Source organism: Leopardus geoffroyi, chromosome C3 (genome assembly GCF_018350155.1).
Source record: "Leopardus geoffroyi isolate Oge1 chromosome C3, O.geoffroyi_Oge1_pat1.0, whole genome shotgun sequence".
In the NCBI taxonomy this organism is placed as follows: domain Eukaryota; kingdom Metazoa; phylum Chordata; class Mammalia; order Carnivora; family Felidae; genus Leopardus; species Leopardus geoffroyi.
Genome location: NC_059338.1, coordinates 94448020 through 94592198, shown reverse-complemented (window position 1 = coordinate 94592198; position 144179 = coordinate 94448020). Strand labels below are relative to the sequence as shown.

The 144179-nt window shown below is 36.2% G+C and overlaps 1 long non-coding RNA gene and 1 pseudogene across 1 annotated transcript; both read right to left on the bottom strand.

Moving 5' to 3' along the window:
* Window positions 1-38918: 38918 nt before the first annotated feature.
* LOC123585568 lies at window positions 38919-140023 on the bottom strand. The gene is made up of 3 exons (XR_006706288.1): window positions 139905-140023; window positions 137959-138111; window positions 38919-39181 (listed from the first exon to the last, which is right to left on the bottom strand). It is a non-coding gene; the product is annotated as an uncharacterized LOC123585568 (long non-coding RNA).
* On the bottom strand, window positions 48948-49432 carry LOC123585567 (annotated as a pseudogene).
* Window positions 140024-144179: the final 4156 nt, after the last annotated feature.

The following is a 144179-nucleotide window of genomic DNA, read 5'->3' as shown; positions in this document are numbered from 1 at the left end:
CTGCAGTATATGGAAGGCAAGGAGAGACTGATGAAAAGAAGCAGACCACTCCAGATAGGTAGGTGGCCAAGTTCAGTAAGCAAAGGAACTTAAATACTAGGCTTGACTTGGGCGGTCCCAGAAGGGGTAGATCTCCACACCTGCCTGCCAGAATCTTAAAAGTTTATATAAAGGCCTTGACTGGGTCCAGTCACATATACCGACCAGGTTATTTCAACAACACAAAGCTGTGACCTTGAAAACAGCTCCCACTGTGGGAAAGGTGAATGGAACGCACATTCCAAGGACAAAGGTGAGGGTGAAGAGCCATGGATTGCCCGGATCCAGCTCTCAGATCAACCAGTGTCACATCCGCTCATGACTGCCTCCAACAACAAAGAGATGTGGGTTTTTTTATATACTGAAGGTTGACATTAAACTGAAATAATTAATAGAAACTGAATATATAATAACCTACTTGAAAAATAATTCAATAGAGGTTTTCTTCCCAAATAATTTTAGAACTAAAATAGTGATTACAATTAACTATTTGTTACCATTTAAACTGCTGAAAAATGTGATTTACATCCAAATTAGTTATTGTACATTTTAAAGGCATATTACAAAAAATTAAACATTAAAAATAAAACTCAATGTTACATATGTTTATTTATGAATAATTAGTATCTCTAAATGACCAAGTTACGGCCTCTCTAAAAATGTTTCCGTAATTATGCGATGTGAGAGCAAAACAGAAACTTAAAATAGAAACTTCACTAACTTGAAACAATTAATTATTTATGGATCTTAGTATCTTTGAACTTTCCTTCGTCCACAACATCTTTTTTTCCCATGATACCTTTATAAAATATTGGTCTCAGCACTTTTCTAGCATCTATTGGTTAAATGTTCAATTACTGTCATGTGATAATACCTTGACTTCTCTCCTGTCTGTTTCATTAGGTTGATTGGTTCTATGAGGGATGGGGCCCACTACTCATGTTGGCTTCCAAAGACTGATTATAGTTAGTGATTAATACACGTTGGCTGACTACACATCTTATTCTGATAGATACTTCATTTTGCTATTCTGAACCTACTCATCTCCTGTTTGTATCCTGCTATTTATGAACTGTATCTACAGGCACCTTTGTTTTCTGACTTATGTTTGGGTTTGGACAATAGGAGACAACAGCAGGTGATTGAAGGGCAAGAAGAAAGTGAGGTCAGGGTATTTCTTCCTCTGGCTCCCTACCTGCCAAAGAAACCTTCTCCTGTGTAGTTGCTCCCCTCATATGGCTATTGTTTCTGGGATATATAAACCATTTCATTTCCACTAGCTTTTGTATTACCCATGATGGGTTGGTGCATTTGCCTTATATTTTTCTAAGGAAGCATAATCTGGAGAGCTGTGAATAATTCCCATTCTTAACCAATGTAGAATTACAGTAAAAGTCATCTGGTAAGCATATAATTATATGCTTTCTCAATGACTACTGAGGTATAAGTTTTAGCAACATACATTCAACTAATATTGAAAGTCAGTTTTAGTTAAAGACTAATATTAAATTAAATTTTGTCATCCCTGCACTTCTACATGAAAAAGAGAAATTTCAGGTTTTGACTGTGGTGTGCTCTGATAGCTCTCGAGTTCCTCCTTTATTTTCTGGTAAGAAAAAGGCAAATTATAATGAGACCAGTTTACACTAAGTTTAAGAAATTAAATCATAACTGCCCATACATGTCCTCATGCAGATGATACTTTGTCCTAATTAACTGAAAACTAGATTTGTTTTCTTTCACATAAGTCGTTTTTTTTTCTTTTCTTTTTTCTTTTCTTTTCTTTCCTTCCTTCCTTCCTTCCTTCCTTCCTTCCTTCCTTCCTTCCTTCCTTCCTTTCTTTCTTTTTCTTTCACTAGGCTTCACCCCCAGTGTGGAGCGCAACATGAGGCTTGAACTCAAGACCCTAAGATCAAGAACTGAGCTGAGATCAAGAGTCAGACACTCAATTGACTGAGTCACCCAGGTGCCCCTAACTTTCCACATAAGTCTAATAATTTCCCATCATATAAAGGATCAAGAATTTTAGATAATAATGATAATACATCAAATACATACACATTTCATATCATAAGTGAATTGAGCACAATTTTTAAGCTCTGATTTTAACAGAATAATGAGTTTTTGAATAACATTTTTTTTAGTACTCATCAATCTGAGAAGCGGTCAGCACTAGGCAAGTCTGATTAATACTTTTCTATTCTTTATTATGCTGTCGTAAAATCAGATTTAGAATTGACTGGACTAGAATGCTAAACTCTTTGCTCTCTAGATGGCAGTCAGGTAACATTAGGTCAATTAATGCACCTCTTCCCACCCACAATTTCTCATCAATAAAATGAAAATAAACATGATTATCTCACAAATATGTTATAAGGAATATTTGAAACAATGTATATAAAATGCTCAGAGCTGTTACTGGCACAAATAAGTAGTCCAAACAATGATAATGATCATTATTATTATTTTTGGTTTCTATAGGGGTTTCTACACCATGCCAGAGATCAGCTGATAATTTTTTTTCTCCAGATATGGCACTTTGTTCACAGCTACAGAGATAACTCTCCTTAGGCTTTCACTTTCCCTGGATCTTGCCAATTTAGAACAAAACTAAAACCAAAGGTGTATAAGAAGGCATCCTGCAGAAACCTCTTTCTAAATTTTTTTAGGGTCACAGGTTCTATGAACTTTAAATTTTTTTCAATATTCTTTTTTCATTTAAATTCAAGTTAGTTAACATATAGTGTAGTATCAGTTTCACAAGTAGAACTCAGTGATTTATCACTTACATACAACACCCAGTGCTCATCACAACAAATGCTTCCTTAAAACTCACCACCCATTTAGCCCATCCCCCAATCCACCTCCATTCCAACAATCCTCAGTGGGTTCTCTGTATTTAAGGGTCACTTATGCTTTGCCTCCCTCTTGGCTTTTATCTTGTTTTTCCTTCTTTTCCCCTATGTTCCTCTGTTTTGTTTCTTAAATTCCACATATGAGTGAAATCATATGATATTTGTCTTTCTCTGACTTATTTTGTTTAGCATAATACACTCTAATTCCATCCATGTTGTTGCAAATGGAAAGATTTCATTCTTTTTGATCACTAATATTCCATTGTATATATATACCACATCTTCTTTATCAATTCATCAATCAAAGGACATTTGGGCTCCTTCCATAATTTGGCTTGTTGAAAGTGCTGCTATAAACATTGGGGTTCATGAGCCCTTTTGAACTAGCATTTTTATACCCTTTGGATAAATACCTAGTAGTGCAACTGCTGGGTCATAGGGTAATTCTATTTTTAATTTTTTGAGGAACCTCCCCACTGTTTTCCAGAGTGGTTGCACCAGTTTTCATTCCCACCAGCAGTACAAAAGTGTCCCCCTTTCTTCACTTCCTCGCCAATATCTGTTGTTTCCTGAGTTGTTAATTTTAGGCATTCTGACTGGTGTGAGGTGGTATCTCATTGTGGGTTTGATTTGTATTTTTCTGATGGTGAATGCGGTTGAGCATCTTTTCATGTGTTTGTTAGCCATCTGTATTTCTTTGGAAAAGTGTCTATTCATATGTCTCCTTCCCATTCTCCTTTGAATATCTACTTTATGTTTTCTGTTTGAAAATGTGCATTAAGCCCCCCTATTCTAAAAGTTCTAACTAAAGTGGGAACAAGCTAATTTTTTAAAGCATTAACTAATAAAGGCAAAAGGATAGAGAAAAAAAGAAACCAACAAAAAATTTTTCAAAGGCAGTAAGTAGATGGAGGGGTACTAACTCACTAATTTTATCAGAGGAAGCAGATCCCATATTTAGCAGTAGTGAAAGCCAAGAAATTACCAAGGTTATGTTGAAGAGTCCCCAAAGGCTAAAAAGTTAATGGCACCAAGTCCCTCTAGAATTGATCATGAAGAAGGGACCAAAAAACAGGTAGATTGGTTAAATGTCTATTTATAAAGTAATCAGACACCAACTCCACATGGCTATTGACTACCAGTCTTCCACTATGATGTAAGACTAAAGGCTCAGTCTCTGGAGATGATAAAATAAATATTCTCTAGATTTCAGAAGTTGGGGTATTAAACTGAAAATAATAGAATTGAGTAAATTTGACTAGTGAATACTGAGGCTTCTAAATTCTTTCCCCCATATATCTCTTGAAACACTGGAAATTCAACTACTAAGAGGAAAACTGATAAAGTGTTCTGTGGGCAATCTGTCCAGTTAAAGGAAAAAAAAAATATTGGAAAAAAGTGCCCCCAACATGGTCCATATTATCCTTCAGGTAAGCCCAAAGTCCTTCAAGTCACAGAATTTCTGACCAGTGCTCCTGTGCCTAATATTTAAATAGATAAAATTGAATTACCAAATATTGGAGGAAAGCATTCAGTATGAAGGATATAAACCAAAACAAGCAAATAAATAAAAACAACTTGGAGGAAACCTATATTATGCAAAGGTAAGACAACTTTACAAACATTTGTAAATTTTTAGAACAAAGAAATTGTTATAACAGAAATTAAAAACTCAATAGATTTGGTTAGTAAAGTTGGGAATTATCCAGAATCAAGAACAAAATAGAGAAGAAACATGGAAAACAGAAAAGACAGAGAAAATGTAGAGGACCAGTTTAGAGCAATGAAATAGATAAGTAATTGGAGTAAATGAAAAAAAGAGAAGGCAGAAAATAGGACATGATCAAGTAATTACTCCCAGCACTGAATCACATGAATTTCTAGATTGAAATGGCCCAGAAGGAGCCCAGAAAAGAATGAATGAATAGGGACTACACTGAAACACAACGTTGTGAAATTTTAGGACATTAGGAGCAAAAGAAAAAGTTGTTGACCTTCAGAGAGAGAGCAAGAGCAAATGAAATAGAAGACACAGAGACAGACCTCATACAAAGGAACAAGAATAACAATGAAATATAGAAAAAAAATGGAGCCAAGTTTCCAAAATTCTGAGAGAAAATTATATCCAAATTAAATTCTGTTTCCACAAAAACTAATAATTAAATGTGAAGCTAGAATAAAAAATAGATATTTCCTAAGCCTTCTTTCTCCAGAAGATACTAAAGGTCTTCCATCAAATCCAGGCAGTAAACCAAGAAAGAAGATTCAGGATACATAGTAAGGGAATCCCCATCACATTGCTAGAAGATCCCTGAACATCAGCTTCTTTGTTTTATTTCTTCCCATAAGGCATCTGCCCAGACTCTACACTTGAGTTTGCAGTTTGTGTATGTCTCCTATTTCTGCTTTTGAATGAATGTAAAAAGGAGACGGGGAAAAAATACAACCGTGCAGGCATATTTATACCATTAATTTCATTAATGGCTTTCTTTTTATGATAAATGCACTATCTTAGCATTACTGCAATTAATCCAACTTGGCATGGCTTCTATTAGCATTTATAATTTGATTATCTCATTTCATCAATGTTAGCAAATAAGATTAGCTCATAATTTTCTTTCTTGAATTATTTTTTGTCAGGTATTGTCACAAATATGTAATATAATGCTGACCTCATAAATTGGCTTAAATATCATTGTCTTTTTCTATCTTTTGCAAAATCTACTACACCCTCTGACAAAATTTCTGGATCTGAGGGATGTGTGTGTGTGTGTGTGTATTAATTTTGATGGTAGAAAGTATTTTTTAGTTGCTAATACATTTTTTAATGATATAAAGGTACACAGGATTTGTTTTATCTAGAATCAATTTTGATAAAATATGTTCTAGGAATTTGTGCATTTTGTCTAAAATTTCAAACTTATTAATGCAGTATGCTCTGTTATATAAGATTTTATACAATTTTCCATTCTTAATGATGTTTGCTTACTTGCTAGAGACATGCTTATCATTAGTAGTATTATATTATAGATTTATAAGTAATCCATCTGTATTAGTATTGTCCAATACCGTCCTTTGAATATATCAATCCTTAATATTACATATATGTATGTATGTATATAATCTATATAGATGGAGTTTTGTTTTTTCTTATAGAAGTTTGTGTGTTTTCTATTATAAATATTTGTGGATATAAATATTCTTTTTTTTTTTTTAATTTTTTTTTTCAACGTTTATTTATTTTTGGGACAGAGAGAGACAGAGCATGAACGGGGGAGGGGCAGAGAGAGAGGGAGACACAGAATCGGAAACAGGCTCCAGGCTCTGAGCCATCAGCCCAGAGCCCGATGCGGGGCTCGAACTCACGGACCGCGAGATCGCGACCTGGCTGAAGTCGGACGCTTAACCGACTGCGCCACCCAGGCGCCCCTAAATATTCTTCTTAAATATTGCATAAAATTCAATCTTCTAGGTTTTAAGGTTTTGTGTTTTTTTGGTAACTTAATTGGAAAATATAAGGATATCATGAAGAACATTCAAATTCTCTTGACCCAGAATTATCAATTGTTAATATTTTATCTATATTTGTTTTATTATTTGTACTTATTTTCCCTTTGAACTATTTGAAAGTAAGTCACATACAATATGCCCTCCTCCTCCTAAATATTCAGTATTGTATAGGTTGAGAATAAGGATATTCACATATATAAACACATTATTATTCAAATAAGAAAATCTAACATTGTAGTCTTTATTCAAATTTGGCCAATTATCAGTAATGCCCTATATAACATTTTTCCCAATCCCAGGTCAAATCAAAAATCAGGTACGGATTTTAGTTATCATATCACTTTAGTCACTAATAAATTTGGCTAATAATTTTCTAAAGGAAAACTTTTTTCACATATCCAGAGTATATTTTATACTACAGAAATGAACACCTTGCATGTGACAAGATAAAGAGAATTGGAAGAATCACTTTTTTTAAAATAATTAAATTAGTTCAAGAAATATATATAATTAGCCAAACTCAATGCATTCAAGTCACAATACAGAGAATTTTCTCTTTAAAGGAATGCCCATCTCCAGATACTTAATGACTTCTATGTATACATTCAGAACTTTGAAGGATGAAAATAAATGATCTTTCCTCTTTTGCTAAGTAACTTTCAAAACGAAAATATCTTTTTTTCTTTTATCAAGGTATTAACCAAATTAATATATTAAATTATATATTTGATGATGCTTTCATTTGCATTAAACTATTAAATATTAAAACAGTAAATATTTTCACAGAAGAGAATTTTTTAAATATTAGAATCATGAAAACTAGACAATGAAAAACAAGGTTGTAAGTTATGCATTTTTAAAAGGAAAATAAGCTCTAATTTATGGTGACATACTGCCTGGCTGGTAGACAACAATAATATGAAACCTTAAATACCAGACTCTGTCGCTCATAAGTGGACCTTGACCACCCAAGTGGAGGTTAGAGTTGAAAAACTATGTAATCAGGATAGTAAAAAAGAGCAATAAATGAAGCTGTCATTTATTGAGCACTATGAACTAGGCACTGTGTCAAGTCCTATTTATGTATTTTATTACTAAAATCTCCCCAGTGGCCATAGGAAATAGTTCCATTTTACTGAAGAATATATTGAGATCCATAAAAGTTGAACAACTTGAAAAGGTGATCTAATGGTCTATCATGCTTCATAGGGATCATGTCAGAGATCTGGTCAATATCCATATCTCCCAAGGGATGGCATTCCTCAGAGTTCAAAATGGCCCTAAGCTCTAGGCATTAGATTAGAGAAAGGGAGAAGGATAACGAGCAAAAGAAGGTTTCTAGCTAATACATGGAGCTTCTATTAATGTCATCTTTGGCTTGAATTAGTCATACGACCACATCTAGATGCAAGAAAGGCTGTGAAGTAAAGTCTTCATTCTATCATGTAGCTATATTTCCAGCTAAAATTTTGATAATGAAAAGAAAGGGAAACAGATATTGGGGATACACATTAGCCTATACCAGATGATCTATGGGTTATTGGAAAATAAAAGACTAAACACTAAAAATGAAACCTGATCCTGATATATTAGTAGTCAATACTGGTATCATTCTCTTGAAAGTCTCTTTTTTAAGTCTGTTTGAAACAATGAAACTAAAATTGCTGAAGAAATCTGAGACTATACCTAAAAGAGACAACTCAATGAACATAAACCATAGGTTTCTCCATGAAGAAAAAACACATAATTTAAGTAACGATAATCATACTGTTTAGTTCTGTCTGTCCTTTAATATAATCTGAAGTCTAAGTACTAAAATGGTAAACTGCCTGAATTTTTGTATGAATGCATGCTCTTGTTATAATAAGAAATGATTATTGGAAGTTTAATGCTAGGAAACCATACTGAGGGTTTTAAATACATCAGAAATCTCTCGCCAAAATAAAGTACGTGAAATTCACCCTGATTTGGCACACTCCTAAAAATAACATGAGGCGGTTTCTATGCACGTGATTAGCACAGCCTTTGGCACTATTATGATTAAGTGTTTCACAATTCATGATGTCACACTACTCTCCAGGAAAGAAGAAGAAAAAAACAAAAAAGATAGATTCTGTGTGCCTTTTGGGACACAATTAACAAAGAATTGAAGGATATTCCAGTCCAAGTCTCTGCTGGAAAATGGAAAAGACAAATGACAAGGAAAAAAAAGAAAAAAGTAAGGAAATATAAGAACGTTTTCCAAAGCTTATTACATGGATGAGGAGTACACCATGGGAAAAAAAAATAATTGTAAAATCCTGGGAAAAACAAGTAACACAAGTCACCTCAGTATAAAAAACTTCTATGAGAACTTTGAATATGCTGACAGGTGTTATCTTTCACCGGGAGTGTGTACTGATGAAGTGCGGACCAAATTATCTGAATTCAGAACATGCTCCCTCAGAATAATTAGTGCAATTAGTATTTAGTGGGTCACCTGTTCAGAAAACATTGCTCTAGGGACTTCATATACCACTGCTGACCACCCATCTTCCTTCCGTTAACCTGAGTACCGAATCTCTCTTCTTCTGAAGTGAGAACTCCACCTTGTACTCCTCAAAATGCCCTCCTCCACCAATGTTCCTCCTAAGATCCTCCCTTACATGTTGTCAGGAACCACCTTTGCTCCACCCCATTCTTCCTAATCCCTTAAATATTTCTCTGTATTTTCCTGAATAACTTGTGTTAGGACTATATGCAATCACGAAACAGATTTCTTTCTTAAATGAAGGTGTATGCCATAAACATCCAAACCTGAATATAGGAGAATATAAGTGAAAGTCATCAAATTATATCAGGAAATTGAAGATGGAGCCAGACTTGAAGCTAAGTGGCAAGCCAGATGTCACCAGCAGGGAATACGCAAAATATGAAGAATAGGACAGTTTCTAATTCTTCTTGGGACATCAGTTGGAATAAGGGTATGTGAAAAGTGAATTATGTAGAGAGTGTGTGTGTGTGTGTGTGTGCACTCATTGGCATCATTCCTTATCTAGCTTCTCTATTATGAAGATTATGTTTTCTGATTTTTAATCATCCCTTGAATTTATGCCATGAAAAAAATCAGTAACAAATTTGTACTGAAAAATTGGTGAATTAATTCTATTGATAATATGTGGGCTCTGTTTAACATGAATTGAAGAATAATAAAAAAGGTATTTATGAAGTTATTCATCAAATGCCTTAAATTATTTATTTTTAAATACTCTGGTTTATCAAGCAGTATTTGAAAAATTAACATGGACTCAACACTATGTTGGATGTTATGGAAAGAAGATGAGTAAGCCATAACCGCTGCCCACAAAAACTCCTTAATCTAGTATGTGAGGGGGAGGGGAGATAGTAAGTATAAAGCTAAACGTAATAAAATGTGAAAAGGTTGACGTGCTGACATAAAGGTGGCCTGAACAAAGTGTTACTGGACTACTGTGCCAGTAGGAAGGAGAAGTGATTTTGCTGAGCCAGGGTAGAAGATCTGGAAGATATCCACAAAGATGGCAACATGTAAGCTATGACTTGAAGGGAAAAGTAAAGATTTACTCTCTGAGGAAGAGATGACAGGAGGCTATAAGAATAATGATGAGGGCAGGGGCGCCTGCGTGGCGCAGTCGGTTAAGCGTCCGACTTCAGCCAGGTCACAATCTCGCGGTCCATGAGTTCAAGCCCCGCGTCGGGCTCTGGGCTGATGGCTCAGAGCCTGGAGCCTGTTTCCGATTCTGTGTCTCCCTCTCTCTCTGCCCCTCCCCCGTTCATGCTCTGTCTCTCTCTGTCCCAAAAATAAATAAACGTTGAAGAATAATGATGAGGGCAGTAAAAGTGAATGAAACAGTTGAGCAGGGCAAGTAGAATAGTCACCTTGCAAAATGTCCAAATACAATAGCTCCCCTGCATTTTCCTTCTTTACAAATGTATTTGCAAGTAAACCGAATAAATGAGCTACAAATGGGAGGTGACAAAGAGACAGAGGGCTGGTACAGGAGTGTGTCTGACAGGTAACTTTCAGAATGTGAAGGATTCCACTTGCATAATTATAATTATGCATAACTCTAAAGTCAATGACTCTTCTATATGAAAAAAAAAAAGATCAATGAGAGAAAACGTTGATTAGTTGGACTTCATTAACCTTAAAATTAAAAACATATCTGTGAAAAATGCTGATAAGAGAACGAGAAAACAAGCCTCAGCCTGGGAGGGAAAAAAAAAAAACTATAAAAAAAAGTAAGTGATAAAAACATGGATCTAAAATACACACACCAATAAATATGTGAGGTGATAGATATTTTAATTAGCTTCACTGTGGTAAACATTTCTCAATGTAGACTTACATCAAAACATCACATTATATGCAATTTTGATTTGCCAATTAAATATATGCAATTTTGATTTGTCAATTACACCTTATTAAGATGAGAAAAAAATTAAATGAAAAATACCCAAAAAACACTTAAAACTCAAAATCAACTCATTTTAAAAGAGTTTAAAAGATCCGAGCACACACCTCACTAGAGAAGGTATACATACAGATGGAAAATAAACTTAAAAAAATACTTGACATAATTTCTCACGAGAGAAATACAAATTAAAATAACAAAGCAATACCTCTATACATTTGTAGGTGGCTAATTAAAAAACAACAACAACAACAACAACAACACTGAAAATACCAATGGCTGGTGAGAAGGCAAAGCAACAGAACTCAGTCTGAGTCATTGCTGGTGAGAATGCAAGAATTTGGTCACCTAAGAAGACAGCTTGGCAGTTTCTTATAAAGCTAAACAGATCTGGAGAACACCAAGATTTTGGGAAATAGATGAAGTGAAATTAGCAACAAACACTGAAAATAAACCAGTATGTTCACAGTCCACCTTGCTGCTCCTCTCCAACTTTGAGATCAGGCCTTGGCCTCCACCTAACTAATAAGCAAGTAGGGGTTTCTTATACAACATTAGGTGGATTACAGAATCTTGGAAAGGCTAGGGAACTACTATACACTGAGCTTCCAGAAACAACTTTGATGGAGGTGCAGGCGAGACTCCAGACCCACTTGCAGTCAGAAAATGATCACCAAAACAGCTAAACCCAAAACCGCCTTTGCACTTCCCAGTGCCAGTAAAATAAAGGCCTCATTCCTGGCCTCTGCTGTAGTATAATTATATTGTGAAGCAGTGTCTCTGCTTGTATCTGAGTGGGAGGACCTAAACTGCATGATCATGCATATGTTCCCTAATAGAAAAGGGAAGCTAGGAAGGAAATAAAGGGCTTAGTTTGCCTATTTGTTTTTTCCTTTGTTTGTCTGAAGATCCAAAGTGCATTCTGAAAAACTTTCAAAATGTAAACAGTCTCCGAAAAATGTTCAGTGACCAAAACAACCGATGTCCTTGCCCAGGTGCAATGTGTGAGAATGAGAGAAGCAGCAAATCTATACTTTGGTGTTCTCTTATTATAAACAAAAGCACGGAAGTCATATTGGCTGAATAGTCTAACATTCTTTCAGCACACTGATATAGCATAAATCAATTTTGCAGCTGAAAACTAATCTGGTATACTCTGATATACACATTAGATAAGGTAATGCTGTTCTTTTTTGTTTGTTTGTTTATTTGTTTTTGAGAGACAGAGAGAGACAGGGGATGAGTGGGGGAAGGGAAGAGAGTGAGAAGCAGGCTCCAGGCTCTGAGCCAACAGCTCAGAGCCTGACAAGGGGCTCAAATGCAGAAACTGTGAGATCATGACTGAGCTGAAGTCAGAGGCTTAACTGACTGAGTCACCCAGCCGCCTCAAGGTAATGCTGTTCTAAGTTTTAAACAGGTCAATGTGTAACTCCATCACTAATATAGTCGTAGCTTTATATAGCTATATTTGATCTTCAAATCTTTGGAATTAAGATGGTTGAGCAATTTTTTTTAAATCACCAATATTAAGAGAAAGTTCCCCTGACATAATTGCTGGAGGAATGTATTTAGAAAAACAATTGGGTTCATTTCTGGTAACTGTTTCTCTATTGGTTCATTTCACTTAATATGAGATCTAGCACTATTGAAATCAGTGTTTCTATTTACATCTCTAAGAAGATGTGGGATATTTAAAAACTTTAATAGACTTTTCTTTTGGGATCAGATATATCCCCTCAAACCACATAGCCAGAATTTTTAGGCTTGTAAAATATACACAATGAAGAACGTGTAATGCAGAAAATAGATAAAACTTATGCAATATCAAGATACCCAACTGGAGTTACCTCATAAAATTTTCCATAAAATGTCAACTCTCACAAATTCCATTTTTACTGTTACAAATAAAACTATACTTTGGGGGCCTAAACCCACAGGTAATGTGTTTTGGGGGCCCCCAAACCCATAAACCTGAGATTAGTTAGAATCAGATCATTCGCTTTCTATGGCCATTTGGAAATTCTTATTCTTGGTGCCGTGAGATCAGGTCAGACAGTCCTATTTCTTCTTAATTAGACAATTGCCATATGAATAATGATTTAGGAGACTCTATAGAAACTTTCAACAACTTGATTTTCATACACAAGTATTTAATGGTCAGTGACCTTAGATTCTGAGTACCTAATGGGTGAATCAAACACAGCTCTTTTAATACAAACAAAACAATGACAGCAACAACAAAAACAGAATCAGTAGTTACATTTCAATAGCCAGCTTGCCATAGCTGCTGCTCAGATGGTGTAAGTAGGATGTTATCCATTTTTGCTCAGAAGGTTCAGAAATGTTGGAGAGAGCAGTCACACCTCTAAGATAGGAAATAATAATCGTTTGCTTTTGACCAAGAACAGTCTCACTTTGTCAAGTGTCCTGTTCTTCAGAAGAGAAATTTGCTCAAGGCAGTCTGTTAGTCTACTCTAACAATTAAGCTAATAAAATAAGAAGTAACTAAAGTACTTTTTGTTCTTCTGATTCACTGAAATAACAAAATGAAGAGGCCTTCCAGGAACGCTGCGAGTTTTTCCAGTAAAACTCTAATTTGAAGCTCTTATCCATAAGGTTAAGGCCAAAGCTGCATATAAGTGTTCTTTAAGCTTTTCTAAAGTACTTTAAAAAATACTTTTATTTATTAAAAAAAAAAAGTAGCCACATATGATGCCAGATTTAAACAAATATATATATTTTTCAGTACTTAACCCTGGTATACAATAGATAAAAATACTGTTAAAACAAAATTCACAGAAAAATAAAGGAAATAAGAAAAATTTGAGATTCAGAGTAAGCAAAAACAACTCCTGGAACTTAATAAACGTTATTTTTTTTAAGATGTCAGTAACTCATAATTTATTTTAAATGTCAGAATCTCACTCTTGCCCATTATTTTATGATATTTTTATAAAAAAAAATTCCTTTCAGTGTATGGTCATAAAATTAGAGATAGGAAATTTTTACAATACTGAAATCACATGTTACACCAATCTGAACCAATTGCTTTTTCCATTTCCAATTTTTATCCAAGTCATAAATGCACATGGCAGAAATAAAATTTTAGACGGCTTTATAATATGTCCTACACCTCGCAAACGCAAGGCTTGTTTCCCTGTGGTAACTATTTTTAATTGTCTCTGCTTTGAGTTTCTTTTGGTAGTTAGCTCCTTAACTTTAATAACCAACATAAATTTTTATTTGCTACTGTGTCATTTTAAGTCTTTTTAAAGAAAAGGATTTAACTCACACAATCCCCTCTCCCTTCCCAAAGCTGGTATTTTAAATGCCAGTTCTCTCTCAACTCTACCTAATCTTTTGTTTGGTTGACCTCTATATGTTCATTATGAAAACAATGTGCCTCATTCCTTTGACATAGTTTACTCATCCTATCCTATCTACCATATTTTTAGCTCCACCTTTATTTTTAAATTGCCATAATTGAAAGATAATATTTACATTCTCTTCTCTCATCACATTGTTAAGTACTCTATATTTTGGCTGAGGTCACCTCAAAAGTTGAAAGCAAATAGGGGGCATCTGGGTGGCTCAGTGGGTTAAGCATCTGACTCTTGGTTTCAGCCCAGGTCATGATTTCATGGCTTTGTGGGTTTGGGCCCTGCTTCAGGCTCTGTGCCCACAGTGCGGAGCCTGCTTGGGATTCTCTCTCTCTCCCTCCCTCTCTCTTTGCCCCTCCCCGTTGTGCTGTCTTTATCTTTCTCAAAATAAATAAACTTTAAAAAAATTTTTAAAAAGTTGAAAGCAAATAAACAGCACTATTGGGGGAATATTTACTCTCCGGTGCTTGCATTTGGAAAGACCTTCCCTAAGACATTGATCTCTCTCCTTCCCCTAACTTCTCACCATATGAAGAATGACTTACCGCACAGGCAAGTCTGGAAGGGAAACAATATGCTAAGGACAGTTCCTCCTATCTTAGTCTGTTAGAGCTGCTAGAACAAAAATACCACAGACTAGATGACTTAAACAGCAAACATTTATTTCTCACAGTTCTGGAGGCCAAGAAATCCAAGATGGAGGCACTGGCATTTGGTATCTGGTGAGAGACCCCTTCCTGATTCATTGCTGGCAGTCCTCCCACTGTTTCTCACATGGCAGAAGGACACAATGCTCTCTACAGTCGCTTTTATAAAGACACAAATCCCATTCATGAGGATCCCACCCTCAGGACCTAATCAATTCCCAAAGGCCTCACCTCAAAATGCCATCTCAATGAGGATTTAGACACACACACACACACACACACAAATACACACAAACACACACACAGAGTCTTAAGATAGCTCTGTAAATGTAAAAACTGTGGGGTGATACTTCAGAAATTGAAACTGTCATATTCATTAAGCATAGTAAGACAGTCAGGGCCTTGAACATTTAAAAGATGTTGAGATCAGTGCTTGTCAGGAATCAAGAAAGAGGGGAGAGGTTAATGACAAAGGAGACATTTAGAGAAACTTCCCGGGTGAAGGACCAGTCTATACCATACTGTGGTAGTAGACGCCTGATTCAATCCATTGCCAAACCCATAAAGAGATGGAATAGGAGAAAATATCTGCAAGCCATTTATCTGATAAGGGGATAATCTCCAAAATATTTAAGGAACTTCTATAATTTGATAGCAAAACAAAAAAGAAAAAAAGTAACTGAATTAAAAAAAAAATGGGGTAAGGATTTGAATAGACATTTCTCCAAAGAAGATACACAGATGACCTACAGGTACATGAAAAGATGCTCAATATCATTAATCAACAGGGAAATGCAAATCAAAACCACGAGATGATTATCACTTCACACCTGGTAGAATGGCCATTATCAAACAACAATCAAAAAAAAAACCTTACAAAGGATAGTAAGTGTTGGCAAGGTTGTGGAGAAACTGAAACCTTTGTACGCTGTTGGTGGGAATGTAAAATCATGCAGCCATGACACAAAACAGTGCAGAGGTGAGGCACCTGGGTGGCTCAGTCAGTTAAGCGTCTGACTTCGGCTCAGGTCATGATCTCACGGTTTGTGAGTTAGAGCCCCGCATCAGGCTCTGTGGTGATGGCTCAGAGCCTGAAGCCTGCTTTGGATTCTCCCTCTCTCTCTTCCCCTCCCTTGCTCATGCTCTGTCTCTCAAAAATAAATAAAAATGCTAAAAAAAAAAAAAAAGCAGTGCAGAGGTTCCTCAAAAGATTTTAAAAATAATTACCATATGATATACTATATATATATATATATATATATACTACTTTTGTATATATGCTATTTTATATATACTATTTTTATTTCCACATACTATTTTTTTATATCTGTGTATATAAATATGTATCGATGTATAAAAATATGGAGGTTCCTCCAAAAATATTTTTAAATTACTATATGTTATATACATGCTATCTTATATATAAATTATTCATATATACTTTTACTTATAGTATTTTTATACCTTTATACTATTTTTATCTATACTGTTTACATATACTATTTTTATATATTACTTTAATAGACACACTATTATATTACTATCTTAATATATACACTATTTTATATATAAATATTGGAGGACAGTCATATTTAAAGTTTTATTTAGTTGATAGCCTCCATTATACTCTAAGTTAATATTATAGAAAATAAAAAGAAGACATTTGGAAATTCTACTGAAAGTTCAGAATTCATTAATTGGAACAGAAATATAAACAAGTCTCAGAAAACAATCATAACAATACTTAATATTGGAGATGTACTCTTCCTTGGGATAATTAATTTGCAGTTATGATTCATGAACTGTTCCATATTTTTCTGCCACACTTTTGTATCATATGTGCAACAAACAAAAAAATTCCTAGCTATGCCTATGAGCCCACAGGAATTTTCCATAAATTTTCAGCAATTCCACTTGTGGTTATATGTTGAAAAGACTTGAATCTCAAAGAGATATCTTTACTCCTATGTTCACTGGAGCACCATTCACAATAGCTAAAATATGGGGGGGGGAACTATCCATCAATGGATTAATGGACCAAAAAATGTGGTACATGCAAGCGTTTGGAATATTATTCAGTCTTAATAAAGAAGAAAATCCTGTAATACATAACAACACTGATGAACCTGGAGGACAATATGCTAAGTGAAATAAGCCAATCACAGATATTGCATGATTCCACTCACATAGGGTCTATAAATTAGTAAAACTCAGGAAAGCAACAAATAGAAATGTGTTGCCAGGGAGTGGGGGAGGGGAAATGGGCAGTTGCTGATCAATGGATATAAAATTTAAATTACACAAGATGAGTGAGTTTTAGACATACACTGCACAACAGTGTGCCTATAGACAACAACACTGTATTGTACACTTAAAAATCTTTCAAGAGTGGGCTCGCCTGCATGACTTGGTCAGTTAAGTGTCGGACTTCAGCTCAGGTCATGATCTCGTGTGCGATTCATGAGTTCAAGTCCCATGTTGGGCTCTGTGCTGACAGCTCAGAGCCTGGATTCTGCTTCAGATTCTGTGTCTCCCTCTCTCTCTCTCTACCCCTCTTCCGCTCACACTTGGTCTCTCTCTCTTTCTCTCTCTCTCTCTCTCTCAAAAATAAACATTAAAATTTTTTTTAATTATTAAAAAAAATCTGTTAAGAGGGTAAATCTCACTGTCCTTATCACAATAAATCTTTTTAAGTGTCCATTTAAATAACAAACAAACAAAACTGTACATCACAGGGGCACCTGGGTGGCGCAGTCGGTTAAGCGTCCGACTTCAGCCAGGTCACGATCTCGCGGTCCGTGAGTTCGAGCCCCGCGTCGGGCTCTGGGCTGATGGCTCAGAGCCTGGAGCCTGTTTCCGATTCTGTGTCTCCCTCTCTCTCTGCCCCTCCCCCGTTCATGCTCTGTCTCTCTCTGTCCCAAAAATAAATAAACGTTGAAAAAAAAAATTAAAAAAAAAAAAAAAAAAAAAAAAAAAAAACTGTACATCACAAAGAGTGTGTTTTAATGTATGCAAAATTTTAACAAAATCAGCAAGTATGTTGGGGATCCCAGGATGGGATGAAGACTGTGGTAAATTAATTATATTATGAACATAAGATACAACTGTGCTGAAGGAAGTGAGGGTAAAAAAGGAGCTGACCTAATTGTAATGCTAGGTATTTACCCAAAGGATACAAAAATACGGATTCAAAGGGATACATGCACCCTGATGTTTACAGCAGCATTATGAACAATAGCCAAATTATGGAAACAGGCCAAATGTCCTACAACTGATGAATGGATAAAGAAATTGTGGCTCAGCTGGTTAAGTGTCAGACTCTTGGTTTTGGCTCAGGTCATGATCTCACGGTTCATGAGTTCAAGCCTGGGATTCTCTCTCTCTCCCTCTCTTTCTCTCTTTCTCTCTCTCCCCCTGCCCTTCCCCCACTCATTTTTTCTCTGTCTCTCTCAATTAAAAAAAATAGAAAGAAATAGTATATATATACTATTACCCAGCCATAAAGAAGAATGAAATCATGCCATTTGTAACAATGTGGAAAGAGCTAGAGAGTATTATGCTAAGTCAGTCAGAGAAGGATAAATACCTTATCATTTCACTCATATGTAGAATTTAAGAAACAAATCAGATGAACATGGTGGGGGAAAAAGAGGCAAACCAGGAGAAGAAACTGAGGGTTGCTGGAGGAAGGTGGATGAGGGGTATGGGTTATATAGGTGATGGGGATTGAGGAGTGCACCTGTTCTGATGAGCACTGGATGTTGTATGTAAGGGACAAATCACTAATTCTACACACCTGAAACTAATATTATACTGTATGTTAAGTAACTGGAATTTAAATAAAAACTTGCAAAAAAAAAAAAAAAAAGGAGCTGACCTAAGTAATTTTGGTAAATGATGTTATCACTGGAAACTGTAAGACTAGAGACAAAAGAAGTATACAACACTATACTCCACAAATTTCTTTCTCTCCGGGTGAAGATTAACAATTCTGAGACTTAACTTACGTGCATACTGGGGTTGGCCAAATAAGTAAATGGATATTGGAGACAGGGAACTGGGTTTCTCACTATCAGAGAGGGAAGACAAAGATAAGTACTAAAGATCAAAATGACCCTTTGGTATTGCATTGGAGTCAGAGACATTAGCATGAATAGATGTTTAGCATGATAAATATACAGATTTATTTTAATAAGTCTGTACATTTATTTTATTAATTTATTTGAATAAATTTATTTTAATAAATAATTAATCCCTGGGTTAGTGCACAGGCATATGTTACCCAGCTCTGTGTGCTGACAAGACAAGGAGCAAGGATGTCCTAGTAACAACAAGCACACCCATTGCTCAGACCCTGCTGTCTAAGTACCACGTTCCAATAAAGGGAAGGAAAGCTACCTGGGAAAAATGAAGCAGAAATAACATGAGATGAACCCACGGCATTTGGCGGTATCAGGAAGTTAGAATGGCTCAAAAAACACAAAAGATGGCGACATTTCAAAAAGATATAGTAGCCAACCTGAAAGAAACTCCCATTAGCAAAAGCTAAAATAATTTACAAACTAAATGTTAACATAAAATACAATGTAAATATATGTGCATTCATCATGATAGGAGTAAATGATCGAATAAGTAAATAAACTGGCAGAGGAAGGAGAAAACTCTTCCTTAAGAATTCCACACAATATATATGTAGATAGTCTCCCCCCATCCCCTGCTCTTTTCAGGAATTAGAACAAAACTCCCACCTCTGAAGTGTGGGCTGTGCATAGAGATTTTGTTTCAAGAAGGACAGAAGAAAGAGTAACTTTATAGTGGAGGAGTCTGTCAGGCACCACTTTAACCAAATATGGAAAAACAACAACACAACCCAAATTGTAGAAACCCCAGAATATTCTTCCAAATACCTGACCAGATTCCTCAAAACTGTCAAGGTCAAGGAAAAATTGAGGAACTGTCACAGAGGAGAATGGGGAAACATGACAATTAATATCAGTGTGTACCCTGGATGGATTCCTGGAAGACGAAAAGGACACCAATGCAAAAGTGGTGACACTCAAATAAAGTCTGGAGTTTAATAATAATAACAATGTATCAACATGAGTTTCTTATTTTTGACAAATGTACCAAAATAATATAAAATAACAGTGAAGTAAACTGGGTGAGGGGTATACAGAAACTCTCTGCACTATTTTTGCAACTTCTCTGTAAATCTAAAATTATTCCAAATACAATGTTTATAAAAAAAAATAGATGATGAGATACAGGAATTTTGGCAGAAACTTTCATCTTTACTAGGTGTCCAGAAACAATAAATATAGCTTCAGGTGAAGATTCTGCTAAAAGTGATTCTCCTGATGGGTGTAAAAGTAAAAAAATGTGAAGGGAATCCTTCCCTAGGAGACACATTTCATTAACTTAAAAATTCCATACCAAGAGGCAGTGGAAACAGCATTTTGTACTAAAAACACTTGCTCACAAGAAATTGTCATCAGTCAGCTCCCAAAGCAAACACAACACAACAGTTTAAGGAAAATTGAGATTTATAGAGAAAATGGTTAGAGGTTTTTGGTTTTGTTTTTTGTTTTTCTAAATGTTTATTTATTTTTGAGAGAGAGAGAGAGAGACAGAGCATGAACAGGGGAGGGGCAGAGAGAGAGAGGGAGACACAGAATCTGAAGCAAGCTCTAGGCTCTGAGCTGTCAGCACAGAGCCTGACACAGGGCTTGAACTTGTTTACCGCAATATCATGACCTAAGCTGAATTTGGATGCTTAACTGACTGGGCCAACCAGGCACCTCAATTAGAGGTTCTGATGAAACTTTTCTAGAGGAAAAAGAAAGAAAAAGAAAATTCTCAAGGTTTCCACTGTTGCAAATGTATAAACTTTTCAAGAAAGGCTCATAGTCTCCATTGCCCCTAATAAAAAGGATCTCACAGATGGCTAAGTTTCATCTCCGGATATAGGGAATACACAAGGTCAACAAGATCTATCACAATGTAAGACCACAAGTCATTGAATCTGAAGCATTGGTCCATACTACATGTCATCTTGGTGAAGATGAAGTTTTCCTCGAAACACCGCCTCTCTCTACCTATGCACTGGAGTTTTTGCTATAGTCTTCAACAGCACCAAGTACTAGAAACTGAGCATATGGATTTTACCTGGTATAATTAAATCTAGTAACTAAGCATTAGCTTATCTAAGTTTTGTGTTCATACTGTGATAGCCTAATGTGTCCTAGTAACTCTGATTCTTTTTCTTTTTTATTTTCCTAAATGAGGCACGTGTATTACTTGAAGTTTATTTTCTGCTAGTCTTTCCTAAGAATAGAAGACTGACCAAGGTCTCTGTAGAGATAACTGGATTATCAGCATGCCCGCTAAAATATTTCATTTTTAGGTTAAAACATAAGGGACTTCTGGACTTTAAGATTCTGGATCCTAAAATCCCAGGACACAGAGAGCTACACAGAGAGCATTATTCAACTTCCAAGAGTGTTACAAGTTTTCCCCAGAGAGATGGTTCAATTTATCTAACAAAAAAATCATGTGATTTTCTGACTAGGAATAAGGGTGAGGCTGCCAGCAACGCCCTCTTTCCTCTTCCCTGTCACAGGTTGGGGTCTCTGGAAATTAGACTCCAAGAAGGAGACTGGAGGCAGTTAATGCAGGGTGTTTACTAAAAAGCATCCTTGGGAACAACACCTGTGGGAAGAAGGAGAAGGAGAACTGGATGGGGAGAAGTCAAACTTCAAGGGCAACTCTACAGGGAGCTCAGGATTAAAAATGGCTCCTCAGGTTTGTACTGCATGGAGTCAAAGCCTGCCTTTTAATCTCCACCTCAGTCACTGGATGTGGGCCTCCCTGAGGAAAAGCATGAAGGAGCAAGGCAGTTTTCTGCAGCAGAGGCAACCCTTAAGGGCTGGCTGTGATCTGACTGCACTCCGTTAAGCCAAGGCAAAGGAGTGCTTTCTCAAAGAGGGTCTCAATGGTGCATCCCTGTATCTACCACACCAACCCTCCCCCGCCCAGCACTCCAAGCCTACTTCCTGGAAAAATCCTTTGTAAACAGATTTCCATGCTCAATTACCGATATTTTATCTGCATCTAATAATGTTCATGAGCATTCAAGTGTTTCAGACAACTTTATCAGACACTTGGGTTATTATCATTGTTGGTTTGTCAGTATAAATATGACAAGATGAATATCAATGTACCAGGATCTTATCTTATATCTTCCACAGTGCCAAACACATTACTATGCTCTATACCGACACTCAGTGAATATTTGAAGATGGTCCAACATAAAAGAATTAACATGGTTATGAATTTAGAGAAACATGTTCCAAATCCCACTTTGATCAATTATTACCTCTGTAGTTTAAATCTTTCTCTTCATCTGAAAAAAAAGGAGTGCTGAATGATAATAAGTAACAAATCAATAATACCAAGAGTGCCTGTTCTATTTACTATGCAGAGTATTTTGAGTAACTAATAATATCATATATAAATGCTAACCTTTTATAAATGTCCCTTCCCTGTGTACCAGGCACTGTTAAGGAGCTGTGAATGCATTCACTCACTTAATCCTTAAAACAAGGAGTGTTTTTTAACATCACTGGTTATTCAGGTTAAGAAACTGAGTGACAGGAAATAATTTTCTCAGGGTTAGAGAACTAATGAGTACCAGAGCAAGGATGTGAACTCAGATCTGCTCTCACAAAGTACTACGTCATACTGCCTCCCCTTAAGTATTGTTCTTTACAGCCTGAATGCACCAATGCTAGTTTTTATTAAATCAATGAATATATAGTTGATCTTCCATAATCATTATACATACTAAGAAGCAAAATCATATATGTGCTTTAAACTACTTATTCCCCAAATCCATTGAGCTCCTAATATATACCAGGCACTTCTCAAAATGAAGATGGTAGAGTAGCGACTAAAACGGAAATCCCCTTACGCATGCACGTTATATCCTTGTGGGGAAAACAATAAAATTACAAAAAAGTAAAGTACACACTACATTATATACCTTAGATAGAGAAGAGGGCTAAAAAGAAAACAAACGGGAAAGTTGCTACACAGTGTCAGTGCCTAAATATTTTGAGTTGAACTTTGAGTAGAATTTAAATTCTCAATTAGAGCTTAGCATAGATCTTAGCAAAAAGTAGATTCTCAATTATGTTCACCATTTTAATGTAAAAAAGTAAAGAAAGAAGATATTTCAACAATAATCATAGATATAACGATGATATAGCAGTGTTAATTTTAATTGCAATTTATGGTAATTATTTTGTATGGAAGAAACTATTTCCAACAGGTGCAGGTTTTATCATTTAAGCAAATTTGAGCAATAGGAAGAAATACCACTTCATCAAAGATTTCACAAACATAAAATACAGTTTTAAATTACACATTTTATCATAATGTGCCTAAAAATTATATTAGGTTCTTATATAATCTTCTTCCATTTTTTGTTTTAAGTTCAGCAATTTCCTCTTCTAATGTTTGAGAATGTAGGGAATTGCTGACTCTGTGCTATCACACTCACAATCTAGAGTTTCGATGATTGTTTTCTATTTGAGTGTATTCTCTAGTTTCAGGATTGTAATATGCACTATATAAACTGTACACTAATAACTGCTATCACTTATATAGTGCTTACTATTTGCTTAGCACTGTTCTATATCCTTTCACATGTATTTTCTAATGTATTTTTATAACAGTGCCTAGTTGTATTACAAGTATCCAATTTTACACATATAGAAACTAAGAGAGAGAGTGGTTGTGTACAAAAGGAATATCAATTAGTCTCATCAAAGACACCATGATCTTAGTTATTATATCAGTCTGCCCCTCTTCAAAAAGAAATCCTACACAACTTCCAATTTACGGTTTATTGAAGTATAATATTTTCTCACAAGGTGCTATTTTCTTTATCCTTAAAAAAATATGGCATTTTTATAAGTCTTACATGTGATAAAGACACTTGGAAGGGAAGCAAAAATAACATAAAAACAGGAAGGGAGACAAACCCTAAGAGGCTCTTAAACACAGAGAACAAACTGAGGGTTGCTGGTGTGGTGTTGGGTGGGGGGATGGGCTAAAGGGATGATGGCCATTAAGGAGGGAACTTGTTGGGATGAGCACTGGGTGGTATATGTAAGTGATGAATCACTGAATTCTATTTCTGAAATCATTATTACACTATACGTTAACTAACTTGGATTAAAATAAAATAAAATAAAATAAAATAAAATAAAATAAAATAAAACTAAATAAAATATAAAGTTAAATTTTATAAATTTATAATTAAATAAATTATATTAAAAATTAAAAGTAATAGAAACTCAAACACATCACTAATTATTTTCCTATTATCTTGAGGTTATTTGTATCTATTGTATCTGCATGACAGAAATACAATTTCTGGTGTGCGACTTACTGCACATGCCTTTCCAATTTTACATCCAGTGATGTAATGTTGGCAGCCTGAAATTGGCGATGCTGAGAGTATTTATGCCATGAAAATCAAAATTTATTTATTATTTTGTTGACTGCCTACACTTTAAAAAGTGATGAAAAATGTTAATAAAGCATACGAAACTGAAAAAATATGGTATTTTTATAAGTCTTATATGTCATAAAGACAGTTTGTTAAAACAACAAAAGAAGTCCTTTGAAGAGTTCTGGTTCTGAGAAAACGGAATACACATACCACACCCTGTTTTTTCCCATCGAATACAACTATAAATCCCAGATAGAATGCATGGAACAGCTACTTGAGAACCCTGAAAAGTAAATGGTAGCAGCTGGAAGGGAAATAGAGATCCGAATTTTTCAAGTTCCCTTGAAATGGAAGGAAGTTTATTTATTTATTTTTCTCTGCCAAAGGTAGCTTAAAACCCAGACATGTGCACTAAATGCAGATAAAAAAAGTTTTAAGAAAAGCTCTGTTTCTGGTCCAAGCAACAGGAAAGGGATTCTCAATGAGTCAGGGAGAATGAAGGAAATCTTCTGTTGATTTTTCTTCCCCTTCCTTACCACCCTAACACCTTGGCAGCATCATGGCAGCAGTGACAGCAAAGTCATGGCCTTGATAGTGAGTAGTTACGGAAAACTCTAAGAGGGAGAGAATCCTCTCTGACCAGAAAAACTATGGTTCAAAGAATCTGAGGCAAATTCCTGTTGCTTTTCTTGTTTCTCTGTTCCCACACTACAGTACATGCATAGCAGAGCAAGGAAACTCAAAATATAAAATATAAATATAAAATGAAAATATAAATGAAAATACTAAGAAAATTAAAATAATACAAAAGAAGTTGGCAAGGAGAAATAGAACATAAAGAGAGGCATAGCAAACCAAAATAATTAATAAATAATAATAATAATGGTAGTAAACAAAACAGCAAACATTAGAGTAAGTGTAAATGACCTAAGTACTCCAATTAAAAGATAGTATGATTGGATTAAAAACTCAATTATTATTTGGCACATTTCTGAGGAACCAATGAAATCAAATGATAAATGGAGTATCTTACAAAGCAGTAAGTTTACAGAATTGTCAAAGACACATCATACGAGATTCAAAGGGGACTTTAAAACTCATAATGCTGTCACAGCAATTTTTATAAAAAGTACAAATTTTTAAAAACATTTATGGTAGAATAAAGGTTTCATTTCTTACAGAATAGTGCCAATATCACAAAGCGTGATTGGCCATGCAATCTTACAAAATAATTAATCTTTAGCAGCTGCCCATTGGTGGAAAGAAATCCAAATGAAATCATCTCTTCTATTTCATTCAGCAAAGATACTCTTTTGAGAGAAATTGATGAGATGGCAAAAGATTTTTGAAAATTAGCTGTGTAACAACGACTGCAGTCAAGCAAATTTTAAGTTCAATGGGAGGAACATCCTGGATGATAATACGCATTTCTGCTTGCATAAAATTACTGAAACTGAATACAAAAGGTTTATCTGTGTTTAACAACCTAAAAAATAATTGCATTAAAAGACATCCTTTTCCAGTGTCATTACTGTACAACAAATGAAACATGAACAAGAGGAATGGCTATTCAGCCAAATGAGTTTATAAGCAACTTTTCAAAAGGACTACCAGAAGTTATCAATTCACAGCATTCTTCCTCAAAAACAGTCACCAAGTATCTTAGTGACAGATCCCATAAATGAGTTATTTGGTATTCAGCATTATTAGTACATTTGAGTAACACCTTTTTTTTCTTTAGAGTCCAGATAGGGTGCTGTACTCCCACTTTTGTCTGGAACTTATTCATTTAGTTCTTTATTCTACTTATGAATTTCATTTCAAAATTGTCAAAGGGCCATTATAATTTATTATAAGATGGATGATTTAGGCTGACAAGATTGAGAGCCACAATCCCATAATCCTCCAAAGAGCATATTTATATCATTTTAAAATATTTTCCAAATTTTATCATCTTTTAATGTTTTAATTTTTTTTTTGTAGTTTCAAGGTTTTGCTTAAATTCAGTTAGTTAAGGGGCGCCTGGGTGGCTCAGTCAGTTAAGCTCAGGCCATGATCTCATGGTTCGTGAGTTCGAGCCCCCTGTTGGGCTCTGTGCTGACAGCTCAGAGCCTGTAGCCTGCTTCAGATTCTGTGTCTCCCTCTCTCTCTGTTTGCACTCTGTCTCTCTCTAAAAAATAAATAAACATTTAAAATTTTTTTTAAAAAATCCAGTTAGTTAACGTACAGTGTAATATTAGTCTCAGATGTAGAATTTAGTGACTCATCATTTACACACAATATCCAATGCTTATCACAAATGCCCTCCTTAATACTCATCACCCATTGAACCCATCCCCCCTTCTTCACCTCCCTTCCAGCAACCCTAGGTTTGTTCTCTATAGTTAAGAGTCTGTTTTATGGTTTGCCTCTCTCTTCCCCGCCCCCCATATCTATTTGTTTTGTTTCTTAAATTCCACATGAGTGAAAGAAATCATATGGTATTTCTATTTCTTTGACTGACTTATTTCACTTAGCATAATACTCTCTAGCTCCATCCAGGTCATTGTAAATGGCATGGCTGAGTAACATTCCATTGTATATATTGCAAATTGTATCATCTTTTTAAAAAATCTCATTATCAGATAAATTTTTAATTCTTTAATTACTAATATGGTTTTTTTGTACATTTATCAGTCATTTGTATTTCTCCTCTGAATTATCTTTCAGGATTATCAGTTTGATCAGTGAATTTGAGTTTTATTTATATCTGATTTATAAGTACTGTATATATTACATATATTAAGTTTTAATCATAATTATAGCAATATTTTTCTTTAAAAAATTAAAAAAAAAATTTTAATGTTTTTTATTTTTGAGAGAGAGAGAGAGAGACAGAGTGTGAATAGTCGTGAGGGGCAGAAATAAAGGGAGACACAGAATCTGAAGTGGGCTCCAGGCTCTTGAGCTATCAGCACAGAGCCAGCGCAGGGCTCTCACAAACTGGGAGATCATGATCTGAGCTGAAGTCAGACACTCTACAACAGAGCAACCCAGGTGCCTCGCAAATATTTCTCTTTATGCATCTCTAATATTTTAATACCAGTGGTGATTTTGTTGTTTGGAGGGATGCCAAATATACCATACATTATTTATTAATACCTTCACTGTATTTATCCTTAGGAATTCCTCACTTAGGTTTACAAATACATCAATTTTTCTGTTTCTGTTTTTCATTTATGGTTTTATCTAATGACTTCAACTTGACTTGTCTTTTAGCATTTATTGTACTGAAAAATGTAAGATGTGATTCCAACTCGATTTCTTTTCTCACATAATTTCTCTATTTACTCCTTTAACTAAAACCCTTAGATATAGGGTTTGTTTCTATATTTCTTTTCCTCAGTGATCCACTGATCTTTGTACTGTTAACACAGTGTATTACCTACTGTGCTTTAAGATAACTATTTAGTATCTGAAAGCTCATGGCTCCTTTATCATTATTCTTTCTTCACAACCACAACCATTACTTTCTCAATCATTACATTTTGATGTATTTTGGGATAGTCATCCCAAGTTTATAAAAACAGAAAAGGCCATCAAAACAAAAGACTTAAATGATCAACCTAAGAATCAGAAGGTAGTACTGAGACCCATCTGTGTGGATAGCATACATAGATACATGGATCTTCTTTTCAAACAAAGAAACCAAGACTTTTGCCATTCCAAATGCATTCTTCCAGCTGCTGATATAATTTTTGACTAATATAGACTCTGAAACAGTCCATTCCATACCACCTGCATCTCAACTTTGACAAGTTTTATGGTAACAGGGTGACTGATGAACAGGTAACATGGGACCAGTGGTTTCAACATAATTGTAACACATCATTCATTAGATTGTCAAAGTCTCCTTCCAGATATCAATCTGCTGGTTTAATAAAAGAAGTGAAAAATCAAGACCCATTATTACCCCTACATGAGAGCCCTCTGGGAGGAGAGGAAATTCCTCACCTAGTGCACAAGGATATTCTGTAATGAGCAGCAGCCATGCCCATGAAGTGAAGGTCGGACCTATGGCATCAAATCCTCTGTCACTTTTCTTCACAGACACCCACTAAAAGCCTCAAGACAGCATTTTAAAGCAGGAAAGTACTCCAGCAATGGTTAATGAAACTATGATTTTCCCCCCATGGGGAATACCCTTCTGAACTAGAAAACAGGCAAAACTAGTCCATTAACTCTCCTTTGAGAGGGGTGTGCTTTTGCGGCTTCATAAAAATAGCAGTGTGGAGTTGGAAAAGAATAAAAAGTCTCAGACTTGAAATACTAAAATGCACACACTTAGTAATCAGTTTAACGGATGCTTTGTAAGTAAAGGTATGGCACATAAACATATATTTCTGAGAAATTAGTGTAAAACCCACATACATGAATAAGGAAGAACATGCCCAGAAGCAAGGATATGACAGTTATTTACCTTTTCCTATGGCACCTCTGCATTTAGTAAAGGCACAAATACAGAGCAACCAAACTCACTTGCCCTGTGGGCAGGTTTGGGAGCATATTTGAACTCTGCTTTCTGGTTTCACGTTAGTTCCGTTCAAATCTTGAGCATTCTTTTCTTGTGATGAGAAACTATATATTGTTTGAATACAGAACCGACTGCAGACTTTATATACAAAGAACTGACACAATTCACATCAATATGAATGATGCTTTGCTCAGGAAAAGGGCCCCTGAGGTGTGAAAGGTGAAAATTTCCTCACTCTACACATCCTGAATATGCTATTTTCTGAAAGGAAAGGAGAAAAGAGAAAACTAATGTTTTTCTGCATATTAAAAAAAGAGGAACTGGGAGTTTCTGAACACATTCAAAAAAAGAGGGAGTATGTGTACTAAAAAAAAAAAATATGTGAAAATTGTAGAAAGAGAAAATATCTGAGCAAAAAACTGGAGGCTAAAACATTGATTACAAAATGGCTTTACTGTTCTATGCAGCTTAACTAAACTTTAGACAGGCTTCCTCCCGGAATGTAGGCCCCTGACCTCACTTTTCTTACAGTATTTCCTTTAGAAAACTTCCAATTATACATTTTTTCCCCTGCTCCTTTGAAATGTAAATCTCCTCCCAGGCTATACCAGTTTAACCAACCAGATACATCTTTCTTAAGAAGCTGGAAGGCAAGCCTCTGAAATATAATCCTTTTAGAAAGACAGAGTTCCAATTTCCCAGCCTTTATGGGAGAGTAGGAGCCTAACTGATAAGCAGAAATTAGCCAATTAGTAAAATAAACACAGGTGGCCTAAGCACACCGGCCAACCAACCTCCTGAAGACCCCTGGTGCCTTCCCACTAGCACCCCCTAGTGCTTGAAACTTTCCCACCTTCTGTTTCAAAAGTTGAGCCCTCCCACCTTTAGTATAGGCAGAGTTCAATCTCCTAGTTTGATCATCTTGAAAAAAAATATTTCTTGACTGTTTAACGCTCTGGCATAATTTTTCTTTGACACTGGGGAGAAAGTAAACTGGTGATAAATTTGCAGTAGTGAAGAAACCTAAACAAGAAATGTGTAATATTTGATTGTAAAGGATTTCTGTGCCATCCTAAAATGGGCTACCTCCCAAGAAAATCTACAGTAGTGACTGCTACCCACATCCGCCCTTTTTAGTGGTTCTCTGGAAGGCAGATAGCGTTTCTTTCACAGGAATGAACTTTATGGAAGAATGGGAAGAAGAATGAGGTATATCCTGACTCTAGAGAACATAAGCACTACCTTAATTATTCAAGAATTCTTGGTAACGACTACCCAAAAGTATGGAATTGGAGATTAAGAGTGACTCCAGAAAGGTCTCCTGACTCTGGAGAACATAAGCACTACCCTGATTATTCAAGAATTCTTGGTAATGACTACCCAAAAGTATGGAATTGGAGATAAAGGTGAATGATCTGGAGAATTTCTGTCAGGGCACATTAAGTATGCACTTTATATGCACAAATCTTCTGCCTCCGATTACGTATTGGAGCATCCAGTCTCAGTTGTGAAACTGCTGAGGATCCCTTGCCTGAATAAGCTCTGCAAAATGCTGATCATGAGCTATTTGTTACCAGGAAGGCTTCTTTTTATACTTGAACTGTCAGTGCAACTACCTCTTTCTATCACTGCCTCCTGCACCTGTGTTCAAAGCTCTGGGTCAGTAGATGGGACATTTTTATATTACTCACTTTGGGATAGGGAAAATAATTTCCAGGTTACAATCTGAACTATAGTGGGTAACCCTATTTGGCAGAAACCATGACACCAGAGCCCTTCCTGTGTGACATCATTATATACACAATATCCACTGTGGCCCAAGAAGCTCATAAGTTTTTATTGTCTATTTCCCAACTGTTGTAGAATTATTAGTAATAACTCTGAGGGAGGGGAATAAAATATGAAGAAGCCAGGCAGCCATCAAAACTTCATTATAAAAGAGAGACTATTTCACTATAAGGAAGGCATATCTTTGAAAAAATTCATTTGGTGTTTTTCTAATATTCAAAAGAATATATGGTTTGTAGTTCCAAGTTTGGTGATATGCTGTCTAGAAAATGAAATAATTAACCTGGTTGATATCTAAGCTCCCTTCCAAGTCTAAACGTCTTTTCTAACAACTTGTGTGTCTCGATTCTTTCGTTCCCTCCTTTCTTTCTTCCCTCACTTCCACCCTCCATCCCTCCTTCTTTCCTTCCCTTCCTTCTTCCATTCCTTCCACCTTCCTTCACAATGGCAAGTGCAGTATTTTCTATACCTCAAAACGATTTATTGGTGGTAAGCCACAATGTGTTTAGAAAATACAAAGAAAATATTATAACCTTCAGTGTCAACGGTGCAAACACAGTTAAAATATTCTAGAAGGGGAACATCAGCTTGGTTTCTCTATAGTGGTTGTATGTTATTCCCTAGTGAGACACAGATTTCCAGCTGGCAGAGGCAAACAGATTATTTTGAATGTACAGTATTAATTTAGTGCAATTACTATGATTAATGTTTTTAGAACAAAATTGTAATGTTTTTCTAATGAATAAAGCTGAAACATTTATCTTATAATAATGTTGTAGTATTGTATTAATATAAAGTGGAACAGAAAATAAACTAGAGAAGCACAGAACAGCCAAACCATAAATCTAAACACCAAGAAATTTGCTTTTAAACATCATTACCTCACCACTATAAAATTTCCTAAACTGAAATGTAGAAAGTTTATTTGATATTTCCAATAGATATACTATTTCCTGAGGCTTAAATTTGATTTCCAGAAATTAGAACTATATGAATGAAAAAAAATCCCAGTAAAAAGGTATAGTTACAGATCAAAGCAATTAAAATAGCATCATTCTATAATGAGAGATATAGATGAGACAGTGTGATACTTACAAATACTAAAAAGTAATAGGCATTTGTTTCTATGTAGAATTTATCTTTAATGAAAAAAGAATGGATTGCAGTGCAGTGGTTAAGAACTTGGTTTCTGCAGTCAGGGAGTTTAAGCTACATGTTAATCTGTGTGGGCTTTTGCAAATTATTGAAATTCTCTAAATCAATGATCTTAAAACTTGGGACTCTTGAGTGTACACAAAGACTTTCCAAGGGAATTAATGGCAAGGGTGACATAAGAAAGTCACTTTCCAGAACCTCAACTATGTGCTGCCCAGCAATGTAGTCCTAGTCAAGGTACCAGGCAAGGTCTCCTTCCCCACCTCCTCGACTGCAATTCTCCTTCTTTTAGTTGACAAGGGAAAGTTCTCATCCAACCCAATCCTTCTTTGGAAAATTGTCCTGAGCTTTAAAAACTACAGGAGTACCAAACAAATGGACAATTAAATTGCTTGTGTTAGTGAAGCCTCTTTAAATAAGGTTTAACCCTCTTAAACCCACTGTGGATTTAGAGCATTGTATTATATTTTACAAAGTAAAAGTGTGACACTGGAAATGAAATATTTTGGTCTTTGTTGGAAATTCTGAAAGCACCTCAGTTCACCCAGGTGACACTAGCAGGTCTCCAGCCTTTCTCCTTTCTCTATATCAATCCTTCTCTCTCTCTCCCTCTCTTAACTGTTCACAACTATTTACAAATAGAAGTCCTAGTGGTCCTTTTAAAGTAAATAAATGAGATTTAAAGAAAACTTTTTTAAACATTTATTTATTTTTGAGAGGTGGGGGGACAGGCAGAGCATGAGCAGGGGAGGGCTAAGAGAGAAGGAGACACAGAATCCGAAGCAGGCTCCAGGCTTTGAGCTGTCAGCACAGAGCCTGACGTGGGGCTCGAACTCATGAGCTATGAGATCATGACCTGAGCCAAAGTCAGATGCTTAACCGACTGAGCCACCCAGGTGCCCCAATACATGAGATTAATTTGCAATTAGTAGCTTACATTCATTCATAAGCTAAGATTAACTTCCTTTTAAAAAATAATTTTTTTTCTGGAATAGGTTGAAATGGGTCTTTGGAATATCATTGGCTTTATTACTTGTATAATCAAAGCTAATCTTTATAGACAGTAAACAGAAAATACTTCTGTTCAGTCCATCCTAGATGATATACTAACAAATTAAATAATCATATTTTTTAGCATGCAAATTAATAAGATTTCACTAAAGTTCCCCAATGTGAGAAGCTGTTATATTTGTTCCTCATTGGACAAAATAAAGTAAGGACACACGAAACCCCTGGGAATATATTACATTTCATGTTATTGAATAGAAGTACAAGAAAAGGTTCTTGAACCTTCTATGATTTCTTGGTAAATTTATCATGTTGTGAAATGACATAATTTCCAGCAAATAAAAGTTATAAAATAATGTTCACCTCTATTTGTTTTTGTTCTTGTTGTTGCTCTGCTTTTGTTCTTTTGGCTGTGTGTATATCTTGTTTGGGAACATTGCTCTTTAAGTTTATCTTGGTGAAAACACAAGCACACCATTCGAACTGTGCTCAAAACAATTCAGTCCTTTTACTGTTTTTGTGGCTTAAAACGTATGCTTAATATCCACATTTTCCATACATTATTGCTACAGAAAACATGGAATAATTAAAAAATTGCTGTTTTAAAAAAAAGGAAACCCCTTAGAGCTTTTGAAAGAATCATCAGAGTGTGATTTTTGAAATTTAAAATGTTCTCACTAAATATTTTACGCTATCCTGTTGCATAATATAGTGACAGAAAGCAATGCCTTGACTATATATATCCAAAGTCATCTGAGTTGCTTGCATGATGTTTCTCTCTACTTAATAAGCTTCATGTATGAGACAAAAGTCCACAGGGAATCGGTAATACCTCTCGCTTCCATTTTGTTTAGTCCAAGTACAGAAGAAAGAAGAAATACAGTATGTGGCCCTCTGACTTTTGTGTACAAAATAGAGTTCTTTATTAAACCAGCAGCATGTGTTCTCTAGCTGCTTACAAAGTGGTAGGTATAAGCATAGAGAAAACTGTAGAGTAAGAGTACGCATCTATAAAAACAGAATTTTAATATCTGCTTGATTATTTTTGTAAATTAAATGAGTCTAGTGGCTGGTACTGTCCAGGGGAAGTCCAATAAATAATGGTTATTGTGGATAATCACCTCTTAACTTGATATAACTACATCTCATGTTATGGAAAATCTTTTAATGTGTCATAGAGCAACCTAATTTTGCATCGGAATCACCCTTGGAGTTCTTTAAAAGCAAACTGCAGAATTTTGAGATGCAGAACCAGGAACTCTGAGGTTGGCTCTCTAAACCTTGATCCCCTGGTCATTTTTGGACCAATGTGTAGGAAGCTATGGTTCTAGACATTTAAGTAGTCATAGATGCCTTTACAAGTAAGCCTCCTTCCATAAAGCTTAGCATTGATTAGATTTTAGACTTCTTAATGCATACCCAGAATTAAAATTTTTTTTAAGTTTATTTATTTGAGAGAGACAGAGAGAGAGTGTGTGTGTACAGGGGAGGGGCAGAGAGAGAGAGGGAGAGAGAGAATCTCAAGCAGGCCCCATGCTGTCATCACAGAGCCCAACGCGGGGCTGGAACTCACAAACAGTGAGATCATGCCTGAGCTGAAATCAAGAGTCAGACAGACGCTTAACCAACTGAGCTACCCAGGTGCCCCAAAACTTTTTAAAGTATAGAAGTACCGGAAGATCTTACAAGTTTATATAACCTAAAGTTTTTAAAGGTAAATAATTTTAATATTTTGTTGTACATACTTTTTGTCTTTTCCTGTGTTCTATGAATATGTATGAGAATTAGCATGAAGAGGCAATATCTCATGGAATATCATCAAATCTAAGATGCCAATGATTTTACTGGTCAGCATTATTTTATGAAATATTAAAAGAAAAAAAAGCTGAGTATTAAAACTTGACAAACTGCTTTCTTAATACACAGTTTTTATTAGGCTTACTGCAAGTATTATTTTAGACTTATTAAGGCACAAATGATATATGACCCAATCACCTTGGGCACTGTCAGCATTAATTTTGTGTTATGTCAGAGAATGGGAAAGTTTTGTTAGCATTTCCTGTCTGCTTAAACGTTCCTACCTGTTTCATTTTTTTTCATCAACTGAGCAACATGTTGCTGAAGGCTATGCAGCCTGTGCTGAAAGTCAGCAGGAATTTTCTGTGAAATTTAAAAGTGATGCTCTAATGATAGTTTTATGTTATGCATGATTCTTTGACACTAGCCGTTCACTGCTTACAACTGTCTTCCATCTATTAAATGAGATTAGGAAATCTCTTCTTTCAGTTCCCATTCTTGTCTGGTAATGATACCTCCTTTTCCAGATGTTCCAGTAACAAACGTATCACAGATTCATCTACTTATTGGGAACTTCTTTTCTTAAGGCATGTAAAGCTCCTTATTGTTGATTTGCAAGGATCATAGAGCAAGTATCTGTTGAATTTCAGTAGATGATATCTTGTGGTTTTCAAAAGCAGCTGCAATTTATAGACATATCAACAATGTATTGACTTACAGTCCTCCATATATTTGTCAACACATGGCAGTGTTAGTAATTTTATTTTTATTTACTTAAAAAATTGTTTTGTTTATTTAAGTGTATTTATTTTGAGAGAGACAGAGACGGTGCGAATGGGGGATGGGCAGACAGAGAGAGGGAGAGAGAGAATCCCAAACAGGCTCTTCACTGGCAGTGTGGAGTCCCATTCAGGATTCAAACTCAGGAGCCATGAGATCATGACCTGAGCCAAAACCCAGAGTCAGATGCTTAACCGACTGAGCCACCCAGGTGCCTCAGTAATTTTATTTTATTTTATTTTTTTTAAAGTTGTTTTTTTTTTTAATGTTTATTTATTTTTGAGACAGAGAGAGACAGAGCATGAACGGGGGAGGGTCAGAGAGAGGGAGACACAGAATCCATCCGAAACAGGCTCCAGGCTCTAAGCTGTCAGCACAGAGCCCGACGCAGGGCTCAAACTCACGAACTGTGAGATCACGACCCGAGCCGAGGTCGGCCGCTTTACCGACTGAGCCACCTAGGCGCCCTGGTAATTTTATTTTTACCTGTTCTGGTGGTTGTGCAATCATATTTGATTCTTCATCAACTTACACTTTTCTAATTATTATTATCTGGGTATTAATGAGATTAACCAGCATTTTAAATGTTTCTTAAACACTTTCATAAAGTCTCTTTTGAAGTACCAGTTCATTTCTTATGGCCATTTTTCTCTTGGACTTTTTCTTACTGACTTATGGGAACTATTCACAGTTTCAGAAACTATGAAGTTTCAGAAAACAAGCACTTTTTATTATATGCATTGCAAATATCTTCTCCCAATCAGTCTTGTCTTTTCACTATCTTATTCCTGTCTTTCAATAAACAGAATTTAATTTTATTGTACTGTAGCTTATGAATATTTTCCTTTATCGTTAGCTGTGTTTTTGTATGCGTGTTTTGTTAAAGAAACATTTTCTTAACTCCCCCTTCCCTCCCACCAAGAAAGGTAATTTTCTACCTTATTTTACAGTGGAATTACTTGTTTCCCTTTTACATTTAGTTTCATTCCACTTGGGGTAAAGTGTGAAGTAGGGGTCAAATTTATTTTACTTTTTTTTCATTCGCATATCCAATAATCCAACATTATGTATTCATAGTCTTTTTCTCACTGCTCTGAATATTCGCCTTTGTTTTATATTGTGTTTCTGTTTTCTGTTATTGGGTTCTCATTTTGCTTCATTTCCCTATTTTTCTATCCTTATGCCAACAACTGTCTAACTTACACTAGTTTTGTAACGTCTTAGTATCTATCAGAGCAAGTTTTCTCACTTTTTTATTCTACTTGAGAATTTCCTGGCTAGTCTTGAATGTTTGTGATTCTATACAGATTTTAGAATGAGGTTTCTAAACTCTGGAAAAAAATGTTGGCGTTTGAAGGTAATCTGAAGAGAACTGATGTTTTGAAATACTGTCTTCCAATCCATGAAAAGTTTTGTCTATTACATTTATATCTCTATTATTACATTTACATCTATTTTTTAATTTTCCCGTATTCATGGTTTACATGTTTCCTTGTAGAGATTTTACACACCTTAGTGAAATTTATTCCCATGTTTTGCTTTTTAAATATTTTTGAAGTTACTGTAAGTGATACATTTTTAATGTCCGTAGGATTGTTAGTGAAGTTTCCTTTTTTGTTTCTCCCACTAGTTTTGTTTCCCTTGTTTTTTTTTAATGTTCTTCAGTTTATCCAGGTGCTTAAGAATGTTTCAGTGTTTTCAAAGAATCAGCTTTTAGTTTTGCTAGGTCTCTATAATGTATGTTTGTTTTCTATGTTAATAATTTTGGTTCTTAACATTTATAATTTCTTTTCTTCTATTTTCTTTAGGTGTCATTTGTTGCCATTTTCCCAAGCTATTTAGAGCAGTGCTTAGTTCATTAATTTTCCCATTCACCTTTTCTGGTATGAAGCCGTACATTATTTTTTTTCTTCTAGTAGCTTTAAGTGCACTCCAAATTTTTGGCATATAGCGTTTTGTTGTCACTCAGCTCAAAATATTTTCTAATTTTCATTTTAATTCATTCTTTGACACGTAAATCATTGTAGAAGTCAATTTTTAAATTTCCAAATATTTAGGGATTTCCTAGTAATCTTTTTTTATGATTCAGAGCTTGTTTATATTGACTTCAATTTTTACTGAACTAGAAGCAGAATGTACAGTTAACGAGAAAGTATAGAGACATACCAAAGGGTTGGCTTGTTGGGTGTCAGTAAGCTGGTGATGAAATCTGGATTCCATTGAAAAGCCAAAATATGTATTACAGGGTTTTTATTATGTTTTGTTTTGTTTTTTAACTCACATCAGTTTATAATGAAATATTATTTTTAATTATTCCATGAGATTACTTGTAAAATCATATTGAAATAAGATGATAAGGAAAAATATCTTACGGTATCTTATGGTATGTTTTTTTCTTTTTAAAGGCTCAAAATCATTAGGGTAGTAGACTTTGGAGAATAAATCCTTCCGAATTCTTTATGTTGTGGTATAGATATACTGACCCATTTACTCATTTATTTGGCCAGTATTTGTTGAGCCTCTACTATGTGTCATGCATTCTTTAAATAACCGTGATAAAGAGAGCTAGTGTCTCCTTCCTTGTGGAGCTTAAGGTCTGGCAGGTATTGGGAACAGAGTAAAAAATATGCCAGGGTATTATTTGGTTTGGGTCTGTTCTAAAAAGCATAGCCATGCTAAGACTTCCTTAGGAAAAAATTATATGGTACATACAATTTAACAAACTCAAATTTTACAATCAAAATGTCTTTCTAGCATGCAAAGAGGACTTAACCATGTGTGGAAATAATTATTTCTTTATGCAGCATAGAATTTGGAATTTGAAAATACATTACTTAAAACAGTCAGAAATTATTACTATTGGAGTTAATTTTGCACAGATTTGCATCATTTAGGCAGAAGCTGAAAATGTTGTAAGGGAGTTTAAGAGTATATTGTATTCCATTTCTTAATGCCTCATGAGAGTTGCACCTTAAGACAAATTGTACATGATCACCTGCTAAATCTACCAGTCAACTTTTCACTCCATTCTTAAACAACAGGGAATGTAAGCCCTTATAATCAATATCAATAAATAGCAATATTATCAAAACAAAAATTGCAGTTGGAGGGTGTGTAGACTACCAAGTGGAAAAAAACATAAGTCAAGTAATAAAATCTATTTCCTTTCCATCTTGCTATAAGGTAAATTTGAATAAAACTAAGTAAAAAATATGCATTAAAGGAAGAAAATAGGACAAAGTACAGTCATTCTTCATTATTACAGATTCCATAATTACAAATTCACCTATTCACAGGGCACCTGGGTGGCTCAGTTGGTTAAGTGTCTGACTCTTGATTTGGGCTCAGGTCATGATCTCACCATTCGTGGGATCAAGCCCCATGTCAGGCTCTGTGCTGACAGCGAGGAGCCTGCTTGGGATTCTCACTCTCTCTCTCCCTGTCCCTCCCCACCTCTCTCTCAAAATAAATAATATTACAAAAAAATTCACCTCACTAAAATGCATTTGCACCTCTACAATCAATAATCAAAGCTGTTTCAAGGTCATTCATAGACATGTAAGGATATCAAAAAATTTGAGTTACCTTTAGAGCAAGTTCCCAATGGAAGTCAAACAAGATGATGTTCTGTTTTCTTGTTTCAGCTCTCCTTCTGATTATCTTCTTTGCCGTTTATTTGGGCCACATTATTTGCAATTTTATGCTTCTTGGTGATTTTACTGTTTAAAATGGTCTCCAAAGCATAGTGCTGAAGTTTTCCTAAGCACAAGAATGATACATGTGTTAGGTAAGTTTCATTCAAGCATGAATTATAGTGTTGTGGCTGAGTCCAAGGCTAATGAATCAATAACATCTATTAAATAAAATGTTTTTAGATAGAAACACACAAAAACCTCTATATACTGATTAGTTGACAACAATACAACCAGAGACTCTAAGGAAACTAATCTTACATTTCTCCTAGGAGTAACGGCTCGTTGTTCATTAATTCATCATTCCTAATAAGTTTATAGAATATGACTACTGTGAATATGAAAATCAGCTGCATTTTGGTAGGAAATGTGAAGACAAAGTTTGGTGAGCATCTGACAAATCTATACATGATGCTACTTAAGAGCACCCAATTTTAGCCAAAAGTTTTTTATTGTCACAGTCAAGGAAAAAGCAAACAAACAAACAAAAACTCAAACATGGCTTAGAGATGGAGAATAAAAAGAAGCGAGAATTTGTCTCTAGGGGATCCAGAAGAAGAGAAAATAGAAGCTGAGGCATCTAATCCTTTAAATAACTTTGAAAGCTAGTCCAAAGATTTCCACTTCAACAAAGTTCACTAGACTTCTTGAAAAGGGCATTCAGTTCCCATTGGATTCATCATTATCCCACCCTGGGTGGTTTAAGATATTGAAAATTTCCTTATGCATAAAAAGACATTTATTTTTTTTAATTGGCGTACATTTTTTTTTTACTGATTTCACAAATAGTAACTCAACCTTGCCTACATATATAGTCAAAACTCATCCAATGCCAAACATCAAGTACAACATGTTTTGCACACTAGGTCTCTACAAATATTTGTTGAATTTATGAATTAGTGAAAAATGATGTATACACATTTGGGATTCAGGGGTGGAGACAGATATTTATGGCCATCAAGAGGCTATTTTTTTAAGCAGGATTCATGCTCAGCAGGAAGCTCAACGTGGGGCTTGAATTCACAACCCCCCACAGGTGAAGACCTGAGCTGTGATCAAGAATCAGACGCTTAACTGACTGAGTTACCCAGGCGCCCCTCAAGAGGCTATTTTTACAGTCATGATACCGAAGCAGTTCATCAGGAAAGTCATTTCAAAGAAGTGATCTGCTATGCAGAAAGAACTCCAGCCAAAAATAAGCTAATTAAAATGTCTTCCTGTCTGTAAATAAATAATAAATATTTGATGAGAAATCTCAACTGCTCAAAGCAAAATCACCTAGATGCTATACATGGATCCTCCCTAAATCAATTTTTAAAAAAGAATCAAATTGACTAAGAAATGTATAATCCCTGGGGCGCCTGGGTGGCTCAGTCAGTTAAGCATCCAACTCTTGGTTTCGGCTCAGGTCATGATCTCTGCTTCATGAGTTCAAGACCCATGTCAAGCTCTGTGTGGGCAGTGCAGAGCCTGCTTGAGATTCTCTCACCTTCTCTCTCTGCCCCTCCCTGCTCACTTTCTCTCTTGTGCGTGCATGCACTCTCTCACTCTCTTGTTCTCTCTCTCCAACATAAATAAAGTTAAAAAAATTAAAAACAAAAAAAGACATGTATAATCCCCTCTAGAAAGAGTCATCTTGCTATTGAACAGTGGACTACTGTCTTAACATTTTCATCAGTTTAAAACCACAAATAGCTGGGCAAATGATTAGATATGATTAGGAGTCCATTCTCTTTAGAGCTATGAAGAAATTAATAGGCTTCTCAATATATCAATTGTGAGCTTCAAAGAAAGGGCAAGGTTGTTGGGAAATTAACACTGGCATGAACCAGAACTGGAAATGATTTGTAAACTGAGAAGTTAAAATCAGAAACAGACGACAGTCTTTGTGTTTGAGAGAGATAGTAACATAATGTGCATTTGTTTTAGAACATGGATGGACAAATTCTGATCCTTGGATCAAATCTAGCCAATAGCCTGTAGTTATAGTTTTACTGAAACACAGCCATAATTACTCATTTATGCATTATCTTTGACTACTTTCTCACTACAACAGCAGATTGACTAGTTAGATAAGTACCTTATGGCCCTCAGAGCTTAAAATATTGACCATATGGATCTTTTAAGAAAAAGTTTGTCAACCAACTCCTGTCCTACACTAATATCTATCTCTTATATAGAATTAAGAATAAGGCTCCAAATATTCTGTGCCGTTTACTTTTTCTTTGCAGATGTTTTCAATAATTTCTTAATACTAAGTATAATGCATAATGTAAAATATCAAATTTGATTTCCATTGAATAAGGCTTCCTTCCTTTTTACTAAATAGATATTAGATCCTTGTGCATTCTGCTTTTACTTTTAGCATCTATCCCATAACAAACTGTATTGTTTTATTAAACCGAGTATTTCTGATACTAACCACAGAAAATTAGATTGAGAAAACAGAATACCGTATAATATGAATAATATATAATACAATTATGTGATTTGAGTCTCTTTCTTGTTCTATTTTCATTTTTCACCTCATGGATCTAGCAGCTGATGCCAAAAAAATTAAAAATAATAGTATAATTGCTTGTCTCTGACCCAAGTTTGTTGTCCACTTTATTATCAGTTTTGCTGGAGCTTCAGTTTCTTATTTCTAATACAGTATATTATTTTTTAAAATAATGCTTCATTTTGTTCAAATTGATTTGAAAAGATGTGTTGCTTTCACTTTTGAGTGTAATTTTTCCCTTGAACTCTGAAATCATAATTATATTTAATATCATTTCAGTGTGTTAAGTTATACTGCCCTTACAGAAGAAACATAATCTCTTTCTTAGAAAGAAATCAAACTCTTAGAGAAATATAGGTTAAATTATTTAGAGTAAGTGAAGAAACAAAACTCCAACCCAATATTTAGTATTACATTTTGCCAAATATTGTATTATAATGACACAAGAAAGAATGATATGAAGCACATAATGAAAGCACAGAGCACATAGTATGTGGGTTACCATAGAGTTTGGTAAGCTATACACAAACCGATAGCCTGAACTTATTGAAGATGTAAATTGAAGGACACAGAATTATGCTGGCCAAAAGAAATACTATTCAGATTTGATTGTCAAGTGTTATTTTTTTGAAGTGAAATTAAGAATATGCAAATAAGTTTTGCATTTTCTCAATGTTTTTGATGATCTGAAAAAATGTAATTGAATGGAACTTGAATGGAATTATGATAAAGTGAACTTCTCCTGTTGTCTGAGAATTCCTGTTGAAGATTAAAAAAAAAAACCCCAATAGCTAATAAGCTTCTCTACATTCTGAAGAGGAGCTTTTAGGCATTAGTCACAAGATTTACTAAGATTTGACCAGATCTGCTTCCTTCACTCTCCCTACCCCTGGTAGCCAAATAAAAGAAAGACTCAAGTCCATCAGAGGGAAGAATTTATCTGAGTGTTCAGTTATATGGTTATTAAAAATATGGTAATAGTCTCTGTGCCAAACAAAGCTAGTTGGGTTGTGAGAGAATCATATACAGAAATTTAGGGAGTATACCGAAGGTAAGGCTTACATGACATTCCCCACATGGATGGTTGTTGAGTTGGAGAAACTTGTGCCATGGTGCTGGAATGACTTGGTTGGGAGAACTTGGGGACAAGACTGGCACATTTCTCTTTGTTTGCAGGCATAATGTGAATGTAGAAGCCAAAAGGTTACCTTCCTCCATATGTTTCTGAAAATTTGATTCCAGATAGAGCAGTCACAGAAAAATGGAACAAGAGAGGGAAACACTGGGAGTGCCATACATGCCCACTTTTTAGTGTGATAAGAATCAGGGTTGACATAAAATAGAGGATGCCCAGTTAAGTGTGAATTTCTGGTAGACAACAAATAATCTTTAATGTAAACATATCCTCAATATTTTCATGGAACATACTTATTTTAAAATATTTTTCCTTGGGGCGCCTGAGTGGCTCAGTCGGTTGAGCATCCGACTTCGGCTCAGGTCATGATCTCAGAGTTCCAGAGTTCGAGCCCCGCATTGGGCTCTGTGCTGACAGCTCAGAGCCTGAAGCCTGCTTCAGATTCTGTGTCTCCCTCCGTCTGCCCCTTCCCCACTCATGCTCTGTCTCTCCCTGTCTCTCAAAAATGAATAAACGTTCAACAAAAATTTTTAATTAAAAAAAAATATATTTTTTTCCTTGTTTACCTGAAATTGATTTGGGCTAATCAATGCATGAAAGTGGCCAGAAAACCTGTCACTTCTATTCAGATGTACTCAAGGTTCAGAGAAGAAAGTTCTAAAATGGAATTAAAGACAATGGTTAAGGAAATACTAATATCCTATTTACCGCCCACATCTATCATTCAGATTCATCAATAACTTGGTTATATATGAAAATAAGTTATCAAGTGGGCTTTTCTAAATTCTGGATGTTTCCAGCCTCAAATAATACCTATTAGTAATCAACGAGTGTTTCCTTGGAAGCAAACCTTTTAGTTTTTGGCTTATTTGTTTTATGTTTAGTCCTACTTATATATAATTGAATTCCAGTCAGTAACAGCTGAAGTATAGAACTAGACGGAAGTTTTGTTTCATGTTGTCTGGTGCAGATTGATCCCAGGGGCCAAAAGCGCTAATACAAGACTTGATTACAGGGAAAAACAAAACAAAACAAAAAGAAAAAAAAAGAAAAGAAAAGAAAAGAAAAGAAAAGAAAAGAAAAGAAAAGAAAAGAAAAGAAAAGAAAAGAAAGAGGAAGGGAGTTGTAAAAATTGGCAATAAAGACTTGCTACAAATCATAACTGCTAATAAAAGGCCACAGTTGTTGTTCTGATATCATTGGCTTATATCATATAAAATTCCCCTGGGTTGTGCTTAAAATGTTTAAAATTTCAAACTAGGGTTATTAAAACTTAACAGAGAGTACTTATATTTTTTAAAGTATGATAAATATTTTACTGCAAACTGTTTTCATATATATGAAAATAACATGATCCAAAGATAATATTTTTGTTGTATTTCATTGTTGTAACTCACCTCTTAAACAATTCCCAAGTTCTCTAAATAACTAGCTAGGATACAATACTGAAACAAATAAAAGCAATAATTAGACAAGAATTCCACCAGGATATGTCTGTAATTTATCCCTTACGTGGAAAGATACTGGCTTTTAGTTTTGCACAAAACAGGTGTTCAAGAAATGTCTTAAATATTGATGCCTCGTCATTTCTATAAAAATTAATGTGTTTGAAGCTACAATTAGCAGAAAATAAATAAGTATTGGAAAGAATGCAGATCAGCTTTATGTTACAGTATTCTTAATGTTATCAGAGTCCATTTATTAAAAAGTAAAAGAAGTCACATTTTTCAACTTTTTTTTGTAATCTTCTCCATGTCTCCTTAAAAATCATCTATTTTGTAAATTTAAATTTGTAAAGCCTCTGTGGAAAACAGTGTGGAGTTTATTCAGAAAATTAAAAATAGAACTACGACATATGATCCAGCAATCTCACTTCTAGATACAGAGTTGATCATTGAATGACATAGGTTTGAACCGCACATGTTTACTTATATACAGATTTTTTTCAATAACTATAGTACTATAAATGCATTTTTCTCTTCCTTATGATTTTCTCAATAACATTTTCCTTTCTCTAGCTTACTTTATTGTAATACTACAGTAAATAGTACATATAACACAGAAAATATGTGTTAATCAACTGTTTTCTGCTTCCAGTCAACAGTAGGCTACTTGTAGTTAAGTTTTTGGGGAGTCAAAAGTTATATGTGGATTTTTGACTCCCTGGGGACCGGCCCCTCACCCTTGTGTTGTTCAAGTGTCATTTTCCAAACAAAATGAAATAATTATCTCAAAGATAGATCTCTACTCCTGTTTGTCAGAGCATTATTCACAATAGCCAAAATTTGGCAAAAAACTAAGTGTCCATCAACAAGAGAACAGACCAAGAAAATGCTGTACATATATACAATAGAATATTATTCACCCTTTAAAAAAAAGGACATCCTATCATTTGCAACAACATAGATGAACTGGAGGATGTTAAGGTAAGCAAGATTATCCAGACAGAGAAACATAAACACTGCCTGGTATCACTTACATGTATATTCTAAAAAAATGTCAAACTTACTGAAGCAGAGAGTAAACCAATAGTTTCGAGGGGCTGTGGGGTGGAAGAAATAGGTAGAGGTTGGAGTTGATAAAAGCTATAGTTCACCTACAAGATGAGTAAAGTCTGAGGACCTAATGTATAACATGGTGACTATATAGTGGGTAACACTCTGTTGTTTAACTGTAATTGGTGAGAGAGTAAAACTTAAATGTGTTCACCAAAAAAAGAGGAAAAAGCAAATATGTGGGGTGATGGATGTATTAATTGACTTGACAAAGGAATCCTTTCACAATGTATACGTGTATCAAACCATCACCTTGTGGTCTTTAAATGGCTTATAATTTCATGTGTCAATTATATCTCAATAAAGCTGAAAAATATCATCTGTTTTAATAAGTTGATTATCAATTGCTAAAAAAACGTGCAGAGCAGGTATTCAATAACTCCATCAGATTAAAGGGTCATCATATCCTACTACTTTCTAAGAAATCACTTGGGAAGGCAGTATGAACACCAAAAGGATATAAAATTTGTCAATTAAGAATTAGATTTGTGAGGGGCGCCTGGGTGGCGCAGTCGGTTAAGCGTCCGACTTCAGCCAGGTCACGATCTTGCGGTCCGTGAGTTCGAGCCCCGCGTCAGGCTCTGGGCTGATGGCTCGGAGCCTGGAGCCTGTTTCCGATTCTGTGTCTCCCTCTCTCTCTGCCCCTCCCCCGTTCATACTCTGTCTCTCTCTGTCCCAAAAATAAATAAACGTTGAAAAAAAAAAAAGAATTAGATTTGTGAGAGAGAGAGATTTATTTGTAAAGTTTATGGTCTTATGAGACCAGAGTGACCAAAAAATAGACTGATTTCTCCTAGCCTCTTGCTTCTCACAGTCTTAGGTTCATTCTCCTCATTCAGCACCTAACCAAATAATGGGCAGAAATAGTGATGCATGGTTAAAATGCAAGCATGATGTTACCAAAGCATGGTTTTTAGAGACAAACTGCCTGGGTTCAAATCTTGGCTTTTCTATCCACTAGTTACTTGACACTCACAAATTACTTAAACTTTCTGAGCCTCGTTTTCTCATAGTTACAAGGAAAATAATGTTGTGAGGATTGAGTGAGTTAACATATATAAAACCACCTAAAAGAGCCCAGAATATAGTAAACACTATGTAATTGTTAGCACTTCTCACCTTTGCAACTTAAACCTACCTTTGCTTATTTCTCTGTATCTACTTCAATTGATTTTTTTTCAATAGTAACCATTGTTAAGTATACAGTACAGTGGCATTAATTGCCCTCAATGTTGTGCAACCATCACTATTAACTAATTCAAAACCTTTTTCATCATTCCAAACAGAAACTCTAAAAACATTAAACAATAAGTCCTCATTCGTCCCTTCCTTTATCCCCTAGTAAACTTTATTTGTAACTGTGGGTTTATTTAAAAATTATAAAAACTTCATTCAATGCAATCCCAATCAAAATTGCACCAGCATTCTTCTCAAAGCTAGAACAAGCAATCCTAAAATTCATATGGAACCACAAAAGGCCCGAATAGCCAAAGTAATTTTGAAGAAGAAGACCAAAGCAGGAGGCATCACAATCCCAGATTTTAGCCTCTACTACAAAGCTGTCATCATCAAGACAGCATGGTATTAGCACAAAAACAGACACATAGACCAATGGAATAGAATAGAAACCCCAGAACTAGACCCACAAAAGCATGGCCAACTCATCTTTGACAAAGCAGGAAAGGATATCCAATGGAAAAAAGACAGTCTCTTTAACAAATGGTGCTGGGAGAACTGGACAGCAACATGCAGAAGGTTGAAACTAGACCACTTTCTCACACCATTCACAAAAATAAACTCAAAATGGATGAAGGACCTGAATGTGAGACAGGAAACCATCCAAACCCTAGAGGAGAAAGCAGGAAAAGACCTCTCTGACCTCAGCCGTAGCAATTTCTTACTTGACACATCCCCAAAGGCAAGGGAATTAAAAGCAAAAATGAACTATTGGGACCTCATGAAGATAAAAAGCTTCTGCACTGCAAAGGAAACAATCAACAAAACTAAAAGGCAACCAACGTAATGGGAAAAGATATTTGCAAATGGCATATCGGACAAAGGGCTAGTATCCAAAATCTATAAAGAGGTCACCAAACTCCACACCCGAAAAACAAATAACCCAGTGAAGAAATGGGCAGAAAACATGAATAGACACTTCTCTAAAGAAGACATCCAGATGGCCAACAGGCACATGAAAAGATGCTCAATGTCGCTCCTCATCAGGGAAATACAAATCAAAACCACACTCAGATATCACCTCACACCAGTCAGAGTGGCCAAAATGAACAAATCAGGAGACTATAGATGCTGGAGAGGATGTGGAGAAAGAGGAACCCTCTTACACTGTTGGTGGGAATGCAAACTGGTGCAGCCGCTCTGGAAAACAGTGTGGAGGTACCTCAAAAAATTAAAAATAGACCTACCCTATGACCCAGCAATAGCACTGCTAGGAATTTACCCAAGGGATACAGGAGTACTGATGCATAGGGGCACTTGTACCCCAATGTTTATAGCAGCACTCTCAACAATAGCCAAATTCTGGAAAGAGCCTAAATGTCCATCAACTGATGAATGGATAAAGAAATTGTGGTTTATATACACAATGGAGTACTACGTGGCAATGAGAAAGAATGAAATATGGCCTTTTGTAGCAACGTGGATGGAACTGGAGAGTGTGATGCTAAGTGAAATAAGCCATACAGAGAAAGACAGATACCATATGTTTTCACTCTTATGTGGATCCTGAGAAACTTAACAGAAACCCATAGGGGAGGGGAAGGAAAAAAAAAAAGAGGTTAGAGTGGGAGAGAGCCAAAGCATAAGAGACTCTTAAAAACTGAGAACAAACTGAGGGTTGATGGGGGGTGGGAGGGAGGGGAGGGTGGGTGATGGGTATTGAAGAGGGCATCTTTTGGGGTGAGCGCTGGGTGTTGTATGGAAACCAATTTGACAATAAATTTCATATATTAAAAAATTTTTTTTAATTATAAAAAAATATTTTTATTACGTACAATAAGCTATATTTTTAAAAATTTTTGATGTTTATTTATTTTGGGGGAGAGAGAGAGAGAGAGAGAGGAGCAGAGAGGGAGAAAGAATCCCAAGCAGGCTTCCGCTCAGCCTGACGTGGTGATAGATCTCACAGCTGTGAGATCATGACCTGAGCTGAAATCAAGAGTTGGACACTTAACCAACTGAGCCACCCAGGTGCCCCCATACAATAAGCAATCTTTAGCATAAAGTTTAAGCTTTCACATAAAGCGTTTTTTTAATTGTTTTTAAAATATTCACATTTTAAAAGATCAAAAAAAAAAAAGCTGAATATGTCTTTCAGTACAGGTCCATGCTTAATTATTCACATCTTAAAGCTGTTTTGAAAAGACTAAAAAAATGGCTGAAAACAATTTACAATTGGCAATGATTAAAATCTCCTTGTCTTTGGAAGGGCATAGTAATGACTCATATGAATTTAAAGTTATAAGCATTTAACAGTTTAATCAAGCATGTAGTTTTTACCAGAATACAAAAGGTCTTAAATTGTCACTACAGTTGTTTTTGGAATGATTATTTTATCAGGAAAAGCATTCTTCACCAAAACCACAGCATTAATTTTCAAATGCTCTTTTTGGAGAGTTTTGGACTTTCAACTTTGAACAGAACTGCATTTAATTTCTGTATCTCTTGCATATGGAGTACATCATAGACTCCATCAGGCCATTCACAAGACCAGCAACATGCAGAACAATGAGGCCAGTCTCTTCCTATGTCGCTAACGAGAAGCACACAAGGTGAATATGAAAAATAATGATAATATCTGTTGCAAGCAGTCTTGTTTCAAACATTTTCTTCAGTTGCTTCACAGAGCCCAGTGAAAAGTTCACACTGGTCAATGCAGCAATTCTTCCTAGGGTATAAAACAATACAAAAAGTTTTATGCCACCAGAAAGGAATAGCAATCTAGTTCCAAGGATAAAACAACAATAACAAAAAAGAAATGCTGCATACAAAGCATCTGCCAAACCATTTCAATCTGATATTGAAACTACGGGACAGGGCATCCAGGACCTTTTCAGTCCGGCCCTGCTCTTTGTCATCCTGGTAACTAAAGACCCTCTCCAGTGTCTCCATGGCCATTTTCCCAAGCTGTTTCGACAGCCATTCCTTTGCCTGCCCTTCCTGCCTAGCAGAAAAACTGCTAGTAATCTTTAATTTACTTTCCGTCTCCATGAATTTGCCTATTCCAGATACTTCACTGAATAGAATCATACAATAATCGTCCTTTTATGTATGATTTATTTCAGTTAAAGCAGTGTTTCCAAGGTTTGTCTGTGTATTAGAATCCATTCCTCTTTAAGGCTTAATAATATTCCATTATATGTATATACAACATTTGGCTTATGCATTCCTCTACTGATGGATACATGGGGTGTTTCCATTTTTTGACTACAGTTACTAATGCTGCAATAAACATTGGCATAAAAATAGATCCCTATTTTCAATTTGGGGGGTTATAATTTAGAGTGGAATGGCTGGGTCAAATAGCAACTGATTATTTAGCTTTTTTGAAAAACAGCCAAACTATTCCCATACTAACTTTCCCATTATTTTTCATTCCCACCAGCAGTGTACCAGAGTTCCAGTTTCTCCACATCGTTACCAACTCTTGTTATTTTCTAGTTTTTTTTTTCTTTCATTATATCCATCCCAGCACATGTCAAGTGAAATCTTATTGTTTCGATTTGTATTTCCCTAGTGACTAAAGATGTTGAATACGTCTTCATGTTCTTATAAGCTATTTGTATGTTTTTGGAGAAATATCTGTTCGAGTCCTTTCTCCATTGTTTTGTCTTTCTGCTGTTCAGCTTTAAGAGTTCTTTATATATATATTGGGGCACCTGGATGGCTCAGTCGGTTAAGCGTCTGACTTCAGCCCAGGTCATGATCTTGCAGTTTGTGAGTTTGAGCCCCATGCTGGGCTCTATGCTGACGGCTCAGAGCCTAGAGCCTGGTTAGGATTCTGTGTTTCCCTCTCTCTATACCCCTCCCTTATTCACACTGTCTCTCTCTCCTTCAAAAATAAATAAACATTAAAAAATTTTGTTTTAATAAAAAAAGTTCTTTATATATATTTAATATTAAATACTTAGCAGATATATAATTTGCAAACATTTTCTCCCACTTTCTAGGTTATCTTTTCAGTTCCTTGAAAATATCCTTTAATACACAAAATGTTTAAATTTTGATGAAATTCAATGGATCTTTTTTCTGTTGTAGCTATGCTTTTGGTGTCATATTTAAGAACTGGTCACTGGGGCGCCTGGGTGGCTCAGTCGGTTAAGTGTCAGACGTCAGCTCAGGTCATGATCTCATGGTTTGTGGGTCTAAGCCCCACAACCAGCTTTCTGCTGTCAGTGCCCAAGCCTGCTTCAGACCCTCCGTCCTCCTCTCTCTCTGCCCCTCCACAACTTGTGCACACTCTCTCTCTCTCAAAAATAGACATTAAGAAAAAAAAAAAAAAAGAATTAGTTGCCAATTCTAAAGTCATGAAGATTTATCCTTATATTTTTTCTAAGAGTTTTATGGTTTTAGCACTTATATTTACAGTGTTTATCCATTTTTAGTTAATTTTTGTATACGATATAAGGTAGGTGTCCAAAAAATTCCTTTGCATGTAGAAATCCAATTGTTACAGCACCATTATTGAAGAGACGACAGATTCTCCTTAATTTACAGTGGGGTTCTGACCTGATAAACCCATTATAAGTTGAAAAAATCATATGCTAAAAATGCATTTGAGACACCTAATCTACTGAGCATCATACCTTAATCTAGCCTAACTTAAATGTGCTCATAACACGTTATCCTACAGTTAGGAAAAATCATCTAACACGAAGCCTATTTTATAATAAATGTTGAATACCTTATATCATTTGTTAAATACTGTGCTGAAAGTGAAAAATAGAATGGTCATATGGGTACAGAATGGTTGTAAGTGTATCAGGAGTTTACCCTCATTGTTATCTGGCTGAGTGGGAGATATATAGCTCACTACCACTGCCCAGCATTACAAGATAGTTTTATACCGCATATCACTAGCCCAGGAGAAGATCAAACTTTCAGATTCCAAGTACAGGTTCTACTGATTGTGTACCATTTTTGCACCATCATAAAGCCAAAAAATCATGAGGTTGAACCATTATAAGTCAGGAACCATCTCTAATCTTTTCCCATTGAGTGGACAAAGGCACCCTGGTCAAAAATCAGTTGGACATAGCTGTATGTTTTTATTTCTGTACTCTCAATTCTAGTCCATTGATCTATTATTAATCCATATTCTTGCTATAAGTTTTGAAAGTAGAAAGTGTGAACTATCCATCTCTGTTCTTGTTTTTCAAAATGTTTTGGCTATTTGGAACTTCTTGCAATTTCATAAGAATTTAAGTGTTGATTTTCCATTTCTTCAAAAAAAGTTGTTCAAATTTTTATAAAAATTGCATTGAGTCTATAGATTGCTTTGAGCAACAATGACATCCTAACAATATTACCTATTCCTACCCAAGAACATGAAATGTTTTTCCATTTGTTAGGTCTTCTGATTTTTGTTTGTTCATCTTGTACCCTACAACTTTGCTGAATTTGTTTATTTGCTCCAATAGATTTCTTGTTGATTTTTTTAAAAAAGACTGCTCTCATTTTATCTCTACAATCCTTTATTTCCCACTTACAATTTTAAAAATAAATATTCTTAATTTGGATCCCCCTATGAAATTCAAGAGAGTCCAGGAACCATCTAAAATATCAGGACAAATTTAGTATGTATGTTCAATTTTCTGAAGAATGGGTTAACTGCTTGCATAGTAACATAGATGGTTGTGATAATCTGTCCCTCCTCTCAAAAAAAGTTAAGATCTGTTGTTATAAAGGGAAATCAACATGGTCAGAAATTTTAAAAATTTCCTTTGTTAAATTACTGGAAAATAATGGGTGGATTATGATTATGACAGAAAATTCAGACTATTAATCTTCTTTGTTAAATAAAATATATATGCATCCATGTTTCCATTTCTCTTGATTTAGAAGGGAACAGAATAAATTATATTCTGTATGAAGATTTTTAGATTCTTTACAACAAAAACATTATCAACTGGATAAGCATGTATTAAATATACATATTTCCTTTCAGCACCTCGGTTTTTGTGTAAATATAGAGCAGTAATTTAAGAATTGCTTGAGGGGGCGCCTGGGTGGCGCAGTCGGTTGAGCGTCCGACTTCAGCCAGGTCACGATCTCGCGGTCCGTGAGTTCGAGCCCCGCATCGGGCTCTGGGCTGATGGCTCAGAGCCTGGAGCCTGTTTCCGATTCTGTGTCTCCCTCTCTCTCTGCCCCTCCCCCGTTCATGCTGTCTCTCTCTGTCCCAAAAATAAATAAACGTTAAAAAAAAAAAAAATTAAAAAAAAAAAAAAAAAAAAAAAAAAGAATTGCTTGAGCACCGGAAGCAGCGACAAGTGCACACTAACTAGAAACGCCATTTTGGCAGCTCCAGCCTGGACCTACTGATCTGAAACTCGGGGACGAGGCCAAGCAATCTGTGTCTTAATAAGAAGATTCCGAAGCAGAGTAAAGTCTGAGACCCACTAGTAAATAAAGACAATAAAACGTCCACGACCTCAACTGAATGGCTTCTCTACTTACCCACTTTAATTTCCCAAAGCCAACATCAGATCAGAGGAATTGATTATACCCAATATTCAACAAATGTTTTATTCTGCATAGGCAACTCTTACCAAATTAAACCCTAAGCTATATTCTGGGAACAAAGAAAAAAAAAGGTAAAGCATCTGCACTCAGGGAGCAATAAACCTACATAAAAAGCCCTTTGAATCACTGATAAGCTAAGGGCTATAGCAGAGTTATGCCCAGGAAGTGCCACTAGAACCTAGGAGAGTTCTAGCTTAGAACTTAGTTCTGGCTGTCGGGGTGGAATAGGCAGGGATGGTCAAAAGTTACTCAGAGGAAGGGAACTAAGCTGGGTTTTAAAGAATGAAACGAAATTTTCCAGAATGACAGCGGGTGAAGGGCATTTCTTATAGGGGTAATTATGCATGCAAATATGATACAGCAAGATTATGTGAAGGTTTGGGAAATACCATGTCTATGTATAGTGCACATAGAAGCTGACTGTGCATGGCCAAAAAAAGAAATTGAAGAGATAATAAAGCCTGGATCATAAAGAACCTTGACTACCTTGCTTAGGTAGGTGCACTGATCAAATAGGCATTGTGTGTCAAGGAAGCATACTAGGCCAGAAAGGAAAACAAAGATCCTTGGATTTTAGAATAATGATTTTGCCAGCTGATTACATGATGACTAGGAAAGTTATCATGTTAGATCGTTGTTAGATATTTACTGCAATAATTTGCTAAGACATCTAAAGTGAAACAGTAGTTTAGACACCTATCGGTACGAATTTGTTCCCAGCACTAGAATTTGTAGTTTGGCTTGAATTTCCTATTACTTACAACATGTCAGCAATGTCTGTATTGTCATAAGAGGTGGAAATTCTCAAACAGTTGTCTTAAAGATCTCAGTAAAGAATGCAGTGAGTCTATTACAAAGTGTTTGTTTTAAGTCAAATGAAGAAAAATGTCTGCACAGCTGACTTTTTCATTTTTCTCCAAATTAGCCATTTCAAGGCACCTTTGAAATATATACTTAGAAGCACTTACTGAATAATTGGTTTATAAATATGACCCATGTGGTCCTCAGTTTAGGACAGAAGAGAATAAATCACTTGTGTTCAAAATAGTAATTGTAGCTTTAATAGCATGGAATTTTCAAGATGAACACACCATTTTCTTTGTTCTCACCAAACCTATATTTACAGTCAATTGATTATTTTCAAATTTGGTTCTCTGTCTTATTTCCTCATAAAAATAACCATTTGTACAAGTGAAAATAACATTTCTCTCCTTTTCTCTTGTTATTCTTCCTTCCTAATATTTCTATCACACTGACTCAGAGCCTTTAAATAAAACAATGATCTTCTTTCCTCTTTTGTTCTCTCTTCCTTTCTAATTGCTTGGGCCTGTAGACTCAAGGGATTTCTGTACCTAGGAGTATAGGAGTCGCCTCCCAAATGCCCAGGGAAACTCCTATGATAGGCAGCAAGAGCCCATGAAGAGCTATCATATGTAGCTAGAGCAGAGAAGACCAAAAGATATCACCATGAACTTGCAAAATCTACACTGATTTCTGATTAATCTGATGGAATATAGTCTTTTGGGAAATCTAAACTCTTGAAGAAATATTAGCATTTTAATAATGAAAGGAGGTAAATTATTTAATAAGTTGTTAAGAAAAATTATACAAACTTATAAATAAACCAAAAAGAGGTATGCATGTCTTTTCAAAGTTATACTGGAAGATTGTCTAATAGGCCCAGGTAAAGATTATGTAGTTATCTAGGCCTGTGTGCCTTTATTTGACTCGCTGTGTACTATTAGTCAGGTTTCAGAGTCTAAGGAGTTACATGTTAACTTGTGGATTTATGTCCGGTACAGGTGCGAATTATTTGTCTGATAGAAAAGACAGTCCCGAAGAGTGCAGTTTTGTTGCCTTATTGAACAGTAATCTGTTTTATATCTTGCTGTGTTCTCAGTTGGCAGAAGGGGCTGGGAATATCTCTGGAGGCTCTTTCATGAGGCACTATTTCCATTCATGAGGTTCTGCCCTCACGACCTAATCACCACCGCCCACCCTTGAAAGTCGCACATCCTAATAACATCATCTTTGGGAATTAGGATTCAATTTATGAATTTTGGGAGAACACACTCAAACTATAACAGAGTCGGTAAATATTCATATATGGCTTTTGTTGTGTCAACTTGGCTGGGATAAAATACTTTCTCCAGAACTGCCTTTCTAGTCTGATTCTACATAAGGTAGACGACAAGAAATACTGTTCATGAGAGCTGCAGGACAGAAGGAAGCCTTAGCCATTCTGCAGCATGGACCCGTGTTCTCCCAGTTGTCCAGTCAAACACCAACCTAGGCACTGCCAGGAAAAGCTTCTGCAGATATAAATTAAGTACTTAATCAGTTCACTTAAATTAGAGAGATTTGTGGGCCTGACTTGTTCTTAGGGAGGCTTTCCCAGAGGACACACCTAGGCCCTGCTGAGTTCCGGCCTGCTCCCAATCATTCTTCTCTGACTGCCTTGCACGAATAGCTTTGGCCCAGGCCTGTGGGAGCCAGCCTGCTTGTGATCTTCCCTTCCTGGCTTTCTTGACATGTTTCAGATTTGCTTCACCAGTCCCCAAAATTTATAAGCCATTCTTGAAATAAAAAAAAAAATATATGTGTTTGGGAAAGGGAAGGGCATATCCATATATCTTACTTACTTCGCTTACCTGGTTGAACCCTGATTAATAAACCCCATTAGTGAGTTAAATAAACCTTTGCCACGCTTACTCCATATTTGTATGAGAGGCATTTTTTTCAACCTTCAAAGACTTTCACTTTGACAAGGTAAAATGTGAACAGCAGCAATAGTTCTTTTGGGCTCTACTAACCTTAAGATAAGAAATCAGAGGGGCGCCTGGGTGGCGCAGTCGGTTAAGCGTCCGACTTCAGCCAGGTCACCATCTCGCGGTCCGTGAGTTCGAGCCCCGCGTCAGGCTCTGGGCTGATGGCTCAGAGTCTGGAGCCTGTTTCCGATTCTGTGTCTCCCTCTCTCTCTGCCCCTGCCCCGTTCGTGCTCTGTCTCTCTCTGTCCCAAAAATAAATAAACGTTGAAAAAAAAATTAAAAAAAAAAAAAAAAAAAAAAAAAAAGAAATCAGATACTGTGTCTATTTGTAACAAAGATGTTAATGTCTAATGGTTCCAAAGCAACTAGTAGTGGGTTGTAAGAGTGACACCATCAAAGAATGATCTTATATAATTATTAGTAGTAGTATCATTATTTTTGTTAAAATTATTTAGAAATAATATTGTTTAGAAAGTAGTTTACTTACTTTCTTATTTAGCTTATGGAATCCAGTTCAATTTTGGGGAGTAACTTTGCAAGGATTTTTTCTAACAAGATATTCTAGAGCTAGAATGTTCACTGACAATGGCTTATTTTGCTTATCACCCACTTGATCTGATTGCTTTAGGCACGTGTAACAGACACACAGAAGAAAAAAAAAAAAAAAAAAGGAACAAAATGACCAGGAAAACTGCTGTGGTCAAATGCTGAATCCTATCAGTCAGTTGAAATCAGCAAGACAGAATGGCAACCAAGAAGGAACTCTGGGAAAGGCCAACTATTTATATTAAGTGTTTCTGTCAATTGAGTCAAAAACATGACTCATGATGACTTTTGGCAGCTAAAGGGACAGAAAAGATTATTATTTTTTCCAAACGTGTCCTTGGAGAGTTGCATCTGGTGAATAAGCATCCTTTTAAAATAGCCCTTGAGATTAGAAGAGGATGGGCTAAGAGAGGGATGATAATTAAAAATTGGAAGACATGCAAGTGAGTAAGCAAATGGGGAAAAAAATGACACAGATGAAAAGAGAAAAAAATAACAGGGAAAAGATTCTCTCTCGAATCACAGCCCTACACCACAGAGAGGAAAGCAACCAGTCTGTGGGATTTTCTGCTGGTGACTCAACAGAGGCGTGATTAGTTGTAGCTCAGATACGGACAAGGCCTGTGAGCCAAGTAGGGCCCTTACTAGACAGGGAGGGGAGACGGCAGGCCTCCACTCCTTGTGACTGAAAGAGGAAGGGTGTAGTCTGTTTGCACTTATCCTGCATTTCATCACTTCGACTTGTGATGTTTTCATTCACTTTAAAAAAATGATGAAGTGATCCCCAATGGGTGTGTTTCACTTTCGAAACAATAAAGACGTCTGTTTTTTTGGTGATGCTGGAAGAACAAATTTTCACCAACTGCTTTTTCCACATTACACAGGGAGGGTATTCAATATCCAAGTGGGTGGCTCCCTCAAAGGGACCAATTTTGGAAACCCCCACCTAGAAAAACAGTTTGGATTTTTATGGTTCTTTTCATCCAAACGTCTCAAGGGATTACCAAGCAAAATATGAGATCCCTGACCATATTTTGAGGTGGTAGCTGACAGGGATTGTGGACACCCCCTTGGCAGACTAAAAAATGGCCAGAATGAGGGTACCTAGGCAGAAAATAACAGGAGAACCAAGAATAAAAACCAACAGAACCAATAGATCCTATGCCTCAAATTTGTTCTGCCCTTAAAACTTTTGTACATCTCTGTCATAACAATCATCTCATTGTGATTACACACAAAATAATACCCCTTTAGTAAAATACTGCCACTACCTATGTGTCCGTATGTATCATTACTTCCTGAAAGAGCCTCACATTTTCAAGGTCCAAGGCAATTTCCAAGATATATATTACAGAATCCCGAATATATCATAATATTTTTTTTACCTTTAATAATAGTAAGATTCTTGTGGGTGATATTAATTTACTTGTGTGATTAACAGTCAATTTGGAGAACTAACTATGCATATAAGAATTATAGGGTTTTATTTCACTATAAATTGAACTTTCAGTAGAATATGCCATTTGGCTTTATTTTGCAAGTGGATTATTTAAAGTTGACAAATGGGAGGAAAAAAGATTAGCAAATACATCTTTTATATTCTTGAAATAGCTGTACTTTATTTTAAAAATGATTTTTTTCTACATTTCCAAATAACCCTTTTTGCATTTCACTATACCGTTGACTATAATTCAAGCTGACTATAAGCTTGAGAGTTTTCCCAAGAATAGGGTAAATCAATTAGCATGGGTCTTATTCAGCCACTAGAAATGCAAAGCAAATATCAAGAATATTAAGTGCACTTCCTCCAAGTTCCAGAGCTCAGATTCAAAATATACCGCTCATGACCTAAAGGACATATCATCAAATGGGCTGCAGAGAAAGCTCTTCTTTGTAATGTTAGTAAAAATCTCTGACAAATCAGTCTCCGTTCCAAGTTTCAGGAAATTCTTCATATACATATTTCAATATATTTGAAACACTAAATCTAGAATTGAATGCCATTAAATAGTTCATATTTGTTTTCTTGAATTTCAATATGTAGCCAGTGCCAAAAAGCCTCTGGGTGTGTGTACAAAATTTGTAAAAATACATAAAAACTTACTGAACCAAAACCACAGTGGAACTCACAATAACTTTCCAGACAGCATAATTCACCACTTAGTCACTGGGGAATGCCAATCTCAAAAGATAGATTTTATATCAGGCCAAGAAGATCAACAAAAATAAGCCCTTCTTAGATCAGGAACAAAAGGGAAAGTCCAATTCTAATGGCCTTAAAACAATACTAGTATTAATGATAATAATAACAAGTTAACTGTCCAGTCTAGTGTGCCAACATTTAACTAAAAGACTCTTTTAGAAGTGCCTGGCTCAGTCAGTAAAGCGTCAGATTTCGGCTCAGGTTACGATGTCATGGTTGGTGGGTTTGAGCCCCACATCAGGTTCTGTGCTGACAGCTCAGAGCCTAGAGCCTGCTTGGGATTCTGTGTCTCTCTCTCTCTCTCTCTCTCTCTCTCTCTCTGCCCCTCGTCTGCTTGCGCTCTGCCTCTCAAAAATAAATTAACGTTTAAAAAGAAATTCGTTTAAAGACTTTTTTAAGTATTGTATCTTTTGAAATAATACTGAATAACTAAGAATATTAGAGTATATGGTATTAACCGCTTTCTATTTATTACACATTGAGCTCTATAGTTCTTCCTGATTTCATATTAGATTAGCAGAGAACCAAAATTAAATGCATTTAGCCACATGAGAGCATTATAGTGAGTTATTGACTCTTTCTTATCCCTCTGTCCTGAGCCCAGGTAAAGAACACAAGAAGCACCATCCACTCTTGTCTGCAACACATATCCTTGGTTTCGTCTCTGTCTCCTTCCCATCGCCCTCATTCAGACAGGAGGTATCTCACGTGGGCAGCCACACCAGTTCTTCTCTTTGGCTTCCTCTCTTCTGTTTCTGCTCTACTTCGCTGTCCCTCTGCCACTACAGTTTCTCAGTTTGGTCTCTCCTCAGCAGTTAAGCTTTTCTTTAAAAAAATGATAATCAGATTACTTCATTCTCTAGCTTATAAAGTCTTGTAGCTTCTTACTGCACATAGAATAAAATCCAATTCCCCCAAGAACCTACACAATACGTATGTGGTTCCTGCCAACTTCTCCCTGGTGCATACATATACAACCCGCAGGGACTCCAGTGTGACAGTGAAATGCTGAAGTTAATATGATTTGTTAGTTGTTTAGGCTCCTGTTCCTTTAAATACATACACATATATAAATCTGAGAAAGTATATTGTGAATGTGGATTTCAGGCGGCTTAGGAGAACTATCTCATAATAAAAAAAGATAAAACATGGAAAGTTATATTAGGTATGTTAGGCATAAATATGAAACCCTGGATATCCATTTCACCCACTATGTCATTTTGTGCCTTACCTCTGCAACAACAAATACAGAACTTTCATGCAAATAACTCATAAAAGTCTATTCTTAGGAGCTTAGGGCAGCTAAAATGAAAATGAAATAGATTATAAAGAATAGCAGAAGAATACTGTGCCATATTACAAGAAATCAAAGGGCCTAGGTTCTAGTCTGCTTTTGCCAGTTTTGTGATCTTAGGGGAAAATAATGTCTTAGACTCCACTCCTTTGTATATAACATGATTACCATAACTAGACCACTTCCGTATCCGTCACAAATGTATTACTGTGTGACTCTACAAATAAACGAGATGCGTGAATGCGTACAGAATGACAGTTTGACATTAAACTCCCTGTTTTTTCCCCTCCATTCCTATTACCCTTACCCTTTCTGCAGTATTAAAGTGGTAGGAATATCAGCCCAGTAGGGCATTCAAGTACAGCTTAGAACAAAGAACTCAATTGAGAAGCTAAATAGATTTTGAAACTCAAAACAAACACAATTGTTTAAAAGCCAAAGAGTTATTCATATGTAAGACCCTCAGCATTTATTATGGGGGCAGTTTTCAGTTTGTGGTTTCGAATTACAAAAAAAAAAAAAAAAAGTCTTGTCTTGGAATAACAGGAAGCAGAGCCTAGAGGAACAAGTAAAGTCTATGAAACAAGCATAGAGTAAAAGCAGATTAAGAATGATGACCAAATGCTATACAGGAAAGAGCTAGTAAACACACATGTGCTCACACACACTTCTGGATAAGGAAGAGTTTGGAGAATATTAGAAGGCAACACTTTAAGGTTTAGATGCTTTCTGGGTCCCTGAGAAGAGAGCCAGAATCCCACACTTCTGAGTTCCAGACCTGTTGACTTGGGGGAGTAAAGAAAATGGTATCTAAATGCCCAGAAGGGATTGACAAAATCCAGTGGAGAGAATTCATATCTTTCTTCACAGGAAAACATCCAAAGAAAATTTCTAGCTCCTCAAACTTCAGAGAGCTACCCATATGTCAAGGCACAACTGGAGATTAGAAATGACTGGTGTTTCCACGGATGAGTCTAAGGTCATGCCTTACAAAGTTCATCAGGACTAAAGTTGGCAGAGAGAGCAGATGAGAAGACATAACCCCAAGGGGTGGGGGGAAGGTACAAGTACACTCAGAGCGTCTTTAGACTGAATGGACTTTGGCCAAGAGTTGGGACAGGGGGACAGACCACATGACCAGAGACCACAAAGGACCAAGGAAGGGAGCTGTGGGTTTCAATCTACAGAGCCCCCAGATTAAACGGGAAGGAATACCACAGTTGAGGAATGACCAAACAGTGGCACTTATGTCAGACTCCCTCGGGAGGAAAATTATGTTTGTAATTCAGAAATGACTTAGTTATCTAAAGTACTACATTAAGCACCTTATGCCATCTGTGAAAATAGGAGTTTGGCAACCAAGTTAAATTCACCCATTAAAAAATGAAGACAAAATTAATTCACATAAATTACACAACTGAATGGTGACGCAAAACATCTGAACTCTTATAAATGTGCATCAGAGTATCTGAAAGATGGCACTTTAATCTGTTGTTGTTGTTATTGTTATTACTATTATTATTAAAATGTAGTTGGATTGAAAATACATTTTATGAGTGTATTTAAAATAAGAGGTCACAAGAAATTAAATCAGAAACATTAACTATAACATAATTATATAGCATAATCCACTAACTCAAGATTGTCTATAATAAGGTATTAAAGACACTTAAGAGATTTACTCTTATACACTGGTGCTAATTAAAAGTTCATATACATTATCATTGTATTTCTCAATCAATCTTGATTCTATTTACTTCACAAATTCTTGGAGTCATTAAGACTTACTGTAAGGACCCAGAAGAATTATTCAGTCTTCCTTCTAACAATGTGAAGAACAGTTAAGAATAGAAATGAAAATTGTCTTTTGATTGTGTGCCGAGCATAGAATTGTCAAGATTCTATGGGAAAATGGGGGGGGGGAAGGTAGAGGATGAAAAAGGGGTATCTATTGCTGTGTTCCAATTGTTTGAGAGATTGTTGTTTCATCAGAAATATACTCTGACAAGATATGTAAACTAAGTAAAACAACTATTCAGGAATAATATCAATAGCTAAAGCATTGTATGTGAAGAATTTTCAGTTCTTCAGAAATAGTCTGCCAACATGTTTCAGTTGCCAAATCTTATAAAACATAGTCTTTCCTGAATATTTTGAAAAATACTTGCAATAGCTATATTCCATGAAATCTCATTTAACTGATAACAGCTCATTCAAAAGGGTGTAATTTGAAATAAAGTTTCAAGGTTACAGAAATACATGTAAGGAAACCAAATGGCTACTCACCAGTTGTGAAACTATGCTATGTTTCTCTATATGTGAACAACAAAAAGACCACATTCAATGTTCTAAGATCACTTCATGATATAATTGCTTTATACATTTAAATGCCTTCACACTAAAACCCAATCACCAGGATGAAAATAATTACCAGGTGGTCTCATTTGGTTATCAAGGTCACTGTAATAAATGGGCTAACCCTGAAATTTTTATTCATGAGAAACAACAGTGAGAATTACAACTATATAATGGAAAAAAAAAACTTTAGAAATATTGCTCTATTTTGTTGATACTAACGTTTTACTTTAGTATCTTCTCAAAAAACATAAATAGGGGCGCCTGGGTGGCGCAGTCAGTTAAGCGACCGACTTCAGCCAGGTCACGATCTCGCGGTCCGTGAGTTCGAGCCCCGCATCGGGCTCTGGGCTGATGGCTCAGAGCCTGGAGCCTGTTTCCGATTCTGTGTCTCCCTCTCTCTTTGCCCCTCCCCCGTTCATGCTCTGTCTCTCTCTGTCTCAAAAATAATAAAAAAAAAAAAAAAACAAAAAAAAAAACAAAAAAACATAAATAGGTAATTTTAAAAGATTATTCTAAGTTAACAAGAAAAATGAATATCTGCCAGAAGTTCTATTTTTATTTTTTAGAATTATTTTATTTTTCTGAATTTATAATGAATGCACAGGGAAGAGAGTTCAAATGATATTAAAGTGTATACAATAAAAAATTATTTTCTTTGCCACTCCTACCCAGCTTTTCTTCTTAAAGTCAACCACTGTAACTAGTTCCTTGGCTATCCTTCCATAGATGTCAGGTACACATATAATTACATACATGTAGAATTCTTTTTTAACATATAAATATTAGCATGATAAGGAGCCTTTTCTATGTGTTGAATTTTTTTCACGTAATATAAATAGAAGATTTCACTGCATATAAAGCTTTCTTATTCTTTTTAATGTCTGAATGGCATTATAATGGACAGATTTACAATAATTTACTTGAGCAGTCCCCAGTAATGCGCACATTTTGGTACTGCAATGGCTGCTCTTACACACATTATTCTGTGCATGTGAAAGTATATCTTAATACAAATCCCTAAAAATTGAACTGCTGGAACAGAGGACATGTATTTCCATTTGTGATTAGATGAATAAACCTTTACTTAATTCCAGTTATATCAATGTATGCTCCCATTTAAAATATAAAAGAATCTATTTCCCCATATTATAGGGTTTAGAACTTATTTACTGCAATTTTGTAAAGTACCAAATTGACTTCATTTGCCTACCCCTGCAAAATGTTTTTAAAAAAGAAGAAAAAATACAAACATGAATTATTAGTTTTGAAAAGATAGCATGTTTTCTTTTAATAAAACCAAATATAATCTCCAAACTTGAACTTTCTTTGAATGGATAAACTTATGTCATTTATCACAAAGCCAAGTTATTTAAGACTAATAATTCTCCAAATTTCAGCATCATTGCAAATAAATCAAAATAAAATAACTTCAATATGAATGGAAATAGTACAATCAGAAGAAAGCTATGCAGTTCCTCATGTATATTTTAGAAACTAGACAACGCTAGCAATCAATTTATGATTATTCAACGAACATCAAATATTTAATTCCATTTGTCCAATTTAGTTATTTTCTCAACATTTTACGTCTTTTTTCTAAGAAAAGAAACCTAGGATTTTAGTTCCTTCACATAAAGTACACTCTTAGAGATTAAAAGAAAAATCTTCAGCAAACTTTTTCTTCATTCAATACTTCTTTCTTTTCAGTAACTTTTTTGAACAAATTTGTGGACTTCTACATAAAAATAGTACTCAACTTTAGTACCTGAGAAATTCCAAGACTTAAAATGCTTGATTAAGATTTACTTGTTCAACAATATTTTCCTTTAAACAAAATCACATTTTACATTTAATCAATGAAAAGGATCAAGTTGACAAATATATTTTTGCCATATTATGACTCAGTATGAAGTTTTTAGATTCAAAAGAGCCATATAGCTTTAAAATAACCTGGATGTCTTTTGACCTGTTAATATTTTTCTCTTTGTTCATAAGATGGGATTAAATATTAAAACAAGGAGAAAAGAACTTTTTCATTCAAATATGATTGCAAATAAATTTCACTGCTCGCAATTATACTTAGTCGCTACTTATTTTTCTCTAGGTTGGTTACCCTCTAGGTTGGTTACCCTCTCTTACATTTCTTTTTGAGTTGCTATGGCTCTGATATAGCCCCAGCAGGTTTAACCTCATGCTTTGAAACATAAGGCATCAGAGTTCGGTGAAACTCCTTGGCTATCAAAAGTGTTCCTAAAAAGAACTGCTTGACTGAAATTTGTCCCTCTTAGAGACTCAAGAAAAGGCATGCACAAAGCTGACTTTCCCAGCCTGTTCAGACTTCAGTGACACGGCATATGAAGATCTGGCAGAGGTACCAGCTTGACCTATCTTCGACCAGTGCTGGGGCAAAGGAATATTCAGGCATGACAAGAGAATAGTAGCTGGAGGTCTGCTGCACCAAGGAATATGAATGAGGCTCTCTCTCAGTAGAAGAAAGGAGAGATGCCTGGGGGGATGACATGGAAAGAACAGCCTGAGGTTGTATTTCTAAATTGCTCCAGAAGCCCAAACCCAAGGATCCTTGTCTGAGCAAAAGCTGAAACATTTTCATGATCAGCCCCAGCATCTCACACAATATTTAATCCTTCTCCTTAGTGGCTGTGTATTAGCCCTATTCTTGCAGTCAGGTTTCATTATATGGAAATAATTTTTTGAAAATTTCTTACAGTTAGAATTTTTAGGTATCAATATTTTGCAATTCATAAAAGTATGTTAGTGCCATTGGCTTTTACCATAGTACATGGCGCTTAGAGCATTTAAAAACATCGGCTAAGACCTTTATCATTTCTAAACCTACTGTGCACTGTCTATATCTTCTCACTAAAACCTATAAGCAACAATGTTGTCTTCCTAAAATGACGTCTTATTAGCTCTCTTCCAACCTCACTGCCATCATTTGGTCCTTACCACCAAGAAATAAAGTCCAAACTCCAGACTATTTAATATAATATTCAGGATCTAGCTCCAATTAACTTCTAAGTTGTACCTCTCTCTATCCACCTATCATAAATTTTGCACTGTAGACATTAAACACTTCTTGAATTTCCTCAAACATAACATTTTTAAATATAACTTTGTGTAAGTATTCTTACCAGTCTACCTACTATACTCTTATTATGTCTTTAAAGTAAATCATACGTCCCTGCGCCCCTCTTCTGTGAGGTCTCAAATAATTACTATGGGAAAATTAATAACTTCTCCTACTAAAACCTCACAAGGCTACTAGAGATTGTGTTAACTTGTATTGTAATTATTTCTTTCTATGTGTTTACCCTTCATTAAAATGTTGGTTAATTTTCAGGAATTTATTTTCTATTTGCATGCATAATGCCTACATAACACCTGACCCCTGGTAGGTAATCAATAAATGTGTGTTGCATTGGATGAATAAACAATATATTAAATACACAAATAAAGTAAAACTGCACAGAAGATCTACACAGTTAAATATTTTTTCTGGTAGAAGGCTGCCTTATTTTTAATGCCCCAACTTTATAGAAAATATGTCTCTTAACACAGTATTTTCAGCCAATATTTATATAGAAAAAATTACATTTATGTCTCTAAAGCCCAATATGACATTTTTTAACAAATTGCAAGGGGAAAAGTAATTTTCCAAATAGAATTGATAGAATGTTGGAATAGCATGGACATTTTGAGGAGCTAGCCAAATCTCAACAAAGGGGTATTCATCTTAGATGTTGCTGGCACTAAGAAATGCCATGTTACTGCAAACAAACTGTTTTTAATAGGCATATCAGTTACATTTGGTGATCTGGAAGAAATGTTTTATTTTTTTTTTTAATTTTTTTTTTCAACGTTTATTTATTTTTGGGACAGAGAGAGACAGAGCATGAACGGGGGAGGGGCAGAGAGAGAGGGAGACACAGAATCGGAAACAGGCTCCAGGCTCTGAGCCATCAGCCCAGAGCCTGACGCGGGGCTCGAACTCACGGACCGCGAGATGGTGACCTGGCTGAAGTCGGACGCTTAACCGACTGCGCCACCCAGGCGCCCCTGGAAGAAATGTTTTAAATATTTAACAGGTACTTATTATAAAAAATATACCGTTTTTTGTTAAAGAAATTGGGGGTTTGTGGCTGACCTGTAATTCATTATATTATTTCCCATTTAAAATAATGGGAAATTATGGGTTAGCATTTTCATTCAGATGTTCTGATTTTGAGGAACAGATTATTGTTAATACATGGGAGACAGCTATATGAAATGAGACATTTAATACATTCAACTCAGTGTACTGTTTACTGTGAGAAATATAAAAATAAAGGTGACTTGTGCCCTGTCTTCAAGTTGCTTACAGTTTAGTTCATGAGAAAGATGAGAGGATCAGAGTTAATTTTCATTTCCAATGCTAACTCAAGAAATTGTAGCGGCTCTATACTGTGCTGTGATAGTAAGGATTCCTCGGCCATAGCCCAGCTTGAGAGAATGCCATGATGATTAGTGATGTTCATAACAGAAATACACTTGCCATCACTACTCTAGGGATTCACAGAAAAAAGAAAGCACTTCTAGTTGAAGTGATAAATTAAAATCTCCTGAAAGAGAGACATCCTGAAAGAGATGACACTTAGGCTGGGCAGGATAATTTTAGGTATGAGAGTGGAAAGAAGTCATCAAAGTGAAGCAGTGCCAGAAGAAAGCTTGGAAGAGAAAGGACTGGGAAAATTCAGTGAAAGCAAGTAGTCAGGTTGGTTGGAGCCAAATGCATTCTTCTTGTCCTCAAAATGAGGCCAGAGGGTAGCTCCTCAGGAAGTCTCTTTCTTCTTGACACAAATGACCAATGATAAAGTCTCTTCTATGGAATAGCAGTCTCATAGCTTGAAAAATTAAAACTGAGAGCTAAAAATTCCCAGTATATGGGAGGAACTAATGCTAATTTTAAGACAAAATGTACTAAGTGAAGAAAAAAAAGAAAAAAATCTTGGCATACCTCTGATGCAATTAATGAAATATGGACTGGATAAAATAAAATATAAAGCACTGTAGGCAATAATCTAATCAATAGGGAGTAGCAATTTTAAAAAAAAGAGAAATTTTACATGAGAGGAAATTACAGAGTTGCTACCCTTCAAAAGGTTAGCTCAGCAAGAGAAAGAAATTATTTCTAATATCTGATAGAATAGAGTTCCAAAACCTCAGAGAAGTTTCAACAATAGCTTTCCAGAAAACATTATGCATCCCACATAATTTTTACAAACTTCCTAGGAATTACACATACTGGGGTATTAATCCTGATGGAAACACAAATACTTCAGGATCATTCCTAAGTTGGCCTCAGAATTGCCTTCATGAAAAGGAACAAGAGAAAGTAAATTCAGGGGGAATGGAGGAGAGGCTTACCAGGAGAACTAAATTTGTTTTAGGTATCAATCAATTTACTACTTTTATTTGATCACTTCTTGGTCTTTCCTGTATTAAAAAAAAAATCTTGGCCTCATTCTTAGCCTCTTACCAGTCTCCTCTCAAGCTAACAGTAATTTTTACAGGCCATAAATTGCTTCTGTGCATATCAACTGTCTTGTACATGACCTAATAAATGAAATCTGATTCTTTTCTATCTTAACCATTCTTCTCTCCACTGTTCATTCAATGCTCCAATACCTATTGTAATGGTCTGAGTTCAACCAGAGTAACAGAAGTAGGAGGAGATATATACTAAGACATATATTGCAAATAAATGGTTTCTACAATCATGCAAACTGGCTAGGCAAGTCTAAAATCTACACAGTGGGCCTTCAGAAATGGTAGGCTGAAACTTTCCACCATGGCCTGAAGCTACTGTCCATAGGCAGAATTTCATCTTCTCTCAGGAAATTTCAGCTTTTAAAGTCCTTTCCAATCATTGAATTGGCCAACTAACATCATCTAGGATAATCTCCGTTACTAAGAGTCAACTGATTATAGAGTTTAAGTACATCTAAAAATGCCTTCATGCCAACATATTAATTAATGTTTGACTGAAAACTTAGACTAGTTGATAGTCAAATAAAACCATCATGGCCACATCCTTGTTAACTTAACACCCACATATCTCATTAAACCATACTTACTATTAAAATTAAACACTAAGTCTTATTTCCATTTAACATGATCCAGAAAAGAAGTCAAAGCCCTCCCCTAATGTTCAATCTTCTTCTTTGATATCCTATAATATAAATGCTGTGATATAAAATTAACTAGCCACGCAGAGTTGTTATTTATAACCACCTTCTTCCACTGCCAATTCTTTATTCATCTGTACTCAGGAACCATGTCAGCTGGTTATGGTTCTTTGCATGGTAGGGTGACACAAAACCTCAGTCATGAAGGTTCTGACCCATTAGCATTCCTGCCTGAATTGGGTTTAGTTTTCTATTGATTTTAATCACAGGACCTGGTAAAATATATCCTAATGGATTTCCTGTGTGCCAGACATAATCTTCCATACTTCCATTTTGTAGTAGCAATTTTCCCTTGGCAATTAATACGAATCATCCCAGTCAGTATAGTAGCTCCCTTCTTTAAGTGTTGATTCAATGGGGTAAGGACCATGAAGTGGGTGGGTGACAGCCTCAACTCCCCATCCAACAGTTTAATTATTGTCTCTTCTGGTAGAAGCATTCCTCGGGGCGCCTGGGTGGCGCAGTCGGTTAAGCGTCCGACTTCAGCCAGGTCATGATCTCACGGTCCGTGAGTTCGAGCCCCGCGTCAGGCTCTGGGAGCCCCGCTCAGAGTTCCAGCCCCGCTCAGAGCCTGGAGCCTGTTTCTGATTCTGTGTGTCCCTCTCTCTCTGCCCCTCCCCCATTCATGCTCTGTCTCTCTCTGTCTGAAAAATAAATAAACGTTGAAAAAAAAAAAAAAAAGAAGCATTCCTCTCAATGGAATTAAGTCCTCTAGATCTGCAGAGCATAAGGTTGTGGGGACTGCAAGCAAAGATTTTGCTAGTGGAAATTTTCCTGGGGGAACAGTAGGGGTAACAGAGAATGGTGCCACTCTCATTTCTATGCTTTTATTCCTGGACCAGTGGATCCTGACTAAAGAAGAAATAGTACTATAAACTGGATGCTTATTTAGAGCATACACAGCCTCCTGCAAGGCATTGCCCTAACCCTATAAATATGGCCACCTAGTTGGCATGGCACTCGATCGAGTCTTTAAAATGTCATTTCACCATTATATTAAGCCAGCTGCTTACCATAGGGAACATAGTAAGATAAGTGAATTCCATGAGCATGGGCTCACTGCTGTACTTCTTTAGCTGTGAAGTGAGTTCTTTGATCAGAAACAATGTTGTGTGGAATTTGATGATGTGCAATAAAGCATTCTATTAGTCTGCAGATGGTAATTTTGACAGAAGCATTAGGTGCAAAGAAAGCAAATCCATATCTAGATAAGTGTCTATTGTAGTAAGAATGATGTTATCAATCTGCATCAGTTAGCTGGCTGATCATCCTGAGAAATGGTACCATACTGAAAATTCAGTGTTGGTCTCTGTTGCTGACAGATTAGAATTTAGCAGTGACTATAGTAAGGTCAGCTTCAGTGAATGGAAGCCCATGTTGTTGAGGCTATGCATAACCTGCATCCATTATGGCCCCATTGTTCAGGATCCCAGTGGACAATGACAAGAATAGGAAAAGAAACTTACTAATATCCACAAAACTGGTCTTCCTATCCACTGCATTATTAAAATCCTCCTCTGTCGAGGTCATTCTTCGATGAGCATTAACAAAGGATACAAATGTCTTCGAAAATCTTTGCCCATTCAGAAGGGTCTATCTATAAATCCCTTTTCCAGTCTTCCTTGTCATGAATTTTCTAACCATATTTCTTCCAAGTCCCTGACCAACCAAAGCATTTGTCAGAATCCATGAATAGGCATAGACTTCTAAGTCTGGCCATTTCTTTTTCCAGGCAAAATAAATAACCAGGTGCACTGCTCAAAGTGCTATGTCCACTAGTAGGAACTCCTTTTACCATTCTCCTTCAGGAATATCCCAGAGAGGGGCTATAGCAATGGAGCTGACAACTTTCAAATGGTGCGTACATATGGTGCAGAAACATCTGTAAACCAGGCCTAAATTTTCTCTCCCTCAGGCACCTGGTCACAGGAAATTTCCCATAAGGTCAAAAGTGCAAGCCGAGAGTTAGAAAGCAATGAGCAGGAATAGGGGTCTTGTGCATTTTGCCTACTTCCTCATGAACCTTATTCCTACCGGGCCTACTCAAGCATTATCTCATCCATACCACCTTTCATTTCATAATGGAATGCTACTGTGCCAACCTAATGGCTTTGTGTGTCAAACAACACCCAGTTCACAATGGAAAGTTCAGTTCACATGATAACTTGGTGGCCCATGGTTAAGCATTAAATATCTAGTATGGCCCAGGATAGATATACATACATACATACATACATACATACATACATACATACACACATCTATATTTTGTTTCCCTGAAGAATCCTGACTAATACAGACCCTTTCAATAAATTTGGCCTAATTCAACTTTATATTCCTTTCCCCATTATTCCATACCCATAATATCCATTCTCACACATACTCTCTAGATTTCTATCTATATAAATTGGCTGGGGGTGGGGTTGGGGGGGGCACCAAGCAGTTAATGCTGCTCTTTTGTGTAGTGCAGTACACCTTCTGACAGGTCACGCTTTTTCCTCATCCTTTGCAGGCTGCTGGGACTTGAGTCTGGCTACAGGTCTAAAAACAAAGATGGTGGTGTAGGCAGAACATAAGGAGAATGAGTAGTGCTTTGTAAGGCAACTACTGCAGAGGAGACCATCGAGTTTAGCTTCAGGCTAAAGACTAATAACCTCCTCATAAGTGAATATTCTACAAATATTCTAAAAAAATTTGTTAGTCTTATCAAATACACTCACAAATACACACACATACACACATATATAATTCATCCTATAATTTAACATCTTCCACATATTTCTGGTAACACACTCCTCTACTCTGAGATGTATTGGAGACTTAAAAAAATCACTAAATGATTATGAAACTGTTTCTAGACATTTTTCATTAACTAAGTTTTCATGTTCTACTACAAATCATCAAAAAGGAAGAACAAAGGCTCAGATGGGAATATGTGGAAGTTATTACTTTATAAGAGTCTAAATCCAGCTATAAAATGCATATTTTTTGAGGTAATTCATCTTTATTTTATACAAATTTATATTCTACTTTCTCTTTACCCATGTCAGTGGTTCATTTCTTACTTCTCTCATCAATCAGCGTTATCACAACACATTGTCTCCTTTATACATCAGAAGCTCTCAAAAGACTTTAAAATGTTATTTTCTGTCTTGTTTTCACAAGATTCATCTTTACTATCCCTTTGCATTGAGATGTATATATTTTTATATAATATATATTTTGAGTAATTCATATAAACGAAAACAAGATTTTAAAAAAAACCTCTATTTATACATAAGTCAATATGTACAAGGCACTATACTAATCATATGAAAATGAGGGAGAGTGAGCAACAAAGAGACTTCCTTCCTTCTAAAATCATATTGTAGAGTTTGTGTGAAAGATCACATTACTACAATATCGTCTCTGTCTTTAGTGGAAAAGACAGATATGTAAGCATATGTAGTCATGTGAGGGAAAATAAAGCATTAGAATAGAGATGTGTATAGACTGCCATGACCATGTGTGGTAGGCAGAATTCTAAGATGGCTCCCTAAGCTCCCATCTGCTGGTACACGAGCCCTGTATAATCCCTTCCTCTTTAGTGGTAGCCAGATATGAATGTATGAGTGGATATCACTCCCATGATTATGTTTTATTTTAAAGCTGAAGGGATTTTGCAGATTTGATTAAATCCCGAATCAACGGGCTTTAGTTAACCAAATGAGAGATTATCCTAGTGGGCCCGAGTTCATCGATTTAGCTCTTACAGAACTCAACTGCTCAAAACAGCAGTAGACACTCTCTTCTGTTGTCCTTGAAGAAGCAAACCATCATGTTGTGGAAAGGACGATGGACCAGGAAGTTGAAGGTCCCTCTGGGAGTTGAGAGCCTCAGTCCTACAACCACAAGGCACTGAACTCTCTAGCACCTACATGAGCTTAGAAGATGGCTCTGAGCTCCAAATGAGAATCCAACTTGGCTGACACTTTGACTTTGACCTTGTGAGAGCAACTCTGAATGAGAATTCAGCTACAGTATGCCTAAACTTGCAACCTACAAAAAGTGTACTTTAACAAATGGATATTGTTTAAGAACTTTGAAAGCTAAGTTTGTAATAATTTATTATTCAGCAGTAGAAAATAAACACATCTTGCAAAGGGGAAAGTAAATAATTCAAAATGAAGTTACCAATGTTTCTTTTTAAGATAATTTTCCAAACTGATCAGAAGCCTTTTCTGGGTGCTTTTTCTTTTGATCCCAGCCATTAGTGCTGATTGGAAGTATTTCCTGTCTTCTCAAAAGAGATGTGCCATTAGACATACCTACAGTGAAACAGGCAGCCAGGAAAATCAGAAAGAGTCTCAGCTCCGCTGAAATCTACTGAGGGAAGAGAAGAGCAAGCCAGCCTTGAGTGTTGCCACAGGCTTGCTTGTCTGAGATTTCAGAGTCTATATTCTAATCAGGCTTTGTCTCTTTCATCATTCAGACACAAATTCCATGAATTCAATAAGCCAAAGGTTTGAGAATGATTTGGGAAGATTTGCATATTATTGGAAAAGGTTTATCTTTTAAAGGAATTCCTTAAGTTGGTGGAGGTCATTTATCTCTAATAACATGTTTTCTCCACTCCAAATATGGATGCCTAACTTCCTTATGTATGGATTAGAGGCTACATGCATTTGATTATTTACTCTGTACCTTCTCAGGCTGAGTTGTCTAGAAAGGCATTCTTATCTTAGTTCATGGACAGTTGCAATTGCTCTTCTTATACAAATGAACATAACTCCAAGTTAATATGTAGTATTTAAAGATCTTTGATTTTAAATGGACCATATAATCCAATGGAATTGTTACAAACTATGCTTATTTTTGGATTAATTTTAAACCCAATCATTTAATTCCACTAAAGATAATCTTTCAATAGTTCCCATCATTCAAACAGTGCTATCCAATATAGTAGCTACTAGTTTCATGCAACTATTTAAATCTAATTTAAATTAAGCAAAAATAATAATGGCCTCAGTCTCACCAGCACCTTTTAAACTGTTCAGGAACCACAGGTGGCTAGTGTCTGCTTTAGACAATGCAAGTTATAGAACATTTCCAACATTGCAGAAAGGTTTATTAAACAATGCTGAATTAAGCCCAGATTCCCAGGCAATATGTTTAAGCTTTTCATAGTTTTATCTCATCTGTTTTCTTAATCTAATTTCCCTCTTTCTGCCACAGTTAGCCAGGGCTCTAACCATTCTAAATTACTTACCTTTGACAAATAGGATATTATTTAACTTTTGTATATGCCTTTTTCAGGGTCATTAATACCATTCATTCTCTTGTCTGCCTGATGAATTTCTGCTATTCTTTAACACTCAGCCCAGATATCACCTCCAATAAAATACCTTTCTTGATATTATCGATCACAGAAAGTATTTTCTCCTCTGTACTACCATGATGCCTTATTCAGACCTTGATTATAGTAATGTTTACATGGGTGCCATTCCTTCATATGGGCTTGTCCTATTATTATTGATCATGAGCCTCTAGAGGAAAGGGGCCTTGTTCTTCTCATTTTTTATACCCTCTATGCCACGTATTGGCAGAACTTATTAATTTAAACATTCATACACTTATTTTCTTCATAGTATTTTCTTTTTTTTTTAATTAAATTTTTTTTTTGAGAGAGAGAGAGAGAGCATGAGCAGGGAAGGGGCAGAGAGAGAAGGGGACAGAGGATCCGAAGCAGGCTCTGCATCAACATACTGACAGCAGAGAGCCTGATGCGAGTCTCAAACTCACGAACCGTGAGATCATGACCTGAGCTGATGTCAGATGCGCAACTGACTGAGCCATCCAGGTGCCCTTTCATACTATTTTCTGATTGAGTGAGTGTGGGGCAATAATTTCATACAATGATTTTGGAAAGAACCCAAAATAATTTTTATGCTACTCATAAAAAATGACCTAACATGAAGGAAGCTACAATAAGACAAAGGACAGAGCAAGAAACTTCTTTAAACAAGAAATATGGCTTGGCAGATAGTAAACTGTGTAAATAATTTGTAGATGTATGCTTCTTGAAAATTAAAATTCTATAAAATTAAATAACATCTTAAGTAGAAAGCTGACTATATATAATATATATGTCATATATATAATATATATATTATATATATATTATATATAATACACACACACACACACACACACACACACACACACACACAGATCTATTACAGTCCCACGGTTCTTGTCTCCCAGAGAAAGTGGTAGGTACTCAGAAATTTGAGGCTATTGAGTTTCCCTCCATAATTTGGTGGGCTGGGGGAAGGGACAGCTTTCCAGTGCATTTTAATTCCATCACTGTATATGTGATCAACCTCAACTGATAATATACTCACTTGGACATTTTTTTAAACGCACAATTTTAAATATACAATTCTTTCCATCATGCTGTTCTGTGTCATTCCAAAAAGGGACTAACTGAAAAAAGAGAAATAAACTCTATGCTGTGCTATTGGTAAATGTTGCACTTATAGTTATGAATAAAAATATTGTTTCACTGTCTCAATTTTAGTCATACTTTTTGTTTGTTTGTTTTGGTAGCCTTTAAAAAAATCAAAATGCTCTAGTAACTTCCTCTGGCAAAAGCAGAAGAGCTCCACAGATTTTAGTCTAGCTGCCTGCCATCAGTCACAGAGTTGGAAAGGCCCTCTAGCACACAACGCCATCTGAGTGACGCAGAAGAGCCCTTTTCAAGGGTCTTGGAACATGCAATCACTTGGCTGCCATCAAATATTTCTAGAGGAAAGGAATCCTCAAGTCCAATAGACCAGAGGGTCTTCTGGCTCTGCCAAGAAGAGTGACAGAGGCTATAAAACTGTCTGCTCTCCTCCTCTGCTAAATGTCTTGCCAGAAATCACACAGACTCAGAGCTGTTGAAAATACGGCTGCTTTATTTCAAAATGCACCCTGCAAGGGATGCCGCTTCCTACTCTCTCGCTCCATCTACTGGAGCTTACTCAAAACACTGATGTGGTTAACATTCAGCTAAGAAAATTATGTTCCAGCATACCTTTCATTCCCCTGTTGTTTCCCCCTTGAGAATAAAATCCTCAAGAAGCAAAGAGTCTGACAGGCAGAAGTTTGAATTTGTTCGCAGAATATTCTTTTAAGAAGAAAAGAACAAATGGACAGGTTGAATAAGGTGAAATTCATTGTGGGCACCATATTCACATTCTTAGCTTCTCCTCCCGAATTTTTGCCTTTTTTTTCCCCAGAACTTTTCTCCTTTTTAAAATTTACTGTGTAATTTGTGGTAATCATACTAGTAATTTACAGTGGGGGGAATTGGTCATGGATTTGAAGTCAAATGACAAAAATTCAGTTCTGGGGCACCTATGTGGCTCAGCTGGTTGAGCAACGGATTCCTGATTTCGACTCAGGTCACAAAATCATGGCTCATTGAGTTCAAGCCCTGTATGGAGCTCTGTGCTGACAGTGTGAAGCCTGCTTGGATTCTCTCTCTCTCCCTCTCTCTCTCCCTCTTTCCTGCTCACATTCTCTCTCAAAATAAATAAACTTTAAAAAAAATTGAGTTCTGACCTGCATGCCTTAATTAATATGAGAGATTCACCAATGTTCTCAAAGTAAGAGAGATGTCCTTACTTATGGGGATTGCATTAAAAACTCTGATGTGACACAAGGTAAGGGAAGCAACAATAATTCAAAAACAGGAAGACGGATAAAATATAAGAGACTCTTAAATATGGAGAACAAAGAGCGGGGTTATTGGAGGGGGGATGGGCTAAATGGGTAAGGGACATTAAGGAATCTACTCCTAAAATCATTGTTGCACTATATGCTAACTAACTTAGATGTAAATTAAAAAAAAAAAACCCTCTGGGGTGACAAAAGAGGTAGTCTATAACATCTAAAGTATCCCTGGGGCACCTGGGTGGCTCAGTGGGTTGAGCGTCCAACTTCAGCTCAGGTCATGATCTCGCAGCTGTGATTTTGAGCCCCACGTCGGGTTCTGTGCTAACAAACATCTCAGAGCCTGGAGGCTGCTTCGGATTCTGTATCTCCCTCTCTCTCTCCCCCTCACCTGCTCATGTTCTGCCTCTCTCTGTCTCTCAAAAATAAATACATGTTAAAAAAATTTTTTAAGTAGCCCTAATTATGGAACCCCCACCCTCAATTCTGACCCCTACTACTCTCCTATTTCCTTCTTCAACTTGCCTATGACCTTCATTTTTTAATTATTATTAATAGACTTTTTTTAGAGATTAGGCTTAAAAACTGAACAAAGGACAGAGATTTCCCATACATCTCCTCCAGCCCCCTTAGTTTCCCTTATGATTAACATCTTTCATTAGTGTAATACATTTGTTATAATTGATGAACTACTATCAATGCCACATTATTAACTGGAGTCCACGGTTTCCATTAGGGTCCACTCATTGTGTTGTACAGTTCTGCAGAGTTTGACAAACTCATAATATCAGGTATCCACCAATACAGTATCATGAGGAATAGTTTCACTGCCCCCAAGTTCCCTTTGCTCCATTTATTTATCCCCCATAATCACTGATGACCACTGATCTTTTTTACTGTCTCTATAGTTTTGTGTTTTCCAGCATGTCACATAATTGGAATCATACAGTATATAGCCTTTTCTAATTGCCATTTCTCACTTAAAATTTGCATTTAAGGTTCTTCTATGTCTTTGTGTGATTTGATAACTCCTTTCTTTTCCTTGTTGAATATATATTCCATTGTATGGATGTACCACAGTTTGTTTATCCATTCACCTATTGAAGATCATTGGGTTGCATTCAAGTCTTGGCAATTATGAATAAAGCTGCTATAAACATTTATGCGCAAGTTTTGTGTGGTAGGACTATGTTTAGCTTTATCAAAGACTCCCAAACTTTCTTCCAAAGTGGCTGTACCATCAGCAATGAATGAGAGTTCCTGTTGCTCTATATCTTCACCAGCATTTGGTATTACCAGTGTTTGTATTTTACCCATTCTATACATGCGTAGGAACTTCTTATTTTCACTCCCTCTTCTAAGGGTTCTCAGAGTTTCACCATGACCTCTGCAGTGCTGTCTGCCCTTGAGGCCCCCTATAACACTCAGAGCATCTTAATGAATAAATCCAACTTTGTTCACCTCTGTATCTCCAGTGATTAGAAGGTTTGGCATGTAGAAGGTCCCATTCAGTGAATGCAATCTCCTGACATCAATTTTTCTGTCCTCAATGTCCTTGGAACCAGTCTCTGTCTAGCCACATCATTCTGAGCACCTCATTTTGTGGCTGTATGACCTTGGGCAAGTCACATAATCTATCTGAATGTACTATTTTTTTATCTGAAAATAGAACTTTCAATATGCTCCTTGACAATCTTAAAGATTTAGTAAAGATTAAATGAGTCAATATGAAGCTGCTTTGTATGATGCACATACAGAAATCAATTTTTTTATTGCTATGCACACATATTGGGAAACCACCTAATTCAGGAAGCACATAAAATCTGCCTATTTCAAAATGTCTCACTTCCCTCTGTTCTGGAATACATTATATTACACAAGCACGCGTGTGTGCACGCGCACGTGTGCACACAGACACACACACAAATAGTGTCTTAATTGAATACATAGGCCGAATCATGGTAATATTTGAGAAAATGTCTACACAAATGATAATGCACACCAAATACTTGCTCCTAACTATAATATTAGGATAATTATTTTAAATTCAAAAAAGTTAAGTGTATTATTTATTCTTTTAGTGACTTTGTATGACCAAATATCTGATGATAATAGAAGCAGTTGGTATGAAAAATGGGTGTTGGGGTTTGGTAATGACAGCAACTAAGGATTTCTGGTAGGACTGGTTTCAGTGTTGCCAGTTTCTCTTCTTGCTTACTAGCAGTGTTTTGACATTCTTCTGTTCCTTCTATCCCATCCTTGTACCACTAGAGTTTTGATTGAGTTGTTTCTTTGAAGAAGACCCTTTGTTATTATCTGACAGGCACCTTTCATAATCTACAATTATGAAAATCGTCATTATGAAAATTAATGACATCAATAATACTAAATATTGCTCATGTGACCTTGTAAGTCAGTGAAACTATGCTTCCTATATTCTAAAGACTGTTATAATATTGTCCAAACCCGTGGGGTCTGGGGTGAGGATAACCATATGATTTTTTTTCTGGATCATAATCACTCCAAATATGGGATAAGTATGTAGACTTGTCAATCTTTAAACTCACAGGTATTTAAGGCATGATCAGTTGGCTTAGGCACCTTCATGAGATCCAAACCCAAACAGATTTGCAATAGACTCTGCCTCCACGACTATCAGGAAAAGAAGAGCTATTGAATTGAGGCCTCAAAGAAGCTGACTTACTAACAAGGGGAGTTCTAAACCCCTAAAATGTCACAGGCATTGTCCTTCTCAGTTTTTGTTTGTCCTAAACATACACATCTCTGCTTTGCCAACATTATTGAGGATATTTTCCATGGATTTGCAATTATTTTCTTTTATCATATGTCTGACATCTATATGTTCTTTAAGAAATTAAATATTAATCTACACAGCACTCCTTAAAGGTTATCTGTATGTGTTGCTCTGGTTGGCTTTTAAGATTGTTCACTTTGTCTTTGGTATGCTGAAATTTCACTTTTATGTGCTCCAGTTGGAATTATTATTATTTCTAGTGCTCTTTGAGATCCATTGGGAATCTTAAATCTGTTTCTTCCTCAGTTCAGACAGTTCAATAAATACTTTATTCATTACCTTTTTATGTATTGCCTCTTCCCTATTTTCTCCATCTCCTCCTGGAACACCATTTAATCATACTTTAGAACTCATCACATACTCTTCCTTGTCTCTTAACCTGTCCTACCTATTTCCCATCTTTACACTTCTCTGTGCTAATTTACAGATAATTTCTTCTAAATAATCTTTCAGTTCCTCTTCTCTCTTCAACTATGTTTAATCTTCTTTTACAATTATCCATTGAGGTTATACTTTTATTTATTGCATTTTTTTTAATTTCTAGAAGTTATTTTTTTAATAAAATCTTTTGGCCTTTTTCATACTTTTCTATATGTAGATATTTTCAAGTTCATCTTTTTATTTTTTAAACACAGTAGTATAGTTTATACTCTGTCTCTAAGAAGTCTAGTATTTGTAACCTTCGTGGGTATATCTCTGTTACTTTTTGTTTCTGCCGATTCTGGCATATAATGCCAGAAATCCTCATGTGCTTGTTTTTTTTAACTGTGTGCTGCGCATAGTCTTGATAAATTACGTATGTGGATATTTTGGAGATTGAAAAAAAAAAAAAAGGGAGGGATCCTTCCTCTATAGATCTGCCTGGTTTCTTACAGGGACCTAGGGGTACTACAACTGTCCAGCCACTTTAAAATGTATTCACAATAATTTGGACTGCAGATGTGTTATTCAAGTGGGCTATGATTATGGTTTCTTAGGGTGCTTTCTCCCCCTCTATTCTACACAACTCTAAGTCAACTTTGTCTGATGTTCTGGGGGTGGAGGGCAGATTTGCTTCTGATTTACCAATATTCTAATGCTATAACTCTCTGAAGCCCTATCTTAATGTAGGAAGAATCTCATATCAGATTTCTTATCATGGGTGATTGGTAGGCCTTGGGCTATAACTTCCATTCTCCTCAAGTTTAAGCCATCAAAACTAAAGAAAGTGCAAATTAGCATTGATTAATAATTGCCTTTGTGGCAAAAATAGCTCCACTACTCCTTTACTCTTGGGTTCCAGGTTTTCCTTAGACTTGGCTTGGTAATTCCTTACTACCTCATCAGCTTTCTGATGGTTTTTGAAAGGTAGTAATAAAATATTTTATCCAGCATCTGTTGTTGGTTTCAATGGGAGGATTAGTTTGAATAACCCAACCTGCTATATCCCTGGAAACAGAACGAGACATGCAACATTTTCTAAACAAATTGCTTAAATTGAGTTTGAATCTAAGTCTGATTCAAAGTGGAACAGGACACTTTGTAAAAACAAACCTGGCCAGAAATTAAATTCATGAACCCACCCCAGGGTTTCAGAAATAGTAATACTATTATTCTGTAATAAGTATGTACTGGCAAGAACTTTGCAGTGTGCTTTTCAGGGAATCAAAGTACAGCTGAAAACCAAATTTTAAAAAATCAACTCTGTGCGATTTTCATAATTGTAGATAGAGAAACAAAGGTGCCTCTCAGATAATAACAAAGGGTCTTTTTCAAAGAAACAACTCAATCAAAACTGTAGTGGTACAAGGATGGGATAGAAGGAACAGAAGAATGTCAAAACACTGCTAGTAAGCAAGAAGAGAAACTGGCAACACTGAAGCCAGTCCTACCAGAAATCCTTAGTCTCATAACTGAAGTTTTTGCCCATTCCATGATAATGAAACATTACAACTTTATATCACTCAAAAGTTTACTTTTGTTATATAACCCCAGTTAATTTAGACTAAGTTATGTATGTCTCTTTACTAAAGTTTGAATTCAGTTGTCTTTTTACCAATCCTCTTGGACTCTTTAATAAACATTCCCAGCTAAAGAGTGTATGCAGGTAGGGCCACAAGTAAATATCTGGACCTACAGAATTGTGCTTTTCCAGAATGACACCAAGCCAGGCTTATTTCTGGCTGGCTATCTACAAGATTAAGATACAGATATATAAACGAAAGGAAGTCTGGTGTGTTTTTGTTTGTTTGTTTTGTTTTATGCTCTAGGCAGGAGAGGAGCATGGGAGATTGATTCTCCAGCACAAATATCAGTCCTTTGGGAGTTCTATAATTATGTAATGTACACGTTTCTTTCCGTTCATCTCTATTTTTTAAAATTCTGCTATCTAAATGTTTGACCTCTAAGAGATGGCATATTAAAAAGCTTAATCATAACATTTCAAGTTACAATGGCTTTTTATGGAAAACTTCATTACTTGAAAGGCTTTGTCATCCACTTTCTTGATCAAAATAGGTAGTGACCTGTAAAGCAGCCAAGAAATTTATACTTGGAGTGGCTTTTTCCTGATGGATGAAGGAGCAGGCAAAGATTCTTCCTGGTAAAGTGTGGGCAGATAATTTTATGTGACAACCACATTATGAATGAGGCAATATGAGCATGAAGTAGTTCACAGCATTTGCTTCTATCAAGTTCTGCTGATTAAAAAACCAAGGTGTGGTTCAAAAATTATCTGAGCCTCCAATAACTTTTGGCTTCTCTATAAGTCAGACTACATGAGAATACACTAGAGGCTCTGGAAAGGAAGCCATGTCATCATTGGCAAGAAGAATTCTGGAATTGGCCCCAGTTGGCTTAACGGAGCCTCCCAATGCAGCATGAAGGATGGAACTGGTGCATGTAATGGCATGAAGCCTCATATGTTAAAACTGAGGATCACTCAAAGCAGTTGTAAGCTTTATCAGAAATCCTAGATACAGGCATCTTTTCAAGATCTCAAGCACTGAAAGGATCTTTTGTAATATTGCATACTGGATAACAAACATTGTTGTCATCAGCAGGTTTGGATCTTCTGGGAGTCTGTATTCTGTCAAGGCCTTTGGCAGAGATTCAGGTAAAGAAACATTTACTTTAAAATGATTAATGATTCCCAACTCTACTTTGCCAAGGACCACGCTTTTTGTCCTCTCTTTTTAGTCATTGATCCTGAAACACTTCTGCAACTTACTCAGCTTTCAAATTAACGTGTATACTTTGAAAAATATACATACTTGATTAGATCTTTCTTTTCCCTGGAAACTGACCATGGCAGACTCTCTTGGACAAGTACTGTATAAATATCTATTTAATCAGTATTATTATTTGAATGCTGTAATTTAATTAGTCCATTTCTAAACCACATTTATGAGCCAGCTGGTAAAGCCAGGATTCCAAGATATGACCTTTATTTGATAGGGTTTTAATAATACAGTTACTGTAACAGTGTGTAGCACCACATATTACACAGTAATACCATTAAACTGTTCCACAGTAAACAATATAATATCTAAGATTCATTTTTTCCCCAGTACATGTGACCCAGAACTGGGAAGGCAAAATCTCAGATGGTTATAAATATAAACTCAGTTATAATTCACTCATATTAGTAATGAAATATACTTAAATCTTTCAAGCAAGTGAAAATTTGTGCCTCACATCTCTTTTTCTTAAATGTGCTTTGCTGTGATGGAAGGTTTTGTTTTGTTTTTTTTTTTTCTCTCCCTTTAAGTAGGAGAAATAAGGGAATAGAAGTACTGTATTGTGTTTTGGTGGGTTTATGAATGTGTGTGTGTGTGTGTGTGTGTGTTTGTGTGTGTGTGTGTGTGGGTGTGTGTGTGTGTGTTTCCTGAAATAACCAGTTAATAAAATAATGCAATTATTAACATAACTTACTACATTTTCATTCAAATATATATTTAGGTCTCTCAAGTTAGAAAAGAGTTTAATTTTTGTTTGGGGTGAACTGAAAAAATTAAACTACACGAAACTATTTTTGGGGGGTCAAAATTTCTCATCACTGTTTATTTGTAAGAAAAAAGATTGGTTGTGAGAAATAATTTACAGGACATCCACAAACCAGCAAAATTTGATAGGAAAACTTGTTTAATTCCAGGAAGTAGACAATCCATGCTTGGCTTCCTGGTATGCTGAGGCAATTTACATAAACTTTTTAAAGCATCTATCAAACTAACAACTTATCCACATGATGCTGACATTCTACAATTAAGAATTATAAAAACTCTCCACCTTTACTGTCTTTTGACTTGTACTTATATTATAAAAACAATTTTTTAAACAGATCTATTGCAAATAAAACCTTAAAATCTCCCCCTTACAAAAACAATTCTCACATCCATGAATGGATGCATGTATTCTTATAAATCAGCCATTACTGGATTTCTTTTTTAGACTGCAGTATGTTTTTATTACTTAGATTATTCCACAAGCATTTATTAAGCATTTTTTGTAATAAACCCTGTTCTAGATATGGGAATTTGGCAATAAACATATAAAAACTCCTATGTCAAGAAACTTGTGAAGGTATTTGATGATTTTTTTTCAAATGTTTATTTATTTGAGAAAGAGAGAGAGTGCACAAGCAGGAAAAAGGCAGAGAAAGAGGGAAAGAAAGAGAAAGGGAGAGATTCCCATTCTCCTGCAAGGGAGAGAATCCCAAGCAGGCTCAGTGCTGTCAGCGCAGAGCCTGACCCAGGGCCCAAACTCACGAACCATGAGATCATGACCTGAGCCAAAATGAAGAGTTGGATGCTTAACTGATAACCATCCAGGCACCCCAAGTATTTGATAATTTATAGCAGAGGTCCACAACTATGGTTCCTGAGTCAAATCTGAGCCACTTTTTTTTTTTTTTTAACAGCTTTACTAAGCTATCATTAAAAATAAAGAACTTCAGGGGCACCTGGATGGCTCAGTCATTGAAGTACCTGACTTCGGCTCAGGTCATGATCTCATGGTCTGTGAGTGTGGGGCTCTGTGCTGACAGTTCAGAGCCTGGAGCCTGTTTCAGATTCTGTGTCTCCCTCTCTCTCTGACCCTCCCATTCATGCTGTGTCACTCTCTGTCTCAAAAATAAATAAACGTTAAAATTTTTTTTAAAGAAAGTACTTCATATATTTAATGTGCAGAATTTGAAGAGTTTGAACATACGAAAATACCCATGACACTTAACCACAGTTAAGGTAACAGATATATCCAACACCTCTGAAACTTTCCGTGTGCCCTTTTGTTCGTTTGTTTTGTTGTGTTGTTGTTGGAAAAGCATTTAACGAGAGCTCTATCTTCTTAACAAATTCCAAAGTGAACAATACCACACTGTTAACTATAGGCACGGTGTTGTACAGCAGATTTCTAGAGTTTATTCAATGAGCATAACTGAAACTTTTTACCCACTGAACAACCACTCCTCTTTTCCCCTCCCCTCAGCCCCTAGCAATCACCACTGTATTATCTACTTCTATGAGCGGCTATTTTAGATGTCTCCTATTAGTAGAAATCGCAGTATTCTTCTGTGATAGGCTGATTTCATTTAACATGTTGTTTGAAGTTATCTTCTTTTTTAAGGCTGAATAATGGATATGCCACATTTTCTTTATTTATTCATCTGTTGATGTTCACTTGGATTGTTTCCATTTCTTAGCTATTACAAATAGTGCTACAATGAACATAAGAGTGAAGATAATATCTCTTCAAAATCCTGATTTTAATATTTTGGATGTGTACCCAGAAGTAGGGTTGTTAGATCATATGATAGTTCTTTAAAAAAAATCTTTAATAAACCCCATACTGTTTTCTATAATTGCTATTTTATCTCCCACTACAGTGTACAAGGTTCAAATTTCTCCACAGGCTTACCAATACTTATCTTTGGCTTTTTGGTAATGGCCATCCTATCAGGTACGAGGTGATTTCTCATTATAATTTTACATTTCCTTGATAATTAGCGACATAGAGCATCTTTCATGTATCTGTTGGCCATTTGTACATCTTCTTTGGAGAAATGTCTGTTCAAGTCCATTGTCCATTTTTAATGGAGTTATTTCCATGTTGTAGTTGAGTTGTAGGATTTCTTATATACTTTGGAAATTAACTCCTTACCAGATATATGACTTGCAAACATTTTCTATCATTCTGTAGGTTGACTTTTCATTCTTTGTTGGTTGGTTGTTTTCTTTGCTCTGCAGAAGCCTTTCAGTTTCATGTAGCCCCACTTGTCTATTTTTGCTTTGTTGCCTGTGCTTTTGGTGCCACATCTAAAAATGACTGCCAAGACCTAAGTCAAGAGACTTTGCCCTATGTTTTCTCCTATGATTTTTACAGTTTCAGGTGTTATGTTTAAGTATTCAATACTTTTTGAGCACATTTTTGTAAATGTTGTAAGATAATATTATGATCACATTATTTTGCATGAAGATATCTAGTTTTCCCATCACCATTTGCTGAAAAGAATATCCTTTCCCCTTTGTTAATTTTTGGCACACTTATCAAAGATCAGCTGACTGTATATGCATGGGTTTATTTCTGAGTTCTCTATTCTATTCCATTTGTTGATCTGTCTGTATCCATGCCAGTACCATACTGTTTTATTTACTGTAGCTTTGTAGTATATTTTGAAATCATAAAGCGTGAGGCCTCCGGGGTTGTTCTGCTTTCTCAATATTGCTTTGACTCTTTGGGGTATTCTTTATGATTCCACATGAATTTGGAGATTTTTTCTATTTCTGTAAAAAGTGCCACTAGGATTTTGATGTCTATTGCATCAGAAGTGTAGGTTGCTCTGAGCTGTGTGAACATTTTAACAATTTTAAGTCTTCTACTGCATAACCATGGGATGCTTTCCTATTTTGTGTTCTCTTTTATTAGTTTCACCAATATTTTGCAGTTTCCAGTGTATAAGTCTTTCATTCCTTGATTAAATTTATTCCTAAGTATTTTTTATGTTATTGTAAATAGGATTTTTCTTAATTTATCTTTTTGATATTTCTTTATTATTGCATAGAAATGCAAATGATTTTTATGTTGGTTCTGTATCCTGTAACTTTACTGACTTCATTTATTAGTTTTAACATGTTTTTTGTGGGATCCTTAAAGTTTTCTACATATAGAATTATCTTATCTGCAACAGACATAATTTTACTTTATCCTTTCTGATTTAAATTAATTAATTTCTTTTTCTTGCCTGGTTGCTCAGGCTAGAATTTCCAGTACTATGCTGAATAGAAGTGGTGAGAATGGGTTTCCTTTCTTTTTCCTGATAGTAGAGAAAAAGCTTTCAGTTTATCATAAGTATGATGTCAGCTGTGAGTTTTTCACATATGGACTTTATTATGTTGAAGTCTGTTGCTTCCATGCCTAGTGTTTTTCATGAAAAAGTGTTGAATTTTGTTAAATTATTTTTCTGCAACTATTGAGATAACCCTGTGATTCTTAATTCTATTAATGTGACACATTTATTGATGTCTGTATATTGAAACACATTTGCATCTCAAGAATAAATCTTACTTGATCATGACATATGATCCTTTTAATGTACTGATTTAATGTAGTGACTTAGTTTGCTAGCATTTTGTTGAGAATTTTTGCATCTATGTTAATCAAGGACATTGACCTGCAATTTTCTTTTTTCTCATAGTTTTGTCTGGCTTTGCGATCAGGGTAATTCTGGCCTCATAAAATTTATTTGGAAGTGTTTTCTCCACTTCATTTTTTTGGAAGAGTTTGGAAAGAATTGGCATTAATTCTTCTTTAAATGTTTGGTAGAATTCACTAGTGAAGCCATCTGGTCCTGGACTTTTCTATGTTGGAAGGTTTTTACTACTGATTAATTTCCTTTTTCATTAGTGGTCTGTTCAGGCCTTCTTTTTCTTCATGATTCAGTTCTGGTAGGTTGTGTATCTAGCAATTTATCCATTTCCTCTGGTATCCAGATTGTAGGCAAATAACTGTTACAGTAGCCTCTTATGATGCTTTTTATTTCTGTGGCATTACTTGTAATGTCTCCTCTTTCATTTCTGATTTTATTAATTTAAATCTGCTTTTTCTCTAACTAAATATTTGTCAATTTTGCTTACCTTTTCCAAAAACCAACTCTTGGTTTCACTGATCTTTTCTATTGTTTTTATAGCCCCTATTTCCTTATTTTTGTTCCAATATTTAGTATTTCCTTCCTTCACTTAATTTTAGACTTTTTTCCCTAGTTCCTTGAAGTATAAATTTAGGTTTGTTTTTTTTTTTGAGACCTCTCTTTTTTAATGTGGGTGTGTATTGCCATAAAATTCCCTCTTATTACCACTTTTTCTGTGCCCCATAAGTTTTTTTTTTTAATTTTTTAACATTTTTATTTGTTTTTGAGACAGAGAGAGACAGAGCATGAACAGGGGAGGGGCAGAGAGAGAGGGAGACACAGAATCGGAAGCAGGCTCCAGGCTCCGAGCCATCAGCCCAGAGCCCGACGCAGGGCTCGAACTCATGGACCACAAGATCATGACCTGAGCTTAAGTCAGACGCTTAAACAACTGAGCCACCTAGGCGCCCCTGTGTCCCATAAGTTTTGATATCTTGTATTTTAATTTTCATTTGCCTCATGGCATTCTTCTGATTTCTCCTTTGATTTCTTCTTTGACTCATTGGTTGTTCTTGGTTGTTCAACAGTGTGTTGCTTAATTTCCATGTATTTGTGAGTTTCTCTTTTCTTATTGATTCCTAGTCTCATAGCATTATGGTTGGCAAAGATATTTGGTATAATTTCAGTCCCCTTCAATTTGTTAAGACTTGCCTTATGACCTAACATGGAATCTATCCAGGACAATGTTCCATGTGTGCTTGAGGAAAATGTATATTCTACTGCCGTTAGAGGGAAAGTTCTGAATATGTTTGTTAGGTTAATTTGATCTACAGTGTTGTTCAAGTCAGCTGTTTTTTTATTGATTTTCTTCCTGGACGCTGTATCAATTATTGAAAATTTGGTATTGATGTCTCCTACTATTATTGCATTGGTATAAATTTCTCCCTTCAGTTCTATTAGTTTTTGCTATATATATTTTGGTGTTCTGATGTTGGGTGCATATATATTTATAATTGTTATATATTCCTGATGAATATCCTTTTATCATTATATAATATCCTTTTTGGTGCCTTGTGACAGTTTTTGATTTAAAGTATATTTTGTCTGATATAGGTAAAACCACCTCTGCTCTCTTCTGATTACCATTTACATTGAGTATCTTTTTCCACCCACCATCAACTTCAGCCTATGTGGGTCCTTAATTCTAAAGCAAGTCCCTTGTAGGCAACATGTAGTTGGGTCTTGTTTTATTATCCATCAGCCATGCTATGTCTTTTGATCAGGAAATTTATTCCATTTATTTTTAAAGTAATCAGTCTTAGGGGAAAACTTACTATTGCAATTTCGTTCATTGTTCTCTGTTTTGTAGTTTTCTTGCTCATCATTTCTTCTCTTGCTATCCTTCTTTGTGTTTTATTGATTTATTGTAATCATATATTTTTATTCCTTTCCTTTTGTGTATATTCTGTATGTATTTTTATAGTTATCATAGGGCTTACATAAAACAACTTATAACCGCCTATTTTAAACCAATAACAAATTAACTTCAATAACATGCAAAAACTGTACTCTTTTTACTTCCCCTGCCTAACACACTTTATGTTATTGAAGTCACAAATTACATCCTTTATATTATGAATATAATCAATTTTATAGTCATATTTAATGTTTTTTATCTTTACGCTAAAATTAATAGTGATTTATATGCCACCATTACAGTATTACAATATTCTGCATTTATTTTTATATTTATCATTACCAGCACTCATTTACTTTTATGCTGTTTAGCATCCTTACATTTCAATTTGAGAACTCCCTTTAGTATTTCTTATAAAGCAAATTACAGCATGAACTCCCTCACTTTCTATTTGTCTGGGAAAGTCTTTATCTCACCTTCATTTTTGAAGAAATGTTTTGGTATATAGAGTATTATTGTTTGGTAGCTTTTTTCCTTTCAGCACTTTAGACATATCACCCAACTCCTGGCCTGCAAGGTTTCTGCTAAGAAATCCGCTGATAGTCTTATGAGGGCTCCCTTGTATGTGACAAATTTTCTTTTGCAATTTTCAAAATTCACTTTGTGTTTGACCTTTGTCAATTAGCTCATAATGTATATTCATGTAGACTTCTTTAGATTTATCCTATTTGATATCCTTTCTGTTTTATGAATCTGAACATCTTCTTCCATCCCTCAATTTGGGAAGCATTTCACTCTATCATTTATCACGATGTACTCATTCATCCATCTAACAATATTGAGTGTCTAGTATAAGCAAGTATTATCCTAGTTTAATGCATAGAGATCACTCCTGTCTGCTGGAATGTCAGTATCTAACAGAATATCAAAAATGTCAACTTACTTCCAATTTCAGTTTTCTCTGTGATTGGGATTCATAAAGAGCTTTTTGCAACATAAACACAATTAAAAGACAATAAAGACTGAGAATTCTGTAGTTCTTAATTGTACAAAGTGGTCATCATTTTCTTAGCTTGACAGGTGCTTTTGAAAGCATCAACTCATCGCTAAGCACAGAGTTAGTTAACAGACACATGATTTATGAATAAATCATTAAACACATGGTCAGTAAACACCTCTTTTGACCTAAGCTATTCATTTTACAGTTCTCTCTTATAGATTTCTCTCTTGCAAACAAAGATAGACTTATTGGTAACAAGACACTTCAAGAATCCACTGCCCTTCCAAAAATTTTAAGGCTGCAGATGGTATATTAAGGACCTCCACATATCATGCATTCAATTAATATATCCGAGGTCCTCCAGTCTAGGAGACACCTCTTCCTCAGAGACTCTGATCCCCCAAGAAATAGTGCTGATCAGAATTTCCTAACGGCTACCTGCTTCTCAGCAATTTTCTTTCCCTTGTTCTCTTATTATTTTGTGGGAAAAACCTACTGTTTATTTACAAGATGAAATTTTTAAAGGTAATGACCACAAAAACCTTTAAAAAGATTTTAAAAAGATATTCTGATGGCCATCATCAAACCAGTATTTCTATTAAATTGCTAACACCGCATAAAAGAGTTCTAGCAAACATGATGTACTTTGGCCATGTACAAATAAAGCTGGAATAAGCAAAAATGTGTAGAAGAAATATTTTCTTTTTCTTATGAACCAGAGCCTTTGAATGCCTCAATTTGTAACGTACCGATTTAACATTAGCCTCATACTAGACTTTTTATGAAGAACACAGGACCAAAATGCAATTCTGTGATGCCACACCTGGCACCTTTTTAAAATCATAGAGCAATGGGAGAGGCCTCATAGAAGAAACCAGAAAAATAAAAGCGTACGCAAACTGCATCACCTCCATGTAAGTCACCCATCTTCCAGCATTTTTATGTCTGCCTCGTTACCAGACTTATTTAGACTGCAGAACCACTGGGTGGAGGTCACGTCCGTCTCTGCGTCATGGATAGTTTTTCATACATGGTAAGTACTTAGGAAACATTTTCTAGTACTAATGATTCAAGAAAACAAATCACAAACAGTACAGCCTGTTGCACTACATGTTTATTTACTAGTCCTCTCTAAAATATAGGTTATTATTTTGGAACCTGTACTTCTACCTTATTTAATGCATATTCCTAGACAAGAAGGAATTTCACACCATTCTGAAATATACTCTGTGCCTGCAACTTCGGTGCAACCAGATACCACGTGAGTTTTCACCTTAACTCTTATTGGTACTTTCTCAAAGTTTAATATATGTCTGTTCCAGGTATGGTCACATTTTTTCAGAGTCTCTTCAGGTCCTGCTTGGGTTTTAATATTTTGCATCAAAAATCATTTCCATGTAACATATGATCTACTCCCAAACTTGTGAATAATGCAATTTTATAAGCTTCTTTAAAGAAGCTCACATTTCACTGCTTGGCTGACAAAGCTTTATGGAAATTGTTGCTTAGAAGTTTCTAGTCACTTTTACTAGAAGCTTGACACTGATATCTTGGCTTCGCCTATTCATATGGTTCATAAAACTTTAGTTCCCACAAAGTATCCTGACATTTCTAAGTCAGTTTGGGTTCCTTGCATTTTCCATTAACTAAATGGAATTTTTAAACAGAGGCATTATTGTATTAATTAGTTTTGATGAAAAGAATAAAAATACACAGTTACTCAAAAAATATTTTAACTTTTAAACAGTGTGCTTAGCTTTCTACATATTTTACTTCCTTATCAAAATCCAGACGATTTTAGGTGAATGGAAAGGAAGACTCCATGAAGGGGGCAGTTTTTAACATGGTTTCTGAAAATTTCATAGAATAAACCTGAAGCTGATGCAGGTGGCAAGTGTAAGTGTGGAAGTGGAGGGCTGATGTAAGCAAGGTGCTCATATCCCAATATGAGCAAATCTTTCAAGGAAACACAGCACAGGAAATATTCAAAAGAAATCATTAAGACAACATGCAATGCAAGGGGGTGTCAGGATCAGAAAAGGCAGGTTTAAGTCAAAACTTGGTAGTAATTAAGAAGTTGTGAAGAGAGAAAAGCAGGATTATCCAGCGAATAAATACTGAAGCTCCCATTACCTTGCAGTGGGCCGACGAGACCCCTCACTCCCCCATCTCAGTGAGGGATGCATTTGAGCTCAGCTTCCCTTGGCCATGAGGGCCCTCCCTTTCATACAAGTCTCTGAAGAGCTGGTATAGACTCTCATATTGAACTCTGACTCATCCCTCGCAAAGGTCTTCTCCCACGTGCACTACCAGGCAGGAGCTCAGCAAAGGGACAGTTACCCACACCTGTAACACAAACCCGTACTGTATCCAGAAGTACCCTGTCTCAAAGAATCTCTCTGGAGGATGATGAGATATCAGGGACTATGGTCTTCTCTTGCTTAACCCTGATATAGGTTTCCTTACGTTATACTCATACCCCCCAGAACATTATGGAATTCTCCCTAACCCACATATCTGTGGTTGCCGTTTATCTGTAATCACTATACATCACCGTCAATTTCTGAGCAGTGCAATTTCATTACAAAAGTATTCACTATCCTGAAAGGAGTGTACATGAGAAAGAAGCAGCTGGAATCAAGGGGATAAGCCAGGAGCTAGATCAAATTATAAGACATGAGAAACACTAAACTGAAAATACAATGGTATTGTTGCCCTTAACTGTGGGTCATAATAAAATCAATGCTTAACTATTAAGAATGAAACATGTGGCAAAACTTCAATACTTGTTCTAGGTTTTCTGATAGGAAAACCCTGGAAAGGTTCATCAAGACTGAACAATTTTCATCTTTATGATATGCCTGTTTTGCAGTGCTCTGAAGATAGGCTTAACTGCTCATGGGCAACCCACTCTCAGTGTGAGGCTGGTGCTTTCTAGATGAAAAGTCACAGGAATATTAAACATGGCAGTGACAAGGAGCATGAAACAGAGGAGAGGACTAAAGGGTGTGGGAGTAAAACTGACCTTAGAAGGGCATTAATTGGAAAAGTAAAAGGGCAAGGAAGAGAATTATGACTCTCTCTTCTGAAAGTGGTTGACGGGAATCAGTAACAGTACTATAATGGCATGCCCAGAGAAGCAAAGAATACAAGGAGAAAGAAAGGGCAGAGGAGGAGAAAGACGAGGAGAAACAGAAGGAAAAGAATAACAATAATATTATTATTGCAGTTAACATTTATTGAGCACTTACAAAGTGCCAAGAACACTTCTAAGCACTTTATTTGCATTTCCTCAAATGTCTCTGCATGTGATTATTCACAGAAGGACCAACTGCTATACATGAGCATATTTATGGCTGTACATATGTTCTTTGCATCTCACTTGCACATATATGGAATTTTTGCAGAAATGCGTGGCTGTATTTCTCTCCCACACATAGTGACATTTAAGTTCTTAGGTGCCTGGGTCAATTGCTCCGGCCACATGAAATATAACTCTTACCCCTGAGGACTTTCTATTACATGCGCTAAAATGGAAGATTCTGTAAAGCAATGCTACAGCCAGCAGCAATCTGTCCTAATTTCTGGCTTCAAAGGAGAGAATATTAGTTAGTATCTATGTGAAATGGGTTCATTGGTGCTTTTGGAGCTGGACCTCCTGGGCCACGATATGCATGTAGTCCCCTCTCATAATTTTATCTGCCGACCCAAATACAAGTGAGTGGTTGTTAGTCCAATGGTTACTGATCATTCCCTAGTCTTGTTTTTGTTTGTTTGTTTTTGTCTTCCTAAGAAATTGCCTACTTGGCTTCTCTACTTAAGTGTGAAAACACCAGGCAACTAACAAATCCCAAACAATTTCCGTATCATCCACCTACTTGCAGACACTGTTCTGTGTTCCTCAACAGAGTAGCCCCTTCTCTCTTGATTCTTCCACTACAGAAAGTGGAAAACCTAAATATAGGCATCTCTCATTTAATGTTACTAATTCATTTCTGAAAACTAAGCCATGCCAAACAGGAGCTTATTTCCCGTTATTTTAAATGGCAAAGTTATAATATGAAACATATTAATGCAAAACCCCAATCAATTTCCTAAAACATAAATAAACACGTATACCCAAAACACCCATTTCTATGTAACTAATAAACTAACATGTTATGTCATAAAATATTAAAATATTACTTATTAGTCTCTAAAAAATAACATCTTAAGAAACATGTACAGAAACATGAAATTTATAACACAGGATGACAGGATACACTGCAGTAAATAAATTAGTTGAAAAAACCGCAACAAAATTTTCAGTGAAAAGTAAAGCAGTTTCTTATGATGACATATTACTTGTCAAATCAGGTAGAGATTTAAAACTTGACGAATGTTGAGAAGGGAGGAGGAGGAGGAAAGTTGCAAAGTCACTATTTGTTGTTAGTTGTGGCAGATGATGGTGTCAACAAATGAGTAGAAAAGCACCAATTTCAGATATTCCAGTAATTTACTTACTTTTCATACTTAAAAATACATTTATTTACTTTGAGAAAATGCATGCATGCACAAGCAGGGTGGGGGCTGCAGAGACAGGGAAGAGAGAGAATGCCAAGCAGGCTCCACGCTGTCAGCACAGAGTCTGACATGGGGCTCAATCCCATGAACCGTGAGTTCATGACCTGAGCCAAAACCAAGAACCAGACATTTAGCCGACTGAACAACACAGGCACCCCTCCAGTCATTTGTTTCTATGTTAAAAACTCAGTGGCTTAAAACACGAATTCATAATTCTCCTAACCCTACTCAACATCTACCTAACTACCCTGAACTAATTCAGTCTACAAAGTGTAAGATTCTTTCCTCCAATTTGTATTGTGCAAAATTAAGAAAGCAATCCAATTTGGCCACGCTCCTTGCTTATTCTGATAGGCTCTTTTAGGAAAAGCGGTGGCACTGCCTCACTGCCATGATAAGCTGCTATTCCCAAGGCCAGGGCCTTGCTGATCACAAAGGACCCACACAGACTGGCATTCATGGGCTCTTGTAGCAGAGACTCAGTCATCTCTCAGGAGGTTCTTTTCCAGGACCCATGCCAATCTCACAACTGTCAAACTCTCATCCTCTGCTATCAGCAAAAACGCTCTAAACTTCTTGATATACTCTGTGAACCTGCACCAAGTCCGTGGAACAAGTCTCTTCCTTTCACCTGATAGAACACCATATAACCCCATCTCTACATGCCTTGAAAATATACAGGTTCTTTCTGCCTGTAGCTGACAGTGGAATCAAGAAAAGCTGATTGTCTTTGGTTTGGTTCCTTTCTAACTCACTCTGTACTCTTTAATTATTGTTTATAGTATAGACAAACATAGGTTTAAACTGCAAATAATATCATCCTCTTATCTTAAGAGCTTCAGTGACTTTCCATTAAAATCAAGACCGAAATACTAAACAGGACCCATGAAGTCTTAGCGGCTCTGCCCCCAAACTTCCCCTTCCCCTTTCTCTTTTAGTTCCAGCCCTTCTGGCTAGCTTCCTGATCCACACAACACTGATCGGCACATGATGGTCTGTCCACTTTTCTCCAGTCCTCACCATCTCTTCCCTGCCAGTGACTCAACGTATCTATTTAATGTCCACTCATCTTTGATCTCAGCTTAGATAATACTTTTTAAGGAAAATTCCCTACTCTTCCATCTCCGATGCTTTATTAAGTCACTGTTAAACGTTGTTATCATTACCCTCTCTGTACCTTTTCTTCATAGCACTTAAAATATTTTGTGGTTATACTTTTGTTTGGATGATTCTTGTTTCCACGTCTTTCCTATTACTCCATAAACTCCATGAGAATGAGGAATCAGATCTGCCTACTTTCCTTGATTTTTCAGTATCTAGCATGTGTCTGGCACATAACAATGTCTAATTAACAATAATGAGCTAGTGTTAAGTATGAACCAGTGTGGCTCATAGAATATTCCCAGTAATGGTAAAGTCTGACCCTGCTGTTTGTGTTCCACATTTTTTTCCTCTGGTCTGAGACCTTCACTTCTTGGGTCAGGATCCATAGTACTAAGACTTCATCTTTGCTTACATTAACACTGAATGCCTCTATTTGTTAACCCCTCAAATACCTATTTACACATTGTTGCATTGTCCTAAATTAAGTATTTTGTGTCTGCCATCTCTGTCTTCTGGTCTGTCTGCAGGTTAAAAAAAAAAAAAAAGTGTTTTTCTGATCCAATGATGTGATCTCTCTAAGTGTGGAAGAGTTTCTAAAGGCCTTCTGGTGGGAGGAGTTCTTTCCTGCTCAGAGACTAAGGGAGGCACAGATTCTCCATTTGGGCAGCAACCACAACACTTACTGCATAGCATCATTAAAACCTCCCAAGGCAACAGTAGCTGGGAGTCTTTCTGTTTAATCACTTCATACCCAATAAAGTGTACATTACACAATATTTTCATAATGCCATGGTAACCTAATGAGTCATCTTCCATTATAGGCAAGAATACTTGTGTCCGTGATCAGGGCACAGGATGGAGGCATACTGACAGATTCTTACCAACTTTCCTTTTTTTAGACTTCATGATAACCACCATAACATTTGCCCAAGTCACTGAAGCAACAACTTGATCCTTGCAAAATACTTTCATTATGTGTTATGATCTTCACGTTTTAAAATTATTTCAAATTGATTGCACTTAAGGAGACCAGACCTCTGATGACATTGTGAAAGTTCTTAATCTCATCAATAAAATATCTCCAGTTTATGATGAAGGATGGGTGACTTGTGGAAAGTTTTCCTTCATATGATGATTGGATTAGCTGTGATCACAGAGATGCCCTTTTCCTGACATGGATTTCCTATTGACTTCCTGATCTGTTGTCAGTCATTTCTTGTTCTGAAATGTGTCATTTTCCACAATTATTTTCATTCTCTATTTTACTGACAGCAATAAAAAGCAGGTTATACTACATTATTCACTAGACCTATTAGGATAATGTTTTTGATACACAAATCCAGCCAATCTCTGGTTAATTTGTTCTCTATCATGCTTTACATCCTGATTTAGTTTGTTAGTTTGTCTGAATGGTAGAAATACTAAAGAAGATATAATTATTTATTTTAAAATTTCAAAATGTAATTGAGAATAAGCAAATAAATCAAGAAAACATAATACATAATTTAGCACCAATTTAGTGGAACAACAGAGAGTACTAGAGAAGTTCAGAGAAAAGGAAGGTCAAGGAAATTTGAAGAAGACAGCAGATTTGGGGGAAGAATAAGTAAATTTTGACTGAACCTAAAAAGGGATACAGAGGGTTAAGATTTACTGAAGGAGTAAAGGGAGGAGCAGCAAGCAATCCAACTGAAATAAATTATGGGGATACGAGGACAAAGACACAAAGAAAAAAGTGTGATCAAGGGACAGTGAAATGGAGTAAGTGGAACAAATAACAACCACGACTGGGATTAAAGTTACAAGTACAACATTTGACTGACTTTTACCAAAGAGCAGAATATGAAATTCCTATTCCATTAACATTTTCTGTGTGTTAGCATAGGAAGTAATAGATAGTGAGGCCAACCCAGGAAAATCTGGTTTAAAATACTAGATGTACTACTTCCTGGCTGTGAAACCTTAGGTAATTATTTAACTTCTATAAGTACCAATTGTCTCATTTGTAAAGCAGGGGAGGGGGGAGGTTTCCTTGTGAGTTCATCGTGATTATCATACAAGACAATGCATTTAAAGGATTTAAACACTCATTATTTATCAGCTGTCCTTATTATATCCCACTAATAAGTTCCCAACACCCAGAGCAGTGTCTGGCATATATTAAGTCCCCAATATGTTTTTATTAATCAAATAAATTATTACTGCCAAAACTTTCCCAAATAGCGCATTTATTCCTCAAGACTCACATTTGTTTAACAGGTAAAAGAGTAAAGGTGGTTCAAAGAAACAACCTCACCTAGCAGTAAAATAAATTAAACACAAATTCAAAGAATTGTTAGTTAATAGTGTCATCTTCATATAGGTCACACATGTTGAACAAAGAGATAATAAATAGAGCAAACAACAAAATCAGCCAGGAAATAAGAATTTGATTACATATGCTACAAGGAACAAATTGTAGCTCTAACACACACCTGGTAGTAAACTCACTGTAATTTCCAAAGAGGCATTAGAGAATGAAGAACATCCCTTCATCTCTACCCACACCCACACACATATTACCAAAAGTTGTGCAAAGAAATGTAATTCAGTATTACCATACATTTTCAAATGGTTCTTCAGTTCCTATGATTAGTACATATGTTTAAGTAGGATGGTCAAGTTAATTCTTCTTAAATAGTAAACTAAAACTAAATTTAGCAACATTTTGAAATACAGAATCAAAATGTCCAAATATAAAATATGAGATGTAGAAAGTTTATTATTACCATGTTTTCACTTGTATTACCTAGAAATGATAAAAAGTTGGTCTATGAATATGTGACAAATTGAAGAAGAAATCTGGTAACTAAATCAGCTTCTTGCATTTCAAATATCAGTGCGAAGAGGGCCAGATGGTGAATTGAAAATCTGCATGAGTATTGACTTTTAATGAAAACACTTACATGCTCTTCATGGCCACAATTAGTATAGCTTCTCTGCTCTCCTCCCTTGATGCCAGGACCTTGTTAGATTGACCTCTTATGTCAATAAAACCAGCTTGAAGTTCACATGCAAACACATTCATAGCAAGCAACCTCCCTAGTTAGTTAGGAAGGTTAATCAAGGTAAAGCCCTTGGTAGAGGCAGGATATTTATTTCTAAATTGAAAAGTCCTCTTGATATTAAAGTTTGGAGGGAAAAATGTTTGCTAACCCTATAATATTGAATCACCATCAAGCAAGGGAAGTGGTTCTGCATATTTCATACGTGAAAAGAAAATATTTGGTATTCATTCAATTTTTCGCTCTAGGTCCTATCTCAGAGACTTTGTGCATATATGAATGGAGAAAAAAAATACTTAAATTAGTATGATACCATTCCAACAAGGCTTTCCTTACTTTCCTCCTGGAGACTTTCTTTTTTTTCCCCTTTCTTTTCTTTTTTTTTTTTTTTCCTTTTTCTTTTCTTTTTCTTTTTTTTTTCTGCTCTTAAAAAATTAAAAGAATAGTCAGGACAAAGAACACCAGTACTCAGACTTTTACACTTCATAAAAACCTCATCTGAACAGCTGGTGCTCGGAGCTGTTGGAGAAAGATGGACATCTGCTATATAGATATCTTGCTTTAACTAATATTAATTTTCTTAACATTGTAAGTAATATGGATTGGGATATCCATCTGTCCAGGTTCTTGGTGTAAATATGAGCATTGTAGCTTTCTGACTCTTCTTCCTCAATATTCACTTTCACAATGGCAAAATGAGAAAGAGCTGAAAAACCAGTAACAGGTCTTGTATAGCACAGAAAGGAGCAAAGAAACCTGCATTTAAAATGGAAGATAATATTTCACCGATAAGGGCATTGAAACCCATCAACTCTCCTCAACTCGAAGACGTGAGGATCTCATAAACGTGTAGCACCTTCAGGATAATACTGTCTCTAACAGGATTTTCAGACTCAGTGCATGTGTGTTTTGATATCTACCCTATCCAGAAATGGATTTCTTTGTACAGTTTTCTCTTGCACCAACATCACAAGCAGCTAAAACCATTTCACAGAGGATGAAACAACCCTAACCAATACCTTCTAAGGGTGGTATTCTGTCAAATTTACATCAGAAAATGTAATAAAATCACAAGGGAACAATCAAATGAATGTTGTGACAATAACTGCTATAAAATCAAGGAAGAAGGCATTCATTCCAGGGGGGGAAAATCTATAAAACCTTGATGGAAAAAGTAAAACTCCAGTTAGACTTAGAAGACCAGAAAAGTGGAACATTCCAGTGTGGATGGCAGGGAGAAAGTCACGTGAGACAGAAAAAAGGAAAAAAAAAAAATATATATATATATATATACACACATATATATGTGTATATATATATATGTGTGTGTGTATGTGTATATATATATATATATATATATATATATATATGTATATATATATTTATACACATATATATAAAATCCTTTTCTACTTGGTCCCCAAAAACTGTATTGTGTACCTACTGTGAATCCCCTAGCACCCTGCCGGGCAGAGGCAGAATGGGAATAGAAAATATCCCCTATCACTAAAACTTATTTAGTGATTAGCCTGAAAGAAAATATCTTCTATTTACAGAGACATACAGATAAAGTGAATGGTATAAATGCTGGGTGATATGGTTTGTCTTAGGAAACTTTATGCAAGGAAAGTTTAGTATGATCTTCATTTTTTTTTTTTTTTAATTTCGATGGGTAGAGAACAAAAAGGAGGATGTAATTTTAAATGGGGAAGATATATGAGGTGGGGGGAAGCTGTAGGTAGTAGGGAACACAGGAGCCCAGGCGGTAGAGACATTAAGATCACGGGCTCTGCTGTCAGCATGGCTTGAATACCACCTTCGGATATACTAGCATGTGACTTAGCACAAATGATTCAATATCCCTGTTCCTCATTTTAATGGCATACAAAACGGGATAATAATAGTACTGACTTCTAAATATTGTTATACAAAATTAGTAAATACAAAGAACTCAGATAAACTCCTGTTACATCACAAGTATTCAACGAAAATGAATCAGAAGCAGCAGATAAGCTTGTTAAATGAACAAAAGAGTGCAACAATGTGTGAATTGATGCCAGTAAGGGGACGATAAGCAAACAAACCCAGATTGAGTAGAGGTGGTGAGGACTATACTTGGAAGGATCCTGTCAGAGCCAAGATTACTTTGTTTCAGGTTCCCTTCCCCCTTACTATTTATGCTCTGTAAAGCCACAGAAGGCATAGGGTCAAGCAAGAAGTGGATACAAATAAAGCCTCCCAATTGAGACTACCCACCTTTGCATTCTAGTTCCAGCCCTCAGGCTGTTCCAACTTGACCTTGGAAATTTGTGTATACCTCAGATTTCTCAGTCAAAAATCAGGAATATAACAGAGTCTACCTCAAAGTGTGGCTGCAAATGTTAAAAAAAGATAATGCCTGGATAATTTATTACCACAGTGACTAGAACACAGTGTTTAGTAAATAATGACTTGATTATCTTTCTGATCTCTCCTCCTTTTCTTCATGAGAGGAGCATTGACAGTATAAATAAATAATTATTTGGGTGTGTATGTGGGGCTGCAGGTGGGATGGGTTTTAGGGAGACACTGGCCCCCAGGTAGAAAACTGCATTTAAACAGATTTGAAATGATGAAGTCTAACGAACAGACAACAGTGTAATTATAAAAAGGCAAGGACAGGAGAGATAAAAGATATGTTAAAGGATGAATCAATTAATTGTCTGAGGTTGCCTGAATAACTATGGGGTGTAAAGACCAACAGGTCTGTGGATTCCAATTAGCAGCAAAACAAGGCACTACTGACTCAATCACTAGTCGATAATGACCTCAAACAGCTAGAAGATCTATATAATAACTTACAGTTTTCCTACGCACTACTTCAGTTGATGCCCATAATACTTTTATAATGTGAATCTTATTGTGTTTCTTATTTTATAGGTAAGGGAAAAAATATATTCCTAGAAAGGAAGGAAACACTCCCAAGGGACCATAGGCCAGTACGTGGTAAAATCGGAACTCGATTCTGGTTTCTGATTTGAAATTTCATGGTCTTTACATTATATTATTGCCTTTCTGGAAATCAGGTTGTCTCTAAGGCCTTGTCTGTGTAATTCAATTATGATGAAATTGTTGATGGGTTTTCCAATATTGAAAATTGAATTGGACCAACTGACTTTTTCCGTCATTCTTGACTCAGATTCAGTAAGAGTGTAAATCTCCTGGGGTTGGTCTGTGTTTCCTCAGAAAAACTGAACGCAGGGATTGTCTTCAGTCCACAGGCATCACTTTGGATGCAAATCAAGGGTTCTTTGTTTAACTGGTTGTTTCAAACTGGCACAATTTGCCTGACCTTTGCTCTAGTCCTGAATCAGGAGAGAAGCAGACATGATTAGAATGTTGTCTAGCAGAGTGATTCTCAAAGTATGGTCTCCAGCAGCAATGGCATTCTCTGATAATATATTTGACATACAAATTCTCAGTCAAGCCCCTTTCCAGGCTGAATAAATCAGAAACATGGGGTGAGGCGCAATCACCTGTGTTTTAACAAGTCTTGCAGTGATTTTTGTTGCACATTAAATTTGAGAACCACTGATTATTGAAGAACACCTTACAAAAACATAAGTTTCACAGCATGAACTACGCTTCTTCAGCACAGTATTCAGATCTTCCAGGTGACAATTATCTAATAAACATTCAATAAATCAGTGAATAAAGTTCACACATGGCAGGCAGTGACGCTATCTGCAGTTTTAAGACTCACATGCATCTTTATTTTCATATTTGCACGTTGTAGAATTTGTTTTCTATACCTTGACAAAATTTTTTAAGTATTTATTATGCTGGTTGTCAATGTATTGCTGCTAGAAATCAATAACGGGCATGCTTATGAACTGAGAGTAGTCAAGCAGAAAAAAGATCATCTGGACACGGTGCCTCAGAAAAGATAAAAATTAAAGAAATACTGAAGTCAGTATTTGCATGAAATAAGTAAAAATGAAAATTATTAGTAAGAAATTTATAATTGCATGTATTTTTCCACTTATGTAGTATTATTAATCTATAATAAATTAACATACTTCAAAGACGGCCATGAAGGTGATTAAGACAGTGAAATCAAATTATCTAAACAAATTAAGATACAAAGTCTCTTAAAGAAGTTTCCCCAATGACCATATCCCCTATATTTATACCATTGCATAGTTCTTTCCCATAGTGAATTTGGTCTGAGCCTGCATAAAAAAACACAATAAGCAGAAGAACTGCTTGGTTTCTGAAGCCAGGTCACAAGTAGCCTTGTAGCTTCTACCCAGGTTTCTTAAAATAACATTGAGGGTCATCGGCCAACCACAGATACAGTCCAACTCTCTTGAGACCACCATTTTTTTTTAAAAAGCCAAACTAGCCATATGGAGAAGTCATGGAGACAGAGTAGTTGCCCAGGCAGCTTCTGGGTGCTCTAGCTAAGCCAACTAAGGCACTAGCCATGTGAACGAAGCATCTGTCTTAGATATCCAGATCTACTAAGCCTTCAAATAACTCTCCTCAGCCATCAAGCAACAGCAACCTCAAAACAGACTCAGTGGGAAGAATACACATGAGTCTAGCCAGTCCATGAAACTGTGAGAGAGAATGATAAAATGCTGTTTTAAGCCACTAAGTTTTGGTGTGGCCCTCTACACATCAATAGATAACAGAGGCACTAAGTTTCATTTAAAAGAAACTTTATGTTAATAATCACAGCGATAAAATATAAACATAGGTGAATATGAGTCTGATTTTACTACTTGTTATTATTTCTATCCATCTCCTGTCAAAGTCACATAAATTCAGATTTGCCACTCAAATATGCAGAAATACACAACAAATTCTATCCCTTTTGCCCATGCAATTTGATCAACAGAAACCCGGCAAAAACTGAATTTCATACCAGAGAACTGATGCAGCTACGTGTACACAATTTCACTCATTGAGCTCTGAGCTATAAGAGAGGGGGAAAAAATAAGAACAGCACAGCAGGTAACAAAGCTTAGAATATAAATGAGGATGGCTGAAAGACAATTCTAAATAAATGGTGTGCTTGAGGAGGTTAATATGCTTAATAAGATATAAACACATTTATATTTTTATTCATACCACTACTCTTTGCACATTGTTAGATCATGGATGAAGAGAAGTTACTCTTCTTTATCATTTGCTGTTAACGATATTCAGCCACTGCTTCTGTCAACTCCACATTGCTGTTAGGGAGAAAATGTGCAGAGAAAAGGTGATAGTGTACAGTCTTGTTTTGTATATTAGAATATAAATCACAGCAAAGAACCAGATTGTTGTTAGAATATTATTAGCATGGCTCACACAATACACAATAATAAATCCATCTACTCTGCATAGGTGAATACCAAGAAACAAGTGCCATATCATATGTAGTTTGGTTATTTGCATCACCCATATAACAGAGTTTTATTGATGATATAATTAATATTTGGAATTTGCCATTCAGAAGCTGCTTGATTTATCAATCTAAGATTTTCTTTAAAAGAAGACATTTATCCTAGGTCAAAGCAAACTATTTTTCTGGACCAATGGGTATCTGTGTCATCCTTGCAAACTTTATCCCAGAGAGGCAATGTGGGATAACTGAATGAGCTTGTACCAAGAGTTGGAAAGCATCATTCATTTCCCCAATACTGTCAAGTTCTCACCAAATAACAGACACCATGTTGGATGTTGAGAGGCACAGCCCCTGTCCATGTGGGTTTTAACACTACCACGTTCTAGTTCTGATCCCGCTGTAAAGAATTTATGGGAATGAGAAGTCATGTGACCTTAAACACAATAGTTAAGGAGTGATTTTGGATTGTCATCTGCGAAAAAATGAGATTGATTAGGTGACTGCCACTATATCATCATTCCAATATTTTGAGGCAAACTTCTTCCTGAAGTTCTGAACAAACTTTATTTTTATCAAAATATGTTCCATGATTCAACACAAGAAAAATAACAATAATCCTCTTTTTAACTGAGTAATAATAGTTTATTAAATTTTAAATCCTATTTCTGTTTTTAATATATTTTTACTTTAATATATTTTTACTTTTGTTTCTCCTTTAAACATTATATTGTCTAAAAAGCTTCCTGGGGACACCTGGGTGGCTCAGTCAGTTAGTTAAGTGTTGGACTTTGGCTCAGGTCACGATCTCACGGTTGGTGGTTCAAGCTCTGCATCATGCTCTGTGTTGACAGTTCAGAGCCCGGAGCTTGCTTCGGATTCTGTGTCCTCCTCTCTCTCTGCTCCTCCCCTACTCATGCTGGGTTTCTCTCTCTCTCTCTCCCTCTCTCCCTCCCTCCAAAAAATATAAAAATTTAAAAAAATTTAAAAAACACGTATACTTTTGAAATATAAAAGGAAACTTTTTGCTCAATGAAACAAAATAGGATAAATACAGAATATGAAAAACAAAAATTCAAACTGATGTCATGGTTTATGTATGATCTCTTTTCTGGACTGGGAAAGTCCAAACGTGGAGGAGTAAACAATATATCTTAGCAGCAATATTATCTTTAAGATTTGTTTTCTTTAAGGTGCCTACCTAATAAATTTGAAAACCCAGAGTATTTCATAATCAAGTAAGTCAAAACTCTAGGAACAAAACTACTGTAACTCTTTTTAACAGGCAACTATGTGTCTTGCTGTTGGTTATAATTTTGTTTGCACATAATACACAAAACTAGTAATTATTCACCAACAGAGGCAATTAAAGTTTATCCCCACCATGAAATTACTCCTAAGCAACAAGGTTGTTCCCCTATGCAGATTTACTTAAAAAGATTTAAATTGTGTCTAGTTTAAATGCTACTAAGTCAACAGAAATTATGTGTTGGGCAGCACTGCACTACCGATTACAAGTTACGGGTGCATTAAATTGCCATGAAATATCAATAAAGCCTCTTGTGCATATATACATTCCAGCCTAAAATGTATTGGTTTTACCCCAGAGATGCAGGCTCAATTTCTCCCATAGAAAGTCTCATTAAGGGACATTAGGGTAACTCTTCATTCTTTCCATCTAGTTCCAGATAGTACTTCACAGAAAGAATTAATAGCACCCCGTGTGCAGCACCAGCCAGTATTCAGAATAACGATGATGTTGCTGTACAAAAAAGTGATTTTTTTTTCTTTTCCCTATACTATTACCCTGCTGTCTGTTGCCTTCATTTTCCTTAAATTGCTTACAGTTTCATTTCACAACGGTAGGCTTATTTGCTACTGAAAACACTTACGTGCACGTACACACACACACACACACACACACACACACACACACACACACGCAATTTTGTCCCTGTGAAAAACACCAAGAATATCTAGTCAAGGCATAAATTATTAAACAAGATCTTAGAAATTTTTCTTCATTAAATTTTAATCTTGTTGATTTAATCATACACGTTTAATCACCATAATAATAATGTGCATGCACTTAAGGAAAATTGCACAATAAGCACAAAAATGAAAGATTAGCCTCTGGTAATATTTTCAAGCAATTGTAGAAAAAAAGGAAGAAAAATAAAACTGAATATAAAAATACTACAAAGACTAATGTAAACCTAGAAAACCAAGAAGGCATTTAATACATACTCATATCAGTATGGAACTATTCCAATAATATAGCCACTGATGGTTTACAATCATGTAGTTTATAAATGTCTTTGGTGATAAAGTCTATATTTCTGCCCTCAGGAGATTATTTTATGATTCAATCACTAGTATTATAAGAAGGTTTTTGCTAACTACCTTATTTCAAGTTTACTGGCAATGGGTAACACTGATTCACTCTGCTATTTATAGATTTTGAATTATTGTGACTAGTTTTCTTATCATTCCTCTGATGCAAGTTAACCAAAGAAATATATGTGTATGCATGTAAGTATATATGTATGTATATATGTATGCAGATGTGTGCATGTTCTATAATGCCAACACACCCATACTCACACGTATGTGCATGCATATACATATACTTGAGAGAAAGGAGACCCAAACTAAAATCAGTTTCACTTAGTTGTCAACCAGAGCTAGGTTTAATATCAATTAGCTTTGCAACATTATTCATGGTTGAGAATATGCAGGGAAAAACATTTTTTTTTCCTCTCAAGAATATTTCCATTTAACATGTACAATTAACATAATCATAGCCTCATATGTGGAAAACAGAGCAAAAATGTAGTGGCATTCTGTCATCTCTGCTTCCAATGCCAATAATTATAGAAGATTGAACACTTGGTGAGGGAGGGGAAAATATTTTAAATATGTCAACTTAAAGAAATAGAATGAAAACAACTTTATTTGCTGCAATCTCTGTGTAACTACATTTCATCAAACCTAAGTTACATTAGAAGGCAACTGGACTTCATAATCCCTTGGCCATACCAGGTTTATTTATTAAAAATTTATTAATTTTTAAATGTAAGAATAAGTTAATTTTTCTGGAAAGAAAAAATATTCAGGCAGGCATAAGCAGCATAGTAAGCAGTGTCCTGAAAATAAGCGCTAACTTTGTAGGAAACACTACTATGGTGTCACCTACTCAAGATCACCCTTTTAACCAGATATTTGGAGCGTCATCTTTGGTGACTTGAGACCATACTCTCCTTTCTCTTTCAATTGCCCCAGTGTTACTGAGGCCTAATTAACAGGGTTGACCTCCAAGTCCCCAAGTACTGAATGATCCCGGAGTGTCTGGTAACATACAAGTCTTAGTGCTAATGACACATCTAAAGTATGGACTCGGATGTCCATTTCAGGCACAAGGACAAAAAGCTGGGGAATGCAAGAAGTAACTGGATGTTTGGAAGTCATATGTGCCAAACTCATGCTTCTGGGAAACTTATCAATTCAACAATTTAGTAAAAATTGACATTTACGATATGCTGAGTGCTGAGACCATAGCAGTGAACAATCAGGCCACGTACCTATCTTACAGACTTAAGATCCTACACAAAGCTGTCACCATAACAAGTTGTTTCAAACCACCAGAAAGCTGACTATGGAACTCTAAATAGGATCCACTGTGTTTCTGAGGGATAAGCACCTCCACAATCTGCTATGGCAGTTCTTTCTGTTAATACAACTGCAAGAAGCTAGCAGGGGTAAAGCAAGCCCAGGATAGTTTGTAGTGCCCTCAATTCCAAGTTCAGCCATTAGACTGTCCTAAACTCCATGCCTGGAAAAGGGTCATAGATTCCTTTGTGTTTCTTCCTCAAACTATTTCCTCTCCTTTCTACCAGCTCTGAACTTGCATGTCTGGTTACTTTAATAATGAATTCATCTCTCAGGTTTCTGAATTACCTCAAGTCCCAAGTGCACTTCTCTTTCCTTCAGCCTATTACCTTCCAAAGTACACAGAGCACCTAAAACGACTCCCTTCAAAATCATGAATAAGAGGTTAGGGAGCTATTTACTTCCTCCTCTTCTTCCTGTCTTTCCTCTTCCCTTCTCTTTGATTCCCTTTCTTCTCTTCCTAAACCTGCTCATCTCCTTATCTCCTTTTCTCATTTCTCCTTTATCCTCCTACTACACTTCCTCTTTATTTTTTTCTCTCTCTCCATATTTGATTCGAAAGATGCTCCTTGCTCCTCTGTATCCTTGAATGCACCCTCTATCCATTCCTACCATCAAATTTCTACCCCATTATTTTGTATCAGAACTTTAGTCTTATTTCACAAACAAGACATAGAACATCACATGACAAGAAAAATGATTCAGTTTCTGTTACTTTTTCAAACTGTTTTTAGCAAAATGTTAATAGGTTTAAAAAACAAAGCAGAAAAAAAAAGAAAGAAGGAAAGAAAGAAAGAGAGAGAGAGAGAGAGAGAGAGAGAGAGAGAAGAAAGAAAGAAAGAAAGAAAGAAAGAAAGAAAGAAAGAAAGAAAGAAAGAAAAGAGAGAGAAAGAATGCACGCACTCCAGAGGAAGTCTAAGTCACAAATAGATGCGTTTTCAATGGGTATTGCCAAGTCTTTAACCAAAAGAGAAGAAAGCTCCAGTATTAACATAACTCTAATCTGCTAGGGCAAACCAGACACCTTTTAAGTGCATTACTTACAAGTTGGAAAATCCAAAGATAAACTATAGGTACGTTCCAATGCCAAAGTCCTCAGTGGAATTCTCTTCCCTTATTTTTTTTTATTTTTTATTTTTTGGTAAACTGAGAAAAACAGACACATATCATGAAAGCATTTTTAATACATTCAAGAATGTAACTATCACCAGGGCTTACTCAGCCACAAGGAGGAATTCTAATATCTCATTCTTTTGTAGTTCCATTATCCTATTCAGAATGCTCACCACCTTGCTACAATAAATGCAATTGTATTTTCAGTTGTGTAGCAGATCCGAGTGATAGCTTGTAAATCCCTAAATTTTCACATCCTGTCTCTCAGAAATTCTTGCTGCCACAGGAATATCTTTCAGTCTGTTCAGTCTCATATCAGCAGTGACACCCAGTGGATGGAAACATCTCAAACAAGCGGACTCTCAGCTCTCTCTCTCTCTCTCTCTCTCTCTCTCTCTCTCTCTCTGTCCCCTACCCCACCTCATCTCTCCAGGGAAAGATTTTTGTAAGTGCTTTGTTTCTCTGACCTCCTTATGGCTCTCCACAGGAAAATAATTTATCAGATTGCCTAATGCCAGCCAGGTTTTCTTTAAATTTACTCAAATTAGAAAGCCTCAGACATTTCCTTTGCACTGAAGACATTTAAACCTATCAAAATATGTTCCAACTAATCTGATATTTGGTTTCTAGAAATAAAATCAGATATACAAGTATAGGGATAAAAGAGGAGAGAGGTGTTCAATTAATTTCCTACATTTTGCACTTTTAAAAACTGTAATTGCCAGCAGAAATCATGCCTTCATTATTTATTCATAGCAAGTCATTCAGAGCATATTAAACTAAATTGTGAGGAAAAAGTAATATAAACTGTAGACTAAATTTAACTTCATTCCAAATGATGGCTATCAGTAAAAATGTATCCACTTTTTCTAATGCAACTATTTTATTAAAATTAAGTAGTTCAGCTGGTCTCACCGGATGAAATAAATGGCCTTCTCTGACTGGACAGAAACTAACAAGATATAAATCTGTAAAAAGCCTCTTAAACATAGCCAAAAACTGGTTTGTGCAGTATTTTGTAATAGAATGGCTTGAAAATCAGACAAAATTTTGTTTTATGTGAAAAACAAACTGTTTTTTTTTTCTTCTGTACAGTAACAGCCAAAGAAGATATTGCTCACTTTTAAGGAGCCCACTGTCCAGAATCAAGCCCTAGTACAGGAGCTCTTAATTACTTAAATGTAAGTCAAGGACGCACCTACTAGGACAGATTGGTGCTGGTGCCGATGCTGGTGGAATCAACAGAACATTTTCTAACTTTATCAAAATCACTACCCTCTACAATCCCTGGTTTTCAAAGAGGTTTTCTAACATAGGACTGGATTAATTTGCATAAAGAATTGAGGGGATTTGGGAAAGAAAGGAATATGCAGGTCTTCTTAGAGTGGTCATCACCAAAGTTAGGAAAAGTCAGTAAGCTCTTTGAAGTAAAATTACCTTGAGGAAACAGGAGGTTGTACTGGTGACCTGGGTTCAAGAAAAAGGATATACTGGGGCACCTGGGCAGCTCAGTTGGTTAAGCATCTGACTCTTGATTTCAGCTCAGGTCATGATCTCATGATTCATGAGTTTGAGCCCTGCATCGGGCTCTGTGCTGGCAGTACAGAGCCCTCTTGGGATTCTCTCTGTCTCCCCCTCTCTCTGCTCCCCCCTGCTTGCAATTTCTCTCTCTCTCTCTCTCAAAATAAATAAACCTTAAAAAAAAGAAAAAAGATATAATTATTGAGAAATGGTTGATTTGGCTTGGCATAGTTTATGCATATTGCTTAAAGTTTATATATACCTACGTCCTGTGACATGGAAACTGAGCGTGGAAGTATGACATTACATGTTGCAACATGGTGCCTAACACAGGACAACATAAGCCAGCAGGAATGGGTCCATTGGATTCTACAGGACAGTTATGCAAAAGTGTCACCATATGGCAGAAAGAAGGAACAGGGTTTATGGGCTAAGACTCCTCTTATCCAGGCCATTCCAAAAGACTGTGCATTTCACAAGGCACCAACATCCGGGGGTGGGGGGACATCTTTTATGGTGTCTTTTCAGTGATGGGAGTAAAATGTAGGCCTCCAGCCTAACTCTAGGAGCAGCAGGAGAGAGGCAAGTCCAACATAATCCCTATGAATCCACAGGGTCACATACACACACAAATGGAGGAGCACAATCTCCTTCACTCACTGGAGCAGCTGTTCTTGGCTCTTTCTTAGCTTCAGCCCCCTCCTGAGGTTGCTTCCCTCACCTATTCACAGCTCCTAGACACCCAATTCTACACCTGCTTTCACTCCACTTTGAATGTGATGGGTTGCTTTAATTGAGAGGGCATATGTGTCACAGCCTCGATGGCTCTAAAAAGCTCTCCCGGGCCAGGCTGTGCAATAATACATTCACTTAAAACAAGTTTTATTTTCACTTGAGGAAAACAAATTTTATTTTCACTTTTCTAATGCTCACAAAAGGTATCACCCAAGTTAATTATAGCTTGGTCCTTACTAATTTTTGTTTGCAAACTAGGCTAACCCTCTTTAGATTAAGTCTCCTGCTATGTAGAGGGGGGAAAAAAAACAAAAACAAAAACCTGAGAATTTGAATGAAAGGTCTTCTAATGTAAATTCATTTGTAATAATCTATTTTTTTTTAATTTTTGACATTTATTCAATTTTGAGAGACAGAGTGTGAGTGAGGGAGAGGCAGAGAGAGGGAGACACAGAATCTAAAGCAGGCTCCAGGCTCTGATCTGTCAGCACAGAGCCCGACGCAGGGCTCGAGCTCACTGACCTCGAGATCATGACCCAAGCTGAAGTCAGACACTTAACTGACTCAGCCACCCAGGCACCCATGTAAATAAATTTCTAATTAGGCATGTGACACTCAGGAAAAAAACAAAACAAACAAAACAGTTATTGGAACAGTGATTGGAGAAATAAAAGAGATGGAGCCATTTTGTACTTAAATAGTACAGGCTATACCATCTATCCATGCTGTCATTCCTTTGTCAAACATTTATGTAGCTCCTACTGTGTGTCAGTCAAGGCGACCAATGTTGGGGATCAAAGATAAACAAATATCTTCTCTGCCTTATTGACCTCCAAGCTATTATAAGTGTATATGGGACAGGAGGAGGGGGAAATAGTTACAAATCTTTTCCCTAACATGATCTACCTATGTTGGTCTCAACATAGCTTGATCACCTTTCTTTCCATCTCCTATTATGTATTTAGTCATCCTGTATTTCTTTGATTTTTATCCATTTAAAAACGAAGAGTGAGAGGGGCGCCTAGGTGGCTCCGTCAGTTAAGTGTCCGACTTTGACTCAGGTCATGGTCTCACAGTTCGTGGGTTTGAGCCCCACACCTGGTTCTGTGCTGACAGCTTGGAGCCTGGAGCCTGCTTCAGATTCCGTGTCTCCCTCTCTCTCTGCCCCTCCCCCACTCACATTCTGTCTCTCTCAAAAATAAATAAAATGTTAAAAAAAATTTTTTTAAATGAAGAGTGAGAGACTCACGCCACTTTTATTCAACATAGCACTAGAATTCCTAGCCACAGCAAAAGTACATAAAAGGCCTCTATACTGTTAAGGACAAGTTAAAGTGTCACTATTTACAGATGACAAGATAGTATATGTAGAAAACCCTAAAGCCTCTACCAAGACAACATTAGAAGTAATAAATTAATTCAGTAAAGTTGCAGGATATAAAATTAATACTCATAAACCAGTTGTATTTCTATACACTAATAATGAAGCAAAAAGAGAAATTAAGAAAATAATTCCACTTACAATTGCACTAAAAAGAATAAAATGCTTAGGAATAAATCTAACTAAGGAGAAAAAAGACCTAGGGTCTGAAAACTATAAAACATTGATGAAAGAAATCAAAGAAGACACAAACAGATAAAAAGATATTCTGTGTTCATGGACTGGGAAAATTAATATTGTTAAAATGTCCATACTACTCAAAGCAACCTACAGATTCAATGTAATCTCTATCAAAATATCAACAGCATTTCTCACAGAACTAGAACAAATAACACTAAAGTTTGTATGGAATTATAAAAGACTCTGAATAGCCAAAGCAATATTGAAAAATAAGAACAAAGCTGATGGTACCACAATCCCCGATTTCAAGATATACTACAAAGCTGTAGTAATCAAAACAGTATGGTATTGGCACAAAAACAGACACATAAGTCAACAGTAGAGAATAGAGAGCTCAGAAATAAATCCACATATATAGGGTCAACTACCCTATGACAAAGGTCTCTGCAATAAATGGTCCTGGGAAACCTAGACAGCTATATGCAAAAGAATGAAACTAGACTACTTTCTTACACTATACCCAAAAGTAAACTCAAAGTGGATGAAAGACCTAAATGTGAGACCTAAAACCATTAAGATACTAGAAGAAAATATGGCAGTAATTCTTTGACATCAGTCACAGCAATATTTTTCTATACACACCCCCTCAGGCAAGGTAAACAAAAGCAAAAATAAACTATTGGGACTACATTAAAAAAAAATAAATAAATAAAAACAAAAACAAAAAAAAAACAAAAACAAAACTTCTGCACAGCAAAGGAAGCTATCAACAAAACAACATGGCAACCTACCAAATGGGAGAAGATATTTGCAAATGATATATTTGATCAGGGGTTAATAGCCAAAGTATACAAAGAATTTATACAACTTAACAACAACAACAACAGCAAAAACCCAAATAATCCAATTTAAACATTGGCAGAGGACCTGAATAGACATTTTTCCAAAGAGGGCATACAGGTGGCCAACAGACACATGAAAAGGTGCTCAACATTACTCATCATTAGGGGAATGCAAATCAGGACTACCGTGAGATATCACCTTATACCTGTCAGAAAGGCTGGAATCAAGAAAACAAGAAATAACAAGGGTTGGCAAGGATGTGGAGAAAAAAGGAATCTTGGTGCACTGTTAATAGGAATGTAAACTACTAAGGCTACTGTGGAAAACAGTATGGAGGTTCCTCAAAAAAAGTAAAAATAGAAAAAGCATAAGGTCCAATAACTCCACTCCTAGGTATTTACCCAAAGAAAATAAAACACTAATTCCAAAATATATATGCACCCCTATGCTTATTACAGCATTATTTACCATTGCAGAGATATGGAAGCAGCCCAAGTGTCCAATTACAGACGAATGGATAAAGAAGATGTGGAATATATACATGGTGGAGTATTAGCCATAAAAAGGAGGAGATCTTGCCATTTGTTAAAACATGGGACCTATAGAGTATTATCCTAAGTGAAATAAATCAGAGAAAGACAAATACCATATGATTTCACTTTCTCCTATTACCAACATCCTTTACTGGGATAGTACATTTATTAAAACTGAGGAACCACACTGACACAACACTATCATGCAAAGTCCGTAGTTTACATTGGGGTTCACTCTTGGTGTTGTACTCATTCTATAGTTTGGACAAATGCATAATGACATGTATCCACTATTCGCAAAGTATGTTTTTATCAAGGGAGATTTGTGGATCCTGATATCCTAAGGACTCAAACAGCCCAGTTATCAAAAAAGGCATTGAAGAAGGAAAAACTACAAAGGGAAGGAAGAAAGGAAACATGAGCAAGGCAGAAAAAAGAGGAGGAAGAGATGAGGCAGAGGAAGAATAGGAAAAAGCTATGGCACACTAACTTTACCTGCTTTAATTACTGCCACGAGTGGCCCAGGTAAATTGAAAAATCCTAGAAAAATGTACTGTAGACCTGGCCCAGGAAACTACGAAGGCACCATTTACCTACATGAATGGTAAACATCAGTTGGAAATCATTGATACAGGCAAACGTTTGTAGGCCTTGTGAAAAGAAACTTTTAAAACTTCACATCAAAAATAGGACACAGGAATGTGAATACTATTTTAGATTAGCGCCAAAAAGATGCAGAAATTGTTAGACTTAAACTGTTTTCGTGTTTTAAGTTTTTTGATTTTGGTTTGTTTTGTGAACTTTTTATGAAACTATGAGACATTATTTTAAAATACACAAATAAGGGGTGCCTGGGTGGCTCCGTCGGTTAAATCTGTTCAGGTCATGATCTCACAGTTTGTGAGTTTGAGCCCCGCATCAGGCTTTTCACTGATGGCCTGAAGCCTGCTTTGGATAGTGTGTGTATCTCTCTCTCTGCCCCTTCCCCACCTCACACTCTGTCTCTCCCTCTCTCTGAGAGATAAACAAACATTATTTTTTTTTAATACAAAAATAGTAAGTACACAGCTTAATGAATTTTTATAAAATAAACACACTCACATGACAGGTGCCCAGATCAAGAACAGGAACATTATCAGCACCCTAAATGCCAGTCACAAACTCCCTTTTACTCACTACTCCCTCAGGGGTAAACATAGCTTGTCTTCAAGCATCATAGACTAATTTTTAAATTACATACAAATGGAATTATATAGTATGTATTCTTTTCGATTCTGACTGCTTTTGTCTGATGTTTCTGAGACCCGTCCATGTTATTGGAAAGAGGTAAAGTTTGTTCATTCTCAATGTTATACAGTATTTCACTGCATGAATACACCACAGAGTATTCAACAATTCTGGTAATGATCAAAGCTAATGTTTTTAATAACTGCTATTACATTTGGAAAAAAAAAACCACTTTTTTCATTTTTCCAATAATTTGTTTTTGAAGTATATTCAAATGGGCAAAGAACATTGCCATATACATACTAGTTCTTAATTAGATTATTTAAAAGGTATATTCAGAAGCGGAAGTTGGAAAAGAAACTTCTTGTCTCAACACACACACACACACACACACACACACACACACACACACACACCCCACACATGCTGAGTGAAAGAAAGGGCAGCAGATACAGGTCTGTATGCTGAGTAAACAGTGTGGGAAGGAAAGCAGGGCTGCCAAACCATGTTTGAAACCAATGGAGTCAAGCCCATGTTGGGAAAAAGATTTATGACTGACACCACTTTCCCTGAAACACAAATATATGGAGGTCAATAACGACTCTTATGAAACTCATGGACTTATTATAAACAATATTCTTCGTGAATAATAAAGAATTCCTTCTAACTCAGGAAACGTCCTGAAATCTACAGAAGAAGAAAAGTATAGAAGTTGGTTTGGGTGGGCTTGTTTTGTATCTCCGTGTTTATTTATGCTTATCTCCACACATGCACACACTATACATGGGCTGAGAAGTAAGCTGCAGAGGTTCCTCTATAAAACGAGGGAGTCAGACAACTACCCCTTTTCTTTATTTAATTGGGGAAAAAAAGGTCTGTTTTGCAAAATATCTGTAACATGCAATTAATCTGGAAAAAATGTAAGTTTACACAGGTCGCCTTTATAAAAGTGTGCATTTGTACTACTGGCCTCAAGAGGAGGTCGGATCTTAGTTTAAGCTGATGATGGACTCTGTCCTGTAGTGCCATAGCACTAAAATCTCTGTTGATGACTCATTAGTTCTGTGGACTGGCCATTTCCTGTTCCACTATACTCATAAGCCACTAATGTTCTGGGTTAGCCTGGTACATGTAATCAGACTTTGTAGAGCTCAGGGGACCTCAGTTGTCTGAAGTGAAGTTGAAAATTTGCTTACCCCCACTTTGTTACAACGAATCTGGATTTAATGTGTGTCCCTGAGATGTCCAATTTAGCTGTCTATAACAGCCTGAAAAGAACACAGTTTACTAATTCTCCACCTCCATTTTTGCCTGTATGTGTGTGCACACGTAAGTTAACACGAATTTTATCTATAGAAGCAGACATTACTAAGTTCAAGAAGAAAATCAAACATTACTCTCCCTTACCTTCTTTTCCAAAGATTTATGATCGAAATAAAAATAAGACCTATTATATTTTAAGATAAAAAAATTTTATACTTTATGGGAGAAAACTGTCAATGTACATCCCTCCCAGCATATTCTTACTAAAGAAATCCTTCTGTACAAAAGGAAAGGGACTTAGCCAATTTTTAAATAACATATATGTACTTTCAAATAAGTTTGACTACAGTGATTATTCTGTCCTCTCTTGGAGAGAAGTTCATTTGAAGTAAGTTTATGAATCAATTCACTCCTGTGTACTTATTATCTTTTAGCCAAAATGTTGCCTCAATTCTTTTAATTACTTTGTCATATATTGATAATATGATAGAAACAAATGCAATGATTTCCAGAACTGAGTAGGTGAAGGAAGAAGCTGAAAATGAAAATAAATTTTCCTTGCTCTCTTTAGACCATTAGGATGGGAAACAGAAGAAACCACTGTTCCTTCCAAATCACAAAAATAAAATAATATCATTTCTACTTGTACTCTACTGAGCTGGTCTAAATCTGGGCATTGGTCACAGAATACAGAAGGCAGATTGGTTATTGTGGAAGGGTTTTTGTGGAGTTAGTGTCTGGAGACCAAATGCTTTCACACATTTCACTAGTCCCTATGCCAAACCTTATGTGTGAGCCAATTCATATTTAGTAACTAATGAGGACTTTTCCATTCGTTCTTTGCAAATTCATTCATTTGCTCAGATTTCATACCATGATCAGATGATACATACAAAATTAAGAGAATTTAAGTTACCATCAAGATAATTCAAAGTACATAAAACATTTTCCTGATATTCTCGGGTAACTGAAGCAACATTAAAATATTCCTTCAATCTGAAGGAATTGTTTCCTCTAGTATCCCTTTCACTTGTAAATTATTGGTGAATCCATGGGGAGGACAGGATTAGCACCTCTGCTTCTGCAAACGCAGCTGGTGCTCTTTGCTAACACCCTGCCAAAAAGTTGGGAAGTCTACTTGGCTGTATAGTCTGAAGGCTGTGGTCACTAGAAAAAAAATTCCAGTCACTAATTGTTCCAGTTACTACTGCTGAGTCGCAAAATTAATCTGAAGCTGAGTGGCTCTAATTGATCTTTTTTTTACTCCCACAGAGTCTGTAGGACAAGAATTTATCTAGACAGGAAACAGCAGAAATGGATTGTCTCTGGTTCACAATATCTAGGGTTTCCTTGGGAAAGCCTAAATGGGGATGACTCACAGGCTGGGAGCTAGAGTCATGTGAAGATTTGCTCACTTACTCGTATGGCACGTAGGTGGGGAGACTGGTGTTGCCTTCAGAAGCACCTACATATGGCTTCTCCACTGGATTTGGGTTCATCCCAGCATGGTGGCTTCTGGGGAGGTGGGATTGTTACATGGTAGCTTGAGTCTCCATGTACAAGAACTTAAGTTATGTTATGACCCAGTCCCAGAAGTCGCATGGTATCACATCAGGAATGTTCTACCGGCTAACATAGTCAAAAGCTCAACCAAAATTCTTTATAACTATGACAGTTATCCTAAGATGGTGGCAAATATGAAAGATATTTTCTCCATGTATTTGTACGAACAGGCTTTTCTTGATATCTTCTGAAGATACCGTTATACATGCCTTTTCAAGACATTAAGAGAAGCTAGACAAGCACTAGTTTTCAGGTGACATTCAGCTTATGACAAAATAATTATTTGGAAACTTTAAAATTTTACAACCTACCAAAAGATAGCCTATCCTACTTATTTGGACTGAACGGAAAGCTGTTGTCCGAATTATACAAGGTCCACTAATTTATTTTGCACTTTGATGGCTGCGCAAAAGTTGTTACAGTTTTTTGTTGTTGTTGTTTTTTCTCAATCTGTAGTTTCCATTTGCTTGTAACTTATTTCTTTTCTGAAACCAAAGAAGATTATCTAGGTTTACAGTCAAACATTGTTGAAAGTCCCCAAGAGTATATAGTTATGACCCAACATATTTTTCTATTTGGACATTTCCAGCAAGATTGGTTATCTCTTCAAAAAAAAAAAGGAAAGAAAGAGAGGGAAGTAAGAGCCTACATGTTAAAATATCTACTATTTATGTATCACTTAATATTATAATAACTTCTATACAAGGGGCAAAGAGAAGATTATATGAATGAGAAAATCATAACGAGCTTTCCTTTACTTCTTGCATTACTAAATCTACATGGAGATAACATTCTAATTTTAAAGGATATCACAATCCTGGAGGCCCCACAATTTCTTAGGGCTCTGTGTAACCTTATGGCATAGAACGATTAGGTTTCAGATATGTAATTTTTTTTCCAGAAATGCCAAGCTGATAAACATCTGAAATTTCAACACAGCTGTTCTGAGTGATTTCCTTATTTTCTATAATCACATTGAGAAATCAAAATTGGCGGAGAATACTTAGAACACTTTTTCTCTCCTTTTTAATAGCCTGTTTGAGAGTCTCTGGTAGCACTGCTTCTAAGGGAGGTGGAAGGAGAGTTGTCTTTTTCATGATTGTCACTATGTACTTTGGGGCTTTAATGGAGGGTCTCCTGATATTTGCCTTTAATGTTCTTTGTTTCATGGCTGGCATCATCTCATGTATATCTTAGAAGAGGATTTATTTTGAAACTTAACCTATCTTTACCTCCTCAACAAAAGCAACTAGTTGAGGCCATTATTCAGGTTATTTAGGCCCCAAATCATTTTTGTCTCCATTTAAAAAATATTTCCGGTATCTGATTCCATTTCAGCAACATTTTTACTGATTAGGTAATTTAAAGAATGAAAAGGACAGGGGCGCCTGGGTGGCTCAGTTGGTTGGGCGGCCGACTTCGGCTCAGGTCATGATCTCACGGTCCGTGAGTTCGAGCCCCACGTCGGGCTCTGTGCTGACAGCTCAGAGCCTGGAGCCTGTTTCAGATTCTGTGTCTCCCTCTCCCTCTCTCTCCCTCCCTCTCTCACAGTTTCAGATTCTGTGTCTCCCTCTCTCTGACCCTCCCCCGTTCATGCTCTGTCTCTCTCTGTCTCAAAAATAAATAAACGTTAAAAAAAAAATTAAAAAAAAAAAAAGAATGAAAAGGACAACATTTAAACATGCCAGTAACTGCTTTGAAAGCCTAAACTGGACTGTTAACATATTCTTTGACTTTTCTTTTGCATTCTTCTATTATATCCCTGTTCCCATAACAATCTCTTATTGCTACCACACAGAATTTCTCATGTAGAGGAGCAGACACCAGCATTTTTATCAGAACATAGGGTTCTATTTACCAGATAATGGACATGATAATTCCTGAAGCTTTCCCTACCTGTAATACAACAATAAAGCTAGGGACTCCTTCCTAGGGTATTAATGGAATCAAATGACATAATATGAATGAAAACACTTTGTAAATAGAAACGGGCCATGAAATGGTCATTGATTCAAGGTCCAAGGCCCAACACGGCTGTATATTTTAGGTACAAGTTTGTTAACAGAGGGTTCCTGTGAGTAACATGTATAAAGGAAAAGTACAACAAGCGATAAAGTATTTTCTCATGCATTCATTCATGCAGTATGCTAGGAGAAACAAAAACAAGGGCAAGTTAGATTAGACTAGGGAGTGAGCTAAGATTTGAAGGATACATACATGTTAACACACTGAAGAGAGGAGAAAAGCAAGTGTGAATACCTTCAATCTCAAAAGAGTTTAATGCATGTAATGACTCAAAGAAGCTATGACTCCCTATATTCACCTGTCTCTGATGGTGGGGGCGGCGGTTCGCCCTGTGTCTTCCCCTCTCTTACAGATCCAAGAAGAGTTGTTGTTTCAGTCTGATCAGTTTTTTACTTATTAGGATGGAGTGGCAATTTCCAAGCTACTATGGGGGAAGAAGACTTTCCTCTGCTCCGTGGTTCTTCTAGCTGGACTCAGAATCAAACTGACCAGGAGAAAACCAAATTTAATAGGCAGAGGTACAGCAGATTCACACAGACATCAAATTCCAAAGACAATGAGGCAACAGGAAGTTTAAAGGAGCTAAGGAGAGGCGTAGGGGCCTAAAAATACAAAGGAGATAAAGCTCATGAGCAAGAAGGTGAAAGGAGATGTTTTGGAAAAACAAGATTGTTCTGTTATGCAGATAAGTTCCTTAGATAAAGGGTAGTCTCTGTTAATACTTCTCTTCCTGTTACAGGCTCTCCTTTCCAATGTAAATTTAGGCAGTTATGGGGGAGGCAGAGATCCTTTCCTGCATCTGCTGGGTTTCTATTACTTTTAACTGGAAATAACCTTTATGCCAAAGTGGCCCATCTTGGGGCGGCCTGCCCTAGGTCCCTACACTCCTTCCATGTGGAACCAGTAATGGGAAATCCTGACCTTTCCTTTCTTTCTACTCACCCCACCTATTTTCTACTGGCAGTATTCACTGTAGTTTCTCTGGCCACACAGCTCCTGGCCTTGTGCTTCTATCCCTGATCCTTGGGTTCTATGATTTCCCTGATGATGAAGGAATGGATGGCTGAGAGCAAAGTGCTGAAAAATCCAACCCTCCCTTCATTTCATGGCGTCAACCTCTGTTAGCACATAGATTATTTTTTTTAATAAGAATCTTTCTAGAGTGCTTTGAGATTACTGAAATTCAGCCTGTTGTTTTGAACCCACCTTCTGTTAGAGGTGAAGTAAGAGTCTGTCCACAGTCTAGAGACATGATGTGCACATGAAGATGGCAAAAGCAAGGCAAGACACTGACTGGTTCAGATCAGGCTTGAGTGTCCTTTGAAATGATGTGCTCTAGGAGCTTGAACCACATGTAGGAAGGGGAGAAATCAAGCACGAGGTTGGAACTTGCACACTGAGCCCAGGCAATCAGTGGCTATTGACATTGACAGGTTTGAGGAGTGGGGAAGCCAGAGGTTACTGGGGAGAAAGAGTACCTAGTTATAACAGTACCTCATTGAGGAGTGATCATAAGCAAACTTGGGATAAGATGTGTCCTCCACAGGGCATTGGAAAGGTGAGAGAAATAATTATTGTGCCTAACAGTTTGTTAACAGCAAAGTAATAGAAATATGTTATCTATTTTTTTTTTCATCAAACCTCTTTTTTTTTCATCAAACCTCTCTCAAGGTAAGAGAGCACGTCATCCTCATGATACTATTCCTTGCATGCAAAATACATCATCTAGATGACCCCAAGGAAATGTCTGTGGAATTCAATTATGAATCTTTTCTCAGTCTGGGCAGTTAACTGACAGGAAAGTTAACAGAACAAAGTTGGCTCTGTTGCCTTTTTACATTAAATTGTGATGTGTTGGGGCACTTGGGTGGCTCAGCTGGCTAAGCATTTGACTCTTGATTTCAGCTCAGGTCATGATCTCATGATTTGCGAGATGCAGCCCCGTGTGGGGCTCTACACTGATGGCGTGGAGCCTGCCTAGGAGTCTCTCTTTGCCCCTCCCCCATTCACATAGGTGCTCACACACCCTCTCCCTCTCTCCCCCTCTCCAAATAAACATGAAAAAAGAAATTTTTTCATTGTGATGTGTTGCAGTATAGTATAGTGTAGTGTAGTGTAGTGTAGTATAATATCCATTCCTCCTAACTTCACAGGCTTTGAATATCCACTGTAATGTAGAAATTAGGGGGAGTAACAGAGCTAGAGAGAGGTTTTTCTTAGTGACAACTAACAGCAATCTTTCTGGAAACAAAAAGTGAGGACTAAGAAGGGTTATAAAAACAGCCCAGGATTTGCATAGGCACAAGATACATTTTCATCAGAATTCTAGGGCAGGTAGGATGTAAGTGAATGGGGTAGTTGCTTGCTAGAAAAGATATTAAAGCTTTAATAAGGCAGGTCCCTATGAAAAGAGCTGGAGCTGCTCTTGGCCCCTTTTCATGAGGGTTCATGCCACAGGCAGGATATATATTTGTCTCCAAAAAGAGAAAACAGAGATGGAAAACAGCGTGTTTCAGTTGTACCTACTGCACATAACCCCCACATATGATCACTGAAGTAACTAAAATAATGTTCTGCTTGTTGAGATTCCATTTCTTTTAATGGCCATCAAGTGGCAGTGCTTTGTACCCAAATAGACAATGTGAAAGAAGGTAACCTAAGGTTATAGTTTTGTAACCATCACAGAAGGACACACATTTCTAAAATTGAGAAATTAAAAGTTTGAGCCAGGTTTATCCAATCACCAGGAACAGGAAAATCCTCATATACATGGTACCACACATAGCCACATCTCCCATGTTTTGGCTAATATTCAGTCACTTTACCTGACCCCACTATCCTAAATAATATAAAATAGTAAATATGTTTTACAGATTAAAAATGAAGATAATCTCTTATATGTCTTTTAAAGCCCTTTTGCTTATTATTAATCCATAGCAGGAGCATAGCATTTATAAAGTAGAAAATTCTGAAAACTTTTTTATGGACAACCTGACATGGGTCCCATTCGACTTTCATTCATTGACTTTAACCAGAACTTACATTCCACTCTGATTTAAAAAAAAAAAAAAAAAAGCGTTCGGCTAGAAGACCTAGATATTTATTTGGACGCATGAAGGCTTTCTAACATATCATTGTTTAGAAAGCTGAATTTTAAGAATTGATACTTGGCAAATGCTTTAACAAGTAGACACCCTGAAAGCACTTTATTCACCATGTCTAATCATTTTCTCTTTCTTTTATTATATAAATTACAGAGAGACGTAATGAGAAATAATCTGTAGGCATTAGAAAGAAATACAATTTAAGTTTTAACTATTGAAAAAAGCTAAAATATCACTGTGGATGCCAGTGGCATATAGTAATAAAAGGATTATCACTCCTTTGACCCCTGCTGAATACATAATTAAGTTCTGATGGTTGCAGAAATTTAAATTACCTACACTTTGAAACCATTAGTACCTAGCACCAAATACATGATTTTTATAAGCTGACGTTGTCAGCTTTTTCAATGAAATTCCACAGGTATTTCTACCCATTGAAATGTAAGGGGAAGACTGCTTTTTCATGAATAAAGGGCCTTGGGAGGAGAAGCTACAATAAAATGGAAAAAGCACTAAACCAAGAACTAAAAGGTGCACACCTTTGTCCTTATTCTACCACTGGAATACTCAATGATTTTGGACAATATATCCTGCTTCTTTCTAATCTTTCATGCTTTTAGTTTTTATATCTTCAGCATTATATTTAAAAAAAAATATTAGGGAAGCAAAAAAGGTAGAAGGAGGAGAAGGAAGGAGAGGGAGAGGAAGGAAAAAGGAGGAAGTGGTGGAGGAGAAGGAGGGGGAAGAGGAGGAGGAGGAGGGGGAGGAGGGGGAGGAGGAGGATGGACAATCATGAAGTACACAACTGCTGATGTTTCTTCTATTTCTCAGATGATACCAAACTCTAGAACAAGCAAAGTCCTTGATAATGTGAAAGATGATGTTACGCAGAGCACTTATCAAAGTAACACAAATATTATTTTACAATGTAAAATTAAAAATATTTTTACAATGGAGATTAATTTCCTCCAACGTAATAGTAGATAAGAGAGAAGGTGGGGGCAAATGTAGATAGATCTATACATTTGGTGTTGAGAAAATGTTGGTAAGTCCCGGCTAATGGCTTCCTTTTCTTCTCTAGTTTCCACATAAATGATTTTGCACAACATACTTCTCTGAGTTTCCGTTTCCCCTTCTATGCACAGGATAATAGTAGAGAACACATTTGAAAAAGACATACCCATTGTAGGTACTCAGTAACAGTGAATTTCTGTGGGAGAATAGAGGAAGAACTGTTTTCTTCAGATTCAAGCCAGGACAACAGAAGAATAAAAAGAGTTATCATGGGAGTCTTAATACGCTGAGAACGAATACCTGAGAGTGAGCGGAATTGCAAAAAGACGAGGCAAGGATATTCAGGCCAACAGGATAGGTACACAGTATACATGGGCAATGGCAACGCATTTGCTACAGCTGGATGGTATGCTGTAGGGGTGGCACCAAGAGGAAGCACACTAATCCACAGCCATGTTCCAAATCTATAGCACAGTTTAAGTTTTACCTTGTAAACTTGAGCTCACTCTCCAATATAGTAGCCACCAGCCACAGGTGGCTCTTGAGCACTTGCAACATGGCCAGTGTGACAGAGAAACTGAATTTTTAATTTTATTTTATTTCAGTTACTTAAATTTTAAAGCTGAAGCAATGTAAACTTCTTGTTTTTGTCATTAAACATAACTTCATTTGGAGGCAAAACTTCATTTTACCTTAAACCTTGAAAATGTAGCATCCTAGTTGAGATATGTTAAGTGTAAAATACATATTGGATCTTGAAAACATAGTCCAAAAAACTGAAGTATTAATAATTCTCAAAGTAATTACATGTTGACATGATACTATTTTGAATATATTGGGTTAAACAGATCATTAATTGACCTTACCTGATTCTTTTTACTTTTTTAATGTGGCTACTAGAAAATTTTAATTACATATGTAGCCCTCAAATTTCTTTTTTTTAAGTTTATTTATTTATTGTCAGAGAGAGAGAAAGAGTGCATGTGTGTGCACACAGGAGCATGGGGGAGGGGTACACAGAGGGGGACAGAGAGAATCCCAAGCAGGCTCCATGCTGAGGATGCAGGGCTTGATCTCACAACTGTGAGATCATGACCTGAGCTGAAGTCAAGAGTTGGATGCTTAACTGGCTGAGCCACCCAGATGCACCCTCATTATATTTCTATTAGGCAACAGTGCTATAGATAATGGGAAGGCATTTTATTCAAAGAAGAGACATTTTCAGATGTCTATTTTACAAAGAAAACTTTATATCAATATTGGAGAATCAATTTAACATTTATGATGTTACAGGCTAAATGACCACTTTGGAGTCTGCTGTAATTGTTCAGGCAAGAAAAAATAAAGGGTCTGGATAAAATAGGAAGGGGATGAATTTTCAAAAATATGTAAGAAATATGAGAATGGGGTCTGGGGATTAAATGAGGTAAACAGAGATTAAGGCATATAAAACCAGGAGAGAGCTTCAATAATGAGAGGATGACAGACTATGGAATGCTACAGAAAACATGATTGAAATGTTGCTCTAGTTGCCTTCTCCATTAGCTTTGCTTGTTACTTCTCTAAATTATTGCAAAAGATTCTTTTTTTAAATTTTTATTTATTTTTGAGAGATAGAGTGAGACAGAACATGAGTGGGGAAGGAGCAGAGAGAGAGGGAGACACATAATCCAAAGCAGGCTCCAGGCTCTGAGCTGTCAGCACAGAGCCTGACACAGGGCTTGAAGCCACAAACTGAGATCATGACCTGAGCCAAAGTAGGACTCTTAACTGACTGAGCCACCCAGGTACCCTGCAAAAGGTTAATTGTTTTCTCAGTCTTCAGGTTTTAACTCATAGCAAGTCCATGGATGGGCTGCAACCAATGACACCTAAAATTACATTAAAAAAAAAAAAGAAATTGGTAGGTATGTGCATTTTTGTGCATTTTTCTAGGAACAAGTATTATCATTTTTACTATATTCTAAATGGAGGCAATACCCACCTTCCCCCCAAAAGAAAATTAGAGGTTATTGCTCTAGGATCCATGTAAATTAAGAAACCCTGGTTAGAGAGAGGCAAGAAATTAACACATAGTCTTGGAGAATATCCACTTTTATATGACAGAAAGTAATAACGTAGAAATAGACTAAAGTCCACTCCTCAAAATACAACTGAAAAGTACACGGAAGTTTTTCCTAAGTTTTTAACTTAAAATGATTGTTAACTAGCCAGAGTACTTCATCGTTTGTGTGAATGGTTCCCATGAAAATATTATTTAGATCATGCTTTCTTAAATATCTAAGATACAGTATCTGCTAACTTATCTGTATCTAGAAGTAAGATCTCCATTTTTAAATACCACTTCCTGCCCTGAAGCCGGGAAGTGTCTGGCTGGAACATCTGTGAAATAATTGGCTACTACTCAGCAGCTATCTAGATGGCCCGGCGTCCTGGGAGCTGGAGCTGGTCGTTTCAAAACAATGCAGTGCCTGAGTTGTACCCCCATGGGCAGCTGAGAATTTAAATGGATTTCAGGTGCAGAGGTAGTATCACTTACCATTGAAGACTTATAACAAGAACAAGCTTCAGACCTGGGAAAATTCAAAGTAAACAGAACGGATCTAATCATGATGAGCCAAGCCATAGCCTTGTAAACTACAGACCCAGCAAACTGTACGGATCACTTTAGACTGACATGATGCACTCATCATAAGGTATTCATTGAATAATTAGTCTATATCTAAGAGAAGGCAACATAAGTTTTCTTCAACACAGCTTTTCCCAACATGCTTGCTCAAGCTTAAGAATCCAAAGGGACACCGTGTGGGTTTGTGACAAATTTTTGCTGTGGTGTAGACCGTCTGGTAGTTGAAGAAAGGAGCACAGGTGTCTGAAGGGGAGGTAAGGATTGAGGTGAGGAAACTTTGGTCTGAGCGCCTGTTCCACGGTCATCAGGCACGTGCTCTGAGAGCTTCAGCCTTCAACCTTCCTTTCAGGAGACCAGACAAAAAGACATTTAATTCTCTCCCTTTCCTGCCTTTCTAAGATATGGTATCAGGACTTCTGGCTAATAGAAAAATTAACAGTGTGCATGGCTGAGATCCTTGCTTAGGTAGCTTAAAGGTGAGCACTGTACCTTAATATTAGTTCTAGTTCAGGGATAGCTAAATGTCTTATGTTTAACCATAAACTTAATCCAGTTATTTTTACTCTCACTTGGTCCCTAAAATTGAGTTTCTCATCACTTATACAAATCACAACATGAAAGAAAAATACGTAAATAAGTTTTTTTAAATGTAAAAGTTATAAGATAACCATAAAAAGTAAAAATTTAATTGTTTCCACATGTTCATATTTTCAGCTAGTGTATATATATTATATGTATTATTTATATGTATATATATATATTTATATATTTAATTCACCTACTACATATATACATAAGCTCTTTATCCAAAATGCTTATTTTGTATAGATTATTTTAATTTGTTTAATCTAAGTCATAAACTGTGAACTGCTAGTGGTAGTAACCATTTTATGTCACTAGGCCCCACATATATGAAGGTCACTGTGGAAGCATATTACTGATACTGTATTTCATCCTCACCACTAGTGATGTCACTTCCCTTATATAACATATGAGAATATGCAGTCCAATGTTAAGTAGCAGATAAGTCGCATAACCAGGATTTAAACAAAAATCTGTCTGACTCTCAACTCCTGTGACCTTTTCATTTTGCAATTCCTCCTTTCCTACTTTATGGACTGTTTTTCTCATCTGTCATTTCTATAAGCAATTCAACATTGCATGTGCTCTGAGCCTTATCTGTAGGGGTTACATAAGAGCTTCCTTCGTGGTCTTTGAACAAGACCTCTACTGAATTATATCAGCATTGACTTCCTTGGGGGGGAAATTATTCATATCTACTAGTATTTGGAATTTCCCAACTTTTACATAATTAAGAAAGAATTTTGGAAAATAATTGGAAAATTCAAAATTTCCCAATGAGTTCTTTTACTATAATGGTGACCAAAGATCATTCAACTTCTGCTTCAATCTTTTTTGGTGGAAGGAGATCAATACTTAAGGGCAATTCATTCCAATAAGGTGAATTTCTAGATATTTAGAAATTATAACTATGGAATGAATAGTGTATATATATTTATGACTTCAAAGCCTCAATTTTAATCTAGTCTTCTCACCTAAACTTCAGAACTATATACCCAAACATCAACTAATCCCTCTATATGCTTAGATTATTCAGAAGCAATGAAAACTCAGTATATTTCAAAGTAAATCCATTTTCTTTCTTCATAGCTGCTCTTCTAGTGTTTCCTAACTCAAGAAATGCTTCTCATCTCCAGAAATGATACCTTTTATCCACACAGTTTCTCAAGACAAAATGCTGAAGTTCTCTCTTATTTCTTAACACTACCCCCAAAATGACAAATCTTGTGATTCTACCAACTAAAAAACCTTTGACCCTGTCTCCTCTATTTTTACTAATACCACCATAAAAGTAAATCATTGCTGGTTTTCTTCAACTGTCTTTTAATTGATTTCTCTTCAGGCTTTTAAAAACAGGTTGAGCACATAAATTTAAGCCAAACAGATTGAAACTTGAAGCCAGAGGTCACCGTGATTGAAGCCAGAGGACTCATTCCATGATTATATAAGCAACTTCCATGAGACCATGAGAAGTCAGTCACTAACTAGGATGCCATGCAGTAACAAGTACTAAGAATTGGTAAACTGAATAGATTTTCCAGAAGTAGGCCTGAGCCACTTGGTACAGTGAGACTCCAGAAACTTTGGGTTAATTCAGGGAACGAGCGGGAGGCCTTAAAAATATACACATTGAATTTATTTTTTAAACACTAATGAAGTCTTGATTATGTAAATAATAATATTATAATAGTAATAATATTAAATGTTATATAGTAATTACTGCATCCTTACTTACTGAATCAGGGCAAATCATTTAACTTTAAATTTAAATTATTTTCGGGGCACCTGGGTGGCTCAGTCGGTTCCATGTCCGACTTCGGTTCAGGTCATGATCTCACGGTTCATGGGCTCGGGCCCCACATCGGGCTCTGTGCTGAGAGCTCAGAGCCTGGAGCCTGTTCAGGTTCTGTGTCTCCCTCTCTCTTGGCCCCTCCCTCCCACTCGCACTCTGTGTCTCTGTCTCTCTCTCTCTGTCCCTCTCTCTCTCTCAAAAATAAGTAAACACTAAAAAAAATTATTTTCATCATGCTTGAATAACTAAAGCTCCCATATTTACTACAACAGCCTATCTTCAGGCCGCTCACAATATAATAAAAAATAAACGACTATGTTTTTAATACTCACAGTAGAGTTTCCTGCTCTTTACACCCAAACCAATCCTTAACCAATATCCCTGCATTGGTCCCCTTATTTTGCTCCTATGTGAAATGATTTTCTTCTTATCTAAAACATGTTACTCACTTACTATAGACTAACAGTTGTCAATTTTCTAGTGCCCTACTATTATTTAGTCTACCATAATTCAAATATCATACCACAGTAATCATATCTTACTATGTTTTCAAAAATTTTAAATATTAACTTCTGAGGCTGAGATATGACAGAAAGTAAAATAGCCAGGAAAATATATAAACAAATAAAGAAGAGAGAGGTATACATAGTGCAACTCCTTGGGAATTTTTCAACACAATAAATTAAATAATAAGTGAATCTACTTGGTGGAAGATTACTTAATGAGAGAAATGAATAGTCAATATATACTTGAAATCTCCTATCTTGTATTCACCCAATATCAGTTGAATCCAATCCAGCAACCAATTATTTTGACGTTAGTATTTACTAAATATATATTTAAGCCCTTTCATATGGGAAACCCTTCCGTTTGATTTGATAAAACATAAACAATCTAGGACAAAATCCTATCAAGGGCAATTCTGCTTGAATTGTACATACTTCTTTCTCCCAAGGAAACATATTCTTTCATTCATCTCTTTTTAATAGGATTAGTCAACTATTGCTACAGGATTTTGCAGCTGCATTTTTTAAAAGTCTATTAATTTTCACTGAAATCAAAATAACCAGTCAATCCATCTTCACCAGTGCCATTAACCTCATCCCCACTACTGCCAGAGTCAATCTTTATAACTAAAAGTGGAGATGGAAGAAAGGATTTTTTTGCCTCAAATATTTAGAAACTTATATTAAAAGCAATTGTTAAAAATCAATCATCCCCAAAGCCACTGCATCGCACAACTCCAGAGGTCACCATTCATAGAGAATAGCCCACTAGGGTTCCAAATACACCATTCTTTCCTGTAAGATCTTTTCTGCAATTCAGCTAAGGACAATTCCACAATTGACTTTTCTGTCTCACCCTTAGAACAATGTCTTCAGTGGCAGAGGTCATGTCTTTATCTTTGTATCATCATTATCATGATACACTGGTTGGCACAGAATACACAAAGATTATTCTCTGAACTGAATACAAACTTCTGTCTGTATTTCAAAGCATCAACCAGAGAGCTAGTTTGGAGATTCTAGCTAGCATCAACATCTTTTATCTGCTAAGGTTGACCAGGACCTAATGCAGCACCTTAGGAAGCAAATGCATGGAATCTGTATAAAGGGAAGAGATGCCAAACTTGGCATAAGGCATAAAATCAACCCTGAGAACCCATGGAAGGCAGGTGGCTTAAGCTGAACCTCCTTCAGATCCATAATCAAAGAGTCACTTGACCTTCTAGTCAACTTCCTCTAAAACAGTTAATTCTCCTCTCAAATTTGCACATCAATTCACCATGTAGTTTTAATTTTTCAGTCCTAATTTTTCAGTTTTAGTTGCCAATTTATCAGCTGGCCACGTAAGACAATCCTTCCACTCCTGCATCACTGAAACTCATGCAGCATTTAAAATTGGTAGCACTCATCTAACAGCTCATGGTGAAAAATATTACCATACACTCCAGACACTAATTTTAGAGAAAGAAATCACCGCTCTAATTTCTGACTTGATTTCTGAAAGGGCACTGAGGTTAAAAATAAAAAATATTGTTTTATTAAGAAACATTCACCTTTACTACTGTAGATAACGTCATAGTTTTACATCTTTCTGCTCTCCCCACAACTGAGAAAGCACAGTTCTTCATTTGTGTGTTCCAAATGCAATAATAGGAAGCAACCAAATCACACTTTAGAGTGTGTTGCTTTTCCTCTAAAGCTGAGAGGAAAGGGGCAGGGGGTGGGAGAGAGAGGGGGCTCCTCTTGGATTCACACATAAGGAATACAAAGTTTCAAAGTTCAAAGTTCCATGAAATTATGATGTCAGAACTGGAAAAGACTGATATACACTTGTTGGTTAGCCACACTTTGACGGGTCTAGAGAGCAAGGGCATATGAGAGTTTCTTGTCCTTAGGAACCATCAGTTGAGAAGTTCACTTCAAACTTGTGATCCTAACAGAGTGGGTAGCTAGGTTGCTGGCCACAACACGGTTAAGAAAGAATACAACAAACCAGAGAGATACAGGTAAATGTTCCCTGTTAAGAAAGCTTTAAGAAATCCCCAGAAATGCTGTATGAAAATACCACCTTCGAATAGCCATCAACCCTAGAAAACACAAATGCCAGATCATAACAGCATCTGTAAACTAAGAACATTGTGCCTCCTACCTCTCTTTGCCCTCAGCCTTAGACTCAGAGGAACCAAAAGACAGCCTAGGATGGAATAGGAAATAGCTAAGGGGAGACACACAAAGAGGAGAAATAGAGAAGTCATGCATATTCTTCTATCCCACTGCCAGCATCCTGCCTAATGAAAGGCAGAGTTTGGGGAGGTGAAGTATTAGGTTTAAGAAGAGTTCATGATATTGAGTTTTATATGGGCCTGGACATTTACTGAAGGAGATTATATGTTTGTCCAGAATTTATTGAAATTTTATGATCAGAAAATCACCAAAAAAGTAACTGGACATGTCCTAAATTTCTCTCAACAGAAAATATTTGCTCCCCAATCCCCCTCCCAAGCAAGTTTGAATAGGTCTTGAAAATAAATAATAAAGTTTTTGTTTTTTTAATGTTTCCTGTCAATTTCTATTCTTTCAACCTAATGACTTCAATAATAGTGATGTTTCTTTTTTAATGCTTATTTAGTTTTGAAGGAGAGACAGACAGAGCATGAGCAGGGGAAGGGAAGAGAGAGAGGGAGACACAGAATCTGCAGCAGGCTCCAGGCTCCGAGCTGTCAGCACAGGGCCTGATGTGGGGCTCGAACTCACAAGCCCTGAGATAATGACCTGAGCTGAAGTCAGAGGCTTAACCTAGTGAGCCACCCAGGCACCCCATAACAGTAATGCGTAAAGGCATAGAGATATCTAAGATGAGGTCCTCTTGAGGATCTAGAAGTGGATCCATATAAGTGAAAACTTTATAAACTTTTTTAAAGTTCAAAATTAAAGTATGTCTCTTAGTGGGCTCTGATAGGTCTGGAAATATCTAGAAATCCAGACTAGCCTCACAAAAGATCCATTTCTGTTTATAGAATGTACTATGGTTTACCTAACTATCATAGACCAACTCTTCCTTTAAACAGAATCCTGTTTTTCCAGATAGCCATCCCTCCTGAACATGTCCCTATATTCATAGGCAGGTGAACACCTCCCCAAATTCTAGGTAAGTCCAAACTAATCAGGGAAATCCAATTCCCTTGCCTGTATGGATTATAGTTACCTATTTTGCTATGGGTTGTAAGGAATGGCCTTTTAGAGCAAATATCTCTGAGGAAGATTTTCAGAATCTGGATATTATTGTCGATGAATACAGAAAACTGATTATATTTACTCTCTGCTAATGGTGACCCATGCAAAATATGAGGTATTTACTAGGCTCAGATAACCTTTTGGCTTGCCTCTAAGTCTTGGGCTATCTAGGCGACCATTTCTCTTCGTGTAGTTGACATATTTTATATTACTGTTGTCAAATCAAGTATTCCTAATCTAACAATGAGAAGATATGCAAGATCATGGAGAACTAGTTCTCCCACCAGTATCAGAAAAGTTGCTCCTTTAGTATCATCCAGAAGTAGGCCATGGATAACTGGCAGGGAGCCCTGGAAAATTTGTACTGACTATGTAACAACACCCAGGGTTCAAGCAATGGATACTGAAGTCAGATAGTCAAATGTTCTCTTTCCATTTAGGAAAAACTATTTGGGAATAACTTTGCTAGCTGGGAAAGTATTACCTCAAGTTACAAGAGTTAATTGGCCATTGGTTATTTTCTGCCCAGGAGGATATAATTTTTATTTGGACTTTGAAAAGGTTGATATCTATGGCTGCAGACTGATGGACAAGAAAGCCAAACTAGGCCTTCAGCAATGCTCCTAAGACTCTTTGAGTTGCCAAATGTCTGAGTGTAGAAAGCTAACATTCTGAGTCAGGGATATGTTAGACAGGTGAGACTGAAAGAGAACAAGGTGAGGAAGTTTGGTCTTGTAAACAATAGTGAGCTTAAACAATGTGTTTAAACCTGTGTGTTTAGACTGAAAAGGACTCAAAGAAGGAACAAGGGCACAAGACTTAAGTAAAGAGCAAAAACCTACAGGTCTTCATGAGAAAGGAAAACTGGGAATACTGATGAAAGAACTAAGTGAACGTACTTTGACTTTTACATTTTTTTTTTGTAAATTTAATATCCGAATGTGGGAAATTTCCTTCTGTTGTATACAGATTCCTATTTGCTTGCATTACAGAAAGTCATCTTAATACAATTTTAATGGGTTCATTTTTACTTTATGTACCATTAATTCTGATAAATGTTGAGTTCAGGTTCATGTCAAAAAGAAGACTAGATATACATGACTAGATATACATACAGAATAGAAGGAAATGCTGACCAGCTATCATTTACCTTGGGCACTTTCCTTCATACAGATAGCAACTGCCATCATCATTCACATTTTAGGAAGAAGGGTCACAATCCCTCCTGTGTTTTCTAGGTCTGATAGGCGAGCAGTGGCACAGATTTTACCCAAGTGTAGAGAACACATATGTTTAGACAGCTGAATACCTGACAATGACTAGTTATGGAACACAAATTACCAAACTAATTTCTTTGGCTCCCGTTTACATCTATCGTTAAGTCACTATTTCATCTTATATTAGATATTATCCTTTAAAATTCAATGATGCTACTAAAATCGTTACTGAAGATGGATTTATTTTGTAACCAAGAAACATAATTTTCTTGACAGCAGAGATTGAGTATAATCGAAACTGTCTCTTCAGCATCTTACAGTTAGTGGGTGCATAGTAAGTGCATATTAAACGTTTGATAGATAAGTAAATAAATGCATGTTTATTTGATTTAGAGTTATAGCTATCAACAGTCTCACCTACAGTTAAGGTAAATTAGTTTTCTCAATAGAATAACAGAATACTATTTTTTGGTGCTAATAGCTATTTGTCTTCAGCACATGTAAGAGAACCTGAGTTAAGCAGGATATATTTTCAACATGTGCTGTTGCATTGGAAGATCATGCTTACAGTTGACAACCTTCTTGCTTCCAGTAAAATAATGCAAATATTAAATATGTGAACTCCAGAAGACCTCAAATGGTACAAACTGAAACATAGTAGTGAACTCTAGAGTAAGATTTCCCTTCATATTGGGAAGACAACTAATACCCGCTACTGTATTAATTTACAGAAGATGTTTTTAGATGAGAAAATAGGTGTGAAGCATTTGAGAAAGGTGATATATAACCACAAAGTGTCATTATAATATTCAAGCTGGTATTTTGATTTTTGTGTCTCTAGAAATTCTGTTTTTTCTTCTGTAACAAATCCTTGAATAATTTTCCAAGATTGCTGCACAGTTATTCCCACGTATCAGATCTAATAGCCCATATGCTACTTAGGAAACATTAGCACTTTCCTACAGAAATACGCACTAACACATGATGCAAACTTCTGTAGCATTAGTTCGCAGGTGGAAAATATGTTATAAAGACATATGAGCCCATTTTTAAGACATTTTAAATTGACTTTTTAATTTTAATCATTTTTAAGTTATTTTGTTCCTTTATGTGGGAGGACAAAACACTCTTGCATACTTCTGAGGCAACACAGCACGAAAATTTAATGTAACAACCCTTGGAATTTAAAAAAGAATTTAGAAAAACATGTAATTCTCAAACACAGGTGACAATCTCAGTTTTCCCACAAAAATCTGTTCTCAGAACAGTAGACTGCACTTGTAACTGGAGAAGTAGGACCACTGGAGGGAGGACATTCAACTCAGGGACAATGAAACAAGTAAGTGTAATGCTAACAATACCAATAGAAAAAAAGCTGCAAGACTTTTCTCTGGAATTTTTCTAAGTGTTTTCATGTGTTGCCTCACTTAGTTCTCAGCGCAATTCTATGGGATGATGCTACTATTCTGCCCATTTTATAGCCCAGGAACTAAACTTGAGAAAGGTTATCACTTGCCCCAATTCAGGGAACTAATATCTGGAAAAGCTGCTATTCGAAGCCACCACTGGCCGACCAGAGCCTGGGCTCTGTCACTCTGCATTATTGCCTATCAGTATTTTTTTTTTAAATGTCAATGCAGAGTTCTTCAACTTATGGGATAAAAAGTATAAATCCTGAAGAAGATGTTTTTAAGTAGATTGTATTTTTGTCATATTAAAAGAAAATTCCTGCAATGGACATTTCACTCCTGGAAAGAAAGTACTATACGTAACAGAACTCAAGTCACTGTTGTAGTTCACAACCTGCCAGCAGATCAGAGCCTTTACTGTGAGTTGTGCCATTATCATGACTCATAACCCAGGTGCAAGAGGTTAAGTGTGTTTGTGTTTATAGTTCAATACCAATGTTCCTATGAATTAGACCTGCATTTACACTTCCTGCTAGTCTGGCCCTTTTCAGCTGAGAACCGTCTATGCAGAAATCAAGGCCAGAGAGCTAAGAAGTTATTTACAGAGTAAGGAATAGTTGGTAGGTATTGGGGAGTTTTGCTTTGGCTGAATTAATCTATGTAAAAATATGCGTTAAATTTGGGAAGTAAGAAAACATACATAATCATTATAATCATTCATTTATCAATATTTATGGGGAACTTACGATGTTTCAGGCCTTAACTGAGCAGATAAAGTCCCTGCTTCCATGGAGCTAACTATTCTAATTGCCTACTAAGAAGTATGCAATTCTAATTTTAAATATATAATTACCGGGGCACCTGGGTGGCTCAGTCGGTTGACCATCCAACTTCAGCTCAGGTCATGATCTCATGGCTTGTGGGTTCGAGCCCCCCGTCGGGCTCTGTGCTGACAGCTCGGAGCCTGGAGCCTGCTTCGGATTCTGTGCCTCCCTCTCTCTCTGCCCCAACCCACTTGGATTCTGTCTCTGTCTCTCTCAAAAATAAATGAACATTAATAAATAAATAAATAAATAAATAAATAAATAAATAAATAAAGTACCTAAGAGCAACAGGGAATAAACTAGCAAATATCATGTCAAACAGTGACAAACACAAAAAAGGTAGACGTATTGTAACATGGATACCCTTTATCACATAGAGATAAAAGAAGGCCTCTCAGATAAAGTGACATTTTAACAGGTGCCTAAAAAAAGACACAGCATGAGCCAGGCTGACACAAGGAAAAGAATATCCCAGGCAGAAGAAATAGTAAGTCACAGAGTCCAAAAGTGAGACCAGGCTTTGTATACTCATAAAACCCATAGGAGTTTGTCATGGCCAGAACAGAGCTAGGTGGGCTTGAGGGAAATGGCGGAAGAGGGGTAGTATTGGGAGACTGGGTAATGGGGACAAGTGTGAGGACGGAGAGGTCAGATCTTGTACAGCCATAAAGGGTCACAGTCAAGACTGAATTTTTCACCAGTGTGAAACAGGAAACCATTGAATTTTGAGTGGGGGACAGGTAAGATCTGACTTATGCTTTAAAAGGCTCACTCTGGAAGCTATGTCACAGACAGTCTGTAGAGCAGCAAGAGTGGAAACAGAGAAAAGAATTAGGGAGCAATTGCAATGATCCTGTCAAGAAACGGAGGGACTAGGGGCGCCTGGGTGGCTCATTAGGTTAAGCATCCGACTTCGGCTCAGGTCATGATCTCGCAGTCCGTGGGTTCGAGCCCCACGTTGGGCTCTGTGTTGACAGCTCAGAGCCTGGAGCCTGTTTCAGATTCTGTGTCTCCCTCTTTCTCTGACCCTCCCCGTTCATGCTCTCTCTCTCTCTCTCTGTCTCAAAACTAAATAAACGTTAACAAAAAATTAAAAAAAAAAAAAAAAAAGAAACGGAGGGACTCAAGTGAGGGAAGCAGTGGTGGAAGGCGAGAAGTACTCTGAGAGCAGAAACATGTGAAGGCTAGGGTGACAAGGTACAATGACAGCTTGGATGTGAGCTGTGACAGAAAGAAAGGAATCAAAGGTGACTGAGGTTTTGATATGAGTAACTGAAAAATGGATTTGCCACATTCTGAGACAGGACAGATTATGAGAAGAGAGGGTAGAAGATAAAGAGAAATGCAAGCTTGTTTTTGAACTTATTAATTTCTAATGTTTGTTACATATTCAAGTAGTTGTGAATATACAAGTTCAAAATGCAGGTGAGCAGTCCACGCTGCAGATACAAAATTTGGAGCCATTAGCTTTAGATAGTTAAAAGCCTTAGGTATGAACAAGATCGTTTCCAAAGTGAATACAGATGGGAGAATAGTAAAGGTCCAAGGACTGAGCCCTGAGGAATCCAATATTTAAAGACCATAAAGTCGAGAGAGAATCTAGTGAAGTTCAGAGGAGCCAAGAAACTGGAGGCCATGTGAACAAAGTGACTGAAGAAAAGCAGACAGTGACAAACTTGGTCAAATACATCTCATAGGTCCTTTCACCTAAGGACTGAGAAACAACCATTGAACATGACATTTTATAGATCCTGGTGATCAATGTTGGGCAGCTTTAGTTCACAGGTGGGGAAGAACTGGGACTGGCATGAATTCAGGAGAGATCTGAAGGAGACAAGCTGGCAACAGCACATACAGTCACAGCATGGTGACTACATTTTCCTAACAAAAATCCAGGATATATGGTTTCATATATCATCTGTTAGGAGTCAGGAGTCATTTAAGCTTAAAACTGTTCCAGCAAGTTGAAGACCTGTACTGTTAGGTTACAATGAAGCACACTTACATTTGGCTTTCCTTTTATAGAGCAAACCCAGTGTAACTTTATCTTCGCAAATCCTCTGTTCCTGAAGACAGCTTGTCACAGCAGGCATCCCATGGTGGATTGATAAATGTCTATCACAAGCTTTAGTCATTGTATGATTTAGTAGGATGTCTCCTGAAGCAGAAGGCCAAATACTATTTCTAAATTTAAACTACCCTACATATGATGTTTATGCAAGTGTGCATACTACCACATTTTCTGCCCATGAATAATGCATGTCCTATGCAATTTGAGTCCAAAATAAGAAAAAAAAATGCTAAACATCTAATAGTCTAAATGCAAGAATAAAACTTCTGTGCTTGGTAATAAAAGCCTTAAAGTAAAGAAGATACTGGGTTGATTCTACACAAATAATAAGAATAATAAACAAGGGTAAAAAATTTTCTCCACCTTTCTCTTGTTATTTTTCTCCTGCCATTCATTTCTGTGATTGTTCAAGTAAGTGAATCTTCCTCTAAAACCATAAGGCCAAGTGTTCTTTTTTTTTTTTTTTGAGCACTAGACAATGAATGGGTCATTCTTGACCAATGTTAAATGGCACAGGCAGTGGGAAGCATACACAGCTGGAATCAAGAGATGTAGATATGGTTAGTACACATATCGCTAATGCTTCTTTATTGCAAATATGTCAGACAAACTCAGTCCAGTCTGGATCATACAAAAATTATGTGATTAGAAATTTAGATTCAAAAGGAAAATTCAATTTTCACTATCAAGCTGTAGGATTACTTGTAATTTATTATTTTGATTGACTGACTCACTTGTCAGCCAGAGCTCAATACTCTGTGGTAGCTACCAATTAAAAAGTCCCTATGCCCACTGCCTCTAGAGGAATGTACTCTGGACTCAGCTGTCAGGACACTAGGGGTTGTTTGAGCTCTGCGATATACCAGGTAAGTGACATTTTATAGGTTATGTAACCTCAAGTTCTAGTTCTACTATCTAGCAACTAATAACATCATACTTATTGTTGTATGTGTGCTCGAGAGAGACAGACAGACTTATGTGAGATAATATGCTCTATAATCAGTTTCCTGGTGTGTCCTCAGACACTGACAATTATTCCTGTCCTTTGTCTTATATTTCTTTCTCCTTTCTGCTCAAAGTAATTTAACCTAAATCTGTCCCTTGTCCACACATCCTCCTCCATCTTTTGTTTCCTTTCTCCCTTGTACAGCCTTTTATTAAAGTTCTCCACATGTTCCTATTCCCCACCCTCTCCTCTTCTCGACACATTTTCCATACAACTCTTTACTATAAATCTCACTTATCTGTTGAACAGGTACCTACAAATGAAACTCCATCAACAGAAATTTATTAATATTAACCCAACACTCACTTTTTCTCATATATTCCTATTTCACACATTTATGACTTATGCAACAGGAAGCAGTATGCATCCTGTTGCTCAAACCATAAACCTTGGAAAATAAACTCAACATGCCCCCTTCCTCAACCCATTACAATTAATATATCACCACATGCTATTCATTCTACCTCTGCACTTCTATTAACTTCTCTCTAATGTCATAGTTACATTGAGTTACATCCTCAATCATTTATTGTCTGGATTCTCCCAGAAGCCTCCTAATGGCTCCTTTCAAGCATTCTTGCCCCTGCTCAACGTATTAACTGTTGTAAAATCAGAGTAAAATTTCTAAATGCAATCTGATCATGTCTTCCTCCTAATGGCTTCTTATTTCCTATTTCCCTATTTCCTTAGAAAAGAATCTAAATTTCTTGACATTAAGTTTGGCTTCAAAAGCCAATTTTGATCTAGATAGTACTAATCTCTCTACTCTCAATCTTGCCATGTCCCTTCTATAAGCTGTACACTAACGAGTTAGAATTATTAATCATTTTCCCCTCTTAGTTCTTGCAGGTGGGGGGGGGGGGGAGGCACATACCATGTTCTCCCATCCCTAGACTTTCACATTTGATGATCTTCCCAGGCAGTATTATCCTAAATTTGGTACAAGTGCCCACATCATGAAATCTTCTCAGTTAGTATAGGAGAATATCTACCACTTCCTACATTATGATGACACTGACCATACATTCTGAGATCCATGTTATATATCTATTGAGTTTACTTGGATACCTTAGAATTTCATAGTGCTTGACACTTAGTAACCAATTAATTAAAAAGTCTGGTAGGCCTGCCAGTTGGTTAAGACTCCAACTTCTGCTCATGATCTCACAGTTCATGGGTTTGAGCCCCATGTCAGGCTCTGTGCTGACAGCTCAGAGCCTAAAGCCTGCTTCAGATTCTGTCTCTCTCTCTCTCTCTCTCTCTCTCTCTCTCTCTCTCTCTGTCTCTCTCTGTCCCTCCCTGACTCAAGATCTCTCTCTCTCTCTGTCTCTCTCTCTGTGTGTGTCTCTCTCTCAAAAATAAATAAACATTAAAAAATGTTTTAAGTCTTGGAAAGAACTGTATAAATTGTTAAGCATTATATAATTCAAAGTAATAATATTACCTTACTAAAATTCTTATAAAAGATAGGTATAGACATTTAAATTTCATTAAATCTACTGCCACATTATTTAATTTACTATTTACATTTATGTTTGATGAGGAGCAACGAATTACAAACAACTTTAACTCAAAAAAGCTTCTTTTCTGATTTTGTCTGTTGAGATTACAATTACACTGCCATTATATATAACATCCATTTATTCATGATTTACAAGATACACAGACGCTTACTTCTTTTTTTTTAGAATAATCTGAAAATACAGGCATATTTTGTTCTTTACAATGAATAATATAATGGAGGGCTTCTGTGAAGTTTAATATGTCGTTTTTTTAAATTCAATAGTAGTTCATATAAACACAGAAAGAAATTGCAATTTTCAGGAACCCTGAAGCAAATTCTTTTAAAAAGGGAATTATCTGTGGACAAATAATCAACTTCAGTTTCAGTTTGGTGGGAAAAAAATTTCTCTAGTTTGTTTTCCCAAAGAATTTCCTATCTATATTGTGCCCCAAAACTCATTAGTGACTTGGTTCATGATAAAGAATAAGTACAAATGTAATTAGCTACTACATACATTTAAAATGCATGACCGAATATATCATTTAATAAGTTACTGCAACCTACTTAAAGCTCTCATGGAAGCCTTTAAAATGTTATAGTTCTTCATAAAATCCCTTCTTCTTAGGGAGCAATTTAGACTATGTTCATACAACTTGCCTAAAAACTATGCATTTGGATTCTGGAATATACTGTAAAATCAACAGTAGGTATTTAATTCAACCATTGCCTCATCAAACACAGTTTTCTTCTGAAGTTATTGAAAACAAAATAAAACCGTAACGGAAAACAAAAGCTATAAATAAAATAACTTAAAAAGTAGTATTTCTGTCATCTATTTTTGAGTAACAAATCATCCCGAAATTGAGTGGCTTCAAACAACAGTAATTATTTCTCATGCCTCTGTGAGTTGACTGGGATTATTAGCAGGCTGGATGGTTCTTTTGTAACTGAAGTCCTTCATGGGTCTATATGCAACTGGGAGCTCAAACGGGGCAAGAATACCCAAGAATGCCCTCCTCCTCCATGGTCTCTTTTCATATCAACCTCTCATCATTCAATATCTAGCCTGATTTACAGAACTGGCTGTAAATTCTGGTTCCAAGAAACAAGCCCCAACATTCAAGTGCTCTAACAAGCCTCACACTTGCAAATGTCCCACTGGCCAAAGCAAGTCACAGGCCCAAGCCAAAAGCCAATATGAGACCATACTACACAAAGTCCTCACAACTGGAAAACATGACCTTTAGGGGATACCAATGTAAGTCTACCATAGAGAGTTTAAGCTTGTATATTTATGTTGTCTAATCATTTATTAGAAGTCAAATCTCTACTCTCCATCAGCTGCAATACAAACATAATATAGACAATCTTAAAGCATAAGACACTTACTTCCTATAGTCTTATCCTACAACTTAAGTAATAAAAACTTTGAAGTCTACATTTTATAAATAAGGGGTTTTTATATGAATTTACATTTACTTTTCCTTAAAGTCCTGAAGCTTCAAACATAACTTCATCTGTGTCCTTAAACTCCATTCTAAAATTTAAATTTTACCAGTCTTTAAATTGTTTTCATTTTGAAATTTAACTTTGTGTGGTATCATATTCCTTAATATTGGATGAAAGAAAAACAAATTTAACATTTGCCTTTATTTAGAAGTCATAGCAGCATATTCCCTACTTAGAAGGAACTTGATGTTTCAGTGCCAAAAGGGCTTTATTATGCAACCTTTCCCAGTCTTCTTAAACAACCATACTGAGGTTTTGTCAGAACACTTTCCATCCATTCAGCAATGCTGTCTTTTCTTTTTTAATTTTTAATGTTTTATTTATTTTTGAGAGAGAGAGCACAAGTAGAGGAGGAGCAGAGAGAGAGGGAGACACAGAATCCAAAGCAGGCTCCAGGCTCTGAGCTGTCAGTGCAGAGCCCAACGTAGGGCTTGAACTCACGAATCACAAGATCGTGACCTAAGCTGAAGTTGGACGCTTAACCAATTGAGCACCCAGGCACCCCAACAGTGGTATCTTCTTGAAATCAGAGTTGAAAGACCCAAGAAAGACCAGAAGAAATACTGGTTGAGTTGATTCTCTTCTACCATTTCAACAGTTCCTGGAATTACAAAAAGTCTTCCCATGTAAATAAGAAAAAATTTAGAGTACTTTTCTTTAAAACAAAGATTACATACCTGTTTCTTAAGCTTTCTCGCCACCCTTGCCATAGCCCCTTTTATTTTTTTAAATTGTTTTAATGTTTATTTACTTTTGATAGAGGAGTGTGAGTGGGCAAGGGGCAGAGACAGGGAGACACAGAATCCAATGCAGGCTCCAGGCTCTGAGCTTTCAGCATAGAGATGGACGTGGGGCTCAAACTCACGAACTATGAGATGATGACCTGAGCCGAAGTCAGATGCTTAAGTGACTAAGCCACCCAGGTGTCCCACCCTAGTCCCTTTTAAAACAACACTAGGGTTGCCTAGCTAGCTCAGTCAGCACAGCTTGTAACTCTTGATCTTGGGGTTGTGAGTTCTAGCCGCACATTGGGCATAGAGATTACTTAAATGAATTACTAAACAGTGAAATTAAGAATAGGGAAGGATTCTAAAGGATGCCTAGTTACCTTAATTTTCCTTTGACTCTATAAGTGCCATAAAATTATGCCAGGTACTTCGTTTTTCAAAATGTGTTTCAATATATAAAATTGAGAGGTTTGCTACCTCAAAAGCAGCCCATTTCATCTTTGAATAGCACTGCCCTTCAGAACTTTATTTCTCATGAAATAAAAATATATCCCTACATAACTGGTACACATTAGTTGGAGTTTAATCCTGGGACCACACAAAACAAGTCTAATCCTGAATACATGGTTTCTCTGTTCAACAATACATCTACATCACCTAGACTATCAGCTGGTACATAGTAGGTACTCAATAAATGTTCATCCAAGTGAGACAGAGACAGAGTCAGAAAGCTGACATTTATGGAATGTTTATAATATACTAAACACTGTATTAACTTCCTTAAATGCTGTTCATTACATTATATGAACGCATTTATCAGACTTCTTCCTCTGCATGTTGCAGCATTTTCTCCTCCAGACTAGACAGCCACAGATTCTTCAACTACTCTGAATGTAACTCTGTCGTCATGGGTTGAATTATGTTCCCCCCAAATTCAGATGTTGAAGTCCTAAAGCCCAGTATGTCCAAATGTGGCCTCATTTGGAGATAATGTCATTTCAAATGTAATCCAGTTAAAAATGGAGTCTTTGGAATGGGCTCTAATACAATATGACTGGGATCCTTACAAAAAGGGGAACTTTGGACACAGAGACACATATGGAGGGAAGATAATGACAAGAGACACAAGGAGAAGATGGCATCTGCAAAACAAGAGAGTCCTGAAAAAGATTCTTCCCTCAGAGCTCTTCTCTCAGAGCCCTCAGAATGAATCAACCTTGCCAATACCTTGATCTTGGACTTCCAGCCTCCAGAACTGTGAGATAATAAATTTCTGTTGTTTAGCCCACCTAGTTTGTGGTACTTTGTTATAGTAGCCCTAGAATGATAACACACTGGTCTTCTCATGATTTGTGGTCCATACTCTTTTTTTTTTTTTTAATTTTTTTTTCAACGTTTTCATTTATTT